Genomic DNA, 132483 nt, shown 5'->3' with positions numbered 1-132483 from the left:
GTGTCCTGGCAGCCAGCACGCTCCCCGCGGTCCCCACCCCTCCCCCCATCCAGCATGCCTGGCACAGCGAGGGTCAAATGGGGTGCCTCCCCAGGGGCCCCGACAGACCGCTGCCCGGTGTGGGCTCCCGCTCCGCGGACCTGTCGGAGATCACCTGCACCGCAACCTCCCCCACCAGCGGCCCAAGCTCTGCAGGGCAAGGGGGGGCCTGCCCTCCCTGAACCCCGCTGCCCAAGGCAGGGAGGATGGGGGCTCCTGTGGGGTCCAGGCGGTGCCCCGTTTCAGCACGGACTCCTTCCTGTACCTCGTGGAGCTCCATCAGGGGCCCCTGGCTCCGGCTCCCCCTCTAATCCCCTCCTTCCCCAGGCCAGGCCCGCCTCTGGAATTACATGTAATTGGAACTTGGGGAGCCCAGCCAGGGATGCTTTAACAGAATCACGTCCTCTGGGGCACAGGGCCCCTGGCTCCAGGCCGACAGTGGCCGTCCCTGAGGGGAATGGGGCCGGGTCGCGGACCCAGACACGGGCCCCAGAGGCACAGGCACGGCCCTGCAGCCTCCCCAGGACAGCGGGGAGGACCAGGGCGGAGGATGGGGCAGCCGCACAGGTTCTCCTGAACCAGGCCTCCCACGGGAAGAGTGTCCTGCCCCAGAGAGGGGCTGTGACCTCCGGGGCATCTCAGACCCTTCAAGCCAAGCCTGAGGGTGTCTGGACACGCCTTGAGGACACGGCATTTGAGCCCCCTCTGGGCAGGTGGGTACACTGAGGTTGGAGCCTCCCCTCCCTGCAGTTCCTCCATCCTGAAAACAGACGTGCATCTTGAATTCAGCTTTTGACTTCGGCCATCGGGAGTGTGGACAACAGTTCAGGTCGTGGGAGGAGCTGCCAACTCCAACCTCATGGTCCCTGAGTTTCAGGGTAGAGTGGGAGAGGTTCGTCTCAGCCGTTACTCTGGACAAGGGGGCCGCCCAGTGGTGGGGGCCGCAGGACGCCCTGCTTCCCTGAGCCTGGCGCCCCCGCAGAGGCAGTGACTAGAAGCCAGGGCCTTGGCCTGACCTCCCAGACAGGCCCTCCTCTGCAGACAGGCCCTCCGCACCACGGCAAGAGTACCCAGGGCCACGAGCTCTGCTCACAGCACCTGACAATTTCCGGAGTCCCCGCGGGGCCAGTACATCAAGGGACAGGTACCCCCTGGGTCAGAGATGCTGCCTGGGAGCCACGGTCTCCAGGCCTGACCCCACTGGGGGCCTGACCCTACTGGGGGCCTGAGGTAAAGCCCCTCGTCTGTGCCAGGGACCCTGGGACCCGGGCACATGGGGGACAGTGTTTGGCTCGAACCAGGAGGATCGGGGATTAGGAAACCAGAGCAGCTGGCCCAGCAGGCCCGCTGTGCCACTTCCCTGTGGGGCCTGCGCGGGCTGGCACTGAGCCCTGGGGAAACCCAAGGACGGGCCCCCTCCGCGGCCCCCGGGGCAGTGATTTTCCACACCAAGCTCCCTCTGCCCTGGTGCGGATCAGAGATTCCTGGCCAGACATAGGACGCCCAGCACAGCCCCCAGTCTGAGAAGGCGGGGTCCTCCCTGGGGTCTGAGAAGGTGGGGTCAGGTCCCCCCTGGGCCTGAGAAGGCGGGGTGGGGTCCTCCCGGGGTTTGAGGTCAGCCTTATGGACCCTCTGGGTGGGGCAGCAGGTGGCCTGAGGCCCCAGGGTTCTGACCCCCCCACCCCTCTTGGCACAGCCGCAGGTTCCCAGGTGGGGCCCGTGAGCAGTGCTATTGGGCCGCCCAGACTGGGGTGGGCACAGAGAGGGCAGGAGGGACGGAGCTGGCGGGAGGTGGTGGGGAGGGCTCGGTACCCCCATGGGATCTCTGGTCAGTCTCCCGGCCGCTGGGCAAACACAGTCATGGCGGGTCCCTTGCAGGTGAGTCCGTGGAAAGTGCCTGATTAGGACATCTGGGTGCTTAGCCACGTCCATCTGGCCATCACTTTGACTCCCGTGGACGCAGGAAGAGGCCTCTCAGCCTGTGAAGCTCCCCTCAGTGCGGCCAGGGCCCTGGTGTGCTCCACCGGGACTCCCACCCCTCACCGGGGGATAGCCGAGGAAACTGCCCAGTGTCCCTCTGCGGCAAGGATGTGACAGCCAAAGGCCACCAGGATGCCACTCTGCCCAGCCACAGCCAGAGGCTGTTGAGGGGGCTGACTGCCCACCCATCCGGTGCCCCCCCCACAGGGCTCCGCACAGGGCACAGACCCCCACGCACACAGCCTAGGCGACCTCAGGCCTCCCCCACTGCCAGGCCCCACACCCAGCAGTGTTTACCATGACAAGACACCGTTCCCAGGACTACACGAATCAGTCGTAACCACAGGGAGGAGGCCACAAAAACATCACGAAACGTAGCCTAAAACGGTTGTCCACTGTGCTGTGTCCACAAACCCTGACTCATCAGGAAGTGGGGAGGGAGGGGCGGGGAGAGGGAGGGGAGGGGAAGGGGAGGGGGAAAGGAGAGGAAGGGGTCTATACAAGAACAAAGATCTACAGGTGTAGACCCTTCTCAGACCCTGGGCCCGACCCCGGGCCCTCAGCTCTGATGGTCTGGCCTTGGTGGGCAGATGGAGGGCGCGCCCAAGGAAGCTGTGGATTCCTAGCCCTTTGGACACCCAAGGGAGGCCACAGCCCCAGCCAGCCACCGGACAGAATCCCTGGTGGGTAAGTGTCTGAGGACTCAGGTGAGGGCAAACAAGGTACCAGCCATGCCTAGCCCTCCCCAGAGGGAGACGCAGGCCTGGCAACACCATCAGAGGATCTGAAAGACCTGGGGTGTGTGGCCCAGGCCTCACATCACCTCCCCTGGCCTGCAAGGATTTACAATAGGATGTTACCGATCTGCCCCCGCCACCCCCACCCTGCCCCGTGTGTGAAAGGTGCGCAGGTTAGCACACACAGGTGTTTGTTCCCCAGCAAGTGGGGCGGGGCCAGGTCAGGCTCTGCTCTCAACTCACGCAGTGCTGAGCAGGAGGGCACAGGCCTGCCTCCTTGGGGGTAATGGGCCCCCGCACTTCAGGAAACCAGTCACCTTCTGGCAGTCACTCCCACCTCGAGACCTGGCCTTTATCCTGACCACTGTCCTCACCAGCCTGGCTGTGAGCACCTTCAGGGCAGCAGCCTGTGTGGGCTCCTCCAAGGGCTAGCATCACAGTAGACAATCACCTTGCTTCTAGGTGGGTGGGTGGGTGGGTAGATAGGTGGTTTGATGGATAGATGCATGGATGGATGGATGGATGGATGGATGGATGGATGGATGGCTGGCTGGCTGGCTGGCTGGCTGGCTGGCTGGCTGGGTAGGTAGGTAGATGGGTAGATGGGTAGGTTGATGGATGGGTGGATGGGTGGGTGGGTGGATGGATGGATGGATGGATGGGTCGATAGATGAGTGGATGGGTGAGTGGATGGATGGATGGATGGATGGATGGATGGATGGATGGATGGATAGATGGATGGATGGGTAGGTGGGTGGATAGGTGGATGGGTGGGTGGATGGATGGATGGGTAGGTGGATTTGTGGATGGATGAATGGGTGGATGGATGGGTGGATGGGCAGACAAACAAACAAAATCTCTAGGAGTGGTGAGTTGTGCCTTTTGTAGCAGCTCCATATGGCTCGCACCTCAGGAGCGTTCATTGTGTGCAGGCAGTTGCCATGTACTCAATCACCCCACCTCATCATTAAAGCCCTCCACAACCTTGGGAGGCAGGCACTCAATTATTTCAATATAGAGACAAGGAAACTAACAATCAGAGAGGGTGAAAGAGCCCCCTGAGCTCCCCCAGCCCGAGACAACTCACAATGGTCCCAGTGAGTCCTCTCTGCCCCCAGCCCATGCTGTCCACCACCTGGCAACGGTGCAGCCATTTTTCACAGATGGTTGACTGTTGCTCTTTGTGGAAACCAGTCTGAGTAACAGAAAATCAGGTTCCTGGGTGCTGTCATAGACCCGGGGGAGGAATCTGCTGCTCCTTCCTTTCTGGAGCGGTGCCCCAAGGACAGAGCCCCCCTCTTTCCTGCACCCCACCCCCATGAAGCTGTTTCATCCATGTGCAATACTGTTAGATTGTTTTGTCACATTTCTGCACACCATCCTGGGATCCCCCAACTTCCTAATTAGCTCTTGTATTTTGCACATATTGAGGTTCGCTCTTTGTGCTACAATGTTCTATGGGTTTTGGTAAATACGTTGTGTTATGCACTCCTATTACGTACCAAATCAGCATTCTCTGCCTCTTCAACCCTCCCTCCCAAAAACCCCTGCAACCACTGATCTTTTTCACCATTACTATAGTTTTGGCTTGAACATATTTTTACGATTAATGTTAAATCGCTAATTGCTAAAGTAATTCTAGAATGTCATGCAGCCATTATAAATTATGGCTATGATTGACTGTTGCAAGAAGGAAAACACTTCTTAACGATTCACTGGTCTGGAAAACTCAGGGCAAAGTTTTGTCTGACAGCGCCAATCTGAAATATTTTTTCAAAGCTTTACAGAGGTGTAATTGATATACAATAAACAGCACGGGTTTCAGTGTCGATTTGACCAGTTTTGACATAAATACACACCTGAAACCATCGCCCCATCAGGTGGGTGAATGTGTGTACAGCAGTCACCCAGGAAACTTCACACCCCTTCCCCACGATCTGCTTCCTGGCCCCAAGGGTTAGTTCGCATTTTCTAGAATTTTATGTAAATAGATCCATACATGTGTACTGTTTTTTGGTTTGACTTCTTTCACTCAGCATAATTTTAAAAAAAAGATGACTTTTAGGGACTTCCCTGGTGGTGCAGTGATTAAGAATCTGCCTGCCAATGCAGGGGACATGCGTTCAATCCCTGGTCCAGGAAGATCCCACATGCCACAGAGAATCTAAGCCCGTGCGTCACAACTACTGAGCCTGCGCTCTAGAGCCCGTGCTCTGCAATGAGAGACGCTGCCGTGCTGAGAAGCCCACGCACCACAAGGAAGAGTAGCCCCCGCCCACCACAGCTGGAGAAAGCCCGCGTGCAGCAACAAAGACCCAACGCAGTCAAATTAATTAATTACTTTATTTTTTTAAAAAACAGCTAAAAAAAAAGGGGGGTGACTTTTATTTTGCAAAGGTTGTAGAAACAACTACCCTTAGGAAAGCACCACGTCCAAATCAGTGGAGCAAAATCCTTTGAAACCCTGGCCTATTTTCTGGATATATCCATATCTTTTGACTGTTACTAATTCTGAGGTCCCTTCTGCACTTTTGTCTGAACTTTGAATTATTTTCCCTCCTATTTGCATTCACTGGGTCAGCCTATATCCCTCACACATGTTGGTGGGGAAGAGAAAGCTTACTTTTCAGGAATCTGCTTTCTGGACACGAGTGGTCAGTTTCTCAGGGGAGCATTGACTGGTTTGGGGTTTTTTTGTATTTTTTTTTTTCCTATTTTTTGGCCTCGCTGCACAGCTTGCAGGGTCTTAGTTCCCCAACCAGGGATGGAACCCAGGCCTTCGGCAGTGAGAACACAGAGTCCTAACCACTGGACACCAGGGAGTTCCCCATCGACTGGGTTTTACTCTGATTTTCGACTTCTGGTCTCCAGCTACTCCCTCTAAGGCCGTGATGTGATCGCCGCTGGCTCTTCACAGAATCCGTGTAATTATCTGAGATCGACCCACAACGTTGCTCCCATGGATGGTGCGTTCCTTTTTGCTACCGAGTGCCTCTCTTTTGTGCAGAAACAAAAGTGTTCATTTCTTCAGCTGCGGACCGCCTTTGGGCTGCTTCCAGTTTGAGGCCATCGCAGACCACACCGCCATGAGCATGTGCACACGCGTCTTTGCACGGACCTGTTTACCTGGTGCAGCAGGTGCGTGTTCCGATTTCTCAGAAACAGCCGGGCTGCCTTCCAAAGGAGGTGTGCATCTCATCCCCCCAGCGGTGAATGGGCCTCTCACCCGGCCCCAGCCACGCCTTTGGCCTTCTCCATTTTGGCCATTCTGATAGGTGCGTGGTGGAATCTCACCCTGGTTTGATTTGCATTTCTATTCACCTAATGAAGTTGAGAACCTTTCCATGTGCCTGTCTGCCACCTACCTCTCTTCTTTGGTAAAGTGTCTGGCTCACATCTTTGGCCAATTGGGTTATTTGGGCAGTTTTTTTAATCGAGCTCTAAGAGTGGTTTATGTATTGAGATACCAGTCTGGTACCAGAGATACCCTTTGCAAATATTTTTCTTCCTGTCTGTGGCCTGTTTTGTTCAAATCTCTTAACAGTGTCTCTGGAAGAGTGGAAGGTTTTCATTTTGATAAGGTCCACTTCATGCATTTACTCCTTTAGGGATGGTGGCTTCCAGATGATAGGCTATAGGTAAGAAAGCTTTGCCCAACCCAAGGTCACAAATATTTTTCCCTGTAGTTTCCTCAAGAAGTATTATACCTTTAGGTTTTAAACGATGCATTTTGAAATTATTTTTGCATTTGGCATGAGGCATGGCCTGAAATTCCCTTGCCCTCCCCTTCCTTCCCCTCCCCTCCCCTTTCCCAACTGTTTCTGCTCCTTCTGGACAAGGCTATCCTTGCTTCCCTGTGTTGCTCCTGTGTAAAAATTTAGTTGTTTATATATGAGTTTATTTCTAGACTCTCTTCTGTTACATTGATCTACTTGTCCATCTTTATGCTAATACCACACTGTTCTGATCACTGTAGCTTTGTAATAATTCTAATATCACCTAATGCTCACCTTCTGATTTTGTTTTTATCTTTCCAGAGTTGTGGGGGTTTTTGTGATTTTCTTTTTTGTTTTGTTTGGCTATTCTCTGTCCTCTGCATTTCCATCTGAATTTAAGAATCAGTTTGTCAATTTCTACCAAGAAAAAGCCTGCTAGTATTTTGACTGAGATTGCATTGAATATTGGACCAGTTTGGGAAGAATTAAATCTTAGCAATACTGAGTCCTCCAACCCATGAAAAAAGTATATCTCTCCATTTATTTAGATCTTTAATTTCTCTCAGCAATGTTTTATAGTTTTCAACATACACGTCTTTCATTTCTTTTGTCAGATTTTTGTCTAAGTATTTCATGGTTTTTTATGCTACTGTAAATGGCCTTTTTATGTCAAATTCTGTTCCTAATATATAAGAATACAGTTGAGTTTTGTATGCTGATATTGTGATACCTACAACCTTGATAAACTCACCCACTAATTACAGTAGCTTTTTTGTATACTCCAGGTTTTCTACACAGGAGATCACGTTACCTGTGAATGAAGGCAGTTTTACTTTTCCTTTCCAGTCTAGGTGTTTTGGGTTGTTGTGTTTTTTTTCCTTTCTCTTCCTGGTTGCACTGGCAAAGATCCCCAGCACAATGCTGATTAGAAGTCATGAGAGCAGATATCCTGATCTTGTTCCTGATTTCAGGGAAAAGCATTTAGTTTACGAGTCTGACACCAGCTCTGGGCTTTTCGTAGATGCCCTTGATGGGGTTGAGGAAGGGCTCTTCTATTTTTAGTTTGTGGACAGATTTTATCGGGAAGGGGTGTTGAAATTTATTAAGTGCCTTTTTCTGCATCACTGAGGTGATCCTACGATTTTCCTTCTTTCACCTAATAATATTGTGAATCATGGTGGTTCATGAAAGTCAAACCCACCCTGTATTCCTGGGCAGGGGACCCATTAGTCATGATTTCCATATGTTGCTGGATTCAATTTGCTAAATTTTGTTTAGACTTTTTGCATCTATGTTCATGGGGGAGATGGGGCTACAGTGTTTTTCCTCCTTGGGGTGTCTTTGTGTAGTTTTGGGTTAGGGGTTCAGGGTATTACTGGCCTCATAGAAAGAGTTGAAAATATTTGCTCCTCTTCAGTCTTTCTGGAAGAGTCTGTGCAGAGTTGGTATTACTTCTTCCTTAAATGCTCGATGGAATTCAGCACTGTAGCCGTCTGGGCCTCGAGCTTTCTCTGTGGGGAGGTTTTGGTTTGGTTTGCTTTTGTATCTCTTTAATATATCAGGCTACTCAGTTATTTCTTCTTCTTGAGTGAATTACGTCCTTCAGGAAATTTGTCCATTTCATCCAAGTTGCTAAACTTATTGGCAGAAAGTTGTTCATAATATCCCCTTGGCATCCTTTTAATATCTATGCAATCTGTGGTGATGTCACCACTCTCATTTCTAATATTGGTAATTTGTGTCTTCTTTCTTTTTTCCTATCAGTCTGGCTAGAGGTTTACCAATTTTATTAATCTTCTCAAAGACCCAGCTTTTGGGTTCCTTGCTTTTTTTCTCTAGTACTTTGTTTTCTGCTTCATCTTATTAATGGTGTTCCTTTCTTCTGCTTACTTTGAATTTAATTTGCTCTTTTTCTTTTCTAATCTCTGCTGATGGAGGCTGAGGCATTGATGTGCGACCTTTCTTTCCTCTTTTCTATTGCAACGACTTTGAGCCTCATGGGGTCCCCCAGACACTGCCTTCACAGCATCCCCTCCTGCCCGGGGCTCTGTCTCTGGGGTCTCCACCCACCCTCCAGTCTCTTTCCTGACTTTGGAACCAATTACTCTCCCGTCAGAAAAAGGAAACCACACCAGGTATTTCAAACAGACAGGATTCAGCACAGAGCCGGTTACACAGGTGCTGGAGGTGTGAGGACAAAGAGGCCCTGGGGGGGTGGGGGGGCAGGAAGTGGCTCTCACCCCCAGGGCTGGAGGGGCAGAGAGGAGAGGCCTCCTGGGGAGGGGGGACACAGCTGGTGGTGGGACCTCCCAAGAGCCACCCTCAGGATGGCAGGAACTCTGAAAGAAGCCGGAAGGGGGACAGGAATTACTCCTCCCTCTCCACCCTGCCACCTGCCAACAGCGCCTTCCAGGGAACCAGCCAGCCAGGGAGCCTAGAAACTCAGTTTGCCACCACTCACAGCACAGCACCTCAAAGCCAGTGGGTTCAAACCAGAAGCACAGGGTAGATGACGGATACGTAGATACATAGATGAAAGACAGATGGGTGATAGATAACAGATAATAATAGTAATAGGTGGATAGACAGGTGATAGATAGATGGGTGATAGGTGTGTATGCAGTTGGTGTCTTTCTAGCACTGTCCACCAAGAGGGCCTGCAAACAGGACACCTCACAAGCAGCGACCACACCCAAAGCCCAGATCTTGGTTCTCAACACCATCCTCCAATAAAAGGAGCCGGGGCTCCTTGGAGAAGTAGCTGAGCTTCTGGGCAAGAACGTTGAGGGTAACGGGAGCAGTATTTTGTGGCGTCAGAAAATCAGGAGGTGGCCAGGACTTCCCTGGTGGTGCAACGGTTAAGAATCCGCCTGCCAATGCAGGGGACATGGGTTCGATCCTTGCCCCAGGAAGATCCCACATGCTGCGGAGCAACGAAGCCTGTGCGCCACAACTACTGAAGCCCGCATGCCTAGAGCCCGTGCTCCGCAACAAAAGAAGCCACCGCATGAGAAGCCCATGCACTGCAATGAAGAGCAGCCCCCACTCACCACAACTAGAGAAAGCCCATGTGCAGCAACGAAGACCCAACACAGCCAATAAAATTAATTAATTAATTAATTTAAAAAAAATCAGGAGGTGGCCAACATGGGTGGAGGTTTGTCAAAGGCCACAGGAGGCAGCAGGAAGCAGAGATGGGCAGTTTCAGCCACAGAATCATAACTGTGATGTGGGACCGAACCCACAGGGTAAAACAAATATCGAGTCCGGAGTGACACACACCACTGAAGAAACAAAGAAATGGGAAGGGACCCTCACCCTTACAGAAGAACCCCAATTAATCAGGGTAGAAGAAAAGAGGGAAAGAGAATTCACCTGCTGCCACCAGGGGTCTTCTGACTCTGCGATCCGTGGGCCCAGTTTCAGGAGAAACGTGATTTGCATAGACTCAAGGTGCCTTCCTGCATATACCCACTAGGTAAAAAGTGGGAAAACGGTAACTTTGCAGGAAAAGCCAGCAGACACAGCCCTTCACAGAGTGGGGTGTTCTTGTGACAGCAGTGGTGGGACAGTGAGGCCACGTACCCCCACACGACACTCTGAGAGGAGCACCCCCTCCTGCAAAGCTTCCACCCCAGCCATGAGGAAGGACCCAGGAAACTAGAATCGAGGGCTGTCCTGCAAAATGCCCATGCGGGCTCTTCAGAGTCAGGCTCACGGGGGACAAGGAGAGAGCATGGGAGGGGCCTGGACATCCCATCTCCCAGGAGGGTCCCAGGAGGGTCCAGAAGACCCTCTCACCACGACTGTGGGGAGTGCATCCTTGGGGGGCCCCAGCGTCCCCTCAGACCGCATCCTCAGAGGGTCCCGTTCTCTGCTGTCCAGACCTCATGGTGGGAGCTGCAGTCACTGAACTAGGAAACCTAAGGGAGTGGGGTCACTGGATCCCAGGCTGGCAGGGTCCAAGTGGAGGCACTCACTGCCAAAGGCAAGGTAGGTGTGGTGACAAGGACGGTTGGCAGGGCTGAGGCAGTGGTTAGAATAGTCAGACTCACACTGACCCATGGCCTCGGCTGGTTGACCCTGGTTTTCCTAGATGTGAGCTGGGCAGGAAGCCTGCTGGACTCTTATCCATCTGGACGAGGGAGAAGTCCTAGGTCCAGTGAACAAATGTCTAACCCGAATCGTGAAAACAGAGGGTCGTGGCCAATCAGTCCCCAGACTTGAGCCGGCTTTCAGACCCAGATCCCTTGAAGGAAGGGGAGGCTGGGTCCCCTTGAGGAAGGACCAGGACACCCCTGGAAATGGGTGCCGTCAATCTTTCTCCCAGCCTTCCCCAGAGGACCTGCAGCCACTCACGGGTGACTGTGCTCTGTCTGGGGAAAGGGAAATAAAGAGACTTTCCAGGGACTCCTGGACACGGGCTCTAAACTGACACCAGTTCCAGGAGACCCCGAACTTCCCCGTGGCCCCCAAGCCAGATAGGGGCCCTGGAGGTCAGGGGGTCAGGGCAGGTCCAGCTCAGGTCCACCCACAGCAGCCCAGCGGGTCCCCACCCAGCTCCTGGCGCAGAAGGGAGCACATCCTGGGCCTGCGAGCCTCACCTGTCACAAACGTCAAAGGCCGCGACAGACGCGCCCACACCAGAGATCCCGCCTCCCGGAAGCGCACAGCACAGTGACACCCTGTGTTTGCTCTAAAGGAGGGCATTTCCAGAGCCCCTAGGTGGGCGGCGAAGGTGCAGCAGGGAACCTGGCAGGGGAGGGGCTGGGGAGTCCTTGGGCTGCAGACACAGCCCCTCCCGCGACCCAGCTGGTGCCCCTCTAAGTGTCCACCACCAGGAACCAACGGCCCACTGTCCCACCACTGGGCCTCGATGGATGAAGGGCAGTAAGGCTGGACCGCTGAACAGTCCACAGCCGTGAAAAATCAAGTTCTCAGCAAATATTTCACATTTGATCTCATTTCCCCAACATACCGTAAGGGAACAAGGTCATAAAACAATGCAAGGTGACAGCCAGGGCAAGGGGGCAGCGCCCAGCAGGCCGGAGTGGGGGACACCCACCACACCCCACGAGGGCATCACCAGCCCCGGCGCACCCTCCAGGAAGAAGGCCCATGTCACCCACCCCCGCACCAGCTGCCCCTGGACCCGGTCGGAGACTCTGGCCGGCCGCCCCTTGGGCCCGGGGTGGGCCCCCTTTCTGACAAGCCCTGTGGCCTCCAACTGGTGGGGTGCCCGTGGGCGGCTAGCGGTCACTCTTCATCCTCCGCTCACGTCACTTCTCAGCTCAGCACAAGGGAAACACAGCTGGGCAGGGGAACCCTTGCCTCTGGGGAAGGGGCGGGGCGGGCCTCAGGGCTCCAAGGCAGGGGCTGGGGGAGCCCGGGTGTGGCCCTTTACGGGGGCTGGGAGGGGCCCCCAGGCTGCTGACGGTTCAGAGAAGTTAATGTTATTTAATAAAGAGAACCGGGTATAAATTGTCCCCAAGATGTTCGGACACAGAAACGCACCCAGAGCTGCACGGAAGGGCCAGGAGGGAGGCCATCGGGGCCGGGACGCGGTCTGCGCCTCCCGGGCCTGTGCCACGCAGCAGGGCCAGCCGCAGAAAGGAGCAGCGTCTGGCGTCTCTCCAAACCCCTGCCACGTGGGCGGGGGCAGGGTGACGTCACACCACTCACAAAGACGCCAAGGCCAGGTTCACCCGAAGGCTGTTAACACCTGCTTCCTGCCCCTCGGGGACCTGCTGACGCAATCACACAGCACAGTAAAGACAGGCGAACGTCAGCCCTGGCGCCCACATCCGGTGTCCCCGCCCCGGGCTGGGGGCTGGGGCCCTCAGGCTCTGGCAAGACAGGGAGGCCTGGGCCTGAACCCCAGCCGCTCTCCAGGCCTCGGTTCTGAGACTCAACACACATACACCCGGGCCCTGGAGGAAGCTCTGGGGACCCTTAGGGGTGGAGACCTCGGGACACCCCATCCCGGCAGGACCCCTGGGCCTCTGACAAGACAGGCGCCCTGGGCCCCCCAGGGAAGAGGGGGCAGCAACGGGAGGGCACGGGAGCCTCAGGGAGGGTCTGGCAGGTGGCAAAGGGGACTGATGTGGTCCCCGGTGCCCACCAAGAATGGACCTCAAGCTAGAGGCCCGGGCAGCACACCCACCAGGCTGCCTGCTGTCCAGAAAACAGATAATAGCAAGTGCTGGCGAGAATGTAGAGAAACCAGGCCCCCGTGCGCTGCTGGTGGGATTGCAAACCAGTGCAGCTGCTGTGGGAAACGGTGTGGAGGGTTCTCAAAAAACTTAAAACAGATCTACCACTTGATCCGGCAATCCCACGCCTGGGTACGTCCCCAGAAAAGTGAAAGCAGGGACTCAAACACATGCTGCACATCTGCATTCCCAGCCCCGCTGCTCACATCCACCACAGCGTGGAGGCCACCCCGTGTCCCCAAAGGGTGAACGGGGACGCAAAAGGGAGACCCTGACGCGCACTGTGAGTGCAGGTGATCCCTGGGGACGTGACGCTCAGTGAAACAGTCCACACACTGAAGGACAAATCCTGCATGTTTCCACTGACACGGGGTCCCCGGAGGAGTCACATCCACAGACACGAGAAGTAGGTGGTGGGGCCGGGGGCTGGGGGGGGGTGGGGTAGCGAGTGTTTCAAGGGGACACAGTGACCGTTTGGGACGATGAGAAGGTTCTGGAGGTGGGTGGTGGTGATGGCTGCACAACACGTGAACGTGCTTCATGGCCCTGAGCTGTGCGCTGAGACGTGGTTAAGACAGTAAATGTTATGTTATGTGTACTTTACCAAAATAAAAAATTTTTTTAAAAGAGAAAATTTACTTCAAGTAATAAATAAATGCAGATCAGGGAAGCAGCCCCCCACTGGGACCCCTCGGGGAGGGGCGCAGAGCAGGGACAGGTCTGTCGAGTGGGGACTCCGGATGGGTCAGCACCTCTGCAAGGGAGAAACCCTGCCACCCCCCAAAGTCAGAGCCCCCCACAACGGCCCCTGCACTGTGGCGGGCAAGAAGGCATTCCCAGCAGGACAGGGAGGATTGAGCCTCTGCTCCCCCTAAGGACAGGGTAAACGTCACCACCTGAAGGCCCTTACAGCTTGAGAAGGGTCGCGAGCCCCGAAGAGCTTCAGTTTATGAGGGTGATATCTCTCAATATTTCCCACGTTAGGCAATAAAACTGAGAAATTTTCAAAATGTTATTTCAGTTAAAAATAAAAATAAATACACTGCATGCTAACATAAATAACATTTTTACCCCCCAAAACTATATTTTCCAAAAACAACAACAAAATTCAGTAAGAAAAGAGGCATGAATACACATTTCTGCGAATCTCCCTGACATCAGGCTTCCCAGTGGCAGCTGGACGTGGTCACCGCATCCACCTTCAGTCAGCTGGGAAACGTCATCTTGGTCGAAGCATCTGGAGAAAATCCGGCTTCGCCCACACTCACAGCTGGAAAGGCAGGAGCACCTGAACGGCCTTTGGGAAGCCATTGCGAACTTTCTCCTCTGATCTGACACCAAACCGCAGCACGTGGCGTCTCTCCGGGCGGCCGCGCTCTGGACTGGTGGCCCACCCCGTGCACGGCTCACAGGGGCCCCAGGGCCCCTCGGTCCATCTCGCTCCGTGGACAGGTCTCTGGTGGCTGTGATTCTGTAACATTGTGCATCGGTCATTTGGAAAATGCTGGTTCAGAGTCTCCCATTCCGTGTCCACGTGGAACTCACACCAACACCACACACTCGGAGAAAGGCCTTCAGGTCGGGAAACTGTCTCACTGATGCTGGCCAGTTCCAAAATTCTCATTTCCACTGGAAAGCTCGAATTTACCACCACAACAAAGACTGCCAGCTGTTTTTCTTATTTTGGAGAAAAACATCTGCCAAGAACCCTGGTGTGAACAACCACGGCCCGTCGGTCAGTGGCGCTCACCCCTCACCGTCGGCCAAGCCGAGCGCGCAGCAGCGTGCTGGCGCCACCCGCATCCTCCCGCTCCAGGGCCCAGACTGGAGTCCGTTAAATTAGGGACGTTTGCTGACTCATCCCAACGTCCCTAACACTCTGGCGCTTCTTTCCCTGGGAGTGTGGTGGGGAAGACGGGGGCCCTGGCCTGTGGCCACACCGGCATCCTGGCAACCAGCCAACAGCTTCACCCACTGGGGCTTTTGCACCGTCTGTGCCACGAGAGCCCAGTGAAAAAGACAAATCACTTCTCAGTCTTGTTATGAAAATAGAGTTCTCAGTCTCCCCACATAAGTGTCTCGGGGACCGTGCTGGGGAGTGGCTGAGAGGCTGCAACACCTGATATTATTAGAATCACCCAGGTGAACACAGATGCCTGGGTGTGGACCCTGCCCAGAGAGAGTCAGCAGGAAGCTGGAAGAAACACTGTAACCTACCCGCATGATCATTTCTGCCTCAACTGACCACCACCTTCTTCCACCCAAGACAAGGCCAGGCCGTGGAAGGGATGAACGCCGGGCCCTGGTCCCAGCTCAGGGCTGTCCGATGGCCGAGTGGACACACGCAGGCCCCGCCTTTTCAGCGCCTGTTCTCCTGCCTGGTCACTGGTGGCCTCTCCAGGCCTGTGCCTCCCTGTTGGGTGGGTTGGGCCTGTGCTTACAGCCCCAGTGCCCCCAGGGGAGCCCCAGTGCCCGCCGCCCCCCTCCCCAGGCCCACAGAGGAGGCTGCCAGAGCTCAGGCGGGCAATGCCACCTACTCTCCCAAGGAACAAACAAAGGTGCCTGTTCCTGCGAAGGGCTGACAGCTGGGGGCCAGGCTGGGGGGAAAGTCCACCAGGGAGGGTCAGCGGTCCACGCCACAGTCCCCACCCCGCCCCAGTTTATGGCCAGGTCCTGTTGGGGCACAGGTCCAGTGCCACCGCCCTTCCTCCTCCTGGCATCTTCCGTGAACCAGCCAGGTATCCCAGGGGGCCAGGAGGCCACAGACAGGAGGGCATCTGCTTCTCACTTCAGAGATGGAGGAAACAGACAGCTGTCCCCACCGTCCAGCTCACAGAATCAGGGGCAGTGTCACAGGGAGCAGAAGACAAGCACTCCCATGGTCCAGGCTGTCCTCCTCCAGAGTGGACGCAGGGACGGGACGTCCTGGGTGAGGCACATGGTCACACACTCGGGGTGCAGCCACAGTGGGGACCCACCTGCCTCCCCTGAGCCTCCATGTGTTAAAGCAGCTGAGGCTAAGAAAGAGATGGACAGGGGATGGTCTGCAGAATTGGGGGATCAGCCTAGAGGCCTAGGGGCTTCAGGGAAGGAGGTGAGGGTGGGGTTGGGGGTTAGGGACTACAGCTTTGGGCACAGGGCTGGGTCTGAGGACTACAGGGGTAGAGCCAAGGGGACCTGGGGTGGGAATTCAGGGCAGGGTAGCAGGGGTGACACATGAGGGTGGGGCCTTAGGATCAGAAGCCCAGGACCATGGTCACACCCCCAAACGATGGGACACGCTGCCCTGGGAGGCAGCGAAGGCAGCAGGGCCGGCATCCGGGCGCCACCCGTGTGGCAGGGCCTCCAGTCCCTGCAACCTTCCCCCCCCAGGGCAGCACCGGCCACATCCAGCTGACCACTCCCTTCAGTCAGGGCCCAGGTGACCCCTAGGGGACCAGCGGCCCTCAGGGGGGCCCAGAGCCACCAGGTGGGGCCACCAGGCATCTCCTTAGCAGCTGGATGGGTCCTTGGTGCCCAGACAGCCCCTCCTGGCTCTGCCCCAGGGGGGCCTGAGATGCAGAGACTGGGGGGGCCCCACCTCTCCAGCCACAGGTAAGATCACCTGGGAAATCATTTCCTCCAGGCCCATCTATGGGCGGGTGGGGTGGGGGGCACAATGTCCACACCTACTCCCAATACCCTGCAAGTAGCTCAGCCATGCAGCCTGGGCACTGGGGCGGGGGGGGGGGGGGGCACCAGACAGCGTGGGGGGAGGGAGGAGAGGGGGCAGGGAGAGGAGGGGAGGGGGAGGGGCGGGGAGAGGAGGGGGAGGGGCGGGGAGGGGAGGGGGAGGGGCTCCGTGCAGGCGGCCCCCCGCCAGGGGTGGGGGCTTAATGGGGGCGGGTTGGGGGGGGCTTAATGGGGGCGGGTTGGGGGGGGCTTAATGGGGGCGGGTTGGGGGGGGCTCTGGAACCACAGGTCCTTGCGGGCCCTCAGAGCCAGCCCCCTGTTTGCGGTGGGGCCTCCCACCCTCAGCGTGCCCTGCATACAGTTGGCACTCAATAAAGGCCTGCGGTTTTGGATGGCGAAGGGCGGTTCCTCGGCACAGCGCGGCACTTCCGGGCCCGCGCGCGGCCACCCCCTGCCCCCACCTGCGCCCTCGGGCTAGCGAGTGGCCTTGGGAGGTGGGCCTACCGCAGGGAGGGAACAGGGTGCCGGGGCGGCCCCCGAGACGGGTCAGCTGGGGCAGCTCGGACACCCGCCTCACCCTGGGGCCGGGGACCCGGCCTCCCGTTTCTGGCGTCTGGGCGGCAGCTGCCCCTTCCGCATGTCCATAGGGAAGGGGGCTCGGCCCAGCCAGGGAGAGCCTGCCACTGGGCCCCTCCCCCGAGCCCCACGCAGGCCGCGCCGGCCCAGCGGCCCCCTCGCCGGCGGCCCATCTCGGTGTTTCCGCTGTGCGCTCGCCCCTCCCCGTCCCGGGGCCGCCGCATCCCGGGAAGGCCACCCGTCCGGAGGCGGGACCGGCCCGCGGAAGGGTCCGCAGGAGGGGGACGCCCAAGTCGCCCAGCAGGGGGCGCCCAGCGCCCGCGCGTCTTCCCTAAGAGGGGCCTGCGCGTGCGCACTCGAGTGCCGGAGCGGGGGCGGGGGGGTGTCTGTGCGTGCGGGGGCGGGCTGTGCTGCGCAGACCACGCCCACTCTGGCCTTCGTGGGCGAGGCCGGGGTGACCACGCCCCCTCGGGGCCCCACGCGTCGGGGCCTCAGCGCCCCCGGGACTTGGTCTCCTGGCCGCGCTTGGGTCCCCGGTGACGCGGGAGCGCCGTGTGCTGCCGGGTCTGGGCCTGCGTGCGGGGCAGGCGCCCTGGCTGGGCGGGAGGGAGACGGCCCCTCCGCTTCCTGCTCCCGACCTTGGGCGGGTCCCTGGCCCCTCATCTGCACGGTGATGTCCAAGAAGCGTCACTCCAAGCATCACACCTGGGGGACCCTCCCCCACAGGGGGCCACCGGCCCCTGAGCCCGGGGAGCCGGGCGGCGGAGAGAGACGCCGGGGAAACGCCTAACGTTGGGCCAGATGAGCTCGCGGAAGGCCCGCGGGCGTCCCCACCCGGAGGCGCAGGGGTTCTGCCAGCCGCCGCCTGGAGATGGTCAGAACTCTGAGGCCCCAGCCCCCACCCACCCTAGAAGGCCCTTCATGACCAGGCTACCTGGGGCCCACCTGACCTGAGCGAAGCCAGGGGATGGGTGAAGGCAGAGGGGTCCAGGCTGGCGGCTGGCCCCTGGGGCAGGAGACGCTTGAGGGTTCAGAAGTGTCCAGAACGGGGGCCCCAGCTCTGGGGGTGGGAAGAGGTGAGACCCTACCTGGAGGTGGCCACAGCCCCACCCCTGCCCTCAGGCAGTGACGCTTGGAGGAGCGTCCCTCCTCCCCTAGGAAGGGGACCTGTCCTCCCCAGGCGTGGCCACATCTGGCCTCGGCACAGTGACCCTACAGAGAGCCTGTGATGTCCCATCTTCCTGCAGTGGAGGTGCAGCCATCAGTGGTGCCCCCCAGGAGGGGCCAGGGCCCCACACAGCAGGCGCAGAGCTGGACCTGGAGCCAGGCCTAGGGACACTGTGCGGCGGGAGTGGGGACATTCCGTGTGCGCAGACCTCGAGGAAGCGGATGTGGCCTTTGTTCCAGCCGATTACAGAGCTGGCCTAGGGGGAGAGTCAACAGAAAGCTCTCAAGGAGCAACTGGGGGGCCTGCCCTACCCGTCACCCGCAGGTGAGCGTCACCCCGGAGGCAGCAGCCTGGGAACGGGGCCCAGCAGGCGGAGCCAGACTCCAGGTGCCCTACCGACCACAGACGCATGAAGGGCAGGGCTGTAAGTGTGGACCGCAGTAGCATCCCTTGCCAGTTTCTTGTTATTATTGCCAGGAAACCCACCCTTGTTCTACAAGCCCTGAGTGCCCAGTGAGGCTGGGGCCAGAGGGCTGGGGGTGCCCCATTCACCTGAGTGATGCCCAGGAGGAGGTGGGGGGAGACTCCTACCCTGGGGTGGTCCCCAGCGGGTGGGCAGGCCTAGGGAGAGAGGTCCAGCCCAGAGGGTATACCCACAGCCCTCTGGAGGCCCCCTAGCAACATCAGGCAGGACCCTGTGAGATGGGCTTCTCTTTCAGGACAGCAGTCCAGGATGTTTGCAGGATGGAGGGTGTGGGCAGAGCCTCGGTAACAACAGGCCTGCCCCACCCGCTCACCACAGAGGTGAACAAGGTGCACAAGGTAGCCCCCCAAACAGAGTCTCCAGAAGGCGAGGAGTCCTTGCACGTGGCCTCCCGAGGAAATGCACAAATTCACAGGTCAAAGTCCTGACCCCCAGCAGCTCAGGATGGGACCTGATGTGGAAGTAGGGTCCTTGCAGATGTAATTGCTTAAGGTGTGGTCACACTGGAACAGGTGGGCCCTAATCTATATGCAGGCTGTCCTTAGAAAAGGAGGGGACACGTGAGTCAGACACGCGCACAGGGAAAAGGCCACGTGAAGATGCAGGCAGAGAAGGGGTGATGCGTGCACAGGCCACGGAACCCCAAAGATGGCCAGGAAGCAGCAGCAAGGGGAGGCCTGTGGACCAGACGCTCCTCCCAGCCTCAGGGGGGCCAACTCTGCTGATCTCAGACTTCAGCCTCTAGGACCAGGAGACGATACATTCCAGGCATTCAAGGTGCCCTGGAAAAATAAAATGGGTGTCTTGATGGTGCTGCCCCGTGTCTCACACACAGAAAACAGCCAGGACGAGACGCAGCGAAGGGTTGATGGTAAACAGGGTGTGAGTTTGGGCAGAGGGACTCCGTGGGGCAGTGCTTTTCTTTTCTTTTTTTTATTTTTATTTATTTATTTATTGGCTGCATTGGATCTTCACTACTGCACACGGGCTTTCTCTAGCTGCGGAGAGCAGGGGCTGCTCTTCATTGTGGTGCAGGGGCTCCTCATTGCGGTGGCCTCTCTTGTTGCAGGGCATGGGCTCTACGCACGTGGGCTTCAGTAGTTGTGGCTCACAGGCTCTAGAGTTGTGGTGCACAGGCTCAGTTGCTCCGTGGCATGTGGGATCTTCCTGGGGCAGGGATTGAACCTGTGTCCCCTGCATTGTCAGGCGGATTCTTAACCACGGCGCCACCTAGGAAGTCCGGCAGTGCTTTTCTTCTGGCTACTTTTCTGCATTTTCCCACACTCTACTAGTGACTGTGAACCACGTAAGGTTTTAGATTCCATCTCGTCAAGTTCTTCCAGCTCCAACTTCCAAAAAAGAGTAACACACTGGATTCACTCCTGCCTCAAACATCTAAAAGATGGGACAAAATATGTGAAACAACAGGCGTCAAGACACTGGAGGTCAGACAATGAAGCACAGGGATCCCAGAGGAGATGGGGAGCACACAGGGGGCCCCACAATCTCCCGAGTCACTGCCCTGAGATAGTTTCCAGGACGAGGTGCAGGGAGGGGACCAGGAAGAACTTGGCTGAGACCCCTGGAGACCAAGGTAGCTGGAGTTCAGGGGACGCCAGAGAGGACAGGGCTGCACAGAGCCCTGAGTGGGCAGAAGGCTCCCCGAGCCCCACAGGACAGCACACGCAAGCAAGAGACGTGCCCGAGCTGGGAGGAGCCACCCGCAAGGACTGGAGGGAGCAGCGGCCGGGGTTCCCACAGGCAGGGAGCAACCACCCCCCAAGCGATGGTGGAAAACCTCAGGATCACAGGTAGGTGACTCCCCGGGCCTGCCTGGATGAAGCACTGCTCCAGCCCCACCCGATGGTTCAGCAGAGTCAGACCTGAAAGACCAAACTGCATCCACGTACCTTAACCATGTCCCAGAGCAAAGCTCAAGAAGATTTAGAGGAAGACAAAAATATCCAGCCCCCTCAAGGTAAAATTCACAGTGTCTGGAATCCAATCAGAAAGCACCCAGGAAGGCAGAGGAAAAGGACAATTCAACCCACAATCAGGTGAAAAATCAGTCATTCAAAACCAGCCTAAATCTGACATGGATGTTAGAATGAGCAGACAAAGATATTAAAACAGTTATTGTGACTGTGTTCCCTGTGTTCAAAAGGCCATAGGAAAGATTGATCGTGTGAAACAGAGACAAGGAAGGTGTGTGTGTGTGTGCGTGTGTGTGTGAAGATCCAAATTACAACTCTAGGATGGAAACCGCGCCCACACATGAGATGAACGATGCACCTAAGGGTTAACATCCAATTAGACCCGAGGGAAGAAAAGAGCAGTGAACCTGAAGACACAGCAATAGAATTCATCCAAAATAAACACAGAAAAAGAGTCCAAAAAATAAACAGCTCATGAGTGAGCAGTGGGGCAGCTCCAAGCAGTTTAATATACGTGTACCTGGTTCCACAGAGGAGAGAGAGACAGAAAACAGACGGAGGAAATAAATAATGGCCAGACTTTGTCCAAAATAATGAAAACCAGAACCCCACAGACGTGAGATGCTTAATAGCCCCAAGTACAAGAAACATGAAGAAAACGACACAAGACAAACCGTCAAATTGCTCAAAACCAGTGATGAAAAGAGCATCTTAGAAGCAGCTGGCAGGGGGCGGGCAGGGGGGGCACACAGAAGAGGATGACAGAAACCAGCAGAGTAAAGGACAAAGAAACGACCATCCTAAAAAGTATTTTCCAAAACAGAGGCCAATCGAGGGTGTTCCCAGACCTACCACCATCGCACTGGGGAAGTGGAGGCAGAAGGAGACGACGTCCGACTGTCACGTGGGTTCACACAGAAATGGAAGCAGCTGGAATGGCAATTACACACAGATAAATATGTAGGATTTGTTGCTTGTTTTATTTGTCTCTTTAGAAGGTAACCGACTAAACAAAAATAATAACCACATAGCTAGTGAGAGTCTATAGCATGTGGAAGTAAAGTGCACACAGAGCTCGGGAGGAGGGAAATGGGACACAGCCCTGCGGGCTCTCATCCCACACGCTGTGTCTCTGAGGGTGGGAGCTGACAAGCTGAGGCAAACCCTATACCCCCGAATGGGACTAAAATAACAAGACGCAGAGTTACAGCAAAGAAGGCAGCAAAGGAGGTAAAGTGAATCATGAAAAACTACTCAGTGGGCCCAAAACAAGGCAGAAGAGATGGAAGAAATAGAAAACACACGGCAAGATGGCAGGTTTTAATGGAACCGTGTCAATACTTGTATTCAGCGTAGCCTCTGAAACCCCAGTAAGAAGGTCAGGGTTGTCAGGCTGCATAAAAAAGCAAGACCCCTCTTTTAACTGGTCATCCCTCATTCAAAGTGGAAGGATAGAAAAAGACATGCAAACGGACTGGGGGAAAATGGAGTGGCAACGTCAGCATCAGACAAAGGAGGTTTCAGAGCAAAGGGATAAAGGAGGTCACTTCGTAATGATAAAATCTGATTTTTCAGATGCAACACTGGAAAGGCAGGATCCACAGAAGAAGACTTGGTAAATTGGGTTTTGTCCAGATTAAGAATGTCTGCTCTGTGAAAGATACTCTTTAGGATAAAAAGACAAGACACAGACTGGGAGAGAAATCTTTGCAAAGCCTCCACCTGGTAAAGGACTTGTATCCAGAATAGATAAAGAACTCTCAAACCTGAATAACAAGTAAATAATCCAATTCTTTAACGTGGAAAGATTTGAAGGACACGTGACCAAAGAAGACCTATGGATGGCGAGTAAGCACATGTATGTGAGACACCACTACCTGTAAGAATGGCTAAAACTTGAAAGACTGGGACTTCCCTGGTGGCGTAGGGGTTAAGAATCTGCCTGCCAATGCAGGGGACACGGGTTTGAGCCCTGGTCTGGGAAAACCCCACGTGCCACGGAGCAACTAAGCCCGTGTGCCACAGCTACTGAAGCCCATACAGCTAGAGCCCGTGCTCCACAACAAGAGAAGCCACCACAATGAGCCTGCACAACGCAATGAAGAGTAGCCCCCGCTCGCTGCAACTAGAGAAAGCCCGCGCACAGCAACGAAAACCCAATGCAACCAAAAAATTAAAAGCAAATAAATAAATTTATTTTAAAAAATAAATAAATAAAATTTGAAAGACTGACCGTACCAAGTGCTGGCGAGAATGTGGAGGAACCGGCAAGCTCATCCATGGCGGGTGGGGATGCAGATGGCGGGGCCACCCTGGAGAACAGTTCGGCTTAAAAACTCCAACGGACACCAGTGTACAATGCAGCCATGCCAGCCCCAGGCGGTTACCCGAGAGGAACAAGAGCATGTGCCCAAGTGAGACTAGACACACCTGTTCCAGCAGCTCTATTTGTAATGGCCCCAAATGAAACGTCCCAGTGGCCACCAGTGGGGGATGGAGGAGCAGACCAGCTCACCCAAACCAATACATGGGCCAAACTACAACATCCATGAATCTCAAAATAATTCCACTCAAAAAGCTGAGTGACCAAGAAAAGACCGGCTCAGTGTGGGGAAGGTACTCACCCAGGCATCTCTCCTGGTGAGCACAGCACATGGACACAGGTTGGTCCACTTTTTGCTTCTGTGCTGGGTCCTCAGCACAGACCTTGAAGGCATGTCTCTAACTTTGGAAAGCGAGGCAGATGTGATGAGGCAGCTTTGAGTTGGGTTTCCAAGGGTCTGGGCCACAGCTGACCATTGTCTGCAGTGCTGCCTGGGCAAGGGACAGAGCTCTCAGGAAATAAATAGCTGCTTGTCACCAGGTTGGGGTAGGAGCATACATATTTTGGCCTTCTCATCAGGAAAAGGGCTCAGATAGTGAACAGCTCAGAGAAAAGAACACAGTTACGTTGAAAGAGCACCATGTCCAGGGACAACTCTCCCCCCTTTCTCCCTTTCAGCCGCTGAGATGGATGCTCCAGTGATGCTGCGGCTTCCCCACAGAGCAGCATCTCTCAAACTTAATGTGCACACAAGTCCCCAGGGATCTTGTCTGATGGCTGAATCGGTTTCAGATGACTGAAATTCTGCATTTCTAACCAAACTCCCAGGAAGCACTGCTGCTGCCAGTCCTAGACCGAAAAATTTGCAAAAAATTCAATGGCAAAGGACCCTTCTTGGGATGCCTCTGGCTTTCAAGGTCAAGTCCAGGTTTTTCACTGTGGCTCCTATGGTCAACTTGATGTGACCCCTATTTCCAGCCCTTGCCTCCGCTTTCACTACTGTGTGGTCCCCAGATCATCAAAAGGCCCATATCCAGAAAACTTAAAGAACTCTACCAAGTGCATAATAAATACAACGAATAGTCCAATAGAAACATGGACGAGAACCTTGGATAGGCACCTCGTTCCTGCCCATTGAGGGGCAGACAAAAACTTACAAGGTGGAGGGGGCTGCTGTGGACCTCATTGGGGGTCCAACTGGGCAGAAGCCACCTTTAGGGAAAGCCTTCGCTGGGAAGCCGGCTGGAGCATCCGTGGAACCCACAGGAAGTTGCCTCTGGGGCTCATGTTGAACTCACTGGTGGTCCACCTGATGACTGAGCTCCACAGGGACAAGGAAATGAGCCCACACACCCTTTCCCCTGCAGTGTACCCTCTACTGGCAAAGCATAACATGGAGCCAGCTGGCAATGGAGAACCATCAAGAGGGTCCGGTGCCGGGATCACAGGTAGTGCACTCAAGAGTGGATTTGGAGCAGAGAGGCAATAAACTGATAACTGGCACAGGGACAAAATATTAATGGTTGTGAATCTGGGTGTACATGTACAGGAGTTCTTTCTACTATTCTTGACTCTTCTGTATGATTGAAATTTCTCCTAAATCTAAAAATTTAGATAAAAGTATGCCATGAGCTGAAACTGGTAAAAATAAGATGTTGAGGAGGATGGTTTCTTGATTTAAAAAACTGCATTGATGACTTCCCTGGTGGCACAGTGGTTAAGACTCCAAGCTTCCATTACAGGGGGCCCCGGTTCAATCCCTGGTCAGGGAACTAGATCCCACATACATGCCGCAACTAAGAGTTTGCATGCCACAATTAAGGAGTTCTCGAGCCACAACTAAGGAGCCTGCCTGACACAACTATGAACCAGTACAACCAAATAAATAAATAAATAAATAAATAAAATTTTAAAATTGCAAAAAAAAAAAAAAAAAGCTGAGTGAAGGAAGCCAGACCAGAAAAGCACATATTGCATGATTCTATTTATATAAAATTATAGAAAATGCCAACGAATCTGCAGTGACCAAGAGCAGGTTTGCAGCTGCCAGGGGTTTTGGACAGGTCATTCCCAAAGGGGCACAGGACCGTTGTGGGGACGGAGGAGGTGACTCTGTCCTGGTGGTGGTGACATTTTCATGGGTGTGTGCTTAGGCTGAAGCTGATCAAACAGAACGCTTCAAGGACAGGCAGACTTGTTTTATTGCCCTTGGCAAATATCACCACCTTTTATTTTTTTTACAAACTGAAGGTTTGCAGCAACGCTGCGCCAAGCAAGCCTCCTGGCACCATTTTTCCAACAGCATTTGCTCACTTCATGTTTCTGCGTCACATTCTGGTAATTCTCACAGTATTTCAAACTTTTTCGTTATTATATTTGTTGCGGTGACCTGTGACCAGTGATGTTTGCTAAGAACTCCGATGACGGTTAGCATTTTCTAGCATAAAACATTTTTTAATTAAGGTGTATGTATTCTGCGTGTGTTTTAGAAAGCATGCTACTGCACGCTTAATGGAGTCCAGCAGAGTGTAAACATAACTTTTATATGAGCTGGGAAACAGAAGGTCACATGACAGGGACCTCCCTGGTGGGGCAGTGGTTAGGACTCCACGCTCCCAATGCAAGGGCCCCAGGTTCGATCCCTGGTCAGGGCACTAAGCAGGCACGCTGCAACCAAGGAGACCACCTGCCGCTGCTAAGACCCAGTGCAACCAAATAAACAAAGATTTTTTTAAAAAAAGATGACGTGAGACGTCATTATGACATCCGCTGTGTTGCTGTGTCTGGAACCGACCGGCAGTATCTCCTAAATCTGCCTATATACATGGGTTTTCTGTGCGTCAGTTACACACCCATAGGGCTGTTAAAAAACAAACAAAAAGTAACCAAAAATTTATGCTTTTACCCACTGGAAGGAAAAGCAGGAGGGGGAGGGATAAGAAAGACCCCATTCTGTGCCTTTGGGCCCTGCTCCGTTGCTGCAGAATCATCCTTAAACTCTAAGATCATGGGGTCATGGGGACCCAGCACCAAGCCTGGAGAAGAGGGGACAGTGTGGGGGGTGGGTATTGTGCCCCTACAGCAGGGCTGGGACTGCGGCCCTGGCAGCCCCTGAGCGCCACCCCCCGCCTCCTGTCTGAAACTCTGTGAAGACATGGAGGCCACAGCTTGTATACAGCAGGTGCTGGTGCCCCGAGCCAGGCTCCCGTGGTGACCTGGCCCCCAGGCCCCCGGGTTGGGCCGTGGGGCTGCCTTCCCTGCGGCCCAGGCTTGGCCCTCCAGTCCCACGCGCGCTGGAGCCCCCGGCAGCTGCCTCCGTGCCTGCAGCCCAGCGGCCACGCACTGTCCTGAGCCTGCAGGTGCCTGCACACACCTCCCCCTGGTGGCCAGAGAGACACCGTGGCCTCTGGACAGCAAGTCTGGGCCCCAAGGCTCTCCTGGGCCAGTGCCTGGTATGCGTGGCCCCAGAGTCACCTGGTCCCTGTGGCATGTGCTGGGTCCCCGTGACCAGCAGGCAGGCTGGCCATTGCAAGCCCAGGAGCCTGGCCCTGGGCCCCTCCCTCGCCTGCTTCCTGCCAGGTACCTGGGTTGCTGCCCCACTGCTTCATGCATGCACCCCACCTCCAGCCTCCATCCTCAGTTACCCACTCCTCCCAGATCACTCCAGGCCCAGGATACCCTCTGGCCTGGCCCCGGCCCTCTCACCAGTGTCCTCACAGCCATGCAGGCACTTCCAGCCTTGGCAGGGCCTCTCCCCACCCCAGTGCCAACTCCTGGCCTTGAGGGTCTGGCTGCCCCTCCTCTAGCCCACCTCCTCCAGGAAGCCTTCCCAGGCTGCTCAGGGCCCTCCCAGCTCTGAGCTGTGTCTGCCCTCAGAGACCACCTGACATGCTTCTGGGGGCCTTAGTGGGCCTTCCAACCTGACACCCCCCCACAACCTGGTACCACCTGTTTGGGGCTGCATGTTGTGTTTCCCCAAAATTCATACACTAAAGCCCTAACCCCAGGATGATGGGATTGGGCCTTTGGGAGGCGATGAGGGCATGGGCGCGGGCCCCATAGTGGGATCGATGCCTCTAGAAGAAGAGACACCAGAGCTCCCCTCTTCCCTCTTCCCACCAAGCCCAGGAGGAGCCCTCCCCAAAGCCTGGCCCCGGAGGGGGGACCCTGACCTCGGACCCCAGCATCAAGGGCTGCAAAAAGTGAGTGTGGGGGAGCTGCCTGGCCCGGGGCTCTGTTCAGCAGCCAGACCTGGACCTGGACCTACTTAGCCACCAGCTCTGGGGTCCCAGCTGCAGCGGCCCCCTCATGGCCACCCTCGGAAAGCAAACACTCAGTCGCCACAGGGTCCCTGGAGGCACAAGTAGCTGAGCCGCCGATAACACCAGCCCGCGTGCGGTCCCTGGCCCGCTGCTCCCAACCAGCCTTATCTGTTTGCTTTCCACCTGACATCCGCTGGCCCTCAGCACAGCGCAGCACTGTGCAGGGGCTGGGGGGCTGGGGGCGCGTGCTGGGCCGGCCCGCGGCTGAGGGGGCACAGGACTCTGGCCAGAAGCTGAAGACCGCGTAGTCTCCTCCGGCATCTCGGAGCTGGAGCCTTCAGGACCCTCAGCTCGTGGGTGGGGGGCGAGCCTGGCTCACGAGAAACGTGACACGGAGCCAGGGAGCTTCGAGGGGGCCCGCCCAGGTCCCCAGCCGGGGTGGGGGTGGGAGAGGGTGCTGGTCAGGAGGGGCTGACCCCCCCCCCAGTGGGGCCAGAGGTGCCGGCACCCAGGGTGGGTGGAGGGTCATGCAGAGCTCGGCCAAGTGGGGGCACCGGGTGCCGCCCAAGGACATGGGCCAAGCACTGCCTCCTGGGGGCATGTCTCCCCGACCTCAGCTACACTCATCCCTGGGGGGAGGTGCAGGTGGCAGGGCCCCTATCCGGCCGGGGCTGCCTGGGCGGCAGGTGGGTGTCCAGGCCCAGCCTGCTTTCCCAGCCCACCTTGGCTCGACCTGCCCCTCAGCCCCCTGTGGTCCCCCCATCAGGCCCCAGCACAGGACCGGGCACCTGAAATGGACATAGGGGACCACAGGCCCCGGAAGGGCGAGGGAGGATGGGGAGGCTGTGCCGGAGCGCAGTTCCACCAAGCCTGGGGCAGTGGAGGCTGGGGCAGCAGCTCCCCCAGGGCCCCCAACCTGCCCCAGGGCTACTGCCACACCTCAGTCCCCTCCTGCAGCCACAGCTGTGAAGCTCTGTCAGCCTGACAGCTACACGATGGGGCTGTGGGTAGCTGTCAGTGCTGGGGCTGCCCTGCAGGGGCCTGAGGGTGGGGTGGCACCCGTCCCAAATCCGGGCCCAGGAATTTGCAGGAAGAGCTGGAGCCCAGGACCAGGCCCCGGGGCAGCAGGGAGGCTCTGGGCCCCCAGAGGAATGGCCTGCCCCAGCCTATTGCAGCACTCTCCCTCGGGGCCCCCACGGCCCGGGGCCCCTCGCCTGTGGCCCTGGTTCACTGGCTCCACTGCTGCTGGGCAAGGTCGATCCCAAGAGCTCAGGACGGGGGTCTGCAAGGGCCAGCGAGAAGCAGGAGTTGGCCAGCGAGTGGACAGGAGGCCAGAGAGCTGCAGGCGAGGCAGCTGGGATGTGGTGGGGAGAGCCTCAGGCATCGTCTCAGACCTCACATGGCCGCTTCCAGCTGGCTCCAGGGTGGCTGTCTTGAGGAAGGGGCTGCAGGTGACTGGGGATCAAGAACGATGGGGGAGGGGGACTTCCCTGGTGGTGCAGTGGTTAGGAATCCGCCTGCCAGTGCAGGGGATACGGGTTCGATCCCTGTTCTGGGAAGATCCCACATGCCGAGAAGGAACTAAGCCCATGAGCCACAACTACTGAGACCACGCGCTGCAGCTGCTGAAGCCCATGCGCCTAGAGCCTGTTCTCCACAACAAGAGAAGCCACTGCAATGAGAAGCCTGAGCACCGCAACGAAGAGTAGCCCCCACTCGCTGCAACCAGAGAAAGCCCGAGTGCAGCAGTGAAGACCCAACACAGCCAGGGAGGGAGGGAAGACAGAAAGAAGACAGTGGGGAGGGAAGCCTTCCAGGACCGCAGTGGAGCAGCCCACCCAGGACCTGCCCACCCAGCGCACACAGGATGTTGGGACGGGGCTGGGGCTGGAGGGGCAGGTGACTCCACCCCCAGGCCGAGGTCCCTCGGGGGGACCTTTGCTCTGGCTACTCTGGACCCGGGTCTGCTGGTCTGCACCCTCTCCCCAAGCATCAGCTCTCTGGCCAAGCCGCTGAGGGACCTAGGCCCAGGCACTCGCGGCCTCATAGCTCCCACGTGGCAAAGACTCAGCCACCAGCCACTCAGCGCTGAGGCCCAGGAGAGTCATAACTTCGTGCCCCGACTCAGCAGGAAGTCACTGCAGGCTCTGCAGTGAAACAGCCGTCACCCCGGTGTTCCTGGTCCTTACGGCCCCACCTGGCACCCGGCCCACTCCCCAAACAGGCAATGGCCACGAGGCTGACCCCCTCCAGGCTGGAATCTTGCCCCGGCGTGTGCGGAAACCCCATCCTCAAGCCTCAGGGGCTGAAGCCTCACCTGCCCTCCCCCAGGGCCGCCATGTGTGACAGGGGTGCCCAGAGGGGAGCCCCTGGAAGCACCTGCTGATGTCCTCACCCAGGCCCGAGGCCCCAGTCCCGGGGAGCCACGGCCTAGGGGATAGCGCCCACCCTGCCAACTGAGGCAGGAAGCTGGAAACGGTGTGCAGGGCCCTTTCCCTGAACGCTGGGCTCTGGGGCTAGGGGTGGGCGCAGGGCAGGCCTCGGCCAGGCCTCAGGCCCCCTCGGGCTCCCTGCCTCACAGCCAGCAGGAGCCCAGGGCCTGCTGCACAGGCGGGGGTCAAGGGCAGAGCTGCGAGCGGGGGCGCGAGGGTGGACAACAGCCCGCACGTCCGGGGCCGCTCCCGAGGTGGCCAGCGGGCCTCCCTCTTATCGCCCAGCCCACATGGACCGGACGAGGGCTACACACATGCTTATCTCCCGGCCGCCGTTTGCTCAGCACATTCCAGCGCCCCCAGCTCAGCAACAACAATGCCCCTTCTGTAGTTTCCCGCCAAAGCAGCATGTGGAGAGGGAAGAGGGGCCCCGCCCGCCTCGGCGCCAGCAATGCTGAAAGGCCAGAGCGACCGCTAATTGCCGGGCCTGGGCCACCTGCGGTGACAGATCCTGGACCACACGGGCGAGACTTTTCCAGGAAACTCAAACCAAGTCGCACACATGTACACAGGCCTCTGTGGTCCAGGCCCCAGGCTGGGGGCAGCTGATTGCAATCTGGTGACATCCAGCCCCGGCCAGGGCCACACCTGCATCCCTCAGGCTGCTGGGAGGTGACCCTGGATCCCAACGAGGGGACCCCCTTCCTGCCACAAGCTCCCCCACTCCACCCTTGGGGCATGGGCCCCTGCAGGCACTGGGACATGCAGAGAACAGGCGGATGGGCGTGGGGGGAGGGCTTGCTGGAGACACAACAGCCCCCACTGTGCAGGGCGCAGCCTGGAGAAGGGACAGAAGGGGCTGTCAGAGGGGAGGGGAGGAGCCAAGGGACATCTGGGGCAGCGTGCGGGACCCCTCCTGTGGTCGGGCGCCTGCTGGGAAGGTAAAGGAGCTGGGGACCCGGAAGGTCCAGGCAGGGGATGGAACGTGGGCCAGGAGAAGGCCTTGGGCTCGACTCCACGCCAGTCCCGGTTGCAGGTGTCCCCGGGGAACAGCCGAGCCTCGCACTGCCACCTTGGGCTGCACCCAGGCCCCAGGGGTGGCTCTGTCTGGTGGGAAACGGCCTGGCCGGCCTGTCAGAGCCCCTGCTTCCCTGCTTGTCCCAAGGCCCGATATACTACCTCCCTGCGTCCCCCGTCCGTGTGCGCTCACCCTCCTGGAGCCCTGGCCAGGGCACAGGCCTGAGGGGGAGGCCCACCTGCTTGCCCCTGGGAGACCCCAGCCCCCGCCCATTAGCCTACCCTGGCCCCACGCTTGGAGCTACATGAGCCCCCCCAAGACTGGGAGCTTCCAGAGGGCAGGGAGAGGGAGGCCCCTCAGCAAAGTCCAGACAGACGGCCACTTGAACCCACTCGTGCCCAGACCACAGGCCGCTTTCAGCACCGTCCGTCCTGCAGGGACCCCGGCCGCGGAGGCTCCAGGGTGGGGGCACCCAGGAGGGCCTCCCCGGGACCCCCTTTGCCCAGTCCTGCCCAGCCAAGGGTATTCCTAGACCTGAGGTTCTCCGAACAAGGTGCCGAGAGCATCAAGGAGAAATGACAGAGCACAGGGCCCCCAGAGCATCCCACCCACTCACCCGTCCACCGGGGCTCAAGCACCTGAAGGCCCACAGCTCGCTGAGAGCGGTTTCCTATTTAATTTTCTACTAAAACTGAAATTTATTTAAGGTAAACACACTGCATCTTCTGTGTTTGTGAGCCAGGAGGGGGTGGCCATGCAGAGCTGGGTGCTCTGTGATGTGGGGAGGGCCCAGACACAGAATCTCCGTGGAAGGAGCCCAAGGTAGCTGCACCCCAAGACCCTGTGAAGCAGAACCACCTCAGGAAGGGGGAGCCCCCTGTGCCAGGCCCCCCAGACTCCTACTCAGGGCCAGGCTGCCCTGGAGAGGTCAGACCCCCCCTACTCCCCGACGGCGAGAGGGCCCCACGGAGGATTCGAAACACCTGTGCCCCCATCCTCCCCTCACCCTGACCCTGACCCCCACCCTGACCTTGATCACGGCCCTTACACAGACGCTGGCCCTGCGGCCTCGCGGGCTGGCAGGTGAGCTGCCCGCGGACGGGAGCCCGCCGCCCCCGCCCCCACCCCCTCCTCCTGCTCCCCAAGGTGCCCCACCCCAGGAACCGTGTCCTTCTGACCTGCTCCCAGGGAGGTGTGGGCACAGGCCGGGCACCCTGAGGCTGGCACTGGATCCCCACAGAGGTGCCCCCAGATGGCAGCCCCCGAGGCCGCCTCACCCCGTCTGAGTCTGAAGCAGGCAGCTCAGAGCCATGTGGGGCCAGAACACCAGAGCCAGGGAGCCCCAGGGTGCAGCAGGACCCCTCTGCCCCTCCCAGGACCCGGAGTCCCAGGGGGCCCGCTGAGAAGGGGGTCTCCAGGAGTGAATTGGCCCGCCAGAGCCCTGCACCCCGGGAATGTGCGGTCAGCCCCGCAAGCTCCTCAGGCCTCCAGGGAGGCGTCCATCTCAGCCCCCAGGCCGGCTGCCCGTGCATGACAGCCCCCCACCCAGGACCCCGCCCCAAGGGGCAGTCTGGACTGGCTTTACCTCCGGAGGGGTTCCCGCCACTGGGCAGTCTTTCCTCCCAGGGTGGGGGTGGGGCCCTGGGTCCAGGTGAGAATGGAGACCCCCAGGAGTTCTCTGTGCAGCACCCTCGAGGGGGTGCCCAGGCGTCCCCCCCACATGCTCTGGACGAGCCCCCTCTCACCCCCAGGGCATGGCTTAAGGTGCCCACGCTGACCCCCTGCCTGACCCCCAGGAGACCCCTGGCAGTCTCCGCCTCGCGTGAGCCCCGGAGATGTCTGCCGGCCCCGGGGGGTGGGGGGGTGCCAGCCCCCCCTCAGACGTGAGGGGAATGGGGCCGCTGCCCGCCAAGGAGTTTCCAAAGGCCCCGTGCTGATAAAGCAGCGCCCGAGATCCTGTTTGGCTACCACTGGACCTGCCCGGCCGTGGCGATTACGGGACGGGAGTGCGGGGTGCAGGGGGGCGTGGCAGGGGCAGGGCCCTCGGCCCCGATATAAGGCGTGCGGGGCGGCCGCTCAGGCCGCACAGGGGCCGCGAGCTGCCCGTGCCCCGCGGTGGAGGCTCCTGGTCCGGCGGTGGCCGCTCTCCTCCCCGCACCATGCGCGCGCTCCAGCTGCTGCTGCTGCTGTCCTGCGGGACTGCCCTGCTCGGCGCCGGTGAGTGGGGCCCAGGCCCCAGGGGACATCTTGGCCACGGGGATGCCGATGAGTGGGAGGGGAGGGGCCGCGCCCCACACGCCAAGGCCCAGATCTGGGGTCAGAGGGGACACGCAGTCTCCTCCACAGCCCTGGGGGCCGCGGATGCGGGGGTGCGGGCTGGGACAGTGCTGGTGCCTCAGAGCTCAGAGCCCGGTGCTATCACTCTCCCCGCTGGGCCCAAGGTCTGGAGAGGCCTCCGGGGGTGCCTGGGGGGCCTTGTGGGCGCTGAAGTCAAAAGACTCAGGGAGAGACCCTGGCTCCCCTGGGGCCTGGCTGTGAACAGACAAGCACGAAGGGGGCTCTGGGCCTCAGTTGCTCGGTCTGTGCAAGTGAGGGCCGCACCTCCCACCGTCTCACCCACCAGGCCGTGGGGTCCCCTTCCTCCTCCCCCAGGTCCCTTCGGCCAACCATCCCAAGCATCACGGATGCCACAGGCTGAGGCGGCTTTCACCCCCGCCCCGCCCCCCAGGAGGGGCCAGCCTGGAGGGGTCCCCTGATGGCCTGGGGGAAGCCCCTTCCTGCCGACCGCAGGCCCCCAGCCCAGAGCCCCGGTCTCCGAGCCAGCAGGACTCGCTGCTGACTGCCCCTCCGTGTTCGCCCCGCTGCCCCTGCCCCACAGCCCCAGAGCCCCACCAGCCTCAGCTGGGAGCCAGCGAGGGGCGCCAGGCCTGTCTCCTGGCCATGGCCCAGGTGCCGGGGGCAGGCTGTGGGCTCCGGCCCGTTCCACCCCTTGCCGCCCAAGAAGCCCCTTCCCCACACACCAGGCACCAGTGTTCCCACCAGGGGTGGCTCTGAGCATTCAGGACCCTTGCCCAGCCAAGGCCACCTCCCTGGGCCCATCCCTGGCCCTGGGGAACCCCAGACCCAGACCCACAACCAGGGCGAGGAAGGAGGTGCCCAAGAGACGGGCAGGGCAGAGTGTAGGGCTGCAGGTGTGGTGAGGGACTGTGGCTTTGGGAAGCAGGATCCAGGCTGTGAATGCTGCAGAGGGGGGAGGCATAGGATCTCTCCGCATTTTGGCAGACACTTTTTGAGCTCCAACACTGTGTTGGCACAGGAAGAAGCGAGAGACAGGCCCTCCTCCTAGACCAGAGGCCTCGAAGCACAAGATCAGACGTCAGGGTCTCAGGGGCTGGGGATTCTGGGATGGGGGCCCCTGAGCCGGGCCAGGGCTGGCCCAGAAGGGGCAGGGCGGGCAGGGCTGCCAAGCGTGCAGAAAGAACAGCATGTGCTCCAGCCACCACAGGGCCCGTCCAGCGGCTGAGAAAGGCCAGGGGTGGCAGACCAGCCTGCAGGCCCCGCGGGTCCCCGCCAGGGACCTGAGCGCAGTGGGAAGCTCGGACGTTCTAGGGGAGCAGTGGGGGCGCTGCCACGGGGGCCATCGTTCAGGTAGCTGGGCCCCAGCTGGGTGAGGACCAGGCAGAGTAGAGGACTGGAGACATGACAGGGCTCGGGGAGGCTGGCCCGGGGTGACGCAGGGGACCAGGGGAGAGGCCCCTGCGCATGGGCACCAGGGAGCTACCCGCGGGGGCACAGCGGGCATGACTCCAGGTGTCATGGGGGCCAGCGGTGAGCCGAGAGGAAGGGCCCAGGCGCAGACCTGCACGGCGGGCACTGCAGGGGAGGGGCCTGCTGTCACCACTCATCCAGCTTGGGAGCCCCGCACCCTCAGGCAGGCACCCCTGCTCCCTGGCGCCACCCAGAGAAACGACACCAGCAGTGACCAGCCCTGTGACTCTGGAGGTTACAGTCACCCAGAACCCCTCAGACCCTGGAGCAAAGGGAGCGCGGCAGGGGGCGTGGGAGGGACCCCAGGGCCCACCAGCGCTGGCCGCATCTCCAGGCCCCGGGGCCACAGGCAGGGCCACAGCAGGGCAGCGGTGGGGGAGGCGAGGCCGGGCTGTGCTTCCTGCCCCGACAATCACCCGCCGTGACCAGCGGCACCAGGCGTGTCTCTGGCAGTGGCCAGAGTCCCGGGAGGCTGACAGGGAGGAAGGAAACAAGCACACAGCCACCTTCAGGGCCCCAGGAGAGGGAGAAGCCCACCGTGGGCCTCAGCCTCACTCAGCCTCTCAGCTGGTTGCAGAGTGGGCACGGGCCCCAGAGAGAGTGGACCCCGGGGGGGCTGAGTGGGGAACCCAGGGGTGCAGCCGGACAGCTGCACACCCCTGCCACGTCACCCCACAGACTCCCCAGGCGCCCCTGCCCAGCTCTCCCCACCCCCTCCCGCCACTCACAAACCACCAAGCCCCCTGGGCTCGGGGCTCCCCACCTCCCACCCGCACCTACCCGCCGTGAGGCACCCGCGGGAGCCCGGCCGCCCCAGGCCCACATCTGCTGCCTCCTCACCCTCTGGCCCCACGCACTGCCCTTCCACGGTGCGTGTGCCTGGGGGTGGGGCTTCATCCCCACTCTGCCCCAGCCCCAGCGGGAGACAGCTCGGACGGGTCCCTCCAAACGACCCAATGAAGAGACGGCAGGGATGGCGGAGCTTGTGCAGCACGGAGGCGGCCCCGCTCGCACTCCCTGCCACAGCCCCGGGGCCAGCTCACCCCGAACATGCGGCTGGCTGCAGTCCTCGAGCAGAGCTGGGCGGCCCCGCACTGACCGCTGGCCCTGTCCACACAGGTCTGGACCACAGCTCCTTGGTGCCCCCAGGCCTCCAGAGGCTGAAGGACTCCCCGCAGACAGGTGAGGGTCACAGGCAGCCCCCATCCTGAGGAGCTGCCCAGAGCACTGGCCACGGCCCTGCTACGGGGTGACCTTGGTCTGGGGTTTCCACGAGGGCCTCCAGCTACAGGAGAGCCTTAGCCCACCTTCCCCTGAGGGAGGCAAGCCCACGCTGCCAGGAGGGCAGGAGTCCTGCTGGATGGGGGCTAAGCTGTAGGCTCATGTCCTACAGATGCCAGGACTGATGACACCACAGACCTCAACCGCAAGTAAGGCCTATGCCCCCCATAAGGCCAGGCAGCGGGGGCTGGAGGCAGACCCCAGCCCAGAGCTGGATGGATGTAGCAGTGCGGGGCCTTTCTCCCGCCCACCCCAGGAGGCCCTGGGACTGGGAGGCCTTTTGTCTCCCGTGTGGGCTCCCTAGGGCCCAGCCCTGCCCCACCAGCCAGGAGCATGCAGGGCTCTGAGACCCCACCCACTCTCTCCGCAGCTCCCGACAAGGGCAGGTGCTCCACATGGGGGGCCGGCCACATCTCCACCTTCGACGGCCACAAGTACGACTTCTTGGGGACCTGCAACTACGTCTTTGCAGCCATCTGCAAGGACGCCTCGTCCCCCTTCAGCGTCCAGTTCCGGAGAGGGCCGAGTGGGAACATCTCCCGGGTCATCGTGGAGCTGGGGGCCTCTGTGGTCACCGTGCAGGAGGCGGTCATCTCCATCAAGGATGTGGGGTAGGCCGCGGAGCCGGGCTGGGCGGCGGGGGGCCTGGGGGGCAGCCACTGACCGCTGTCCCCCTGCAGGGTCGTCAGCCTGCCCTACACCAGCAACGGGCTTCAGATCACACCCTTCGGGCAGAGTGTGCGGCTGGTGGCCAAGCAGCTGGAGCTGGAGCTGGTGGTCCTGTGGGGTCCGGGTGCCCACCTCATGGTGAGAGTGCTGGCTGGGGTCGGGGGACTGAGCTGGGGAGCTGCCCTCCTGGGGACGCGGGCCTGACCCCGGCCAAGGGCCTGGGCTTTTTGGTGGCTGCTTCCCCACCTGAAAGCAAGGGTGATCCAGCAAGAACGGAGGTCCCCTGGGAGGAGCCAGGCGGCAGACCCTGGGGTGCCGTGGAGCCAGGACCCGCCCCGCGAGGGGTGCTCTGGGCCCCTGGAGCAGGCACAAGCAGCTTCCGAGGGGTCCTGGCGCCCTGGGAGTCCCGTGCCCCTCCCCGCCCACCCGATGGCGGTGTACCACCCTGCCAGGTCCTGGTGGAGAAGAAGAACATGGCCAAGATGTGTGGGTTGTGCGGGAACTTCGATGGCGAGGAGACCAACGAGTTTCTGAGCGAGGATGGTAGGCGGGAGGAGGTGGCGGGGGGCAGACCCCTCCGTGGCCCGGCCACCGCGGAGCTGACCACGCCCCATCCCACCCCCCAGGCCAACCCCTGGAACCCCATAAGTACGCCGCCCTCCAGAAGCTGGATGACCCCAACGAGATCTGCGCCTACGAGGCCATCCCCAGCCCCCGGGTCCTGAAGGCAGAGCACGTACGTGAGGCGGTCGGGCTCTCTGGGGCCGAGGTGCCCTTCAGCCAGGGGGGGCCGGCCCATGGGATCTGACAGGGTCCTGCGGCCAATGACACCCCCAGACTTTCAAGTGTGTGGTGTGGGATGTGACCTTGACCCCTGTGACCCCGAGTGGCCCTGTGCCCAGGCGCAGACCTGCATCCAGCTGCTGACCATGGTGTCCCCCGAGTGCAACGTGCCCAAGGAGGCCTTCCTGCTGAGCTGCCAGGCGGACATGGCCACGTGTGCCCAGCCTGGCGGGCACAACTGTAGCTGTGCCACGATGTCCGAGTACTCACGCCAGTGCAGCATGGCCGGCCAGCCTGTCAGCAGCTGGCGGGGCCCTGGCCTCTGCTGTGAGTCCTGGGCAGGGTTGGGGAGGGACAGGGCCCCACACAAAACACCCATCCCCAATCCCCCCTTGTGGCAAGACAGAGGAGACCCTGGTGGAGGAGGGGTCGGCCTAAGTCCTCGGCCAGGGCAGGGTGGGCAGCGAGGCCCTGGGCGCCCGGCCCCTCTCACCCAGGCCATACGGGCCTGCAGCTGTGGGCCAGTGCCCGGCCAACCAGGTGTACCAGGAGTGTGGCGAGACCTGCGTGCGGACCTGCTCCAACCCACAGCACAGCTGCTCCAGCTTCTGCACCTTCGGCTGCTTCTGCCCCAAAGGTGAGGGCAGCCGCTCCCCCAGGACCCTTGGGAAGCAGCCCAGAGACAGGGCATCAGCCCTGCCCATGCTTGGAGCCAGGACCCGCTGGCCCCAGATACTCTGCTGGGACTTGCCCCGGGGAGGGCTCTGTCTCCACTATGCTCACAGCCACCTCGGGCCACGGCCGCGTGTGCCAGTTCACAGGGAGTAAGCTGGTGGCGGGGTTTGAGCTGGACGGGGCCGCAGCCCAAGAAGAGCAGCACGGAGCACAAGGGAGCGAGGCTGCGAGGAGTCGGGGCTGAAGGTGGAGGCTCTCCAGGGACGACCTCCCCCCACCCTGCAGGACAGGCTGGGGAGAGGCTGCCCGGCAGGAGGGCAGGAGGGGGGCTTTCCACGCAAGCAGCCCCAAGAAGCCCCTCTCCTGCAGGAATGCTTCTGGATGACATCTCCAAAAACCACAGCTGTGTGCCTGTCGCCCAGTGCCCCTGCATGCTCGGCGGGGTGGTCTACGCCCCCGGGGAGGTCACGACAGTGGCCTGCCAGACCTGGTGAGTGCAGGGCAGCGGGAGAGCGTGCAGGCAAGCCGGGACAGGCGGCCTCAGCCCCGGGGGCTGTCTGGGTCACACCTCCCTGCCCACAGCCGGTGCTCTGGGGGCCACTGGGAGTGCGTGGAGCGGCCCTGCCCCCGGCGCTGCGCCCTGGAGGGCGGCTCCTTCGTCACCACATTTGACGCCAGGCCCTATCGCTTCCATGGCACCTGCACCTACGTCCTCCTGCAGGTAGGGCACAGCCTCCACCCAGGGGCCCACCACGGGGGGTCGCCAAGAGCACCCCGGGGCCCCTGTGCTGAGCTGCCCCTCCCCCCAGAGCCCCCAGCTCCCCGACGGGGGCTCACTCATGGCCGTGTACGACAAGTCTGGGTACTCGCACTCGGAGACCTCCCTGGTCGCTGTCATCTACATGTCCAGCCAGGTGAGGCCACCCTGCTGCCGCCTGCGCCCACCCGGCGCCCCAGGCAGACGCATCCCAGCTCCCGCCCTCACCCTGCCTGGCCCCCCGTAACTCAGCCACCCTCCCCCTAGGACAAAATCGTGATTTCTCAGGACGAGGTGGTCACCAACAATGGGGACACCAAGTGGCTGCCGTATAAGACTCGTACGTCCTCAGCCCCCACCCGGCACCCGGGGCCTTGTGGGCCGGGTCCCAAAGCTGGCTGCCCGCTGAGCCCCCCGTCCCCTCAGGCAACATCACCGTCTTCAGACAGACGTCCACCCACGTCCAGATGGTCACCACCTTCGGGCTGGAGCTTGTGATCCAGCTGTGGCCCGTGTTCCAGGCGTATATCACTGTCGGGCCCCAGTTTAGAGGCCAGACCAGAGGTGAGCCCCTGCCCCGGCTGCCCGGCTCAGCCACTCCAGAGGGGGAGCCTTGCTCTGACCCAGCACGTCCGGTGCTCACGGCCCAGGCCTACTCCACCCAGCCGGTGAGCCCTCCCAGGGGTAGAGTCAGCGATGGCCTCTCATCCTGGGTGTGGTTAGGGGAGGACAGGGGCTTTGGGGAGTGCGGGGCAGGACAGGGGCGGGGCCGGCCCACCCTCACGCCCGGCCGGCCCAGGGCTCTGCGGCAACTTCAATGGGGACACGACGGACGACTTCACGACCAGCATGGGCATCGCCGAGGGCACCGCCTCACTCTTCGTGGACTCCTGGCGGGCGGGGAACTGCCCGGCTGCACTTGAGCGTGAGACCGACCCCTGCTCCATGAGCCAGCTCAACAGTGAGTGCCGCCCAGGAGGGCTGCGGGGCGGGCGGGAGACGCCAGCAGGCCGCTGACCCACGCCGGCCTGCCCCCCAGAGGTGTGCGCGGAGACCCACTGCGCGGTGCTGGTGAAGAAGGGCACGGTGTTCGAGAAGTGCCATGCCACCGTGGACCCCAAGCCCTTCTACAAGGTAGGCGGGCCCGCGGGCTGCGGGGGTAGGGGGCACCCTCGGGGTCCTGGGCAGGCACCCACAGCCACTGTCTGCCCACAGAGGTGCGTGTACCAGGCCTGCAACTACGAGGAGACCTTCCCACACATCTGCGCCGCCCTGGGCAACTATGCCCTCGCGTGTGCCTCGCGGGGCGTCCTGCTCCGGGGCTGGAGGGACAGCGTGGACAACTGCAGTGCGTGCGGGGCTGGCGGGCATGCAGCGCCGGTGGGGCAGGTTGACGGGTGCCCCACCCCCCAGGCCTGACTCCGGGTCCCCCGCAGGCATCCCCTGCACGGGCAACCAGACATTCAGCTATGACAGCCAGGCCTGTGACCGCACGTGCCTGTCGCTGTCCGACCGCGAGGCCGAGTGCCACCCCAGCGCCGTGCCAGTGGATGGCTGCAACTGCCCCAACGGCACCTATCTGAACCACAAGACTGAGTGTGTGCGCAAGGCCCAGTGCCCCTGCCTCCTGGACAGCTACAAGCTCATCCTGGCCGACCAGTCGACCATGGTCAACGGCGTCATCTGGTGAGTGAGGGGTCCAGAGGGCGGCTGCTGGCCTGCAGCCCAGCCCAGGCGGTGCTCACCCGGCCTCTCTCCTGCAGCTACTGCATCAACGGGCGGCTGAGCTGCCCAGCACGGCCTCAGATGCTCTTGGGTACGTAGCTGGGGCCGAGGTTGGTAGAGCTGGACTGCGGGTGCCTAGGCTCCTCTGGGCCCACGTCACCCTGGAACCCCTGTCTCTGCAGCCACCTGCTCGGCCCCCAAGACGTTCCAGTCCTGCAGCCAGTCCTCAGAGGACAAGTTCGGGGCAGCCTGCGCCCCCACCTGTCAGATGCTGGCCACTGGCACCCCCTGCGTAAGGCTGGGTGGAGCAAGGGCGCTCCTCGGAGGGCAGGCCCCACTCACTGCCTGAGGACACCGGGGACACCCTGGGTTGGACATTCCCACAGTGGATGCCCCCACAGCTTCTCCTTGGCCCATAAGGGGATTCCCACAGACCCCTCAGGAAAGGCGGGCCATGCTCCATCCCGGCCATCCCATGATGTGCGTGACCGGTGGCCTGGCCGCCAGGTGTGCTCCTCTGTGGGCTCCCTGAAGACTGTGGGCCCTGCTGGCTTAGGGAGAGGACACAGCAGGCCAGCCATGACGCAAGGGCAATGCTCCTAGCGGAAGGGCAGCTTTGCTCAGAGAAAGGCCCAGAGCAGGGTGGACCCAGAGAGCAGTCCTGGGGAGGACACTGTGGGAGTCTCAGAAGGGCCCAGGGCTGCAGTGGCAGCAAGACCACCCTCCAGGGGACACTGACCCTCCTCCCTGCAGGTACCCACCAAGTGTGAGCCCGGCTGTGTCTGTGCCAAGGGGCTCTACGAGAATCCCACTGGGCAGTGCGTGCCCCCTGAGGAGTGCCCGTGTGAGTTTGCAGGCGTCTCCTACCCCCGGGGTGCCGAGCTCCACACCGACTGCAAAAGCTGGTGAGCCGCACCCCTCCCGCAGATCCTGGTGGCCCGACTGACCTTGAGCCCTTGGGGCAAGGAGGGGCCCCCGGCAATCCACGAGGCCAGGGTCCTGCAGGGGTTGCGTGTGCCAGGGTCACCCCGGAACCCCAGCATGCCCCACTCCTCCCACAGCATCTGCGTGAATGGGACGTGGACGTGCCGGCAGAGTGCCCACTGCCCATCCACCTGCACCCTCTACGGGGAGGGCCACGTGGTCACCTTTGACGGGCAGCGCTTCATGTTTGACGGCAACTGCGAGTACATCCTGGCCACAGTGAGTGCTGGCCCGGGCTGCGGCAGGCCACGGGGGCCAGGGGGGCACAAGGCCAGCTCCTCCTCAGCGCCCCCTCCCCACAGGATGGCTGCGGCACCAGCGACTCACAGCCCACCTTCAAGATCCTGACGGAGAATGTGGTGTGCGGGAAGTCAGGTGTCACCTGCTCGCGGGCCATCAAGATCCTCCTGGGGGTGAGCGGGCAGGGACCTCCCCAACCTGCCCCTGGGGCCCCAGGGCCTGGCTGCTATGGGCCCTTGCTGCCCTCTGCCCCGGCCTCCACGTCCACACCCCAGGCGGCAGTGTCCCCTGGAACTGGACAACCATGCAGCGGGGAGGGGTTCTCCCACAAGCCTGACCCTCAGCTCTCGGCACAGTTTCCAGGATGTTCTGGAACCTTCTGCTGACAGCAGGCTCTAGAGGGCAGGCCCCCAGGCCAGGGCTGGCCCTGTGTGGGGAGCTCAGGTCAGGAGGCAGAGCCTAGCGGCATATAGCGGCCGCCCAGGACGTGGGCAGGCAGCCTGTGACGGCCATGCCCCATAGGGCCTGTCCATCGTGCTTGCGGACGGGAACTACACGGTCAGCGGGGAGAACCCCGGCGTGCACTTCTGGGTCCAGACCAGCTCCCTGCACTTGGTGCTGAACACCACCATCGGCAGCGAGTACAACCTGACCCTCATCTGGAACAAGCACATGACCGTCTTCATCAAGGTCGCCCGCGCCTCCCAGGTACCACCACCCCCACCCCCACCCCCACCCCCACCCCCACCCAGCGGCCCCGGGTAGTGGGCCGCCCCCAGCCCAGCCGGCGCCTGACACCGACCCCCGCAGGACGCCCTCTGTGGCTTGTGCGGCAACTACAACGGGAACATGAAGGACGACTTCCAGACGCGCAGCAAGTACCTGGCGTCCAGCGAGCCGGAGTTCGTGAACTCCTGGAAGGAGAGCCCGCTGTGTGGGGACACCATGCTCACGGTGGACCCCTGCAGCCAAAACACCTTCCGCCAAGCCTGGGCTGAGCGCAAGTGCAGCATCATCAATGGCCAGACCTTCGCTGCCTGCCACAGCCAGGTGGGCCCCTCCCCGCCCCCATCCCGGGCTCCGCAGCCCAGCCGGTCAGGGAGGGGCAGCAGCCAGGAGCCCGGCCCCCGCCCTGACGCTGAGGGCCGCTCCCACAGGTGTATCACCTGCCTTACTACGAGGCTTGCGTGAGCGACACGTGTGCGTGTGACACCGGCGGGGACTGTGAGTGCCTGTGCGATGCTGTGGCCGCCTATGCCAAGGCCTGTGTGGACAAGGGCGTGTGCGTGGACTGGCGATCCCCAGACTTCTGCCGTGAGTCCCGCTCCTGCCCACAGGCCTCCACAGGGCTGCAGGCAGAACGTCCAGCTGCAGTGCTTCTCTTGGGTGGGGGCGTGCAGTGGGCCATACACCTAGGGAGGCCCCACAAAGGGATCCGGAGCCCACCAGCCACATGCGGGCTGCTGGGCTGGCTCTGTGACTGACGGTGCCCGTCCCCCCCAGCTGTCTACTGTGACTTCTACAACACCCACACGCAAGCAGGCAGCGGCGAGTACCAGTACGCCCAGGAGGCCAACTGTACGTGGCACTACCAGCCGTGCCTCTGCCCCACGTGGCCACAGAGCGTGGCCGCCAACATCGAAGGTAGCGGGGGCAGAGAAAGAGACGGGAGGAGGGGCGGCCTGGAAGCATGCAGACTGCCAGTGGGCGGGATGTGGGGGGTGGCATCTGACAGCGGGGACTCAGGCGGCCATCTGCTCGTGGCTCCAGGAGAGAGGCCAGAACAGAGAGGGGAAGGGCCAGGCCTGGGGAAGCAGGGCTTGCGGCTCCTGGCACTGAGCTCTGGCTGTTCTCTGCATAACCCCCTCAGGCTGCTACAACTGCTCCCAGGACGAGTACTTCGACCACGACAAGGGGATTTGCGTGCCATGCAGTAAGCGCAGTCCACTCCCCAAGAGTTCCCCACGCCCACCCAGCCCCCCCAACACAGAGCTCCCAGCCCCAGCACCCCCACTCCCCAGGGGCACAGCCAGAGACTAGGGCAGCTAGAGAGACAAGGAGAAGGATCAGCCCTGGCCTCCCCTCCTCTCCACAAACATCCACTCACCCAGCCTCCGGCCGCAGGGCACACCCAGGCCCTGCCGTCCTGCTGGGGGTGTGGGTGCAGAGCAGGGACCTCCTGGGAGTTCAGCCACAGGTGGCCTGGTGGGCACTGGACACCACTGGCAGTGGCCCTTCCACTCCCCACCAGGCCCGTGAATTCAGAAGTGTGGGGAGGGGAGAGACGTGGGGAGAGGAGGAGGACAGGGAGGTCCAGGTACTTCTGTGGTAGCTCCATCCCCCGTGGTCCTCTGACTCAGGCCCTGGGGACACAGCTGAAGGCACTGCAGGGTCCAGGCAGGCAGGGCCAGGGCAGGGGGCACGCAGCGCTCCTGACTACCCCTCCTCTTGCAGTGTCGCCACCCACCACGCCGCTGCCCACAACAGGTGATTGCACACATTTGAGGTGCCAAGGTGAAGCGGGCTCTCCCCCAGGGCTCTTTCCCAGCTCCACCGGACAGGCCCCCACCAGCCCAACCTGTGTCTGTCGGCCCGGCGGCAGCGGCAGCAGCCAGGCTCGCGGGTGTGGGGCAGGGCAGGGTGTACCTGGCGGGCCCTGGACTGCTCGGCACGGTGGGAGCAGCCGGTGCTGACCAGGAAGTCAGACGGGAGGGGCACGGCAGGCCCCCCTGGGACCCGATGCCCGGCCACCAAGCACAGCAGGACCAAGGGACGCATTCCCAGCCAGGAGTCCCCGCTGCGCCCTCTGAGGGCCTCCTGCCCAGCCCACGTGTCTTGGGGGCCCCACAGGGCAGAGAGGGGCTCCTACCAAAGGGTGTGCTGGGACAGCTCCCACCCCACAACACCAGGACGTGTGCCGCACGCAGGCTCGCCCACCACGGAAAACAGGCCCACCACAGCCATGGCCAACACCACAGTGACCCTCAGCACCCCTGGACTCAGCTCCAGCAGACCCTCGCCAAGCTCCCTGACCACACCTGAGGCGCCCACCCAGACACCAACGGCCACAGCCACAGCCACAGCCCCCTCCTCCACACAGGCAGGGACCACCCCAACCACCCAGATGGAACCAACAGTCTCCTCGGGAGGTAAGGCCCCCAGGCCGGGACCCCACAGTGGGTGAGGACGCTCCTGCGGGTCTGCAGGCAACGTCGGGCACTGTCCCCTGCAGGGTCACCTCGAACCACCACCGCGATCACCACACGGGCCACCTCCACGCCTGCCCCAACAGCCACGCGAAGGTCAACAGCCACGGGACCCACCGTGACCCAGGCCACAACACAGCCCACAGGATCCTCGCTCAGTACAGCCACGCGGTCCACAGCTCAGTCCACAACACGCACCACGGCAGGCTCGCCGACCCCGGCGGCAGCAGGGACCTCCACAGGGCCGCCCACAAGTGAGCATGCCACCACTGCCTGTCTCCACAGGGTTCCCCAGCGCCCAGCCCAAGCTGAGGTGGCTCAGAGGAGAGCAGCCTTGAGGCAGCTTGAGAGCCATCATGAGGGGCGGACACAAGTCCCAGGGAGCGGGCACCCTGCCTGGCTAATCAGACACCTTGCTGCGGTCACAGCACCCAAGGGCCCACCCACCAAAGCCACCTCCAGCAAGGGTATCCAGAGGCCCCAGGGGAAACTAGGGCTCCAAAAGGCCCTGACCCAAGTGTAGGCCCTGACGCTGGGGCAGAGCCAGAAACCTCTGATTCCCCTGACTGCAAGAGAAAAAAGAAGCCCTTTCCCGAGGCCAGTGGCAGGGGAGCCGTGGAGCGAAGGCCGAGCCCGCTGGAACAAAGGCTGCCCTGAGAATAGCGGGGAGGGGACAGGAGACATACAGGGCTGCTGGGGAGGGACCCCAAAAGCCACTCTATGCAGCTAAGATGTAATAAGGGCCCACAGACACTGCCAGGGCAGGGTTCAGGAGAGGAACCAGATAGTCATTCAGAAAAATCCTGGACATGCCACCAGGTACATACAGAACACACAGGTGAGGAGGACAGTGTGGAGGTGTGGGTGATGAACAGGGCACCCCCAGGACGGGGAAGCAGGAAGGAAGTGACTCACCACCACTGTTTCCTCCAGCATCCTCAACACACCGATGGACCTCTGAAATCACCAAGAGCCAGGAAACACAGAACACGGAGTCCCCACGACCGTCGGAGAGCACCACAGCACACAGCACGACGCACACCAGCCCGCTGTCAACAGCCACCACTACAAGGGCCGAGGGGGACCTAAGTGACACCACACACTCTGCATCTACCCATGTAACACACATTGCCACGCCCACGCCCACCGAACCACACACCCCTTTCACCATTCACTCCACCCCCACCCTTTCTGTCCACACCACCTTGCATACAACATCTCTGTCCACGGGAACACCCTTCCAGACCACCATCACCTACCCCACCACATCACACCCAGAGACCCTTCCCATTCACGTGTCGACATCTGCCACCTCCTCGGTGACGCCAACCTCCCACCTAGTCAACAGCCCAACAGAGTCTCAGGCTACCTCTTTCACCACAGAGGCAACTAGCAACACCCCTCCATCCACACACTTACCTCTCACAGGCACAACTCCCACACTCACAGCCCCACCAGTGACAACGACCACAACACAAAGCAGAACACCCACATCGACTTCAGTGACAAAAACCACAACAGGGAACCCCACACCCTCAACCCCAATACTCACACAGAGCACAACAGGGACCCCCACAATCTCCACCCCAACAGTAACACAGACCACAACAGGGACACCCACACCATCCACCCCAACAGTCACACACACCACAATTGGGACCATGACACCCTCAACCCCAACAGTGACTCAGACCACAACAGGGACCACGACACTCTCAACCCCAACAGTGACTCAGACCACAACAGGGACCCCAACAACCTCAACTGCAACAGTGACAAAAACCACAATTCGGACCCGCACACCATTCACCCCAACAGTCACACAGACCACAACAGGGACCCACACACCCTCGATCCCAACAGTCACACACACCACAATTGGGAACTCCACACCATCCACCCCAACAGTCACACAGACCACAACTGGGACACCCACAACCTCGACCCCAACAGTCACACAGACCACAAATGGGACACTCACAACCTCAACCCCAACAGTCACACAGAGCACTACATGGACACCCACACCCTCCACCCCAATAGTCACACACACCACAATTGGGACCACCACCACCTCGACCTACACAGTCACACGGACCACAACTGGGACCCCCACACCATCCACCCCAAAAGTCACACACACCACAACAGGGACCATGACACCCTCGACCCCAACGGTGACTCAGACCACAACAGGGACCCCAACAACCTCGACCCCAACAGTCACACAGACCACAACAGGGACCCAAACACCCTCAACCCCAACAGTCACACAGACCACAACAGGTACCCACACACCCTCCACCCCAATACTGACACAGACCACAACAGGTACCCACACACCCTCGATCCCAACAGTCACACACACCACAATTGGGACCTCCACACCCTCGATCCCAACAGCCACAAAGACCACAAATGGGAAACACACAACATCCACCCCAACAGTCACACACACCACAACAGGGACCACGTCACCCTCGACCCCAACAGAGACTCAGACCACAACATGGACCCACAAATCCTCGACCCCAACAGTCACACACACCACAACAGGGACCCCCACACCCTCAACCCCAATACTCACAAAGACCACAACAGGGACCCCCACACCCTCCACCCCAACAGTCACACAGACCACAATTGGGACCTCCACACCCTCGACCCCAACAGTCACACAGACCACAACTGGGACCCCCACACCACCCACTCCAAAAGTCACACACACCATAACAGGGACCACGACACCCTCAACCCCAACAGTGACTCAGACTACAACAGGAACCCACACACCCTGGACCCCATCAGTCACAAAGACAACAACAGTGACCCCCACATCATCTACCCCAACAGTCAAACAGACCACAACTGGGACACCCGCACCATCTACCTCAGCAGTCACACACACCACAACAAGGACCACGTCACCCTCGAGCCCAACAAAGTCTCAGACCACAACATGGACGCAGAAATCCTCAACCCCAACAGTCACAAAGACCACCACTGGGACCCCCACACCATCGATCCCAACAGTCACACAGACAACAACTGGGACCCCCACACCCGCCACCCCAAAAATCACACAGACCACAAGAGGGATCCCCACAACCTCGACTCCAACAGTCACACAGACCACAACTGGGACACCCATACCCTCGACCCCAACAGTCACACAGAGCACAACTGGGACACCCACAACCTCAACCCCAACAGTCACACAGAGCACTACATGGACGACCACACCCTCCACCCCAATAGTCACACACACCACAATTGGGACCACCACAACCTCGACCTACACAGTCACACGGACCACAACTGGGACCCCCACACCATCCACCCCAAAAGTCACACACACCACAACAGGGACCATGACACCCTCGACCCCAACAGTCACACAGACCACAACCAGGACCCCCACACGCTCGACGCCAACAGTTATAAGGACCACAACAGGGACCCCCACACCCTCCACCCCAACAGTCACACCAACCACAATTGGGACCCCCATATTCTCGACCCCAACAGTCACAAAAACCACAACTGGGACCCCCACACCATCCACCCCAACAGCGACTCAGACTACAACAGGGACCATGACACCCTCAACCCCAACAGTGACTCAGACCACAACAGGGACCCCAACAACCTCGACCCCAACAGTTACACAGAGCACAACAGGTACCAACACACCCTCGATCCCAACAGTCACACACACCACAATTGGGACCTCCACACCCGCAACCCCAACAGCCACACAGACCACAACTGGGACACACACACCATCCACCCCAACAGTCACAAAGACCACAAAAGGGACCACGTCACCCTCAACCCCAACAGAGACTCAGACCACAACATGGACCCACAAATCCTCGACCCCAACAGTCACAAAAACAACAACAGGGACCCCCACACCATTCACCCCAACAGTCACACAGAGCACAACTGGGACACCCACAACCTCAACCCCAACAGTCACACAGAGCACTACATGGACGACCACACCCTCCACCCCAATAGTCACACACACCACAATTGGGACCACCACCACCTCGACCTACACAGTCACACGGACCACAACTGGGACCCCCACACCATCCACCCCAAAAGTCACACACACCACAACAGGGACCATGACACCCTCGACCCCAACAGTCACACAGACCACAACCAGGACCCCCACACGCTCGACGCCAACAGTTACAAGGACCACAACAGGGACCCCCACACCCTCGATCCCAACAGTCACACACACCACAATTGGGACCACCACACCATCCACCCCAAAAGTCACACAGACCACAACTGGGACACCCACACCCTCAACCCCAACAGTTACACAGACCACAACTGGGACACCCATACCCTCGACCCCAACAGTCACACACAGCACAACAGGGACCACCACAACCTCCACCCCAACAGTTACACAGACCACAACTGGGACACCCATACCCTCGACCCCAAAAGTCACACACACCACAACAGGGACTACAACACCCTCAAACCCAACAGTGACTCAGACCACAACAAGGACCCCCACACCTCTGACCACAACAGTCACACAGACCACAACAGGGACCCCCATGCCCTCGACCCCAACAGTCACACAGACCACAATGGGGACCCCCACACCATCCACCCCAACAGTGACTCAGACCACAACAGGAACCACGACACCCTCAACCCCAACAGTGACTCAAACCACAACAGGGATCCCAACAACCTCGACCCCAACAGTCACACAGACCACAGTTGGGACCCATACACTATCCACCCCTACAGTCACAAAGACCACAACAGGGACCCCCACACCCTCAACCCCAACAGTCACACAGACCACAACTGGGACACACACACCATCCACCCCAACAGTCACACAGACCACAACTGGGACACCCACACCCTCGACCCCAACACACACACAGAGCGCAACTGCGACCGCCACCCCATCCACCCCAACAGTCACAAAGACCACAATAGGGACCCCCACACCCTCAACCCCAACAGTGACTCAAACCACAACAGGGACCATCACACCCTCGATCCCAACAGTCACACACACCACAATTGGGACCACCACAACCTCGACCTACACAGTCACACAGACCACAACTGCGAAACCCACACCACCCACCCTGAAAGTCACACACACCACAACTGGGACCACGACACCCTCAACCCCAACAGTGACTCAGACCACAACAGGGACCCACACACCCTCCACCCCAACAGTCACACCAACCACAATTGGGACCCCCATATTCTCGACCCCAACAGTCACAAAAACCACAACTGGGACCCCCACACCATCCACCCCAACAGCGACTCAGACCACAACAGGGACCATGACACCCTCAACCCCAACAGTGACTCAGACCACAACAGGGACCCCAACAACCTCGACCCCAACAGTTACACAGAGCACAACAGGTACCAACACACCCTCGATCCCAACAGTCACACACACCACAATTGGGACCTCCACACCCGCGACCCCAACAGCCACACAGACCACAACTGGGACACACACACCATCCACCCCAACAGTCACAAAGACCACAAAAGGGACCACGTCACCCTCAACCCCAACAGAGACTCAGACCACAACATGGACCCACAAATCCTCGACCCCAACAGTCACAAAAACAACAACAGGGACCCCCACACCATTCACCCCAACAGTCACACAGAGCACAACTGGGACACCCACAACCTCAACCCCAACAGTCACACAGAGCACTACATGGACGACCACACCCTCCACCCCAATAGTCACACACACCACAATTGGGACCACCACCACCTCGACCTACACAGTCACACGGACCACAACTGGGACCCCCACACCATCCACCCCAAAAGTCACACACACCACAACAGGGACCATGACACCCTCGACCCCAACAGTCACACAGACCACAACCAGGACCCCCACACGCTCGACGCCAACAGTCACACACACCACAATTGGGACCACCACACCATCCACCCCAAAAGTCACACAGACCACAACTGGGACACCCACACCCTCAACCCCAACAGTTACACAGACCACAACTGGGACACCCACACCCTCGACCCCAACAGTCACACACAGCACAACAGGGACGCCCACACCCTCCACCCCAACAGTCACACACAGCACAACAGGGACCACCACAACCTCGACCTACACAGTCACACGGACCACAACTGGGACCCCCACACCATCCACCCCAAAAGTCACACACACCACAACAGGGACTACAACACCCTCAAACCCAACAGTGACTCAGACCACAACAGGGACCCCCACACCTTTGACCACAACAGTCACACAGACCACAACAGGGACCCCCACACCCTCAACCCCAACAGTCACACAGACCACAACAGGGACCCCCACACCCTCGACCCCAACACACACACAGAGCACAACTGCGACCGCCACCCCATCCACCCCAACAGTCACACACACCACAATTGGGACCACCACAACCTCGACCTACACAGTCACCCAGACCACAACTGGGACACCCACACCATCCACCCCAAAAGTCACACACACCACAACAGGGACCATGACACCCTCGACCCCAACGGTGACTAAGACCACAACAGGGACCCCAACAACCTCGACCTCAACAGTCACACAGACCACAATTGGGACCCACACACCATCCACCCCAACAGTCACACAGACCACAATAGGGACCCCCACACCCTCCACCCCAACACTGACACAGACCACAACAGGTACCCACACACCCTCAATCCCAACAGCCACACAGACCACAACTGGGATACACACAACACCCACCCCAACAGTCACACACACCACAACAGGGACCACGTCACCCTTGACCCCAACAGAGACTCAGACCACAACATGGACCCACAAATCCTCGACCCCAACAGTCACAAAGACCACAACTGGGACCCCCACACCCAGGATCCCAACAGTCACACAGACCACAATTTGGGACCCCCACACCTCAACAGGGACCACAACACCTTTGACCCCAACAGTGACTCAGACCACAACAGGGACCCCAACAACCTCGACCCCAACAGTCACACAGACCACAATTGGGACCCACACACTATCCACCCCAACAGTCACACAGACCACAACCAGGACCCCCACACGCTCGACGCCAACAGTTACAAGGACCACAACAGGGACCCCCACACCCTCGATCCCAACAGTCACACACACCACAATTGGGACCACCACACCATCCACCCCAAAAGTCACACAGACCACAACTGGGACACCCACACCCTCAACCCCAACAGTTACACAGACCACAACTGGGACACCCATACCCTCGACCCCAACAGTCACACACAGCACAACAGGGACCACCACAACCTCGACCTACACAGTCACACGGACCACAACTGGGACCCCCACACCATCCACCCCAAAAGTCACACACACCACAACAGGGACTACAACACCCTCAAACCCAACAGTGACTCAGACCACAACAGGGACCCCCACACCTCTGACCACAACAGTCACACAGACCACAACAGGGACCCCCATGCCCTCGACCCCAACAGTCACACAGACCACAATGGGGACCCCCACACCATCCACCCCAACAGTGACTCAGACCACAACAGGGACCACGACACCCTCGACCCCAACGGTGACTCAAACCACAACAGGGATCCCAACTACCTCGACACCAACAGTCACACAGACCACAATTGGGACCCACACACTATCCACCCCTACAGTCACAAAGACCACAACAGGGACCCCCACACCCTCAACCCCAACAGTCACACAGACCACAACAGGGACCCCCACACCCTCAACCCCAACAGTCACACAGACCACAACTGGGACACCCACACCCTCGACCCCAACACACACACAGAGCACAACTGCGACCGCCACCCCATCCACCCCAACAGTCACACACACCACAATTGGGACCACCACAACCTCGACCTACACAGTCACACAGACCACAACTGGGACACCCACACCATCCACCCCGAAAGTCACACACACCACAACAGGGACTACGACACCCTCAACCCCAACGGTGACTCAGACCACAACAGGGACCCCCACACCTTCGACCACAACAGTCACACAGACCACAACAGGGACCTCCGTGCCCTCGACCCCAACAGTCACAAAGACCACAATTGGGACACTCACACCATCCACCCCAACAGTCACAAAGACCACAACAGGGACCCCCACACCCTCGACCCCAACAGTGACTCAAACCACAACAGGGACCATCACACCCTCAATCCCAACAGTCACAAACACCACATTTGGGACACCCACAACCTCGACCCCAACAGCCACACAGACCACAACAGGGATACCCACACCATCCACCCCAATAGTCACACACACCACAACCGGGACCACGACACCACCAATTCCAACAGTTACAAAGACCACAACAGGGACCCCCACACCCTCGATCCCAACAGCCACACAGACCACAGTTGGGAGCCCCACACCATCCACCCCAAAAGTCACACACACCACAACAGGGACCACGACACCCTCGACCCCAACGGTGACTCAAACCACAACAGGGATCCCAACAACCTCGACCCCAACAGTCACACAGACCACAATTGGGACCCACACACTATCCACCCCTACAGTCACAAAGACCACAACAGGGACCCCCACACCCTCAACCCCAACAGTCACACAGACCACAACAGGGACCCCCACACCCTCAACCCCAACAGTCACACAGACCACAACTGCGACACCCACACCCTCGACCCCAACACACACACAGAGCACAACTGCAACCGCCACCCCATCCACCCCAACAGTCACACACACCACAATTGGGACCACCACAACCTCGACCTACACAGTCACACAGACCACAACTGGGACACCCACACCACCCACCCCAAAAGTCACACACACCACAACAGGGACTACGACACCCTCAACCCCAACGGTGACTCAGACCACAACAGGGACCCCCACACCTTCGACCACAACAGTCACACAGACCACAACAGGGACCTCCGTGCCCTCGACCCCAACAGTCACAAAGACCACAATTGGGACACTCATACCATCCACCCCAACAGTCACAAAGACCACAACAGGGACCCCCACACCCTCGACCCCAACAGTGACTCAAACCACAACAGGGACCCCAACAACCTTGACCCCAACAGTCACACAGACCACAATTGGGACCCCCACACCATCCACCCCAACAGTGACTCAGACCACAACAGGGACCACAACACCTTTGACCCCAACAGTGACTCAGACCACAACAGGGACCCCAACAACCTCGACCCCAACAGTCACACAGACCACAATTGGGACCCACACACTATCCACCCCTACAGTCACACAGACCACAATAGGGACCTCCACACCCTCCACCCCAACAATGACACAGAGCACAACAGGTACCCACACACCCTCGATCCCAACAGTCACACAGACCACATTTCGGACACCCACATCCTCGACCCCAACAGTCACACAGACCACAACAGGGACACCCACACCATCCACCCCAACAGTCACAAAGACCACAACAGGGACCCCCACACCCTCGATCCCAACAGTCACACACACCACATTTCGGACACCCACAACCTCGACCCCAACAGTCACACAAACCACAACAGGGACACCCACACCCTCGACCTCAACAGTCACACAGACCACATCAGGGACCCCCACACACTCAACCCCAACAGTCACAAAGACCACAAAAATGACTCCCACACCCTCCACCCCAACAATCACACACACCACAACAGGGACCCCCACACCTTCAACCCCAATAGTCACACAGACCACAATTTGGACCTCCACACCCTCCACCCCAACAGTCACACACACCACAACGGGCACCCCCACACCCTCCACCCCAATAGTCACAGAGACCACAACAGGGACCACGCGAGCCCAGAGCTCCATCAGCACAGCCACAGCCTCCACAGCCCCAGTATCACATTCTACTTCCACCTCATTCCCTGTAACCACCTCTCCACCACATATCACCACCTCCATCAGGCCTACCAGCGGTGGCTCTCGGACCCCAGTGACACACACTGCAACAGCCACCCACTCCTGGCCGCACACCACTTTCACCACTCCCTCCCTCCACACTCTTTCTGTGTCTACCACCTCCCACACAACAGCTCCATCCACAGGAACACCTTTCTGGACCACTACCACCTACCCCAGCACTTCACACCCAGAGAGCCTTCCCGTTCACAAGTCAACATCTGCCACCTCCTCAGTGACGCCGACCTCCCACCTAGTCATCAACCCAACAGAGTCTCAGGCTACCTCCTCCACCACAGAGGCGACTAGCAACACCCCGCCACCCACACACTTCCCTGTCACAGGCACAACTCCCACACCCACAGTCCCACCAGTGACACTGACCACAACACAAAGCAGAACACCCACATCCACCTCAGTGACAAAAAACACCACAGGGACCCCCACACTCTCAACCCGAACAGTGACACTGACGACAACAGGGACCTCCACACCCTCAACACCAACAGTCACACAGACCACAACATGGACCCACAAATCCTCGACCCCAACAGTCACAAAGACCACAACTGGGACCCCTACACCCAGGATCCCAACAGTCACACAGACCACAATTTGGGACCCCCACACCTCAACAGGGACCACAACACCTTTGACCCCAACAGTGACTCAGACCACAACAGGGACCCCAACAACCTCGACCCCAACAGTCACACAGACCACAATTGGGACCCACACACTATCCACCCCAACAGTCACACAGACCACAACCAGGACCCCCACACGCTCGACGCCAACAGTTACAAGGACCACAACAGGGACCCCCACACCCTCGATCCCAACAGTCACACACACCACAATTGGGACCACCACACCATCCACCCCAAAAGTCACACAGACCACAACTGGGACACCCACACCCTCAACCCCAACAGTTACACAGACCACAACTGGGACACCCATACCCTCGACCCCAACAGTCACACACAGCACAACAGGGACCACCACAACCTCGACCTACACAGTCACACGGACCACAACTGGGACCCCCACACCATCCACCCCAAAAGTCACACACACCACAACAGGGACTACAACACCCTCAAACCCAACAGTGACTCAGACCACAACAGGGACCCCCACACCTCTGACCACAACAGTCACACAGACCACAACAGGGACCCCCATGCCCTCGACCCCAACAGTCACACAGACCACAATGGGGACCCCCACACCATCCACCCCAACAGTGACTCAGACCACAACAGGGACCACGACACCCTCGACCCCAACGGTGACTCAAACCACAACAGGGATCCCAACAACCTCGACACCAACAGTCACACAGACCACAATTGGGACCCACACACTATCCACCCCTACAGTCACAAAGACCACAACAGGGACCCCCACACCCTCAACCCCAACAGTCACACAGACCACAACAGGAACCCCCACACCCTCAACCCCAACAGTCACACAGACCACAACTGGGACACCCACACCCTCGACCCCAACACACACACAGAGCACAACTGCGACCGCCACCCCATCCACCCCAACAGTCACACACACCACAATTGGGACCACCACAACCTCGACCTACACAGTCACACAGACCACAACTGGGACACCCACACCATCCACCCCGAAAGTCACACACACCACAACAGGGACTACGACACCCTCAACCCCAACGGTGACTCAGACCACAACAGGGACCCCCACACCTTCGACCACAACAGTCACACAGACCACAACAGGGACCTCCGTGCCCTCGACCCCAACAGTCACAAAGACCACAATTGGGACACTCACACCATCCACCCCAACAGTCACAAAGACCACAACAGGGACCCCCACACCCTCGACCCCAACAGTGACTCAAACCACAACAGGGACCATCACACCCTCAATCCCAACAGTCACAAACACCACATTTGGGACACCCACAACCTCGACCCCAACAGCCACACAGACCACAACAGGGATACCCACACCATCCACCCCAATAGTCACACACACCACAACCGGGACCACGACACCACCAATTCCAACAGTTACAAAGACCACAACAGGGACCCCCACACCCTCGATCCCAACAGCCACACAGACCACAGTTGGGAGCCCCACACCATCCACCCCAACAGTGACGCAGACCACAACAGGGACCACGACACCCTCGACCCCAACGGTGACTCAGACCACAACAGGGACCCCAACAACCTTGACCCCAACAGTCACACAGACCACAATTGGGACCCCCACACCATCCACCCCAACAGTGACTCAGACCACAACAGGGACCACAACACCTTTGACCCCAACAGTGACTCAGACCACAACAGGGACCCCAACAACCTCGACCCCAACAGTCACACAGACCACAATTGGGACCCACACACTATCCACCCCTACAGTCACACAGACCACAATAGGGACCTCCACACCCTCCACCCCAACAATGACACAGAGCACAACAGGTACCCACACACCCTCGATCCCAACAGTCACACAGACCACATTTCGGACACCCACATCCTCGACCCCAACAGTCACACAGACCACAACAGGGACACCCACACCATCCACCCCAACAGTCACAAAGACCACAACAGGGACCCCCACACCCTCGATCCCAACAGTCACACACACCACATTTCGGACACCCACAACCTCGACCCCAACAGTCACACAAACCACAACAGGGACACCCACACCCTCGACCTCAACAGTCACACAGACCACATCAGGGACCCCCACACACTCAACCCCAACAGTCACAAAGACCACAAAAATGACTCCCACACCCTCCACCCCAACAATCACACACACCACAACAGGGACCCCCACACCTTCAACCCCAATAGTCACACAGACCACAATTTGGACCTCCACACCCTCCACCCCAACAGTCACACACACCACAACGGGCACCCCCACACCCTCCACCCCAATAGTCACAGAGACCACAACAGGGACCACGCGAGCCCAGAGCTCCATCAGCACAGCCACAGCCTCTACAGCCCCAGTATCACATTCTACTTCCACCTCATTCCCTGTAACCACCTCTCCACCACATATCACCACCTCCATCAGGCCTACCAGCGGTGGCTCTCGGACCCCAGTGACATACACTGCAACAGCCACCCACTCCTGGCCGCACACCACTTTCACCCTCCACACTCTTTCTGTGTCTACCACCTCCCACACAACAGCTCCATCCACAGGAACACCTTTCTGGACCACTACCACCTACCCCAGCACTTCACACCCAGAGAGCCTTCCCGTTCACAAGTCAACATCTGCCACCTCCTCAGTGACGCCGACCTCCCACCTAGTCATCAACCCAACAGAGTCTCAGGCTACCTCCTCCACCACAGAGGCGACTAGCAACACCCCGCCATCCACACACTTCCCTGTCACAGGCACAACTCCCACACCCACAGTCCCACCAGTGACACTGACCACAACACAAAGCAGAACACCCACATCCACCTCAGTGACAAAAATCACCACAGGGACCCCCACACTCTCAACCCGAACAGTGACACTGACGACAACAGGGACCTCCACACCCTCAACACCAACAGTCACACAGACCACAACAGGGACCACAACACTCTCAACCCCAAGAGTGACTCAGACCACAACAGGGACCCCCACACCCTCAACCCCAACAGTCACAAAGACCACAACAGGGACCCCCACACCCTCCACCCCAACAGTCACACAGACCACAACAGGGACTCCCACATCATCCACCCCAACAGTCACACAGACCACAACGGTGACCCCCACACCCTCGACACTAACAGTCACACAGACCACAACAGGGACACCCACACCCTCCACCCCAACAGTCACACAGACCATAACAGGGACCCCCACACCCTCCATATCAACAGTCACACAGACCACAACTGGGATCCCCACATTCTCCACCCCAACAGTCACACAGACCACAAAAGGCACCCCCACAGCCTCGACCCCAACAGTCACACAAACCACAACAGAGACCCACATACCCTTGACCCCAACAGTCACTCAGACCACAACAGGGACCCCCACACCCTCCACCCCAACTGTCACACAGACCACAACTGGGACCCCCACACCCTCCACCCCAACAGTCACAAAGACTACAAAGGGCACCCCCACACCCTCGACACCAATAGTCTCACAGATCACAACAGGGATCCCCACACCCTCCACCCCAACAGTCACAAAGACCACAACGGGCACCCCCACACCCTCCACCCCAATAGTCACAGAGACCACAACAGGGACCACGCGAGCCCAGAGCTCCATCAGCACAGCCACAGCCTCCACAGCCCCAGTATCACATTCTACTTCCACCTCATTCCCTGTAACCACCTCTCCACCACATATCACCACCTCCATCAGGCCTACCAGTGGTGGCTCTCGGACCCCAGTGACACACACTGCAACAGCCACCCACTCCTGGCCGCACACCACTTTCACCACTCCCTCCCTCCACACTCTTTCTGTGCCTACCACTTCCCTCACAACAGCTGCATCCACGGGAACACCCTTCCGGACCACCACCACCTACCTCAGCACTTCACACCCAGAGAGCCTTCCCGTTCACAAGTCAACATCTGCCACCTCCTCAGTGACGCCGACCTCCCACCTAGTCATCAACCCAACAGAGTCTCAGGCTACCTCCTCCACCACAGAGGCGACTAGCAACACCCCGCCATCCACACACTTCCCTGTCACAGGCACAACTCCCACAACCACAGCCCCACCAGTGACACTGACCACAACAGGGACCACTGGAGCCCAGAGTTCTGTCCACACAGTACTACCACAAAGCTCCAGCTCTCCATCATCTTCTCCAACTCCTTTACACCCAAGCCAAAGTCCTTTCACCACTTCTGTTTCTGTGTCAGATCTTCCACATTACTCCTTATCTTCATTCAGCACCTCCACTCCCTCCACCCTGCCCACTTCTCCTCCTTCTCTCGTGTCCTCGAACTCCTCTCCTTTTATATCATCTTCCCCATCACCTTCTGCAGTTTCCACTTCACAGAGCTCCCAAACCATGAGTTCGGCTCTGCACAGCCCTTCCCCCTCTGCTCCCCTGACAATATCACATACATCCTCCTTGTCTACCAGCCCCTCTTCCCCAGCTGCCTCCACGCCCATCAGGTCCTCCCTCTCACCTCCAACCTCTCCCACCCTGTTCCCTGTCCCCACTTCCAATATCATCGTCTTGTCTACACCCCGGACCACAGCCAGCAGCCCCACCTCCTCAGCCCCGTCCTCTCAGTCCACTACCTCACAATCCACCTCTCTCACCACCCAAGCCCCCACACACAGCCTCCTGTCTTCTACCCTGGGGGTGACAGCCATCCCGAGTTCCCCAGCCACCAACCTCACCACCAGACAGCCGAGTACCACCAGGTTGCTGACTACCGTATTCCTGACCAGCTCCATCACTGCGCATGGAAGCTCCTCCTTTCCCACTGCCGGGTCCTTTTCCACTAGCGGCCAATCCACCTCTTCCCTCTTCACATCTCTACCCAGCTCTCCGGGTGAGTGACATCTCTGCTACTGCCTCATGACCCATGGTGCACCTTTCTTCTCAGCCTTGTCTCTGCACTCTGGACCATACTCTGGATCACTCCCACGGGGTCCCCATCTCTCCTTGTCCCCTCATACTTCCTGACGGCCCTAAGGGCACTGCCTCTCTCCCAGCCTCTGCTCCCACCTCTGCTGCACCCCATCATGCCCTGCACATGACCACAGAGGCTGGCCTGGCGCTTGCAGCAGGCATGTTTCCCTTCCTCCCCCTGAAGCCTTCACTTCCCCCACCTGGAGATGGCTGGACAGCACAGGGCACTGTGCAGACTTGGGGTCATGCACAGCTGGTGGGAGCCCCAGACTAGCCTCTGACCAGCCCTGGGTGCCACTGCAGGTCTCTGAGCTTTGGTGCTTAGCTGTGTCCTGGGGGTGTCTGAAAGGACAGGGCCCCACCAGCAGGCAGTGGCCAAGTCACACCTCCCCCCACCCCCCCTCTCCATCCTGTCCTCTGTTGTATGTTGCTCCCATGTCCTCGGGGCCTCTCCTCAGCCTTTCTTGGCTAGGTCCCTGATCCTTTCTCCACTCCTCTCAGAGCACATCTCCAGTGAACTGACATCTGGCCAAAATTGGCACCCAGCCTCCCGCAGGTAGCCCCCTTCCCCACATCAGGGCCTGTCTGTCCTGCAGCTGCCTCCCTCCCCACCATCCCCACCATGTCTCTGCTGTGGTCCTGGCCTCCCTTTGAGGTGACCCCCTCAGCAGCCTTCCACTGCAACCCTCTGCAGAGCTCAGAGGAACCATGAGTTTCAACTCTCACAACCCTTCCCCAGGTTGCAGAAAGCACGCACGCGCCTTGCCCCAGGGGACCGCCAGGGGCCATGCTGGGGCTAGTGGCTGGGGTGCACACACTCCAGGGTCAGTACTGCCCAGGTCACAGTGCTGCAGGCGCCTCCAGCTCCTGCCCCAGGCCGGCCTCAGCCCACCCTGTCCTCCAGGGACGCCCCTCCCCGGCACAACACCTATCCCCTAAACTGGGCTCCCCTCACACACCCCAGCCTTGCCCCAGTGGGACTGTCCGCCACAGCATGATGGTGTTGGAAAGAGTGTCTTTTCTTGTGGGACAAGAACTGGGTGGTGACTGCCCATGAGGAGCAGAACCAAGACATGGGACAAGGGAGCAGGAGCAGGAGACTGGGAGGGGAGAAGAGCTGGGGACCATAGGGAAGTACCCAGAGCCCGTCCCCGCCAGGCCTCTCATCCCACCTGCAGTGGAAAAACAGAGCAGGCAGTGCTCGAGGCCACAGAGAGGCCTCAGACGGGGGCAGGTAGGAAGGCAGGAGAGACCATCCAGTCTTTGCTTTTTCACTCAAGTCCACACTGGCAGTTCCTAATGGTAACACTACTCTGCCAGCTGCCAAGGCACCCACTACAGTCTGTCCACTGGGGCAGATGCAGCATAGAGCTCATAGCTGGGTCCACACCCCACCCCTATCGGGAGCACAGACCCCTGCAGGGAGCTCTTGTGATACCATCTGTCTCCTTGGGGGACACTGACATCCTACCCCATCCCTCCTGCAGGTACTGAGCCCAGCAGACCAGAGACACCTCTGCCCACAGATGGGTGTCGGGTCGGGAGGGGAGGTTAAGAGGGAGGCTGGAGCCAGTGTTGGGAATCTATCTCATCCTCTGAGAAAAGCTTTGACCTTGGGGTACTCCCAGTATAGTCAACTTTCAGGAAGAAAACACACAATTGAGAAACTTGATATCAGGCTCTGTTCCCGTGCAAAGCTGTGAGGTCTGAGCTTAGTGGGGCTTAGACAAGGGGAGACAGTCTGGGGCGGGGGCCTGAGTGCAGGGTGGGGGCCCAGGGAAGATATCACCATGGGTAGGAAAGTGCTGACGGGCATCCACGTGGCCCCATCACGATCATCTAAGTGGTCAGGCAGCTGGCAGCCTTCCCTTGGCGGAGCCAGCACTATCCACCGTGCCACATGGAAGGGATTTAAAACCCAAAGGTCCAGTGTCAATGGTATGTCCGTTCCTGCCCTTGAGAAGGTCAGGTGTGGAGCCCCCAGAGGCCACGCCTGTCCTCCAGCCCTGCCCCAGGGCTGCTGTCTGATGCATGCCTCTCGCTCCCAGGTACCTGCAGCGTGAGGGAGTTTGAGGAAGAGATCACTTACCAGGGGTGCACAGCCAACGTGACGGTAACCCGCTGCGAGGGCACCTGCATCTCCTCAGCCAGGTAAGCTGTCGGCCCTGGGTGGTCTCTGTCCAGGTCCCGGGCTTGGAACCCACCCTGCCTGAAGGAGGTGCTCCCAGTGGGAGCTGGGGAAGATCCACAAGAGCTCCCGGCCCAGGCAACATGCAGCCCCATCGGGTGGCCCCAGATGGCACCCACCTCCACCACACTTGCCGGGAGCCAAGGAGGTCAGCAACAAGAGGCCAGCCCCTCCCTGAAGGCGCGGCCTGGGACCCTGGCGTCTGCCTCTCTGAGCAGCCAGGAGGGGAAGGAGCCGGAACGCTCCCGAGGCAACAGCCCTGACTCGCGCTCCATCGCCGCCCCTCTGCAGCTTCAACACCAACACCATGCAAGTAGACACCAACTGTGGCTGCTGCCACCCCGTCAGCTACCAGGAGAAGCAGCTGGTGCTGCCCTGCCCGGACCCTGGGGCACAGGGAAAGCAGCTGGTGCTCACGCTGCAGGTGTTCAGCAGCTGTGCATGCCGCCTGCGGAGCTGTGGAGACTAGAGACTCGGCCCCTGGCGCGAGGACCAAGCTGCACCCGACCCCCACCCGCCCTGCCTCACTGTGCCCAGCAGCCCCTTTCCCAAGCACAGGGCATGCCCTCAGAGAGCTCTCAGATGCAGCTCACCCAGGCCCCTGAAGAGAAAGGGGCTGCAGGTGGGGGTCCTGCAGACTCTGACTGAACCCAGCAGGCTGCACAGAGCACTGCCTGCCACGCCCACCGCTCACCCACAAAGACTCCTGGTCCTGCTGGGACCAGAACCCCGGGTGGGAGAGGCAAGGAAGGCCGCTGCAGAGGGGGTTGCTGGGAAGACAGGGGCCCCTGAGCAAAAAAGGGCGGGAGAGAGGCTTGGTCACAGTGAGGAGATGGGCTGGGCCGTCGGGGAAGGAACAGGAGAGGCCAGCGTCACCGCCTGCCCGCCAGCGAAGCTCCCCCTGGGGAGCGGGCGCCAGGCACTATGCACCATGAGCCCCGTGTGAACAGACAATAAATAAACTGGCACTGGTCAAGGCACAAAGGCTCATGCCTGAGCTCTGCTCCTGTTGACTCCCACGGCCCTCAGGCATTCGTGAGTCCCCAGACCCACGCCTGGCCCACGGGGCTGGACCTGCACCAGTCAGGGCAGAAAAGGGATGCCGCTGCAGGCCCACCTTCCCTCCCCAGCTAAGGACCACTCTCCCGTGAGGCCTCCATCCTGCGGGACGCTGCACCCCACCTATGGCTGGGGGCACCCCACCTGAGCCCAGTGGGCTCACTCCCTAGGAAGAAACCCCTGGGCCCACTTGTCCCCTAGACCCAGGCCTCCAGAAGGTGGGCCCCCAACACACCGTGGAGTGGGGGGTGCTGAGGTCAGGCCGAAGGCCCCACCAGGATGCGTTCGGCAGGCTCGACCCACATCCTGAACCCAGTGCAGAACCAAAGGCACGTCACCTCAGTGCACCTAAGCTTCTGCCCCCACGGCGGCGGAGCAGGTTCCAGACGACGGGCTCGTGTCACTAGTGCTCAGTGCTCCACACGGCCCCACAGGATGGGGCCATGAACTTTATGCTAGGCGCTTTTCCCTCCAAAGACCACACACGTTCCAGTCACCAGGCCAGCATTTGGTTTTCTCTGCTGACGGATGCTCACCTAGCATGGTGGGTGGAGGGAGGGCGTGGGCTGAAAAAGGAAAACAGCCCTGCACTGGCAGTGCACACGCTGAGGCCCAAGCCCTGGGCACCGTCCAGCAGCGTGAACAAAAGCACACCGGCCACGCCACCCACCCGCAATGCAAGTGGTGCTGCCAGCTGCTGCACAGCCACGTGCACAGCCGCAGGCTCCACGGCCGCGCACCGCGGGGGCTGTGCAGGGTGGTGGGAGTGGGAACCTCAAGTGAGGGTGTCTGCAGTGTGGCGGGGCTCCAGCACCCACATGGCGACCCCAGAAGCTGCCTCCCCGGGACCTCAACCCTGGCAGAGGGCCACCGTGTTCCCCTGCCCCCATGGCTCCCTGGACATTGCATCCGGGAGCCCAGCCCCCGCTGGAAAACCAGGGGAACTGACAAGGGCCCCTCAGCTCCAATAGCAGACATGTCTGTCAAGGACAGACCTGCAGCCTGTGCCTGCCACCCACCTGTGCATCAGCCACTAACAGGACACTGTCCCTGCCTCGGCATCTCGAGGCGCAGGTGACGGCACATGAGAGCCACACGCACGGAGCGGGGGGTGGGGACAGGTGCCAGCGCATCCCCACTCTGAGCTCTGCTTCCTGACCACACGCAGGCCTCCCGCCTCTCACTGCATAGGCCAAGGTCCAAGGCACCCCGGCCTGCAATCGTGACCCCAATATGTTAAGCCCACTGAACAGGGAGGAGGCCAGCATCTTCTCTGCTGGACCACACCAAACCCCACCATCACAACTGGGAGCCAGTGCTGGGCCACTACGGTGACACTGTGCTCATCTGAAACCCGAGGATGCATGAGGTTAGGTACACACCCTCTGAGCCACCAGGAACCTGCCCCCCACACTGCACACATAAGGTCTCAGACAGTCAGAGCCTTACAAATCTCGCTTTAAGAATGCAGTGCTGCGAAAAAGAAAAACAGAATTAAATCTAGCCAGCATACATGTTTTCATTGATAGTCACTGAGAACACAACCCTGTCGAACTTCTAGATTTAGAACCTGGCCCCAGCAAGCCCCCAGGCACCGTGCACGCACCCTGGCCAAGAAGGACACTTGGGCCACACGTGGACATACCCACCAGCCCTCGGGCCACCTCCCTGTCTCCCATCCAAGTAGCCAAAATCTATTCCCACCACAGATAGAACACCACCTCTCCTCTCAGCATCAGAGATGAACTATCGGTAAGAGAGCACTGGCATTTTGATAAAATTTCAAAAAACTTTCCATTTTCATTCGAACTTCTCATTTCCCTTTAATTTGTAGACTTAACCACAGAACTGTCTTGATTTCTGTAGGAGCTGATGCCAGGATGCACGCCCTCCTCCTGACCTGGCGGACCGGCTGGGTCCAGGTGCAGCCTTTCCTCCCCGCAGCACGCAGGCTCCCCATCCACCCCCACAGGGACGAGGCCGGAGAGGCGGGGCTGGGAGGTGCCTGGGGCTGAGACAGGAGGCAGGGCATGGACCTGCAGCATGGCAACAAGGACGGTGCTGGAGACGAAGGAAAACGCAGACACAGGAGCCTGGCCCTCCGTCCTTGTTAATTAAAACTGTTCCGAGAGTAATTCACACAATCTCTGAGAGACGGTTTCTCTACTCGTCCGCAGCGTGAGTCGGTACATCTGAAACAGAGGACACAGCAGGTCAGTGGCGGCGCCCGGGCACTCGAGACAGCAGACACTTCGGGGCCCGGCCCTGCCAGCGGCCCCTCAAGGCCCCCCGCTCAGCCCTTTCCACTGTTTGACAGACTCAAGCAACAAACACGCTTTCAGCAGCAAAAATAAAACAGTTTGACAATAACGAGTGCTCGTGTACATGTGGACCAACTGGAATCTTCACGCGTGGCTGGTGGGTGTCTGAGACTACAAGGCTGGCAGAGCAGCAATGCTGACCATGCCCGGACCCCGTGAGCCAACAATCCCACCCTGAGTGTTCCCCATGTGAAATGAAAACACATCCACACCGAGGCACGTCCGGAGGTTTGCAGCAGCCTCGTTCAACATATCCTGAAACGGGGGCAGCCCAATGTCCATCAACAGGAGGGCTGGGCAAACCAGAGGGGCACCTTCCGCACAGGAGTACTGCAGGCTCCACGAGGACCCACCGCGGACGCAGCAGCAGCACAGTGACTATTAGAGCTCGGGACCAGGCGGGCCCTATGCTACGCCACACAGTGCTGCCTCCTGGGGAGCCCAGGGCGGATGGGGGGATGGTCCAGGGAACTTTCTGGGGAGATGGAAATGTTACAGGCACCAATGGGTGGTGGTGGTTACACAGACGTACACGTCTGTCCAAACACATGAAACACTTGGGACCTATCTCTGTATCTCACTGTGTATAAATTACACCACAGTAAAAAACAACAAACAAACAAAACAATTTAAGTGTATTCAGAGATTCCCTCAGGGGGTTTGACCTGGGCTTGCAGATTTGGCTCCAAACGCAGCAAGCATCCAATCTGGGTGGTCCTGGTGTGGATGATACCAGCTCCCACAAAGTTTGCAGGGTTAGGGTCGACCTCCTCCAGCAGTGCAGAACCAAAGCCAATAATCTGCGGGAAGAAACGGGAGCCCCTGGAGCCAGCGCCAGCAGAGGTGGAGGGTCCTCTGAGGGGAGAACCCACCAGCCTCCTCCAAGGGACGGGCCCCAGTCGTGCCCGACCCTGCGAACGTCCACAGCAAGACCTGTACCTTGGCTTTGGTGATCTCCGTGTCCATCGGGTGCTTCGCCTTGAAGATGTTCTGCACTTCCTGCTGGGGACTGTGGGAGACAGAGGCCGGCACGCACGCCATCAGCCGCGCGAGCCGGACCCCAGGCCCCGCCCACCCAGGGACAGGCTGCCACTCACCTGCTCAGCTGCTTCCAGCGCTGGAAGAAATCCTGAGAGGCCATTTCCGTGGGCTGGAAAAACTTGTTGAGTGTGATAGGCAGCTTCACAGACACATTCTGAAAGGTTCCCCCGTACCTGTGAGCAACAGAGAGGCACGCTGGGAAGAGCCCAGGTCCCGAGTGTGCCACCTCCAGGGTGAAAGGTGGGTGGACAGTTCTGGAAGGGCAGCCTGGGGCCCCAGGGAAGCTGGCTCGTCTCCAGCGCACCGTCATCAACAGCCGTGGCTGCCGGGCAGGTCACGCCAACCGGGGACAGAGGCCACCTCTTCCCATCCCCCAGCAGTCCGTGTCCTGCAACTCCAAGTTTACATTGTATGGGCTTTTTTTTTTCCATGAAAACACTAAACAAAAGAGTGTGCTGGGGCTTCCCTGATGGCGCAGTGGTTAAGAATCCGTCTGCCAACGCAGGGGACACAGGTTCCATCCCTGGTCAGGGAAGATCCCACATGCCTTGGAGCAACTAAGCCCGTGCACCACAACTACTGAGCCTGTGCTCTAGAGCCCACGAGCCACAACTACTGAGCCTGTGCGCCACAACTACTGAGCCTGTGCTCTAGAGCCCACGAGCCACAACTACTGAGCCTGTGCGCCACAACTACTGAGCCTGTGATATAGAGCCCATGTGCCACAACTACTGAGCCTGTGTGCCACAACTACTGAAGCCCGCAAACCTACAGCCCATGCTCTGCAACAAGAGAAGCCAAACAATGAGAAGCCTGCTCACCACAAGGAAGAGTAACCCCCACTCACTGCAGCTGGAGAAAGCTCGTGCACAGCAACAAAAACCCAATGCAGCCAATAAGCAAATAAATACATTTTTTTAAAAAAAGAGGATATTTAATGACAATATGTTTTATTTTACTTTTTTTTATAAATTCATTTATTTATTTACTTATTTATTTATTTTACTTTTGGCTGTGTTGGGTCTTTCTTGCTACGCGCAGGCTTTCTCTGGTTGTGGTGAGCAGGGGCTACTCTTCGTTGTGGTGCACAGTCTTCTCATTGCCGTGGCTTCTCTTGTTGTGGAGCTCAGGCTCTAGGCGTGTGGGCTTCAGGAGTTGTGGCGTGTGGGCTCAATAGCTGTAGGCTCTAGAGCACAGGCTCAGTAGCTGTGGCGCAAGGGCTTAGTTGCTCCGGGGCATGTGGGATCTTCCCGGGTCAGGGCTCGAACCCGTGTCCCCTGCACTGGCAGGCGGAATCTTAACCACTCCGCCACCAGGGAAGCCCCTGACAATGTATTTTAAAAAATAAAGAAAAAGAGCATGCCTACAGAATGAAACAAAAATTCTGCACGTCTATTTCCCTAAATTTTACAAAGTACACTACCTGTAGGTCTCTGTATATTTCATGTTTGAAAATGTGATTTTCCAAAATTTTACCTTACAAATACCCAACATGGAAGGCTGGTCACACACACTCTGCTGCAATCATTGAAAAACGGCAGGAACGAGCCAAAAACACAAACACGTCACAAAAAAAAAATCAAAACAGCATGTATGCTTGGAGTATGACAGGCAGGAGCACACAGACGAGGACTTGGCGGGCCCAGCACACCACAGCTGACCTCCAGAGCAGCAGGCCAGGCAGGGCCCGTGGCAGGACAGACCCTCAAGTCACTCGCCTGAGAGCTCCAGGCTTGGGAAGACAGCCCCGCCAGCCTGGCGGCCCAGACCCCAGGCACCCTTTCCCTCCCCCATCTCTCAAAGCCTCTGTAGCAGTTGCCAGACTGTGCGCCGGGGGCGGGGGTGGGGGGGGTCGTCACCCCTTGGTCCTCACCACACCCCCTGAAGGAAGGACGCAGAGGCCCTGTGTCACAGCAGTGCACCGGCCCAGCCCAACACCCCTGAGTCCGGCAAGAGCGGCCTGGTGCCTCGGCCAGGGCTCCCACCTGAACTGGATGTTGAGGACGGGCGCCTCCGTGAAGTCGGACACGCACTCTATGTTGACGGCCTGCTGCACCTGCGCGCCCCCGTCCACGGTTGGGTCCACGGGCTTGGTCTGCAGGCTCAGATGTGCGTGTGTCAAGGAAGCCGTGGCGATGCTGGGAACAAGGGCTGAGCCCAGTGAGCCCCGAGGTCAGAGAGGCTCCAGGAGGGGCTCGGCAGGAGTCAGAGCTCATGTCCTGACCTCAGGTGAACCTGCCATACGTGTTTGTAATGACGACCCTGAGACATCTGGCTTTAACAGTCTACGTTTACAACACGTTTATCCTGAAGTAAAAATAGACCTGGCCTGTAGTAAGGAGGTTCCTGCTTCACTGGAGCTTTTCCAGGAAGGCGGCATCCTTGGTGGTCAAGCTGGGCCTCCTTCTCCCTCACGTTTACCCAGGCAGCCCGTCCTCGCAGGAACAGACACCTGGATGGTGAGGCCAACAGGCTGGAGAACCGCATGTCCCAATTCTGCTGCTTATCAGGGACTGTCAGCAGTCTCAGCTCGTCCCCGGTGCCCGGCCACTTGCTCTGCCTGGGCAACAGCTCCCTGGGAGACTCCCCGAGGAGACCAGAGCCCCAAGGGACGTGGAGGCCAGAACAGGCCTGCATGTACTTCACAAGCGTTATCAACAAGCAACCCGGGGAGTGTGGGAAGATACCCTGATGCTGCCGTAAAAGCACTTGGAAATGTCCTCCTAGTCTACCCATCTGCTTCTCTCAGGGGCCTGGGCGCAATGGAACCAAGGAAGGATATTGGCCTGGAGGTCATCGGAACAGATGAGTGTAGGAGTAAAATTTAGGAACTGCGTGGAGGTCTTATTACCATAAAATATGAACATCCGACCTAGAAGGAAGCAAAACAGCTTGTTCACACGACATGTCACAGCCTCCTGACCTGCACGGTGGAAACCAGAGCCCCTGGCCCCCCAACAAAGGATGCCCGAGCCCTGGGCCGCAGCACCTGGGGGGCTCGGCACCATCATAGCAGCAACCGTCCACGGGCCTCTGTGAACGTCTCTAACCCTCAGACTTCAGGATGCAGCGTGAACCTCAGGCCTCCCGAAAAGGACAAAGGTGGGCGTAGCTCCCCCATGGTCTGAGAAACACCAGAGCGCCTGGGTGACGCCACCGTGGCCTGGAGCTTAACTCCTTAAGCAAATGAGAAACAAAACAGCTCCACCCATCTTCAGTGAGAAGCAGCCCGAGGGGCCCCACAGGGCAGACACACCGCCTCCTCCTTTCTCACCCTCCACTCCTTTCTACAGAAACAGCTCCACGACAGTGCCAAGAGAGAGGTGGCGCCAGCAGCCCCAACAGTCAGTGGGCATAAATTTGGGGGGGACGAGGGGGGGAACAAAAAAGTTTTTTAAAAATGTGGTAAAATATACAATAGATACCCTGAAATTTACCATTTCAGCCATGTTTAGGAACACAGGTCAGGACATGAAGCACATTCACATGGTTGTATTACCTTCCCCACCTTCACCCCCAGAATCTTCCATCTTCTCAAACGGACACGCTGTCCCCATTAAATGCCACTCCCTCCCCTCCCCCAGCCCCGGCCCCCCCATCCACTGTCTATCTCTGTGGGTGTGACACCTCCAGGGACCCCCTGTGGGAGGAATCAGACAGGACTTGTCCTCCTGGGTCTGGCTTACTCCACTGAGCATCACATCCTCCACGTTCATCCCGTACAGCCGGTGTCGAATGTCCTTCCTTTGTAAGACTGAGTGATTTGCCACCACACAGATGGACCACGTTTTGTGTGTTGCCTCCACCTTTTGGCGACTGTGTGTAATGCTGCTGTGAATGTGGGTGTGTGAGTATCTGCTCCAGTCCCTGCTTTCCTTTCAATTCTTTGGGTAAATCCCCAGATGTGAGATCGCTCAGCCATGTATATGCTAATTCTACTCTGAGTTTCTGAAAAAGCCTCCAGACCCTCTGCCACCGCAGCTGCCCCATTTTACGTCCCCACCAACAGCGCTCCAGGGTCCAACCTCTCCATGTCCTCGCCACCACCTGTTTACCCTTGTGTATAGCAGCCGTGCTGATGGGTGCGAGGAGGTGCTTCGATGTGGTGGGATTGCATTTCTCAGGTTATTACTGATGTTGGGCACCTTTTCACGCGCTTCTGGACATCTGAATGTCTTCCTTAGAGAAATGTCTATTCAAGACTTTTGCCTGCTTTTTAACTGGGTTGTTTTTCTGCTTTTCATTTGGAGTCCTCCATATATTCTAGGAACTAGACCCTTATGAGATATATGACTTGGAAATATTTTCTCCCCATAATTTTTAAGAGAAGTTTTCATTAAGTAAGTAAAACACATACCTAAATTCTGCCGAAACTCAGACTTCAGTCCAATCTGAAGCAGCTGGTTTTCAAACAACACACCATTATTTTTACAGACAAACCTGGGGGACAAGGGACAGCATGTGAGTCACTCAAAGCCACCCACCGAAAATAACAAGATCAGTTTTGAAAAAGGGTTTAAAGAACGTGAAGACTAGAAAAACCTCTCCGGGACAGGAGGGGAGGGAAAAGCAGAAACCATCCCAATCAACAGCACTGCAAGTGCCCACTAGAGATGGAAGTAAGCCGAGAGGGGTGACACAGCACACCCGAGGAATGGCCACAGGAGGGGCTGTCTGCTTTCCACAAGGGGCTGCTCAACCGCGAACAGCTACCACTGACGCAGACAGGACCCGGGCGCCACCGCACACACACGCACGTACACGTTCAGGTCGACCCACAAGCTCAGTCACCGGACACTGGGCGCCTGCCTCCAACAGCCTCCACCAGGGCTGTCCGAGGACCACGCACACCTATGTCCGCACCGCACATCTCTCCCCACCTCTCCTGTCCTCCCCCCCCCTTTCCCCTGCTCCCCTTCCCCTGGTGCTGGGAACACTGGACAGCTATGTGGAAAACAATGCAATTAGAACATCTTCTCACACTACATACAAAAATAAACTCAAAATGGACTAAAGACCTAAATAAGACCTGAGCCCTAAAACTCCTAGAAGAGAACACAGGCAGAGCACGCTGACATAAATCACAGCAAATACTTTCTTAGATCTGCTCCTAAGGCAAAGAAAACAAAAGCGAAGATAAATGAGATCTAATTAAACTTAAAAGCTTTTGCACAGCAAAAAAAATCATCAACAATACAAAAAGACAACCTACTGAATGGGAGAAAACATTTGCAAATGATAGGACCAATAAAGGGTTAATTTCCAAACTATATAAACAGCTCATACAACTCGATACCAAAAAACCAAACAACCCAATTAAAAAATGGGCAGAAGGGACTTCCCTGGTGGCGCAGTGGTTAAGAATCTGCCTGCTAATGTAGAGGACACAGGTTCAAGCCCTGGGCCAGGAAGATCCCACATGCTGTGGAGCAACTAAGCCCGTGAGCCACAACTACTGAGCCCACATGCCGCAACTACTGAAGCTTGCACGCCTAGCGCCCATGCTCCGCAACAAGAGAAGCCACCACAGTGAGAAGCCTGTGTACCACAACGAAGAGAAACCCTCACTCTCCACAACTAGAGAAAGCCTGCGTGCAGCAACGAAGACCCAACACAGCCAAAAATAAAATTAAATAAATAAAAATTTATTTTTAAAAAAAGGGCAGAAAACCTGAATAGACATTTTTTCAAAGAAAACATACAGATGCCAACAGGCGCATGGCAAGATGCTCCACGTCCCTGACCATCGGGGACATGGCGATCAAAACCGCAGGGAGCCGTCACCTCAGACCTGCTACAGTGGCCACCACCGAAAAGAACATGAGTAACACATGCTGGTGAGGACTTGGCGAAGAGGGAGCCCTGCACACTGTCGGTGGGAATGTAAACTGATGCAGCCACTGGCAAACAGTATGGAGGTGCCTCAAACAACTAAGATACAACTACCACATGACCCAGCAATTCCAGTCCTGCGTATATATTCAAAGAGAATGAAAACACTACGTTGAAGACCCAATGTTCACAGAAGCATTATTTACAAAAGTGAAGATATGGAAGCAACCTAAGTGTCCATCGAGAGATGAATGGATGAAGATGTGATATAATATACGAGGGAATATATATATACTCAGCCATAAAAAAAAATAAAACTTTGTCATTTACAACAACACGGATGGACTTGTAGGGCATCATGCTAAGTGAAATACGTCAGACACAGAAATACAAATACTGCAGGTTACCATTCACGTGTGGAATCTAAAAAATAAACGAGTGGAATCTAAAAAATAAACGAATACAAGAAAACAGACTCACAGATATAGAGAACAAACTAGTGGTTCCCAGCGGGGAGAAGGAAGAGGGACGAGGGAGATGGGGTATGGGATTAAGAGGTACAAACTGCTATGCACAACAGAGACAAGCTACAAGGATCTACTGTACAGCACAGGGCAATACAGCCACTATTTTGTAATAATTTTAAACGGAACATAACCTGAAAGAGCTGTGAATCACTACGTGGTACACCTGAAACTAACACGATGTTGTCAATCAACTAACTATCCCTCATTTCACAAAAGAAAGAGAGAGTCTGTTTTCAGAGAGCGACAGACAACTTGCAGCAGCACGTCCCCCGTCATTTCCAACAACAACAGGAAATACGAATTAGCGTGTGGGGTGAACACAGAGCGGAGAAACTGGAAAACCACAACAACGCCTCTGTGGTCTCGAGGACCGAGGATGAGCAACCCCTCTCCTCTCAGAGGGGGAGCCCCCCACCTCCTCCCGGCCGGATTTAAGGTCAGCAGAGACAGAGGAACAGAGAGCCCGCAGGGAAAAGGGACAGGATCCGCACAACAAAGTGTGCGGAAGAGCAGCCTGGGATTTTGTCTTGAAAATAGGGGAACAGGACTCCACTGGCCCCCAGCAGGGACGAATGTAGGGACGCCAGTCACACCAAGGTGACGAGGACAGAGCGGGTCAGAGGAGAGGGAAGCAGGCCTTGGACACAGACCCCACGGGACAAAGCAGTGCCTAGAGAGCCCGGGGCACAGCGCCTCCTCGCCCCCTGAAGGCAGGGCTGGGCGCTGGAGGGGGGTGGGGGGAGCGCGCCCCTGTGCTCAGGAGGCATGAGGGGGAGGCAGGCTACCTGGCGAAGTTGTCCTCGGAGCCGGGAGCCAGGGGTGCGACTGCGGAGGGCGAGTCTGAGAACACATCCACGAGCAGCCCACCGGAGGAGGGCGGGGGGCCTGCGGGGACGGGGGACGCAGCCCCCAGACCCAGGAGGTCTGCTGACGGAGAAGGTGTGGACTGGAAAACAGGGGAGGAGGAGGTCAGCGCAGAGCCTTCTGGGCACAATGCCAGGCAAGCGTAAGTGCCTGCACCCCCACCACCCACACCCCCGGAAAGAAACGTCTCGTTTCACAAAAAAGACTGCACGTTACTGTCAGCCATCTCAAAATGTCTAAAAAGCGTAAGCAAATAATTTATTCAGGTGTATCCTTAATCACTTCTAAATTTTATTCCCTTACAGAGAAAGAGTAGATAAAAGGCCTGCAGCACAGATTTTTTTTAAATAATTGCTTTTTCTGTTGTTTTGTTTGTCTTTTTTTTTATGAAAGTATAGATGACTTACACTGTTGTGCCTAAATGATTCCTTTTTGATTCCATGCAAAAGCCAAAGAACAAAGCTATAGCCCTTCCAAAACCACAGCAGACACAGCAGTGCAGCTCCCCACACACTCCCTCCCCACACGTCCCCCACTGGCTGTGCAGCGAGATGGAAACGGAGAGTGTAGGCATTGCCCCCACCAGGGTGCACGTTCCAGAAGCGCGCAGGCTCCTGAGGACCACGGGCATCATGTCACGGCCAGAGCCAGGCCTGTGAGAACCTTTCTGCAACAACTTCTAACTGTCCCACTGGGCCCTCCTGAGGGCAAATGTCCACTCACGACCACCTGAGACCATACCCTAGAGACCCTTAATCTCACAGCAGTGGACACCTCACTTGGTTCTCCTACACACTCATCTTTCCAGGAACGCAGGCTCCCCGAGAGCCCAAGGAGGCCAGCACCCTTCCTTTCTCCAGAGTGTGGACACAGCCGCCCTGGGCACTGGCCAGTCTGCCCTCGGGCCATGCTGAGGACATACACATGGGAACTGTTACGTTAGCATAAATAACTACTTATTTCCTTTTACAGTTAGAGCACTGCACTGAATTTCTAAAAAAATTCCACATGTAGGCAGTTGAGACAAAGGAGGCGTCGGGCAGAGGGGACATGGGTCTGAGCGGGCTGAGGGCTCCTCTCTGTACATGGGGGCCTCCTTCCTGGGGTGCCAGGGCAGGCGGCACGCCAAGGCCCACCCCGCGGCAGCACGCGGCCCTGCAAGCGGGTGGCTCCAGGTGCGAGGGGCTTCTGGGTAAAGTGGACAGGCCAGTCCAGGCTCCCCAGGGGAAGGGGGTCCCCAGAGGAGCTGTACAGAAGGGTTCTCAGAAGTCCAGTGCCGTTAGGGAGAGTCGATCAGTCCCCGGTGGGCTTCACCCCACACCCGGGATGCCACTGCCGCACCCACAACCTCTCACGACAGCCTCCCACCAGCGGGCCGTCGTCGGGAGCCTGGCCACCCAAGGTGAGCAGCTGCTCCCGGGGGGCCTTGAGCCCGCTGTGAATGAGGCGAGAAAGGCCTCTGTCTGGGCCACAGCACCTGCAGCCTGACGGGCTCACTGCCCCTCTGCCACCTACCGCAAGATGTCTACCCCTGGTTCCTGAAGAACGGTGCAAACGCTTCTTAAAGTAGGAAAACCCTCTGCCCATGAAATCAAACAAGGACAGACAAGAGCAAGGCTGCTCCCTCGGGAGGACCCAGCAGGACGCCCGCTCCCTCCCCAGACCCTGCAGCACTGGGAGCCACTGCCTCTTCGCCGCCTCCCCCATTTTCAGGACTCAGGGAGACCCTCCCCAAGAAGCCAGTCTGGCACCCGTTCTGCACAGGTTACACCTGAGCAAAGTGCTGCAGGCCGTGGGGCGTGGGGTGGCTCTGGGCTCTTCCGCCAGCCCAGAGCCCCAGGAGGACCGGCAGCCTCCAGGCACCCACCAAGGCAGCCCCGGCAGCAACAGGCTCTCCAGGCGCACAGACAAGCACCCCGGAGCCAAGGGAGCCGAGCCCCGCGACGTCCACAAGGAAAATCACCCCCCGGCGTGACCTGCAACCCTACATAGGAGGCATCCTGGCCGATACTACACAAAAGGGAAAGGCGTCACAGGTCTTCCGTAAAATCCAGACATCTCAATGCCACTCGGAGGCAGGGCCTCCCTTCTGAGTTTGGAGGCAAAAGCCAGAAGCCACCAGGAGAATCCCAGCCAGGAGGGACCCTGGCCCCTTTTCTGTCCTGCTGCTCCTGCCTCAACGCCCAGCCCCCGTCAAGGTCGCCCCGGCCCGGCCCCTGAGCTGGGGGACACACAAGAACTCACACTCACAGCACCGCAAAGGCGCCCTTGGAGAGAGGGCGTCAGGGCTCAGGCGAGAGATCCTGACTGGGAGGGGATCGCAAGCTGAGGGCCAGGCCAGGCCTGAGCCCAGGCCTCACGGCAGGCCCGCAGCCCTGGGGCACACAAGGAGAGGCGGGGCGAGGCGAGCGGCCCGCGCGCAGAGCCAGGGCTCAGACACAGCACACCCTGCATGAGCAAACCACCCGGGCCCTGGGCCGTCCATACTCTGGGGCCCAACCACTCGGAGGCCACCGGACACTGTAAGCGGCGCGGTCCATGTCGCAGGCCCAGCGTCCTGGAGGGGAGACGCAGCTCTCCAGGCTGCTGTGGGGATCACCGCCCAGCAGGGCTGACGCACCTGCTCCCCGCGCCCCCCTCCAGTGGGTGTGAGAAAGGAAACAACTAACAAAATGGCATCTCTAGGGAGGGTAGGAAGGAGACACAGGAGGGAGGGGACATGGGGATGGATGTGTACATACAGCTGATTCACTGTGGTGTGCAGCAGAAACTGGCACAACAGAGTAAAGCAATTATACTCCAATAAAGAGCTTGAAAAAAGAAAACGGCATTTTCCCCAACAAACACCAAAGGACACGTTCTCAGGGCCTCGTGCATGAATGAGACGCTTGCTCTAACCCACTCACTAGTGGAAACCTCTAAGAACAGCAGGAAGTGGGTCCACTGGAAACCAGCGAGGGCCACAGGGCAGGCCCCCCATACGGCAGTCGTGCAAGGAACGGGTGACCACGTTTTCTAAATCCAAAGCCAAGAGCAGACGCGGGAGCTGACGGTTGACCCCGGATGACCGTCTGACAGACACAGGCTAGCAGACAGACACAGGCGTCCTGCTCAGCCCGCCCCCCGATGACAACTGTCTGGAGTCCGGACTCTTGGGGACCAGGCGCCCCAGAAGCTCATGCAGGGCCTGGCCCTCAGGAGGGGACCCACCGCAGCGCTGGTGCTGGCCGGGGCCGGCTCGGGGCCCCCGTTGACGTCGGCGCTCCTGTCCCGCTTGGCCTCCTCCAGGTCGGTCACCGTGCTCGGGCCCTTCTTCTTCTTGAGCTTGGCCAGGATGGAGGACTCACGCTCCGGAAACGGTGGCATCTCCTCCAGGACAGTCGCCTGGTGGGAAAGAAGCCCGGGTCAACAGAGCACAGGGCCCCACGGCCTCCAGCCCCCCACAGGCGGCAGCAGAGGGGCAGGCGCACCAGAATGTCAGTGCTGGCCACAGTGCTGAGCCGCAGGTACTCGACGGCGCGCTGCTGCAGCTCCACATCAGCATTCCGGAGCTGGCTGTCACTGCGCAGCACGTCCTGGATGGTACCCTTCACCTCCGGAAACAGGTTCACGAACTTGATGTAGGTGGAGAGCAGGAGAGCCCGCGTGGGTACGCTGCACAGGTGGAACTTGGAGTGCAGCAGGTGGAACTGGGTCAGGGGGCTGCAGGGGGCACACACGGGGCACGACGTCACCTTCGCGCCTCCTGCCGCACCTGGCCAGCCCTGCCTGAACCAGAGCCCCCAGGTGTCCCCACAGGACGGGGGGGTGAGGGCGAAAGGACGCGGGGAGACGAGCCCCACATCCCACCAGAACCTGTGTGTTTCCAGCTCCGGGCCACGTCCGGGCTTCCCTCTGAGCAGCGGCGGCCATCGGCCACGCCTCCTGCCCCCCAGAATCCCCATGTTCTGTACAGTGGACCGGAGTGGACACGCCCCCGCCCTGGGCTGTCCTGGCAAGCTCGGGACACCGGCCGGTCTCTACTAGGCCAACGGGTGAGAGCCAGGGGGCGCAGGCCCGGCATGGGGACACAGGGCTCCCTGCCCCCCGGCGACTCACCTGGACCTCGGGTCTCCTGCTATCAAGTTCCCAAACTCCCCCAGGATGTAGCCACCGACCTTGACCAGATTCTCGTGGCAGGCTGGGGCCTGCAGAGCCTGTGGAAGAGCGAACGGTGAGCCCGGTGCCCAGGAGCTCGCGCTCAGGCGGAGGCGGCGCTTGGCCTCCAGAGAAAGCCAGCGAACCACGAGTCGAGCCAGGAGGGCGGCCTCAGGTTGCCTTTCTGCGGAGCCCGCTCTGCATGCGGCCGCAGTCCCCAGAGCCCCCTGAGACCTCCTGAGGGCACTTCCCGCCCCATCCTCCCTCCTGGCCACTTCAGCAGAGGAGTCAGTAGCAGGAGAGCCCCAGGCGCAGGGCCGGGGCTGATTACAGCCCTGGAACAAGAGCTGCTCCCAAACACTGACGTCCAGGCTCTGGGCGGGGGTGGGGGCACGCGGCCCTAGCTGACAGAGACCGCGAGCCCACCGGGGCAGCCCACACTTGCTCTCAGGCGCTCAGGAGGCCTCTCGCAGACCAAGAGCATCTCACCCGGGGTTGCTGTATAGAATCAGGGAGAGAGGGCGCCGAGACTCCATGGAGGCAGGAGGGAGAGGGAGGCGGGGCCGCACCTCGAACACGGTCTTGGCGGCGTAGCCCTGCACGTCGTCGCGGTTGGTGACGATCTGGATGACGCGGTACCACACCTCCTCGCTCACGTAGTCGCCGGCGATGCGGATCAGGTTGAGGATGGTGTCCACGTACCATGTGTAGTCCACGGCGTACTTCTCCGCCAGGATGGCGACCTTCAGCACCTGCAGGGCACGGCTGCTCACAGAGGGGCTCAGAAGGCCCTGAACCCGCACCAGAGCACCCCCCATCCACTTCTCAAAGGTGCCCCGAAAGTTGAAGGCTCCAGGAATAGACGTGGAAGGACACGTCGAGGGAGGACAGGTGAGACGGGCACGGCTTCAGGAGGCCCAACGAGCCCTGCCTGCAGCCCAGGCAGCCTGCTGGCCAAGCGCCACGGCCCCTGGGCCTCCTGCTCCAACCAGCCCTTCCCACCAGCTCCCCCACTCTCCCCCGGAGACCCACCTGCCGCCCAGCGCACCTGCTCCGGGATGTGGAGAGGAGGCCCCCGACTCCGCAGGCCACAGCCTCCTCCTGCACCCAGCCTGCCCTGAGCGGCATCAGCCGCCGGCCTGAAGCTGAGCCCCCCGCGGCTGCTGCCCTCGCCCACCATCCCCGGCGCGAGCTCCCAACTGCACCCCAGAGCCCCCGTCCACCTGCTCTGCACACCCCCGACCCCCAAGCCGCCACTCCGTAACACCCGGGAGCAGCGTTCCAGAACACCCACCTCGCCACCGCCCTCAGCGTCAAGTCCTTCAAGCCCAGAGCTGACCCTGAAGCGGGACGCTGGGGCCCTAACACCAAGCCGGCCAGTGTCCCCACTGCCCCTCCACAGTGCCTGCCCCGCGCCCTCAGCGCTGAGTCACCTGCCTCCCGGGACCCCTGCACAGGAGGCTTAGGCTTAGGGCCTCTGCAGAGTGATTCTGAAAGACTGGAAGGCTCCACCAAAAATTTAGACAAAAAAACTAAAGCAAAGGGCTCTTTCATCCAGTAAGTAGTAGATTCTCCACAAATCCTGTAAGGGGTACTTCAGCTGAGACGCACAAGAATCTGGCCACACGGAAGCCACCGGAACTCACAATCTCCTCTCGGATAGAGTAGTCGGCCGTCTCCAAATAGCTCAGCATCTCGGCCACAATCTGCTGGGCGTTGCTGCGGTCGCACATGGCGTAGAGGAGGTCCACGGCCCGCTGCCGCACACTCACGTCCCGCTCCGTCTGGAGAAGAAGCAAAGAGCCACAGCCACATGAGTGGAGACCGGGCAGGGGACCGTGGCCATCCCCTGCGACACACGGCTCCGGGCCCTCCCCCAGTCCCAAGCCGGGCAGCTCAGGTGCCCCTCTCCATCCCAACGCTCACTTGGAGCTCTCCCATCTCACCACCCAAATCCAGGATCCCGCAGAGTCCCTCACCTGCCAACCCACTGGTGCCCCCTCACTCCTGCACTCAGACCGGGAGGCTCTGTCTGGGGCAGCAGGGATCACACTCCATCCCCGGGGGTGGCTCAGAGGCCGGGCACTGTGTGGTCACAGACCAGCCCTTCCGTGCCACCTGGGAACCTGTCCCCAAGCTGGCTCCCGGCCCCACCCCAGACCCTCAGAAACAAGAGTGCAGCTGCTCCCAGCACAGGCGCCACCACAGGCCCAGCCACGGGCACAGCAAGGGCACGTCTCTCTGATCCGGGCAGTGATTGGAAGAGATGCCAAAACCACCCAAGAGGAATTCAGAACACCAGAAAGTGAAATTCCAAACCTTTGTATGGCCTCTTGTTCAAAACACACACCAAAATGCCTATTAAACACATGCAAACCCAAAGGAACAGGGTCAGACCTGTTCTCAGCTCTAAGTCCAGGACCAGGAGAGTGGATTTTGCAGCTTCCCTGCCTGCCTTGTTTCCTAACATGTAGGAGCGCAGTGCACACGGCTGTGTCTGACTCTGAGGAACAAGCCCTCGTGAGAGCAGAAGACCTCGGCCTGGCTCTTCCAGCTCTGGAATTTGAATTCCCTCAGAAAAGCAAATACTCTCTTGCGAAGAGTGAGTTTTCTTGGAGACACGGACAAAATATTTCATTTTTCTACCAAAAAGGACAGTTCCTATTGATCCCAATTTCTATTGCGACTCTGCTCACGTGCCAGACCCAGCAGAACCGCCTGGTGTGGCCAGTGTCTCGCGGGCAGAGCACAGCACCGCCCGGGGCCTGAGCGTGGCTCTGAGTGACCACGGGACCCCACTGGTAGCTCCCACCCAGCGTGAGTGACACAGGGGACATGGCGCCCCATGGCTGGGCAGCCCTCAGAAGAGCACACTTGCCTTCAGGGCGTTGATGACCGTCTCAATGTGCGTCTTCACGGCCTCGTGGGAGAACTCGGAGCTGGCCAGTGTGCACATGCTCTCCAGAGCCAGGTAGCGCAGGTTGGTCTCCCGGTGCTGCAGGAACTGGCCCAGCTGGTTACAGGCGCGGACCAGCAGGTTCGGCTCGCTGTGCAAACAGGAGAGGCAGGTGGGCAGGGGTCCCTGCTCAGCCTGGGCCTCAGCGCATTCACGGCCACCGCGGCCTCCCAGGACACAAGGCCTGATGCTCAGTCTGCTGGGTACCACATGAGGACCCGCGCTTCGCATCCCCCAGAGTGTTTCCAAGCATGTCTGCAGAACCCCCCCCTCCAGAGGACCAAGGGCACTGAGCACCTGAGCCGCCACACCGAGCTAGTGCAGGGGGGCCCTGGCTTTGTCAAGCTGCGGCCTGGGGGGCTCTCAGCCAGAGAACCCGCTTGGTCAACAGCCAGACGAAAGCCCCAATGCCGAGAAGACTCTCAGGAGACAGAGGCACAGATGGAGATGATATAAAAGAGGTTACTGGATACTTAAGTACCAACTGCACGAAACTTGGGGTAGGTCTCTGCTCGCGCTTCACTCTGCTCTCTGAACACAGTAAACAAGGATAAGAAGACCCCTCCGAAACAGAGAGTCTTGTTACCGGTGCCCAAGCCCGTGGACGTGCAGCGCTCAGGTGGCTGAACCTGGCGGAAGCACCGCGGGAAGGCGGGGCCGGCCAGGAAGCACCCCAATCCCCACCCCAGCCCTCCTCCCCCTATGCCACCTCCACACGCTTTCCCACCACAACCTTGGACCAACACAGCCTGCGGGACATGCGCTCACGCTGCATTCCCAGGTGTCCCTGGAAGCAGCTGGTTGGGCGGGACACCCAGGAGAAGCAGGGCAGCCCTCTCGGGGAGGTGAGACCGTGGTGGTCAAGCTCATGGTGTGGAGGGTCTGAGGCTAGAGAGTACAGGGCATCCTCAGACCTGCCGGGGAGGGTGGCGGCGGGGGGCCAGGGCCACGGAGCCCACCTGTCGTGGTGGATGATGAGGCTGATGGCCTCGAAGAGCACGGCGTTCTTGGCGTTGGAGTGCTGCACTTTCTTGGACTTGGGCGGCTCCTGGGCCTTGTTCAGAATCGTCTCCAGGCACTCGGTCAGGCGGCCTCGCACTGCAGGGTCTTCTGGGCGAGACAGACAGACGTTGGCCGGGCTGGCCGCCCCACCCACGTGTTGGTAACCCCACTTCACAGCCCCAAAACAGAGGACAAGGGTCCCCATTCAAACTGTGTGACCGCTTAAAGTAGGAGGGTTTGAAAGCCAGGCTACTACGCATCAATTTTTTTTTTTTTTAAAGTAAGACAATTTTCATAGGCAAACAACAAAATGGGAAAAGTAGCTCCATTATATATTATAAAGTGTTAATATTAAAATATAAAGAGGAACATGAAAAGCTCAAAAGACAGAAGGACAAAGTTCATAAATGGCTAACGCATCAATTTTAACACAAACAACATGCATAAGTGTTTGCTGAAATATAGACTGTATAAAATCAAAGAAAATAAAATCTTAGAGAAAACAAAGGAGATATGAAAGTTTGAGGGAAGGAGGTGGGGCAAAAGGTTTTCTCCTCTACCTGCTATCACCAATAGAAATAGACAAAGTGCTATGAAGATAAATAAACAGAGAAGGAAATTTTTTAAGTTCTAGTCAAACCAGAAGAAAAGAAATAATGGACCAAAAAAGACTAAGAGAGCAATAAAAATGCCAGAACTCCAGAAACAACTGCTGCAGCGCACCTAAGGCATGTGCCCAACCACCAACTGCTCTGGGGGGGGGGGAGGTGGGGGGGGGGGGTCTATGCATCTACGCGGGTGGAGGGCAGGGCCCCAGAAGCCGCCCTGGGGTGGGCGGCAGGGGCCTGAAGGAAGATGAGGGCAATGAGGTTCACCCCCATGGGGTTGGAGTCACCCCAGGTCTGGAAATAAAGGAGGCAGCATCAGTTCCACAAGAGGGCTCTGCTACAGGCTGTACAGCTCACACTTTAGTATAAAACAGACTCAGTACAGAAAGTTACTTGGATTTAACAAAGATATACCCTGTACAAAAACAAATGAAGATTAAAATGTAACAGTTACAACAACAAAACCACCTTTATAGAGGCAATTTGGAAGTATTAAACACAAATTCTCATGTGCATTCTTCAACCAAGAAATTCCATTTCTAGATACTTGCCATACTAGTCACATGTAACATTTTAGAATAAAACACGGAATATAACAATATCCTTGATGTGTACTTTAAGGTTACATAGATTATTAATAATTTAGGATATAAAGTTTCAAATGGTTTCCAGAATTATTTTAAAAGACTGTTTCAAAATGCTGCAGGGGGTACTTCTGGGGTGGTGCAGTGGGTAAGACTCCATGCTCCCAATGCAGGGGGCCTGGGTTTGATTCCTGGTCAGGGAACTAGATCCCACATGCCGCAACTAGGAGTCAGCATGCCACAACTAAAAAGCCAGCAAGCCACAACTAAGGAGACTGCCTGCTGCAACTAAGATGCAGTGCAACCAAATAAACAAACAAACAAATAAATAAATAAATAAAAACCCTGCGAGGATCTGACCCTGTGTACACATAAAAGCAGAGATCATCCCAAGTCATAACAAAACTGTGAGTTCTCTGCTAGCTGCCCTGGGAAAGCCAAGGGCCAGTACAGCATCACAGAAGGACCCAGAGAACAAGAGCCAGCACCAGGCTCGCAGACAAGAGGCCCAGCCTGAGGACGCTGCGGGAACCCTCGAGAGGCCTCTGGTGCGCGGCTGTTACCTGGGGGCGGGTAGCACTGCAGCAACCTCAGCAGCTTGACCGACAGCCAAGGAGCCGGGACGAAATAGTATGTGTAATCCTGGAGATCTGTGGAGGCGGACGTCACGATCTGCAAAAAGCACAGGGTGATGAGCCACTGCGGGCAGGGTCCCGCAGGGAAAGCCGCCCCCGGTGCTGAGGGGCAGGAGCACAGCCGCCCCGGCCCCAGGAGGAGCCACTGCACGATGGCACCCCTCGCCCGAGGGGCACGGACCACGGCACCCGCCCCTCAGAGCGACCCCGCCCTCAGTACAGAGTTCTCAGAGCCTGGCCTGGGAAAGTGAACTAAACACGGAAGAGAGGCTCTCGGTCCCCAGCCCTGTGCTCCCACCACCCAGAGCGCAGGTCCCGCCATGAGCTGCCCAGGCCCAAGAGCACACAGCCTCCACTCACGCTGCCACCCGCCTGACCCACGCTGTCTGGCGGGACGGATAGCCCCTCAGCCTCATGAACACGGGACTGTCCCCAAGGCAGCACATGCCCACCAACACACAGCCTGGCGCCTCCCCACATCCTGCGTCAGGGAGCTCTGAGCGGCTCCTATCACAAAGCTCGCAGCTGTGACACTAGGTCACAAGTGACCTGCGACACGGCCGCTCCTGCCGTGGGTGAGCTCCAAGCCATATAAAGCACTGACGGGATCAGCAGAAGCGGCCAGCGGGTGCAGGCACACTGAGCGGGAGATGGACCATGCCACCACACGGACGCAGCCAGCCAACCAAGGCTGCCTTTCAAACATGTCTCATGTGCTAACGCCTTGCTTAGAGAGAAACTGACAGCTTTAAATGCACACAGTTAAACAAATAAAAAAACAAAAGCACTGGGACTTCCCTGGTGGCACAGTGGTTAAGACTCCACCTGCCACTACAGGGGACACGGCTTTGATCCCTGCTCCAGGAAGATCCCACATGCCACGGAGCAACTAAGCCTGTGCACCACACCTATTGAGCCTGCGCTCTAGATCCTGCGCGCCACAACTATTGAGTCCATATGTCACAACTACTGAAGCCTACACACCTAGAGCCCGTGCTCCACAACAAGAGAAGCCACCGCAATGAGGAGCCCGTGCACCACAACAAAGAGTAGCCCCCGCTCATTGCAACTAGAGAAAGCCCATGTGCAGCAACAAAGACCCAACGCAGCCAATCGATCAATAAATAAAAACAAAAGCAATGAAGAAATCACCTCAAGGGTTTGGAAAGAGACTAGCAAACTAACACAAAGAAAGTAGAGGAAAAAAACAATAAAGATATAAGCAGAGAGTAATAAGCTAGAAAAATCAAAACACAACCAACAAAGTCAAAAGAAATTCTTACACACTTGATGACATGAATCAAGCAAAAAACAAAAAGAGCAAATTAAATATCCAACATTGGAAAAGAGACAGGAGACCTCACTGTGGAGCCAACACAAAGCAACTTCCTGTGACACATCCCAATGTCTACCTAAGTTAGCAAATGTCAAGAAAATGCAACTTAACAAAACTGATAAAAGAAGAAACAGAAGATCTGAGGCCCCATTACTTATTAAATAAACTGAATCCATAATTAGAGATCGTCCCACAAAGAAAACCCTAAGTTCAAATGGCTTCACCAGTTAATTCATGATAAAAATGTCAGCAAAGATACAGAAAGGAATTTCTTTAATATGGCAAAGAGAACAAACACGGACAACACCAGCCTACATCATACTTAACAGTGAAACAGCGCTGACCTTCCCTTTGAGAGTAGAAACAAGACATCGATTACCTCTCACATTCAACACTGCAGGGGAGGTCCAGACTGGAGCAAGAAAGCAGAAAGTACACACACATACAGACTGGGAAAGGGAACAGCTGTCACTGTCCACAGACCACATGACGGAGTGCAAAGACGACCCAAAGCAACCCACACATAAACTGCCAAAATTAACAGATGAGTCTGGCAGAGCTGCCACCATCACGCACAACATACAAAAACCAACTGCACAAACCAACACATGCTATCTTATAACAACATTTTTAGGGTATCACTGAGAGTAGCATTTTTCAAATAAAGTATATGAAAACAAGTCAAACAAAAAATAAAAGAACCTCAACTCGAAAAGTTATGAAATATTTTTGAGAGAAATTAAAGTAAATGGAGAAATATACCACAGTCATAGATTCAAAATCTCAATATTACAAAGATTTGAATTCTCCCAAAACTGACCTACAGATTAAAGGCAGCCCCAGTAGGATTCTGGGAGAAGGGGAACCCTGGCCCCGCTAGACATCAAATTAACCCAAAGTCACGGCACTGGCTCAAAGATGCACAGAGAAACCACCAGCGCGCGGCCCAGACACAGCCGCTGGCAGGTGACCAAGGGGCAGTGCAGAGTCTACGGGGAGAAAGCACCGCCACACAGAGACGCCAGCCCAGGTGGACCGTTGCCCTGCACATGAGCCCTCAGGACAGGGAATGACTTCAGACATTTAAGCACACACAGGCATTAACCATAAAGGAAAGGGTTAGTAAGTCTGACTACATTAAAACGTGGAATTTCTGATCATAGAAGACCTCATAAGAGAGTGAAATGGCAAGTTACAGAGCAGTACAAGATTTTTAAACACAGAGTAGGCTGAACCGTACAAAGCTGGCATCTTTGTAGATCCATAACAATTAAAGGTTGGCAATTTTGTTTGGTTCAACCCAATCTAACCAACAAAGTACTCATATCTAAAATATTTAAAGAGGGGACTTCCCTGGTGGTCCAGTGGTTAAAACTCTGCGCTTTCAGTGCTTCCACTACACGGAGCGCAGGTTCAATCCCTGTTCACAAATTAATATCCCACATACTGTGCAATGTGGCCAAAAAATAAATACAAACATAAATATAAATATAAAATTAAATTTAAAAATAAAATAAAATAAGAACTTGTATAAAACAAGAAAGACAATATCATGGAAAAATGGGTGAAAGGCTGAACAGGCTTTTCACAAAAGAAGCTACCCAAAAAGCCAGTCAACATGCAAAACTGCCCCAGCTCATCCATAATCAGGAAAACATAAGACTAGACACAACGTGATGGGACCAAGTGCCCCCGAGGGCCCCCGCTCTGCAGGGGAGGCCGCAGCAGGGAGCAGGGAGCAGGCGCGTGCTCACCCCCGGGGACAGCTAAGTGCTGCACAAGACACGGCGCAGGTGCGTGGGGCACAGACGCTGCAGGGCAGCACAGCAGCGCGAGTCAGACATCAGCTCTGAAACAACCCGACAAGCTCACACACTGAGCAGAACAAGCCAATCACAAAATGATGCTGTGTGACCGCGTCATCTCATGAAATTTCAAGCCAAGTCAGGGCTGAACGCAGTCTGAGGGTGCGCCTCCTGTCCCCCTGCAGCGGAGCTGAGGGCCGGGCTGCTCTGCCCTGTGCGCTTTCCTGGGCAACAAGACATTTCCGACAAAAAGGTCGAAAGAAAAGCCAATTGGTTATTAACCAAGACACATTTCCGCCCCTGAATTTACAAACTGGCCCAAACATCTTGTATTCTAAAAAGTATATATATTAATTAAATACAATAACTAAGACCAAAACCCACCCTGAGTTCTGTTCCCCTGGACAGACTTACTCTGCTTAACCTGGAGACAGCCAGAGAGACAGAGGTTTTAAACTCCTCTGGGTTCTTCTGTGCCAAGGTGGTGATGAGGCTGGTGGCGGCAGTCACCACACCCTGAGGGGAGACACACACATTCAGACACCAATCAATGCACCAGAAGACGACCTCTCATTTTCTAAATAAAACTTTAAACTCAGAGGAACAAAGGGGCAGCCCAGGGCCACCTCGGGCCCACTCTGGTCAGCCTTCAACGTGTTTAGAAAGCGAGACACACACGTAGGTGGTTTTCCTGTTCTCGCTTCTCTCTGAAAACTGGGAAAGCTGGCCCCACTCTAGCCCAGACCTCTGCTCGGTGAAGGCCAGTTCGGGGCAGCGGCTCCGGGCCCCAGGCTCCACCCGCCCATTGCCTGCCTCCACGCTCGCTTCCCCTGACCTAGATCACTCCATGTGGACACAAAATGTTCAGACCCACGTGAATCTTCACAACTCCAAACTGAGATCGTGGAAAACAGCAAATGAAAAGCCCCCTCTTCCTCATTTTGAAAAGTGGTCCAAGCCATGTCTCTGCCCTCTGTCCTGGAAGCACCACCGGGCCTGGACAAGGCCCATCCCTCCCCACAGAGCCCCGCACCCCCGCCTCAGCACACAGGGACCCTCCACGCGGCCCAGGGGAGCCTCTGCTGTCGACCTGGGACACCAGTATTTACTCCCAGTGGAGGCAGGCACTGCATAAGGAAGGAAGGTCTCCAGCAAACATGAAAAAGACAAAATGAATGACACTCACTGACAAAACAGGTGTAAAGATGCAAACATACCTCCCGCGAATCATCACGTGATCCCTCCAGGCCCGCCCCCGCCCCACCCCCAGCGGGTGGGAGAAGGTGGCAGGGCTTCTGCAGCCAAGAGTCAGGTCCAGCACTACAGCGACCTCACCAGAGGCTGCCCCTGTGCTATTCTTTTGTCTTTCTGATGGAAATGCAAAAGCTACGCTAAAGAAACGGAACTGGCCTTACTGTCCACTTCTCAGTGGGCAGTCAGTGCCAACCAGAGTGCGTTAACAAGCGGGCAGCTGCAACATGCAAATTCCACAGGGCAGAGACCGTTCACCGCGGCTTCTGAGTGTCTGGGACGCAGCCTGGCTCACCAGGAAGACTCATCTACAGGAGGAAACAGGCAACATCCTAACGGAAGTCAGCTGGGGCTGGTGTGCTCCCGAGCAGTCCCCCCTTTCCCTACGTACCCACAGGGGCCTCTGCAGGAAGGCAGTGTGAGGACAGGGCCGGGGTCCCATGCAGCCGTGGCTCTGCCGCCCTCATCCCACGCCCCTCTCCAGCCCAGGCTGCCTCCTCTCCCTCCTACGGGGCGATGCTCGGGCTGTGCAGGACCCAGGACGGGCCCGGCCCAGCGCAGGGCTCTGCACATCACAGCCCTCCCGCCCCTCCGCTGCTCTCGGAAGGACTTGCTCACTCTGGGTGGGCAAGTGACACTCTTCCTGGTGATTCCTGACACTGAGACCAAAGAAGCCAAATCTCAGGCCTTTGGTAGCAAAGCCAGGAGGTGTGTGACACAGAAGCCACAGCCTCGCGGAGGACAGAGAGCAGGTGCGGAGAGCGGCACAGAGGAAGCGAGAGTGGCCAATGGGCGCAGCCTCCACCTCACCCCGCAAGCTGGGCTCCTGTGGCCAGAACCACAAAGGCGCCAAACAGCACACCCGGCAACAGAGCTGCGAACGTGAAAATACGAAAGCAAGCCAGACAGCCGGGCACAGAAGTGTCAAAGGATGGGAGCCCCTGACCAGCCGAGACATGGCCCCACCACCCTGGAAAGCGCTCAGTGTGGACGTCGCCAGCCTCAGGCCTCAGCACCTGTGGGTGCTCAGGAAGCTCCCGGGACGAGGCAGGAGTTATGACAACACATGGCAAAACGCCACGAACCATCACCGGGAACACCTACAGAGCACACGGGGCCCTCCCGCCACACCTAGGCTCCGGATGGCCATGCCCACCATCAGCTCCAGGTTCGAGCCCAGACCTGTGTGAAGCCATCCAACCTCTCTGAGCCTCAGTTTCCTTGTCTGCACAGCTGGAAAAAGTCCCATGGGCTCGAGCCTGACCTCCCGACCCCACAGCGGGGCCCGAACCGGATGGGACTGAGCATGGCCCAGTCTGCGTGGCCAGCATGTGAACACTGCAGCCCGGCAGCCCCGTCCAGGCCCCTGCTCCCCTGCAGCACGGCCTGCAAACACCCCCTCCCCTCTGAGGAAGGGCTGCCCTGTGCAGACTTGAACGTTCCCGGTAAGCGTGGGAAATGACGGCGGGACAGCCCACAGGGCGGCCCCACAGCAGGCGAGCCACCCAGCCACCAGCCCTCGCCTCTGAGTGCATGTGTGCTGATGGAGTACTCTACATTTCATCTTTAAGGCAGGTTTCTCTCCTGTGAAACAATGGTGGAACCAGCCATCGCGCTGACACCTGTCTGCTGGGCAGGAAACCCTGTGCGGGGTCTCCATCCTCTCGTCTGTACGACGGGGTTCTGGCAAAACAGGCCACTCTGCAGCATCAGCTCCTGCTTGACCCCACCTCCTGAGGTCAGCGTGGACAAGGGCCTGTAACTCCCGGCCACCGAACAGCCCCGCACCCCCTGCCCCGGCCCACGGCACAGGGAGGGCCCGGGCCTGGCTTGTGCACCGCTATGTGCGTTGGGCAGGCTGCACACTGGAGCCTGGGGGCAGCAGGACAGCCCGTGGCAGCCCTAGACGGCGTGCAGACAGGCACACCTTGTGAGAAGGCCCTCAGTGGACGCAGAGTTTCCAGAAGGTGCTGGGCTGTGTCTTTTGTGTCTCTGTACCCAGCAAGCTGGAGACCTTCCTATGCCTGGTGACAGGGGAGCCAGAGACTCTGCCTGGTCTGCCCTGTCGCCAGGGCAGGAGCTCCCGGCCGCTCATCACAGGCACCCCCAGGCCCGACAGACAGCTCAGGGACACCCCCCAGCATCCCAGAAGTCACACGCGGCCGCTCTCACGGTGCTGGCCTGAGAAGGGCTGCTCCGCAGAAGCTGGCAGACGCTGGCCCAGAGGCACCTACCAAGTGCTGGTCGTTGAGGAGATGCACCACGCGGGACGTCCAGTCGCCCATGGGGACAAGGTCAGGGGACGTCCTGTACAAGCGCAGCAGGCACAGGGCAGCGCTCTGCTTCACGCTGTCCATGGTGTCTCTGGAACACAGACGGCACTCACTCCTGGACACAGCTGTGAGCCCAGCCCAGAACCCACAGACCACATCCCCATGTCACCAGGGGAGCAGAGGCGTGCCCGTGCAGGGAGGGAGGAGGGACATGCAGAAGCACCACCGCAAGCTCTCCACATGATCGAGCTCGGGCCCAAGTCCCACGAGGGGTCTGCAGGGACTGCGCCTGCACAGTGACGGACAGCCATCCACTCGAGGGGCCGCCTCCAGGGACCTCGCCCCAAAGACAGTGGACGGAAAGGGGTCCTGCCACTGTTAACCTGCTCCTCACCGGAGCGGTGACTCCCAAGTGCCATGCACGACCTCGGCTAGGCAGGCTGACCACTAACCTTCCAAGGACGGCCTGGATTACAGTATTTTTTAAGTTCACTTAATGACACAATCAAAACAGGTAAGTGTCAGAGAGCCTTGCAGGGCACGGAGCTCCATGTCCACCCGGAGGGCGCCCCCAGGCTGGGGGCGGTGGGGAAGCCCGGGAACAACTGCAGCTATGCCGGGCGGGGGCGCCTGGAGGGGTTCCTGTGTGGGTTTCGGTGCCGACTGAGGACAGAGACTGTCCCCGGTCTCTGTGCTGTTTACCCTCCTCCGCCCACTCCCCAGCTGAACGCTGCCACGCAGCCGGGCCAGGCGCAGGCCGCCGAGGGGCACTCCAGAGGAGACCGTCAAGACACGTCTGACAGGAGCCCGTCCGCACCCCGTTAAGCGCTGACAGAGGCAGTGGGACTCCTGTTCCGTGGAGGGAAGAGCAGGGTTTAGGGGCTGTCTTTACCATTTACCTCCTTTTAGGTTTTTTATTCCTAAATGAGTCTCAACTGACATGAGAAACCCCTAAACTGCCGCCCATTCCATGCCAAAGAAAAGTTACTTTAGTAACAACTTCTCTCTTGGATGCAAAACCTCTGGGGAGCAGGGGCAGATCCTGTTCCTCCCTCTGGCCCTATGCCAGCTGCGCCAGAAGCAGCAGGCAACTGTGGCCTCCAGGCCCTGTGGCCTCCTGGGCATCTGCCATCTGTGCCCCCACACGCTGGGCTGGAGGAAGCCAGCCTCTTTCTGCGCAGCAGCCCAACCGTGGCGCCTACGGGCTGGCGCCCCCACTCTGTTCGCCCAGCCGCTCCTGAATGGACACGGGTGGACCGGGGGTGGGGGGAGGCAAGGAGACCACTGCCTCCAAAATTCAGTTCTGTCTCCAGTCGGGGGCCCAGAGTTCAGTCCCAGCCTGGAAGATGCCATCGTCCCTCCCTCCCTCCCTGACGTCCCAGCTCTGCCTCGCCACCCTCCACCTCGCAGCTCCAGGCCCAGACACCTCCGTCCCCAGCACTCTACGCTGCATCTGTTAGGTCGCTGGATTTCAAGTGCTGGTCATTTCTTTCAAGGAGGGCTCGTGGGTCCGCACACCTGGAGCTCATGGGTGGAGGGCGGCTGCCTGTGGCGCCGGTGTGGAGAGAACGAGGCCACCCTGCGTGTGGCAGGCTTGCTTCTCCACCCCGCGTTCGGCTCCCCTAGGCTGCATCTCAGCGCACACCCTTCTGTGTCCCTTCAACCCGCAGTGCAATGCACACTTTACTTCAGGGAGGTGTTCTTGAGTTACCTGAACACTTTCAGAGATCACCTCTGTCCATTTCACACCTCAGTCATGCAGCAGACATTTATTTACCGAGCACTCACTATGTACCAGGCGTTGTCCAAGATGCTGGAGAGAAGGCAAGAGCCACGGAGCACAGGAGCTCCGAGCCCAGGGAGCTTGCTTCTGAAGGCAGAGGCCGGCAGTGCAGCCAGGTGAACTGAGTGTCAGGCGGGGGCGGGTGGGTGGCCTGCAGCCCACGCGGCTGCCTCCTGACCGCCCCCAGCTGCCCACTGCGCCTGCCCCTCAGGCCTGCTCTGATCACAGCGTGTCGTTCTTCAACCTCGGTGACCTGATGCTCGGAGCACCTGCCATACCCTTCTGATTCCCGGGTGTGTGACAGCGTCACCGTGGTTCTCCACGTGCTTCCTCAGCTCCCCACCACCGCTGGGCTCCCACATTCCAGCACTCCACTTCTATGGCCTCTCTCCCAGCCTGGCTCCCCCTCCGTCTGCCTCTGCTGTGGCACCCGTGGCACGCCTCCAGGCCGGAGGCACACCCCCATGCTCCCCGGGCCTGCGGCCACCCTGCCACTGCACTGCTGCTTGCTCATGGTCAAGGGGCTCGGTCCGGAACAGTGGCCGCCTGGGGCTGACCGTTCTCTGTGCCCCGCAGGGCGTGTAGCTGCATCCCTGACCTCCCCCCATGAGATGCGAGGAAAACACCCTCAGTGGTGACAACCAAATGTGCTGGGGCGACACCACTCACTGAGTGCCTCAGGTCTACCCCCGCGGGCACTGGTGAGGTGTGGACACACTTCCTGACCCCTCCCGGCTCTCCACCTGCCGCCTGGGGGTTGTTCCCGCTTTCCTGTGGCCAGAGCAGCTGGGAGTCGCCGGGTCCTGCTCTGTCTGCTCGCTGCCGGTCGTCCCGGAGGACCCAGTCCCCGAGTCCTGAGGAGGCCCTGGGCGGGGACCCCCATTCAGCCAGGCATGCTGCCCGGGCGTGGGCTCCGGGTCACCTTCCCGAGGCTCAGAGCGTCCTTGAGCATGAGGCAGGCCCACCTCGGCTACGCCCCACGGCCCAGCCGGCCCAGCGCTGTTGGAAAATCTTCCACACTTGCCTGCTCAGCCCCGCTCGGCTTCCCTCCAAGTTAGAGAGGACAGGGCTGGGGTATTGGGAACTCTCAGGATTGGCGAGAAGAGGCACCGGGCCCGCCGGGTGGCCATGCGCTCTCTGCTGAGGCCAGTGAGGCCCAGCTGCGGGCTCTGCCTGTGCCTCGGGCCCACTGCGAAGCGCCACAGCACCGGGGGCGGGAGGTCTTGCCAAGGCCTGAGCCTGCAGCTCCTGACCTCCCAGTCTCCCCACTACACGAGACGTGAGAAGGAGAGGTTCACTCACCCCATAAACCCTGCAGCAGCTACACAGCTGCTTGCTTACCAGGAGAGAGGACACGTACCCGGCCACGAGGATTTTAGGGATCTCCCCCGCGAAGGCCTCGGCCATCTCCCGGCTGCCCACGTTAGCGATGCAGTGCAGGGCCAGGCCCATGAAGGTGGGGTTGCGGCTGGCCAGGTCGTTCTTGATGGCATTGTTGATGAGCCGGATGAGCTCACTGTTGGAGTTCACCAGCACCGAGATGAACAGGTAGCCCTGGGTCCCGAGAGGAGACACAACACAACGCTCTGACCACCGCAGCACCTAGAGCACCCGGCGTGCGGGCTCGGCCTGGAGTGAGCCCCCCACACTAACCCAGTCTGCTTGGGCACTGGGGCCATCAGGTCCCTGAGCACCCATCTGCCTTCTGCTCAAAACACCAGCTCTGTCCCTGGATTCCGCCGTGGACAGTTCTGGGGACGAACCTAAGAGGCATGGTCCCCACGGGCGTCAGACACCTTGGTGCCCCCATCCCACTCGCTCATCTGTGGGGACCTGGGCTCACCGCGTCCTGAACAGGACGGAAGAGCCTGCCTAGGACGGGCCTGCCTGGGACGGGGCCCCTACGCTGACTTCCAGAGACCCGGCTGGCTGCTGTCTTCCCCACTCTCCCCTCTGTCTCCGGGCCCCGACTTCCTCTGAAACCAGGCCAAATTCCAGCCCCGTGTCACCCCCCCACCATTCACGGCCTCCCCACACAGGGACACAGGGACCTCTCAGCCCCCACCGGCCTCTGGGGTAGCTCGCCTCCTTCGCTGGGTTCCAGCCACTCTGCCTCCCGCATGCATGCCCTCACAGCTGCTGTGCTCTGTCTGCCTCGCCCCCGGAGCACTCTGGGCCTCAGCTCCAGACGTCCCTCCGCCCCCGCAGGGAGCCCTCCCTACTAGCCGCCCCTTCTCAGGGTACGGAGCATTCCACACGCTTCCTCCACGGCGCGCTGGCCGCAGCTCTGTTCCCTGTGTGCGGGGCTGCCTGACGCCAACTGTCCGCTGGAACAGAGCAGGGTCCACCTCTGCCTATGGTCACGGTGTCCCCAGGGACCCCCAGCACACTTCTGGGTCCATGGCAGACACTAGACAAATTCTTGTTGAGTAAATACCAACACTTAAAATTCCTGGGGCATCTAGGGTATTTTTTCACTTTCTGTAAGTTAAATTTTTGGAGAAGAGGAAAATGTTACTTTGTAACTCAAGAAAACACACAAATAATACAGGAGGATGCAGGGCTACAATTACTAAGCCTGGAGGGCCCCAGGTACGGGCACCGGGCACTCTAACCTCTGAAGACATGCAAGCCGGGGTGGTGGGGGAGGCAAGGACCGCGACCTGCCCTTGGCTCTTACACCACGTGGATGTGGTGCTGGTTCAGAAACAGGCAGTGGCAGCAGGGGCCGCTGGGGGAGTTCACGTGTGATGCACATCAACAAGGCGAGCCCATGGGAGACGGTGCCCATGATGTCAAGCCTGGGTTCGGTGCAGCTCCCGCCTAAACCCCTGGGAAACCCCAGACCAGATGGAAGGTGTGGACACAGAGCAGGACGCCAGATGGCCTCCTAGCGAGGAGGGGCCCCCGCGCGCCGCGCACTCACGATCTGCTTCTCAGTGTATCTGTTGGAGCTGAGCAGGTTCACGGCCTCCATGTGCCCGAAGTCGATGTCGTGGCCCAGCAGGAAGATGAAGAGCAGCTTGCACACATACTTCTTCTTGCTGTAGCCGTCCAGGGCCTTGTCGCCTGCGGAAAGGGGGTGGGGGCAGGGCAGAGCCAAGACAGCAGGACACGAGGGGCCGGCCTCCAGGAGGCCAGCCAGCCCGGCCAGACGTGCCGCCGCGAGTGTGCGGTGCTGCTAAGGCGGGCGCTGCGCGGCGGGATCCTGATGTCTGGCTGCCCTGGCAGCAGGAGCACGGCCCTCCCAGGACAGCCCCGGGCCTCACTCTAACCGACCACAACCCCGCCAGGGCCACCGGCCTTAACCAGCAACTTAATCTTTTAAATACGTTTACTAACTTAGGCAGGTGAACACATTCTAAATAATCTTTCATTACACCCAGTTTTAGGACAAATCATCCACTCTAACCATCACACACGAAAGGACCAGATGGGCTTCTGTCTCTTCACCCTAATCACAGCAAGACTAAGCCTCTCACAGGAGATCACGGCAAGGCGGGCTTGTGACGCGTCGCTGGCGGAACACGATGCCACTTTTAAAAGGCCCACTAAACACTGCCGTCCTACACACCAGAGATTCTTATTTGCCCCGAGACGTGTAAAACATTCCTTAGCAGACTACAGAGGTGACGAGCAGAAAGGCTGGCCATCTTCTGAGCTAGGCATCACCGTGACACCGCTGCCACACTGTCAAGGGCCGGTGCAGGACACGTGTGGGCCAAACAGGACGCGGGAACCAGGAAGACATTGACAGCATTGCTCCTCACTGGTAAGGGGTCAGGTAGCTCATGCTCCAGGGACAAGCACTGGCCAACCTCTAAGCACACAGAAGAAATAAACCCCCCAAGATTTCCTGGGGTGAGAGGAGATCACGGGTCAGCCAGCCAGCTGGGCACCTTGCCTGGGGGAGCGCTGAGAAACCCTCCCTTCTTTTCAGTAGCAAACTGCCATTTTAATGAACAAACAATACAAAATCAGACCAGGCCTGGTTCCCACCCCTGGTGCACCTGAGGAGCCAGCTCTGTCACTTCCTGGCGGGGACCCGTCGCTGTCTCCACAGGAGGGCATCTGTAACACAGGGCACTCAGCCCACAGCAAGTAGCAGCAGCCCCCTTCTCCTACCCACCTGCCGCCCCTCAAGAACTGCCCGGATCCCAGCACCTTCTAGAAGCCTCCTCTGACAAGCCAGAGGTGCTGTCCCCTCCTCTCACCCCCTGGAGAGTGGCCCCTGCCATTCAGTTATAGCCCAGAGAGCGGCCGGCCAGCCTGCGTGCTGGACACAGCCTGAAGGCCCGAGGGGCTCTTTCTCCAAAGCACCCTAACCGGTGTCTGCTGCTGCAGGACCTGGACCCAGGGTCCCTTCCGCAGCCCTGCCCAACACTGGGAGTCTTAGAGGCGCACGCACTTACAGGCCGAGTGAACAGGAAGGTCAGGGCCACGGTGCAGGCAAGAAGAGTCAATGGTCTTGGCCCCACTGATGCCGTGACACAGGGCAAGAGCCGATGTCTCCAGGGAAACACATCTGAGCCCCAGTGACCAAATCCTCCTAGAGGACTTTTAACTGGGATCCTTTTTCACCGTTTCTCTCACTGAGATGGGCGTTCAACACGGACCCTAACCCTCAACAAGTTACCCTCTTCTTGTGTTCAATGAAATAAAAAGACCCAGATCTCCAGGATGGACAAGCGGGGCACCCCCGTGTTTTCTGGGGCCCAGCTAAAGCCCCACCTGGGCTGTGAGGTGCTTCAGAACTGCTGGCACCAGGGTATTAAGTCTGCCCTCCCCAGGTTCCCCTCAGACCTGGGGCATCTTCTTTATTCTCCATAGCACTTAGCTGAATTCAATTGTTTAAAAAAGGGAAATGCAAATTAAAACTGCTGTAAGGTACCACTACCCACTAGAAAAACCAAGATTTGAAAGACTAACCACACAACGTGCTGGCCAGTGTGGAGGAGCTGGGAACTCACACACAGCGTGCAGTGCGGCCACTCCGGGCAACGTGCGGCAGGCTCTTAGAAGGTCAAGCGTCCACCTTCCACGTGCCCCACCCCCCCACCTCCCTGAAGGGAAAGACACCAGGCGTCCACACAAGTCCCATACCAGGACTCACGGCAGCCCCACGCCCAGCCGTGAGCACAGGAGCAAACCTGAACGTCCAGGCTGGTGAGCCCGCACACCGTGAGGCACCCACCACCACAAGGGCAGACCCCGAATGCACACACTGTCACCACAAGCAGACGCCAGAGGCCTCACGCAGCTCTATTCCTTTCATGTGAAATTTCTAGAAACAGCAGAACTGCAGGGACAGAAAGATCAGTAGCTGCTGGGGGCTGGGGAGGGGGTTAGGTACAGAGGGACACGAGGGAACATTTGGCGGGGGGTAAGTTCTCTATTTTGTCTGTGGGGATGGTTGCACAAATACATGCACTGGCCAAAACTCAAAGTGCACACTTAAAATAAGTGAATTTTATTGTGAGTAAATTGTGTCTCAGCCAATTTAAAAAAAAATTACTCTGTCAGAATATCCCAAGAAAAAAAGAAGAGCAAAATATGAAAGAACGTGGGCAAAGTGACAGCAAGTGGTGAAGCCGGGTGACAGCCCTCGTACGTACGCATTCATGCTCCCTCGATAGGGAGTGGTTTTTCAAGGCTTTCTTTACCTGTAAAAGTACACATTCCTTACGGACACTTTTTATCCACCTTTTGACGCCTGGTACCTGGGAGGGAGCACCCAGCAGTGAATGGGCAGGTGCACGCATGTTTCCTGGGAAACCTCTGAAGACCAGCAACGAGAAGACTCTCCCGCCTCTGGACAGGACGACACAACTGCTGTCTTCTAGAGGCTCCAAGACTGAGCGCAGGCCCGCTGACATGCTAACACCCTCCCATTCAGCGGCTTCCACCAGCAGGCCAGCCGGGGTCGGGGTGGCCAGGGCAGGGCGGGGGCCCCAGCCCGCGAGCAGCCCCTCTGGGCTTGGACTGGGACGCAGCATCACGCCCTCCCTTGGTGCCAGCACGCACGAGGCCACTGCCTCCAGCTCTGCCGAGGGCAAGGCTTTCTGTGGACGCGGCCCTCGTGTCCCAGGCCCTGTCCCAGTGTCACCGCCTCTGCGTATCTGCCATCAAGAACTCCACGCCTCCATGCACGGCTAACTCCATGGCCGCCTGCGCACTCACCAGCTCGCCTACCATGTCTCTCCTCCATCTGCGTCTGGCCTGAAGCACATCCTTCAGACTCTGCTTTGGCACAGGTCTTCTGTTGGGAAACTCTCCATTTCTGTCTGGCAAAGGTCTTTTTTTAGCTTCACTCTTAAAGGACATTGTTAGCCAGCTGCTACTTCTCAGCGCCGTGGGGCCGTCCTCCGATCCACTGCCCTCAGCCCTGTGACACGTCGGCGTCCACACGGCTCCTGTGAAGATAGCCCATCTCTTTTCCCCTCTGGTGACTTCAAAGATTTCCTGTCTTGGGTTTCTGCATTTTCACAATAGCGTGTCTAGCTGCAGATTTCATTTTATTTATTTATTGTAACTGTTTATTGAATCTGAGGTTTGCTGAATTTCATGACTTCTGAAAAGCTCTCCTTTCCTCCCAGGAGGTCGATTTAACCTTCAGGCCTTTTTACTACATCCCAGGTCTCTTACCTGCGCTCCTGCTTTACATCTGGGACAGGCTGTTTCCTTACCCACCTTCCAGAACACTAGTCTCTCTTCAACATGCCTGTCGTCACATCCACCAAGTTCTTCATCTTAGTTACTCTATCTTTTGGGTCTAGAATTTCCATTTGGTCTTATTTCAAAATCCACTCCATAACTTTTTTTTTTTTAATTGGCTTCGTTGGGTCTTCATTGCTGTGCGTGGGCTTTCTCTAGTTGCAGCAGTGGGGGCTACTCTTTTGTCGCAGCCTCTCATTAGGTGGCTCCTCTTGTTGCGGAGCATGGACTCTAGGGCACGTAGGTTGCAGTAACTGCAGCACGCAGCCTCAGTAGTTGTGGCGCACAGGCTTAGCTGCTCCGCGGCATGTGGGATCTTCCTGGACCAGGGCTCAAACCCGTGTCCCCAGCACTGGCAGGCGGATTCTTAACCACTGCACCACCAGGGAAGTCCCTACATCACTTTTTATACTTCCCAAGTTTCCCACTGAAATTTTCAAGTTTGTCTTTTATTTCTTTAAAAACAGTAGACCTAGTTCTCTACCATGACCTGAATCTGGGCTCAGGCCTCTGAGATTCTGTTTCTGTTCTCTCTCTGGTCCCCGCCGTGCCGTCCGGATTCTCTGCATGCCTGATCATCTGTGACCAGGTGCGGGACAACAGCCTTGAAAAGTCCCTGTCGGAATCACTCAGCCTGCGACGGGACCCTCTTGCCCCACAGGAATGCATGCAACGCTCTGCTGCAGGTCTGCGCAGGACGGGCTCACTCTCAGGTCACTGCTGCGCTAGGGCACTGCCTCTCGGGCCTCTGTCCACAGTGAATGAAGGCCTCACGTTGGTGGGCTCCTAGACCACAGCTGCTCAACCTCAGCACTGGGCCTCCTCAGGCCAGGTGGTTCTGGGGGGCCGTGCTGTGCCCCGTGGGGTGTAGTGCACCCATCCCCGGAGGGAGGGCCTTTGTCCCCTGGGGGCAGAATCACCCTGACTGATGACCGCCCTCTAGACTGAAGGCACCCAAGCCAGGCCCGTTTCAGGGCTGCTCCTCTGGGTTAGCAAGCTCCCGTCCGGCAGAGACAAGTGCTGTGCTTGCTCCCATGGGCCCAGGAATTCTCCTCTCTTCTTCTTACTCTATGATGCTTTCAAGGGTTTTTTTAACACTGTGTCTTTTTTTAAGCTGATTTCAGTGGAAGAGTTGGTCCAGGTCTACGCTCGCCAACGTGGCAGCTTCAAGCCGCACGTGGCTAATGAGCACGTGGCCTGCGGCTAGTCTGAACTGTGTTCCGTGCGTAACATTTCAAAGACTTGGCACAAAAAAAACGTAAACTATCTCAATACCTTTTTCTACTGATTTCATGCTGCGATGGTAATATTTTAGGTACACCAGGTTAAATACAATATATTCAATTTTGTTTCATCTGCTGCTTCCTACTCTCTTCTACTGAGGCCACGAGCAGTAAGTGCAGCAGAACAGCGTGTCTGCGTTTCCGGGGGGCAGCGTGGACGGAGACGCGGAAGCGCGGCCCCGAGAGCACACACTCCTGAGGACAGGAGCAGGCTCTCCCTGCCTGCTGCCACTCAGGGCACACAGGCTCCATAAATGCCAACCGGTCAACAGAGAAGAGGAGCCTCCTTGCCCACCCAGGAGGGTGCAGCAGAGACAGGCTCAGAGGCAGAGGAAACTATGGAAACCTCGTTTGTCCCCAAACGTTTACAGACAGTTTGAAGATTCACCATCTTCAGGCCATGCACTCCTCCTGTAACAGCCACACGATGACACTTCTCAGGCGCTGTGCTCCCCCGCAGGAACGCGCCTGGGTTTCTGCGCACCCAGCTGCGGCAGCAGACACGGTCCGTCCCTTCCACGAAGGTCTAGAGGTGCCGGAGGCGAGTCAGCTCTGTCAGGGCCAGAATCTGCCCTCCTCGGCTTACATGCCACGGCCGAGCAGAGTCCCCAGCCCGTGCCAGGCCCCCTACCAGGCAGTCTGCTCTCTGAAGCTCCCTCGAGGGCTAGTGACAACGCTGACAGGCCAACATCTCCACCTGCGGCCTCCTCCACCCCCAGCTGACCTGTTTCCTCTGTTTACCTCCCTCTAGTCAATCTTCTGTCCCCCAACCCCATCGCGGGGTCTGCTCCACGTCAGCACCCCATTTAACGTCTGGGAAAAGAGGCGCAGAAGGGTAAGTCACTCAACAGGGTAACCCAGCTAGTGACTGGCTGTCAGAGCAGGTGTGAGCTGGGGGTAGTCAGCGCAGCCTAGCTCTCACCATCACATTATATAGCCCCCTTCAGGAAGCAGTGGACGCTCCAGACCCCTCAGCAGAGAAGGTACACAGATGGCGAACGAGCACATGAAAGGATGCCCCACAGCACACGTCACCAGGGAGACGCATGTTACAAAGCAGCAATGAGACACCTCTACACACTATCGCAGCGGCTCAGATCCAGACGCTGACGCCACCAGATGCGGTGAGGACGTGGAGCGACTGGAACGCCCATCCGGCGCAGGCGGGGGTGCAAGGGTGCAGCCCCTGTGGGAGGCAGCTCGGCGGTTTCTTACACAACTGCACACACTCTCACCATGGGATCAGCAATCATGCTCCCTGGTATTTACCCACAGTGTTGAAAACACGTCCACACTCACACCTGCACACAGATGTGTACAGCAGCTTTACTCATAACTGCCAAGACCCGGGAACAATCAAAACATCCTTCAATAGGCGATGGGTAGAGACACTGGTCCACGGGACAGTGGGATATCACCCAGCTAAAGAGAAGTGAGCTCTCAGGCCACAAAAAGACATGCAGGAACCTTAAATGCATGTAACTAAGTGAACGAAGCATATGAGAAAAAGCCACATCCTGTGCGCTTCCAACTCTGTGGCCTTCTAGAAAAGGCAACACCAGCGAGGCGATACAGAGGTCAGCGGCCGGCAGAGCTGGGTGACAGGGCAGGGCAGAGACGGACAGGCAGAGCACAGTGGGTCCTCAGGGTAGTGACACTGCTTGGTGTGGGGCTGGGACGCTCTGTGTTGGTCTACATCTGCCAGAACCCACAGAATGTGCGACAAGAATGAAGCCTGATGTGAAGCGTGGACTTGGGGGGCGACGGCATGTCAGTGTAGGCTCACTGTGACAATGAGCCACTCTGGCAGGGATGTGGATAACAGGGAGGCTGCGCACGTGGGGACATGGGGCTAAGAAGCCTCTGCACCTTCCTCTCAATTTTGCTGGGAACCTAAAACCGCTCCACAAAAAATTAAGTCTAAATTTAAAAAAATTTTTTAAGCAATGAAACTTACAGACCCCCCCCAAAAACATACATATAAGGAAACAGTTTCACATACAATCTCAGAGTTTCATAGACCTTCTCAGAGGATCCTCGGGCCTGGTTAACAGTAAATCCTAACACCTCCCCAGGGGCTCCACGGGGTGTGTGTTGGTGGCAGCTCAAATCCCACCCGTTTCTGCATCAGCTGATCACACAATGAGGAGGTCCATCCTCACGCCCTGAGAAAGCCCCCGTTCCAAGAACTCCTGTCTTCCTCCCACTGTCCCAAGACTGAAAATCCACACTTTACAACTGTTCAAAGTGAGGCTGCTCAGGGGAGGGGTCCACCCCCCGCCTGGCTCACAGAGAGGCTGTCTCCCTGAGCAGGTCAGGCCACGTGGTGCATGATTCACGGACATGGTGGAAGCCACATCCACGCAGGAAGGGCTTCTCCACAGAGCAGCTCCCCAGCGGAGACTCCCATGGAGCACAGGGGCGGGGCGGGAGCACAGGGGAGGGAGGCAGCAGCTGGAGACCAGCATCCTCCCAGGCCCTGTGAAAAGGCCAGTCCCAGGCGGGGCCCCGCCACCTGCTCACTTCTACACAAACCAACAAACACTCCAGAATAACCGTGGCTTCACTCTAACACCAACAGAGCTGGGACAGCAACTGTGCTGAGGACTTAACTTTCATTTGACATGAAAAAAATAAAGATGAGATTAAGAGATTAAGTCCCTACTTTATAAAAATTTACAAAAGAACATTTCATGACAAAGGTTAAACACTTACCTTTAAATTTTGATCTAATGTTTGCCAGCTCTTTGTTTATTCTCTTTATTTCTGCTTCTTTACTTTTGCCTAAAAAAGAACACAAATGCATCTTGTTTGAATTGATTTCTAAACAAACACCCATTCCCTGACAAAACTAACACGTCAGAACTAAAGGCAGAATCACGGTTTTTAGGAGCCCAAGGGAAGAAGCAACCTGCCTCCACGTGAAGCCAGTGAGGAGGCGGCTGAGGCAGAAGCTGGGCTCTGACAGAGCCTGGTGCGGCCCCCTCCCTGTCAAGACCAGCAAGTCCATGAAAGCCCCCAGGAGAGAGGGGAGCTGCCACCCCACAGCGCATGTTTAGCTCTGCCTTTTAGCCACAGACCTGGACCTGGAAATTCTCCAAGTACTGCTAACTATCACTATCAGCTAACAGTTTACTCCTAAAACTGACTTTTACTGCCATAGATAATTTAGAAAGTATGAGGTTTTAACTACTGCAGCCTTCTAATTTTCTTTCTTTATGAAATTCACCAACCTACAAAATCTAATAGGTCCACTTTCAAAAATTTCAATGAAGTTTGGGAATCATCCATTATATTAAAAAAAGGATGGAAGGATACATTAGATACATGACAGTCCCACTTCCACTACATCCTGCATATAGGGCCAAATCACCTTCCTTCAACAGCACCTGCACGTGTGTTCCACTTCACTCCACCTTGACCAGGCGTGGAAACAGGCCTAGAGAGCAGAGGTGGTTTTTCTAGGGCTACACATCTTAACAAGCACTGTCAGAATGTAAGAAGCTGTTCATCACACAGGGTGAGGTTAGTGGCATGTTTGCACCTGTGTGAATCTCCTCTGCTTCCTGAAAGCAGGAATGAAGCTTGCTATTAAAGGCCCTCCCCAGGCCAGTCCCTGGCTCGACGACTCTGTTCCCGGGGGATGGGAGGCTTCCACAGCAACCGTCCGAATCGGCGCAGGGCCAGGCGGGGGCCTCACCGGTGCCCGCGCTGGGCTCACCAAGCCATCCTGCAGACGCGCTGCCCACCTGCCCAGCCTCCATCGCTGCCCCTCTTGGAGCTTATCTCACCTCACAGCGAGGCAGCCTCCCGCTCCCCAGGGCCCACCCACAGCACCAGTAATAAACTGGGCTCAACATCTGCTGAAGTAACGGAACCCACCAGTAATAAACAGGGCTCAACATCTGCTGAAGTATCGGAACCCTCCTTTGAGCCACTCCCACCCCAGCAAGCCCCTGGCTGGGACTGGGCAGACGGACAGGCTCACTCCCCAGGCTGTTCATCGTGCCCGACTTAGGTTAAAACAACACGTCCTGTCCTTGGGAGCTGCCGTTCCAAGCGCGTGTGTGTGGGAGGGGGGCAGATCTTTAACAAAACAAGCACAACAGTAAGCTCCGGGGAACCAGGGATGCAGGCCGGGAGGGGACCCTGACCCCCCTCCCAGCCCTGAGGCGCCGAGCGGAGGGAGCTCCCAGCTGTGCCGGCTTCCTCATCTGCAAGAGGCTCCCCAGTGACACCTGCAGAGCAGCGGGCCTGATGCCCCCGGGGCGGCGGGTCAAGGGCAAACTTCTTCTTAGATTTTCCTGAAAAAGTAATACCTTTGCTGAAGTAGGCTTTTCTGACCCGGCTGAAAGGGCCACGAAAACAAGGTCACGGGTGACTTCTGCCCACAGAACCCGCAGGCGGCGCCCCACAGCTGGCCTGAGTGTGGATGGAGCACGGCGCACAGGAGGGCCCACATGTGTGTGCACGAGTGCATGCCTGCATGCACACCTGTGTGTGTACACGCACGCGTGTGCCCGAGTGCTACTCACAAGGGTGTGAGAACCTCCCTCTCGGGTACTCACACTCTGCTCTGCCCACCCCGAGCCCAAGGGAGACAGAGGACCCCGCGTGGCAGGAGCATGTGCTGTGCAGAGTCGAGCCAAGTCAGACCCAGCGCAGAAATCACAAAAGGATGAGGAGGGCGTGAGCAGAGGGCATCACGCTGAACGGACTAAGGGGACCTGCAGCCATCACCCAAGACCGTAAACCACCAGGTGAAACTAAAGCATGCAGTCTCCATTTAGGGGTAACAGCAAGAGAGACAGAAATCAATGGATAAGCTGCCCTCCCTCGGTGCAACAAGACCAGGGCTGGGGCAAGAAGCTGGGGCTTTCCAGCCAAAGCTGTGGGGTTTTTTTTTAAGACAGATTTTTAAAAATATTTATTTACTTACTATTTATTTATTTTGACTGAGCTGCATCTTAGCTTCGGCACACAAAATCCTTAGTTGCAGCATGCGACTCTTAGTTGCGACACGCACGTGGGATCTAGTTCCCTGACCAGGGATTGAACCCCGGCCCCATGCATTGGGAGCACAGAGTCTCACCCACTAGACCATGAGGGAAGTCCTCAAAGCTTTTTTTAAATCTACCAATTTACAACACACACACACATTGTTCTAATCAGGGAAGGCCAGGCTCTCCCGGAGGAGAGGCACGGGGGTCCGAGGACAAGAGTGGGCTCTAGAACAGGGTATGTGAGGCTGAAACCCAACAACAGCCTCTGACTTGCTCTGCAACCAAGGGGAAATTCCTTCGCATCTCTGAGCACATCTCCCTCAAAAGGGAAACCATCAAAAGCCACAAGACCTCAGGGCAATACATCTGGGTGAGGGGAGGCAGGAGAAGGGAGAGCCCCAAACAGACCCAAGGGACCTCACAGGGCAGAGTGTGAGGACCGGGGGCTGGTGCAATGACGAGGGACAGAAAGGGCCCAGGAACTCCCAGAAACAGCGCCAGGTGGAGATGGTGGAAGAGGGAGTGTATGCGGCAGCCACCCTGGCCCGAGCCCCCACCCCGCCACAGCCCAGAGCACTAGCTCCACACAAAACAAGCAAGTCACACTCCACAGGAGAGGATACGGAAGAGGGGAAGTAGCAGAACAACACCAGCACAGACGGCGCACAGGCAAGAGCAACACTGGCGCCTCTAGAGCCAAACAAGCTGGAAAACAGGAAGAAACACGGGCAGGACACGTAAAACTCCATAGAAAAACTCAGATACTAGGTAGGAAAAATCAGGTAAATCAGAAATTTAAGAAATCATCTCAAAAATAAAGAATACGAGGGGCTCCCTGGTGGTCATGGCCAGGGCTCTGCTCACACTGCCGCAGCCCAGGTTCAGTCCCAGTTTGGGGAACTAGGGTCCCACAAGCTCCGTGGCATGGGCGGAAAGAAAAAAAAAAAAGAGTAAGAAACAGAGGGAACAGAAGAAAAAATAAACACGACAGAGGTCTGGAGAGAAACAGGAGATGAAAAGAATGAAAAGAAAATTATTTAAAGCAAAAAATAAATGAAGAAAGAGATAAAGGATTCAGGAGAAAGGAGCAAATATCAAAAATGGACAAAGACATGTGAATGAAAAGCAGCAGTCCCTGAGGAAGATGGCCGCCCAGCAGTGAGCGGCGCAGCCTGACGCATCATCTGGAACAGCTTCCCTGAAAGTAAACAAAGTAAGAGATTTAAAACCACATAAAAAACCACACCACATACCTGAGAATACCAACGCCAAATAATGCACACACCAAAACATAGTCTAATAAAACTACTGGACTTTAAAGAAAAACAAAATCCTGGGAATTCCCTGACAGTCCTCTGCGCTCTCACCGCCGAGGTCCAGGTTCAGGCCTTGGTCGGGGATCTAAGATCCCACAAGCCACACAGCATGTCCAAAACAAAGAAAAAGAAAAAAAAGAAGAAAAAAAATCTTTTGACCATCTAGGGGAAAAAGACAGCTGATATGAGGAAGAAAATGAGATTTCCTCAGACCTGCATGGGCTCAGGTCCACCACCAGGGGCACTGACTGGACTGTGCCCCGGAGCCCTCATCAACACAAGGAGACAGCACCTCGGAGACCAAGGACAAGCCCACAAACACCGGCCCCTGCTGGCTGGGGTGTTGCTTCCACCGGCAGAGCGAGGCTACGCTTGAGCGGCTGCCCTGGACACACCCCTGGGAATTGCTCCAGGTCCCACACGTCCGTCCAAGGTGAGGCTTTAAAGAAAGGCGAGTACAGACATGGGAGGTGGAAACCACACACAGATCAACGTGTCCAAATCAACACTCACGCTAGAAATGTACCAAACTGCCATCCTCCTCCACATGGCAAGGACACCTGGGAGCAACGCGCGCTGGGGCCCCAGGGGCCTTCCCTCACCACGCCCCCCGTTCAAGCTCACTCAAGCTGCACTGCCCCCCACCCCCGCAGAAGGCCCCACTACCAGGCCCAGCCCCCCACACTGCTGGCAGCAGATCTAGCAACAAATCCCACCTCTCTAGATGAAGAATCAGCTGTGGGAGAACGGGAGAGATGACTGCCCTACTCTGACCTCCGAAACCCATCTGAACAGGGTCAGCCAGAGGAGCTGAGACACGAGGACAAGCCCGCCATGCCCGTAGCTTGATCTGTGTTCCACAGTGAAGAGGTTCTGGTCTTTGCCACCCTGCGCTGTCTCCACCTACAACACGCCAGGTCTGTTGGCCAAGGAAAACACCAAGCTTCTAATAGGCAATTCCCACAGTGGATGTCAGAGCTCTGGTAACTAATGATTAACCTGGACTAGCCCACAACCACTGCCCCAAAAGAAGCCACAATTTGCATCCAGTAAGTAGCAAAGAACACACTCTAGGGGGACAGACTTTGAAAAAAATCCCTTGGATTTCCAGAATTAACGCTGCTGCTCATTCTTCCGTAATAACATGCTGGTTAACGATTTCTTCTTGTTTGCAACCTGAACTCAACTGACAGTGTTAGTGTTCTGGGAACAGTCCAATTCCAAACAGAGTACAGGGCCTCTCACAGCTTATTATAACTAACACACCAAACCGCCAAGATCTTACAGTAGGAAGTCTGAAATTCACAATAAAATTTGGTCGAAATAAAGATCAGTCTATGTATAAAATGACTTCACTGCGTAAGCAAAAGCCCAAAGTTGACCAAACAGAAGTCCGTCTTTGAAGTAAGCCACCACTGCCAAAATGATACTTAAGCTGGTCAGCACAGCGAAGAGCAGAGGAACTCCGGAAGAGCCTGCCCTGGAGCCCACTCCGTGGCCCCAGGCCGGCCCCTCAGGCTCGCGCGGCCTCAGGTCTCCTTCTCCACGCAGGGCACCACGGAGTGCTGTGATGAGGGCCACGCGGGGTAACAATCAGGGAGGCCACGGCAAGCCTCTCCAGGATGACGCTACATTTTCTCTTTATTACTGCACAGGAAGGACGGGCTTCAGGACAGAAATCCGCAGCAGCAGCAGACTGGAACAAACGACTTCCAAGAAGGTTAAAAGTTGCTAGGCCACAGAAGATAACACCACTTTTGACCCTAACAAATGTTAACAGGTATATCTTGTTTTAACAGCTTTAGTGAGAGAGAATTCACAGACCACATGTTCACTCACTTAAAGCACGTAACTCAATAATGACTTGGAGTATATTCAGTTGTGCATCCATCACCACAATCAAATTTTAGAAAATTTTCATCTCCCCCAAAAGAAACACCACACCCGACAGCAGTCCCTCACCAACCCTGCCCTCCTCCGCCCCTTGTCCACCTTCCATCTCTGTAGCCTTTCCTCCTCTAAACACTTCCCGTACCCAGACGCTGCACATGCTCTGCTGTGAGGGCTTCCCCACCACTTACAGAAGACAGCACCACGTCCAGCGCGCCGCTCGCACGCGGCCCAGATCCGTGCTCAGCCCTCACTGCCGGATATGACCGCGTCATGTGCACACATCACACTCTGTTATCTGCTCGTCGCTTGATGAATCTGGGGCTTGGTACCACTTTTGGGCTACTACAGATAAAGCTGCTGTGGACACTGTGCACAAGCTCTGTGTGAACATACATCTTCATTTCTCTTGAATGGACACCTAGGAGCACAACGGCTGGGCCACAAGACAATTCTACGTGTAACATTTTGAGGAACGGACAAGATGTTTTCCCAAAAGGCAGCACCATTTTACATCACCACTATAAGAGAGCAAGGGTTCCAATTTCTCCACAATTTTGTCAACACTTGTTATTGTCCATTTTTATCCTAGCCATCCAAGCTAGTGTGTGTGAAGGGGTATGTCATTGTGGTTTTGATTTGCAGTTGACTAATGGCTTTTAATGTATTTACTGGACTTTGTATATCTACTTCAGAGAAAGTACATTCAAATAGTTCACCCATCTTGAATTGGGCTTTTTCAGATGAATGGATAAAGAAGATGTGGCACATACATACAATGGAATATTACTCAGCCATAAAAAGGAACGAAATCAGGACATTTGTAGAGACATGGATGGACCTAGAGACTGTCATACAGAGTGAAGTCAACAAATATCATATATTAACACATACATAAGGAATCTAGAATAATGGTACGGATCAACTGGTTTGCAAGGCAGAGAGACACAGATGTAGTGAACAAACATATGGACACCAGGTGGGAAAGTAGGGGGCTGGGGGGGGAGGGGGGGATGAATTGGGAGATTGGGATTGCCATATATACGTTACTAATAAAATAAAATAAAATATCAAATTGTACACTCTAAATATATGCAGTTTATTGTATGTCAATTATATTTCAATAAAATTTCTTTAAAAAAAAAAAGAATTGGGCTTTTTGTTTTTGTTTTTCCTTTCGGCCATACCACGCAGCTTGTGGGATAGATCCCCAACCAGGGATTGAATCTGCGCCCTTGGCAGTGAAAGTGTGGAGTCCTACCTACTGGACCACCAGGGAAGTCCCTGGTGTGTTGTGATTTTATTTTCATTTATCTCAAAGTATTTTTTTAATCTCCCTGTGTTTTCTTCTTTGACCCATTGGTTATTTAGGAGGGTGTTTGATTTCCACGTATTTGTGAATTTCCCAAATTTCCTCCTGTTACTGGTTCTAATTTCATTCCATTGTGGTTGGCAGACACACTTTGTATGATTTCAATCCTTTTAAATTTATTGAGGCTTTTTGTTTGTTTTTTATAGCTTAACATACAGTCTCTTCTGAAGAATGTTCCATGTGCATTTGAGAAAAACGTGTATATTCTGCTCTTGCTGGGTGGGGCAGTCTAGACGTCTGTTAAGTCTAATTGACTTACAGTGTTGTTCAAGTCTTCTATTCATTGCTGATCTTCTGTCTATTTGTATCTCTCACTGAAAGCATGGTATTGAAGTCTCCAACTATTACTGTTGAAGCGTCTATTTCTCCCTTCAATTATTCACATATTTTGCTTCATATATTTTGAGGTTCTGTTATTAGGTATAATTCTGTCTCTGCCAACAGCTGGGACTTTTCTAAAGGAAAGCCAGGTCTGGTACTGCTGCCTGCCAGCTAGCACATGCCTTTAAAGGCTGCCTCCTCTCCCCACCCCCCACCCCCCACCCCCCCCCCCCCACCGCCGCCACCACCCCGGGGGCCATGGACTTCCCTGCCTGAAACCTACCACAGCCTACAGGCCACAGCATGGAGGACCCTCGGACAGAGACCTCACTCACCTTCTGCTCAGCTTGATGCAGGGAGCGGGGGATGTTTCAGGGACCAACTCAGGATTCATGGTTGTCACTGGGACCTCACCCCCAACTCACCGTGCAGCGTTTCTACCCACTCCCCCATCCCCTGGGCAGGAAGGATACTCTGGGAACTAAGACTCCCCACCCAGGCAGAGGATGGTGACAACATGCTGAGGACAAGCATGGAGACCCCAGACTGGCTGGGGTCAGAGGCTGGTGATTGAGATTTCTGAAACACTACCAACCAGTCAGAAGAAATTCACGCCCCCTGCAGCCCTCACCCCCAATGATACCTTTAAAAACCTTATGCCCCGGCCAGCCAGGAAGATGGATTCAAGACAAGCCTATGTCGCCCATCTTCTTGGTTGGCACTCTCGCAATCAAGAAACACTTCTCAGGCTTCCCTGGTGACGCAGTGATTAAGAATCCGCCTGCCTATGCAGGGGACACGGGTTCGAGCCCTGGGCTGGGAAGATCCCACATGCCTTAGAGCAACTAAGCCCATGTGTCACAACTACTGAGCCTGTGCTCTAGAGCCCGTGAGTCACAACTACTGAGCCCACGTGCTGCAGCTACTGAAGCCCGCATGACTAGAGCCTGTGCTCCACAAGAGAAACCACCACAATGAGAAGCATGCGCACCACAACGTAGAGTAGCCCCTGCTCTCCGCAACTAGAGAAAGCCCACGAGCAGTAACAAAGAGCCAATGCAGCCAATAAAAAAAAATTAAATAAAAACAAATAAAAGAAAAGAAACCTTTCAAAAAAAAAAAATGTTTAGAACTGGGAGTTCCAGCAGTCCAGTGGTTAGGACTCGGCACTTTCACTGCCATGGGACTGGGTTCAATTTCTGGTCAGGGAGCTAAGATCCCACAAGCTGCACAGCAGGGCCAAAAAAAAAAAGGAAAGAAAAAGAACTGATATATTTTCTTGAGGGATTGACCCTTTACCATTGTAAAATGTTCTTCCACGTCTCTAGTAACAAATTTTGTCTTAAAGTCTATTTTGTCTGAGATTAGCATAGCCACTCCAGCTCTCTTCTGGTTACTACTTGCAAGACACATCATTTTTCTTCATTTCACTTGTATCTTTGTTTGTGTCTTTTAATCTATAATGTCTTTTGAAGAAAGCATTTAATTGGTTCATGTTGTTTTTAACCCATTCTGCCAATCTCTGCCTTTTAATTCAAGGGTTTAATCCATTTACATTTAAGATAGTTACTGATAAGGTAGGATTTATACCTACCATTTTGCTATGTTTTCTATACGTCTTCTTTTGCATTAAGAAGTACTTTTCAATGCACCATTTCAATTCCCTTCTTTTACTATTATTTTTAACACTTAACTTAAAACGATCTAGTTTGATTAATACAAACTTAATTTTAGGGAGCTCCCTGGCAGTCCAGTGGTTAGGACTCTGTGCTTTCACTGACAAGTACCCAGGTTCCATCCCTGGTCGGGAAACTAAGATCCCACAAGCTTCGTGGCACGACTAAAGAAAAAGATTTTTCCTTTGTCTTTGCCTTTTAACCCTTTAACTATGATGCATCTAAGTACTGATCTCCTTGAGTTTATCCTATTTGGAGGTCATCTTGGATACGGAGATTAATGGTTGTCACCAAATTTGGGGAGTTTATGTCTTCAAATATTCTTTCCAATTATTGGTGTATCGGTATACTTAATGGTGTCCCACAGGTCTCCCAGGCTCTGTTCATTTTTCTTTGTTCTTTTTACTTTCCATTCCTCAGACTGGATCTGTACTTACCTTAATAGAGATCTTAATTATATTAACAAACCTATTCCCAAATTCATTGATTTCTTTCTTCTGTGAGTTCAAATCTACTGTTGAGCCCCTCTAGTGAATTCATTTCTTTCATAGTTATTTTATTTTTCATAGTTATTGTATTTTTAACTCCAGAATTTCTATCTGTTTTTTTTTTTTTAATAATTTCTACCTTTTTATTGATAGCTTCTACCTGGTGAGTTACCATTCTCATACATTAATTACTTAGACAGTTTCTTTTAGTTCTTAGAACACATTTATAATAGCCAATTTAAAGTCCTTGTCTAGTATTACTGACTCCAACATCTGGACCCTTTCAAGGACAGTTTCTGTTGACTACTTTTTTCCTGTGTCTTTGTGTGTCTTGTACATTCTTACTGGAAACTGGCATTGCAGATAATGCACTGCACCTACCCTGGAACGCAGACCGCCCCTCCCCAGGGACTGCTGTTGCTACTGGTTTCTGTTTAGTGACCTTCCTGAACTAGTTCTATAAAGTCTGCAATTCCCTATAGTTTAAAGCTACTATGAGTCTTTGCTCAGTTAGCTTAGTGGTCAGTTAATGACTGGTCAGGAATTTCCTTAAATGCACTGAACGAGTAACTGTCCCAGACACTGCCAAGGAACTGTGTGTGTGCTGAGGCACACCTTCCACACTCAGGTAGTTATAACTGTGCCTCTGCCTTCACTTCTTATTTGTGCAGGGACTTAAGATTAGACAGAAGTGAGAGACTGGGGCCCTCTCAAGTCTTTCCAAGGCATACACACAGTCCTGCCTCTGTGCAGCCTTCAAGATCCACAGAAATCTATGAGAGCTTTTCAAAGCCCCCTAATGGCATGTCATTCTTCATATCTTTCTTCTAATATCTTTGCCCCCAAATGTGATATTAACTGCCACTGATCATATGCCACAAAGACACTAAGGGTAGGGCTCTTCCCAGTGAGACCAAATAATGACAGCTCTGCAAATGGGGCTTTTCCAGAGAGCTGCAAGGCCAGTCAACGAGAAACAATGCTCTGAGAAGAGGACTTCCGAGGGGTTCCAAATCTTATCTGTCCCTTCCAGTGGCTGCTAGGCTGCTGGTTTTCACAGCTACCATGGCTGTATGGCTGATGGCTTTCTACGCTGCCACAGAACATGGGAGAGGAGAAAGACAGCAGGTCAATTCAGAGGTTCAGCAGTGTTTCCTGAATAAATCTTCCTGAGATTATGTCAACTTCTGGTTCATTTCCAGAGTTCCAACAAAGTTGACTTTGACCATTTTTACCAGTGTTTTCACTGCTTTTATGTAGGGGTAGATTTACAGAGGTCCTCATGCCACCATTCTTACCAAAGGACATTTCTGCTATACAGTCAAAGCCATTATGAGTAAAAAGTACTTTACCATTCATGCCTCCTGTCAATTCTGATTTTTTATCTCCAAATTCACCCCTACATTCCACTCCTACTGCCTTGTTTCAGACCCTAGCCATCTCCTCTAGACCAGAGTAATCAATCTTTTCCTAACTGGTTTTCCTGCCTTTGAGCCTAGTCTAAAATCCATCCTTTATTGGGACTTCTCTAGTGGCACAGCAGTTACGACTCCGCGTTCCTAATACAGGGGGCCCAGGTTCAATCCCTGGTCAGGGAAGTAGATCCCACATGCATGCTGCAACTAAGAGTTTGCATGCCACAACTAAGGAGCCTGCCTGCTGCAACTAAGACCCAGCAAAACCAAATAAATAAATATTTTAAAAGAAAATCCATCCTTTGCATTCAAAATTACTATTCTACTAATTAAAAAATAAATTGTATAGTGTCACTCTCCTGTTTAAGATATGTCAATAGGCCACATCCCACAGAGGAGGTTCCCCATGACCTGGCTTTGGACTGCTTCTCCCACCTTGCTCTCCTGCCACATCCCTCCACCCAGCAGGCAATGCTCACCCCAGCAACCACCCACGACTCCTCGAGTGTGTCCCACCACCACTCGTGCCTCTGCAGTGTAACGCACGGTGCTCCCCCCTTTCATGGATCACCCCCTACCACCCTGTCAGCTCAGCCAGCCCTGACCCAGGCATTGCCCTGTGCCACCATGCCCAACCACCCTCTCCTGACCACCTGCAGCTCACCCTACTGAGCTGATCATCCCTCATTTTCACCACTCCTCTCATGCACTTACCACGCTGCATTACAAGGGCCTGAGCTACTCCGAGGAAAGAAATCGTCTCATTATCTTCAATGTTTAGCATGTGAGAGAAAAACAGCCACGACCTTTACAACACTCTACACAAGGCCCTGTGCCACCTGTCGCCCCACCTTCAATACCCCCAACCTAACCTCCTACCTAACCTTCTTCTTGGCTTGCTTTGCTGCAGACACATGGTCTCCTGCTATTTCCTCCATACACCGGTTATCTTCCCCCCATGAAGGCCTTTGTACTTCCTGTTCCCTCTGTCTAAGATGTACCCGCCACCCCCCCCCCCAATTTCTACATGACCCACTGCCTTCAAGTCTTTGCTCAACTGTTACTTTCAAAGCAAGACCAATCCTGGCCCCACTATTTGAAGTTGAAAACCCACAGCCCTGTGTTCCCCATCACCTTCTTTCCTTAATGTTTCTCTCTGGTACTTAGTGTCTTCTAACATACGATATGATTTTCTTCTTATTTTCTGTCTCCATCCACCAGAATGTGAGCTCCACAGGAGGAGGCAGTGCTGTGTGTTTTATTCACTGCTACAGTCCCTGGCATTCAGTAGGTGCTCAATAGACACCTGGTGAGGCATGCACGCCCAGCAGAGCGTGCATGCTGCACGACAGCAGCAGACATCTGGAAACTGCCCCGAGAGCTTTCAAGCAACGCAGGCAGGAAACAACGAGCATTTACTGAGCACCGGAATTGCCACCAATGCAGTGATGTTTTCAGCTCCAACAGAAAACTCTCCTTCGAGGGCCTCCCTCTCCCTCTCATCCATCCTATTGGTGAGTCTTGTCCATTTTTCCTCCGGAAGAATACTCTCCCCATCATCAACATCTCTTGTCTGGACTGTAAGAACTTTCAGCTTCCTCCTCCAACTTACTTCCTCCTAGAAGCCAGGGTGATCTTCACATATAGGTAGACCTGTCACTCACCTGATTCTTTTCAGCCCCCTCCTACATGAGACCTAAGAGAAGCTCAGGTTTCCTGCCAGGGAAGGGCTTCCAAAGCCCAGCAACCTGGCTCCTTTCTGCTCCTCTCCTTCTCACGCACAATGCTCCACTACACTGGACTTTCAGGTCCTGAAGCAGGACTAGCCCTCAACTACCCCGAACTCCTCTCCCCTCAGGACCCAGCTCACATGCTGCGTCCTCAGAGAGGCCTTTTATGAACACCCTACCTAAGGTAGTCTCCATTTCATCCTCCACCATGATGAATCATATTCTAAACACATTTCTGTTTTTAGACATTCGGGGCCAGGGTTTGAAGTGACTCTCTGGAAAAGGCAGGCATCCCAACTCTCCTGGGCTGGCTCATCATCACCACGACAGGACCCGTAAGCACACAGACAAGTTTCCATTCCCCACGCTCCACTACCGGCAAGACCCTGCCTCATGACACAGACCGTGTCAATGGAGCAAAATCCTATCAGACACCTTTCTCCCCTGCTTTCATTTCTGGGTCTCAGGGCCCTGCAAACTGAACCTTACGGTAAGTGTGCAAAAATACAAACTGCAGTGTTCTGTTAACAGAGGACAAGGCCCGCCCTGCTTGCCTGCCTCAAGTAAGAACTAGAATAAGGTGGGACGTCCCTGGTGGCGCAGTGGGTAAGAACCTGCCTGGCAATGCAGGGGACATGGGTTCCATCCCTGGACCAGGAAGACCCCACATGCCACGGAGCAACTAAGCCCGTGCGCCACAACTACTGAGCCTGTGCTCTAGAGCCCACAAGCCACAACTACTGAGCCTATGTAACACAACTACTCAAGCCCGCACGCCTAGAACCCATGCTCCAGCAAGAGAAGCCACCACAATGAGGAGCCCACACACCACAACGAAGAGTAGCCCCGCTCATCACAACTAGAGAAAGCCTGCGTGTAGCAACGAAGACCCAATACAGCCAATAAACAGATAACTTTTTAAAAAAATAGAATAAGTGCCTCGGTCATATGTTCTCTTTAAAATTCTACTTAGAAACTCATGCCAAACAAGCTGTGTAGTGAGAACCACCCACCCAAATTAATTTAATAATAAAAGGTATTATTGCGCCACTTAGGAATTAGAAGGTAAAAGTGCAAAACGTCAAATTATTCTCTCCCAAGACTTTCCCTCAAGGAGTGGTTAACCCAAAGTATAAACGATGGCCACGAAGGCTGTGAAGGTCCGCATGGTGGGTGTGCGCACGCATGTGTGCACGTGTATGTAATATATAAAATTAGTCAGAAACTTATTTAAAAGGAGAAAACTGTATGACAAGAGCAGTCACCACAACAACTTTGGACGCTGGAAAGACATGGCCAAGTGGTTAACCGACTCAGCCTAACAGAGCACACCAGAACCCAGCTGCCCGCAGGAGGGAAAAGCAGTAACAAGCAAACCGTCCCCATCAGAGCTTGAAAAGCCTCGGGGATGGGAGGCGCCAGGCACCTCAGGAGGCGGCTGTCAGGAGGCCGGGCTGGACGTCTACAGAAGGAGCAGCGGGCCCCTCCACCAGACCCCAGAGCCAGGCTGCCTACACCCCGAATCCCAGCAGAAGACAGCAGGCCCAGCCTCTGGAAATGCAGGGACACAGGAGTTCTAGGCCTGGTGACACCAGCGCGTGCTGGGGCGAGGCTCCGCACTCGGAGAAACACAACTGAATGACGGATGCCCTGAACAGTGAGACACCCACGCCCAGAACAATGGCAGCAGGCTCCCCACACTCACCTACCCCACTGAGCAGGAGAGGGGCCTGGGACTTCTTCTGAACAAGACGGAGAAGACGACTGACACGCAGTTTCCCCCTGTGAAACAGAGACCCCTCGCCCATCACCACACAGCGAGGCCTCCGCCGAAGCCCTGCCCATGCTGGCCGACACTGGTCCATGTGAGTGGACAGACACTGACCACCAGACATCCAGGATGGTCTCAGGGCACGAGCCAGAGAGCAAAACACACCCATAGAAAAAGAATTCAGAGCAAAGAGGCTTTGTAGAGAAGGAGGCTCCAAAACAATCAATAGTCTTACGTAAATAAAAGAAAATACAGCTTTAAGAACCAGATGCCACCAGAAAAGGAGCACTCAGACAATAAGAAAGCCCTCAAGGGGGGCAGGGAGGGGTAAGTTAGGAGTTTGGGACTAACACACACACACTACTATATATAAAACAGACGGGCTTCCCTGGTGGCACAGTGGTTAAGAATCCGCTTGACAATGCAGGGGACACGGGTTCAAGCCCTGGTCAGGGAAGATCCCACATGCCATGAAGCAACTAAGCCCGTACACCACAACTACTGAGCCTGTGCTCTAGAGCCTGCGAGCCACAACTATTGAGCCCATGTGCCACAACTACTGAAGCCCACAAGCCTAGAGTCTGTGCTCCACGAGAAGCCACTACAATGAGAAGCCCTTACACCCCAATGAAGAGTAGCCCCTGCTCACCACAAGCTCACCACAACTAGAGAAAGCCCGTGTACAGCAACAGACCAATAAATAAATAAATAATTTTTTTTTTTTTTAAAAAGAGAGAGAAAGCCCTCAAAATGTGGAGAAAAGGGGGACATCCCTGGTGGTCCAGTGGTTGAGACTCTGCTATTCCAATGCAAGGTGTGCGGGTTCAATCCCTGGTCCCCTGGTTAGGGAACTAAGATCCCACATGCCACCACATGCCACCCATGCAGGCAAAAAAAAAAAAAAAAATGTAGAGAAAAGGAACAAGCCTCCTCCACTGCTGATGGGAATGTAAACTGGTGCAGCCACTATGGAGAGCAGTTACCATGTGACCCAGCCAGCCCACTCCTGGGCATAAATCCAGAGAAAACTCTAATTTGAAAAGACACTTGCACCCCAAGCTCACAGCAGCACTATTCACAACAGCCAGGACACGGGAACGACCCAAGTGTCCATCAGCAGAAGAACGGGTATATATGTGGTATATATACACAATGGAATACTACTCAGCCATGAAAAAGAATGAAATAACGCCATTTACAGCAACGTGGCTAGACTTAGAGATTATCATACTAAATGAAGTAACTTGGACATAGAAAGACAAATATCACATGGTGTTACTTATATGTGGAATTTAAAATATGACACAAATGAACTTACTTACAAAACAAAAATAGACTCGCAGACACAGAGAACAGACTTATGATTATCAAAGGGGGAAGGTGAGAAGAGGGGGTGATAGATAAATGAGGAGTTTGGGATGAGCAGATACAAACTACTATGTACAAAATAGATAAACAACAAGGTCCTACCGTACAGCACAGGGAACTATACTCAATATACTGTAATACCTACGATGGAGAAGAATATGAAAAAGAATATATATATATATGAATCACTTTGCTGTATACCAGAAACTAACACAACACTGTAAATCAACTATAGTTCAATTAAAAAAAAAAGAAAGCCCTCAAATTGTAAAAGTGATAGGAGAGAGAAAAATTCAAAAGGGCTGGATTACAAAGTTGAGAGTCTCAGAAGACAGAATACCACAGAGACAAAGCAATGGAGGATGAGAGATAAAAGGGTAAGAAAATGTAAGCCAAGCAGTCCACATTTCAACTATTATTAGAAGATTAGTGAAAAAGGAGAAAGTGGAAAAAAATTATCAAAGAAAATAAAACAAAAACATTTCCCCAAACCCGCAGGACATGAATTTCCAGAATGAACACAACCACTGAACGCCAGGTCTGGGCACAGCACGTTACCATTTCAAACCACCAGGAGCTAAGAGTGGAGCCAGGCCTTCAAAACTGAGGAAAAGTTACTTCCAGTCTAGAATTCCACCCAAGCCGAATTCTTAATTAAGTATGAAGGTAAAAAATACTTTTTTTTTCAAAAATGCAAAACCTCAAAACAATTTTACCTCCTATGCACTCTTTCTCACGTGCACAAAAGACGTGCACCACCAAACCGAGTGTAAACAAACACAAGCCCAGAAGACAGACAGGCGGACTCCAAAGAACAGGGGTCCAGCCAGAGAAAAGACCCTCAGGGCTACGTGACAGGAAGTCCCCAGAGGGCAGTAAGCAACAACCTGTCCAGAAGACAACAGAACTGACCACTCAGGAAGGGTGTTCCCATGGGGGAAGGAGGCACTGAGAGGCCACCTGCTGCGTCCAACCACATTAAGGGGGATCTTACAGTCATATCCAAAAGCTTGGGGCTGAAGAGCAACAGGTGCAGTAAAAGGTAAGCAAAGCCAGAGGCAACAGCTAAGGAAATTCCCTGGTGGTCCAGTGGTTAGGACTCTGTGCTGAGGGTCTGGGTTCAATCCCTGTTCGGGCAACTAAGATCCAACAAGCCACATAGCACAGACCAAAGAAAGAAAAGAAAAAGAAAAAAAAAGGGCAACAGCTAATTCCAAAGAAAGTAAAGTTGAACCATCAGATAAAAAAGGTGTGTGTATATATACACAATGGAATACCACTCGGCTATAAAAAAGAATGAAATAATGCCACGTGCAGCAACATGGATGCAACTAGAGATTATCTTACTAAGTGAAATACGCCAAAAAGAGAAAGACAAGTACCATATGATATCACATATCTGGAACCTAAACTATGACACAAATTAACTTATTTACAAAACAGAAAGAGTCACACAGAGAACAGACTAGTGGTTGCCAAGAGGGAGAGGAGCTGGGGAGGGATAGGTTGGGAGTTTAGTATTAGCAGAGGCAAACTATTATATATAGAATGGATAAACACCAAGGGCCCTGGGCTGCCACAGGGGCCCATGCCCCAGGCACACAGTGGTGCTCAGCAGACGCACCAGGGAAGGACTGTTTCTCCAGGCACGGTGGGAGTGGTTGGCCTCGACAAGGGTCCCAACCCACTACTAAAGGGAATCCCCTGGGCACTTTGTGAGATGCTCAGGCCCAGGCCCCACCCCAGAACAGCACAGGGAACTGTATGCAATACCCTGTAATGAACCATAGTGGAAAACAATATACATGTCTAACTGAGTCACTCTGCTCTACAGCAGAAATTAACACCACACTGTAAATCAAATATCCTTCAGTTAAAAAAAGAGTCAAACCATTATTCTCAGCTAAGAAGAATATTTTCAGACATTAGTTAAATGCGATAGATTAATGAGATGAAATATTGTAACCTATTAGAGAATGGGAAAAGGAAAACTTAGGTAAGTTAAATCCTCAATTTCCACAGTAAGAGGTCAATAAATAATGACTAAATGGGGAAAAATGCCCATGAATGGTATGTAATTTAACATGCAATTTATAATAAATAATCACATTTTTTAAGTAAATATGAGAAGAGAGGGATATAAAATGAAAATAATTGACTCCGAGGTTTAGGAATGGGGGAATGAGATGAGGGTCAACTTCTTAAACTGCATTCTTGATTTTAATTTTTTTCATTTTTTTAAACACTTAACTGAGGACAAGAAAATAACAAAAATGAACATAAACGGGAAGACCTGCCCAAGTACTTGTTATAACCCTATCCCGCTCCCCGCCATACCGAGACGAATGACCCGCTCAACCCACGGGCCCTGACCTTGGCTCCTCAGAAGATCTGGTCCCCGCCAGAGCCACCGCTCCAAAAGCCACCCTCCCCACACTCCACGGCAAGGACCGCATGGCCCCATCCTTTCAGCTCACTAGGTCAGGTAAGCAAACTCTGAAGCCCACTGCCCCGCCCCAGACTTATGACCCACCCTCTCTCTGTCCCGCTCCCCATCCTCACCCCCTCTTAGCCAGCCTCAATCCCCACACATAAACCAAGCCCGACCCTTCTCCCCGAGCTGAGCACTTGCTGGCAAAACCACCCCCCCTGCTGAATCCAACTCGTGGCCGAGTCTGAGCGTTCCTGGCAACACCCCCCAGCCACTGCGCTGGCCCCATGTGTGAAGCCAGGGAGGCCCTGCCAGCTCTTCCCAGGGCTGCCTCCAACGCCCCCTCCCCCTCCCCACTCACTGGTTGAGAAGAGGAGGGGAGACGGTTAAGGAGGCTCTGAACCAGGGTAGAAAGGTGAGGACCCCTAGGAGGTGGGGAGGCAAAGCAGTCAGGAACTCTCCCCACGGGTAAGCCCTCCTCTGCTGCCCAGCCTGGCTCGCACCCCTCCAACCCCCGCCACCGTCCACCAGCACTCCAGGGACACCAGATCCCCAGCGACCCTATCTAAATTGCAACCCCCTTGTATTTTTCCCTTTGTTTCCCCCTTCGTATAGTATGAAATGCACAGTTTATTATCCTTATTTTACCTCTACCTCCCTAGAATGTAAGCCACATGAGGGCACACATGTTTTTTTTGCTCACTGCGTAAAATAGACACCCAGTAATTTGTTGAACAAATGAATGAATCTTAAAAAAGCGTTGTGGACCCTACTGTGACAGGTAGAACGCCCCCCCAAAGATACTCACACCCCAATACTAGGATCCCGTGAGCTACCTTCCCTGGCAAAAGGAACTCTGCAGACGTCAGTAAGACAGGGGAATGACCCCGGGTCATGGAAGCCACCCAATCTTATTGCAAAAGCCCTCTGAGCACAGGCTCTCCCTGCCTGGAGGGAGCGGTCAGGGAGCCCCAGCTCTGGAGAGGGATTCACCAGAGGGGCTCGGGGAGGGTCCAGGGGGAGAAGGAATGTGGAAGAGGAGTCACATCACCTGCAGAGTCTCCAGAAGGGACTGCAGCTCTGCTGACACCTTGGTTTCAGCCTGGGAGACTTGGGCATAACGCCCTGCTGCCAGGCTGTGCCCGCTTCTGACCCACAGAACACGAGATGCTACATGACTGCCGCTGTGTGCTGCTAAACCACGCTCCTGGGTCAGAGCAGCCACAGAGCACTAACCCGCCCCACCCTCTGCGCCACCACTTCTTTACAGCAAAGCTCTGAGGGAGCTGAGACTCCTGTTTCCCAGTTCTTCTCCTGCAAACCACCCTCTCAGGCTCAGCCCTGCTCAGTCCTCTCCTGTGACCCATCAGACCAGCCCCACCCCCACCCCCCACTGGTTCCGGCTGCTTACGGCTGGCATGTCTGGAGCTCTGGCCATCCACCTGGACAGCTGGCTCTGCACTGTGGTTCCGAGGAAAGACCTGGAGCCCAGCAGCCTGGGTCTGGGTCCTCGCTTGACCACTTCAGGGACACTGCCTTGGGCTCCTGGGCCTCAGCTCCCTCCTCCATAAAACAGGGAGCATCTCAATACCTGCTGTAAAGTGTCAGCACAAAGATCAGATGTGTGAACACAGGTGAAGTGCTTGTGATGATTTCCACTCCCTCAGTCAGCTTCCCAGGTCAGCTTCCCAGTCTGTGGTTTCAAATGCTACCTAGAAACAATGCAGCCACTCTTACCTCTGGCCCAGACCCTGCCTCTGAATTCCAGTCTTGGCTATCTAACTGCATTCTCAACATCTCTCCCCAAAACCTACTAGCCAGAAACCAGGACAGGATTTACCCTCCCACCTTAGGCAACTAAAAACCTGAACAAAGTTATATGAAACAATAGATTTCAGACTCTGGACAACAGACCATGGAAGACAGTGATCACTGAGAGACAGGAAACAAACAGGAGGAGCCTTACCACTGCCCAACTCACTGCTAAGGAGAGGAGACAGCAAAGGAGCCCAGAGGTGTCCCTGAAGTGAGGAGACAGCACAGGAGGCTGGAAGGCACACTCTTGAGAGAGGAGACAGACAAATAGGTGAGGAAAATCCATCCTGTCATTTGTCTACCCTCACAAGAATTTAGGTTTCGGAAAGCATAGGGATTCTGTCCATGTGGGTAAGCACTGAATCCCCGGCACCTAAAATAATGCCTGGCACACAATGGGCACCCAGCAGATTTCTCAAATGCATGACTGAAAATAAACAATTATGTCAAAAAATAGAATCCAGAAAAATAAAGAAATAAATTTTGAAATACCTTCAAAACACCCTTTACTCTTGGGGTTGTATCAAAATTACAGCTAAACAGCAAGAACATAATACGAAAAACAGAGTTTTCTTGGCTACTTATAAAGCAGATTTATATTAGACCTACAGCATATGCTACATCAGAAGCTGCACACCAGGCAGACGTCAGCGCCAAAAGAAGAGCACCTCCTGTCCCTCTGTGATCAGCTTTCCCATGAGACAGTTCAGGTGGCCCCAGAAGCAAGGGATCTGCGGCCCCGCCCCGTGGAGACCACCTCAGAAAGGCTCAGGGTCCCTCCGGAGGCCTCCCCCTTCCTCCATCTCGGGGCTACGGAAAGCTGGGTGTGCTACTCCAGGCAAGGACAGCTCACGCTGGAGCTAAGGAGCAGGCGACGGAAGTCTGAGCCAGGGAGCAAGCGAGCGGGACAGAAGCCACAAGCTAATGGACTGATGCCGCGGAGGCTGTGAGGTCGCGCTCCAGGGAAGGAGGGCTCGGCAGGCTCCCGGCGCAGTCTGCGCTCCACCACAGGGCGCTTGCGTTCTCAGACACAGTGAGGTTCCAAAGAAGGTTCTGATCTGCTTGTACCATACAAGAACCCCCCCCCCCCCCACACACACACACAGGACAAAAGCTACCGAGCTGTATTTTTCAACAGCAATAAATGCAATCCAAAAGTATTCCAAAATACTCATTTTCTTGCTCTGTTTCTTCTACTGTGCTTTAAAAGACTGTTCAACATCAACGTAGTGCCCTTTCTCAGTGCTGTTTAAACTGCAACAGAAACACATAATTGCTTTCAACCCCATCACACAAAGGAAGGCCAGCCACAGAGAAAGCAAAACACAAATCCCCACACAGCACCACCTGCCCTAAGGAGCTCAGGGTACTCTAAGTACTAAGTAACTAATCCTCACCACACCCTTCTGTTGGGGGGGGAAAGACCTTGCAATGCAAAATACAAGCCAAGTCACCCAATCTGGATTCTGGTCTCCATGCTTCTAAGCAACCCTGCAGATGGGGGTAGGTGGGAAGAGCCACACATGGGAACATCCTGAATACAAGCAGCGGGTGAACGCAAAACCACTGCAAGTCTCACTGGGGTTCTGTTTCTTGTTTTTGTTTTTTGGCCGCGCTGCACGGCTTGCAAGACCTTAGTTCCCTGACCAAGGATCGAACCCAGGCCCTCAGCAGTGAAAGCACAGAGTCCTAACCACTGGACCGCCAGGGAATTCCCTCACTAGGTTTAAGTTTGGGGCAAAGTGAGGATTCCAGACTGGGTAGGGCTACAATTTGCAAAAGTGAGACAGAAAAGGGACAGAATCGGGATATGACCCAAACCCCCGATCAGAAGTTTCTGCCTTACTGAACACATCCAGCAGTCAGCCAGACACTCTCTGCTTCCTGAGGCACCAAGAGGCTCAGGGAGCTCCACGGGCCAGAACCGAGCCAGGGAAGGGGACGTCGGCTTCACCACAAAGACGTTCCTCTCTTCCTGGGGCACTGGGCCGCTGCAGGCACATCACCGCCCCGCTTAAACCTGTGGCACCCCCACTCACACAAACCCCAAGGGACAGATCACAGGCCCACCCCCCACCTGCGTGCCTCCCACTGCCCCATCTTCCATGGCAGCTCCCACAGAAGCCTCTGTGACCCCACTGCCCTCACCCCCATCACGAGGTGGCTGTGAGTCCTGGCCTTCCTCCTCTGCCAACCGTGCTGAAGGAAGTGAAGGCGGGCAGGGCAGAGACTATATCCCGAGGGCAATGACAGCACGTGGGGCGAGGCTGGGCCTCACCTCTCCCCTGTGGCGCCACACAGCGCCATCCCCACACCCTTCTTGGTCCTCTTCCCAAGTCGGTCTCCAAGGCGCTGTTTTAAAACGGTGCCAGTGCCGCTTCCTCCTTACGTGCTCTTTACTCTCTGCGTCTTGGCGGAACCCCTACAGCCCTCTCTCCAGCAGAGGGCAAGGCCAATCTCCCCACACAGCCTCAGCTCCCACCTCCACGAGGGAACGCCCACTTGAACCCATCCTGAAATTCTCTTCCTAATAAAACGACTCACTGCTCTTCATGACATTTCAACAGTGTCAACTTTCATCCTAAAGTCAGGAAGACTCTGAAGAAGGCAAATGCCAAAATCAGTAAACACGGTTTTGCAATCTGACATCTCAGATGTCATGTGATCTAGTGAAAATTGTTCATTCCTGTTTTCTTAATGAGTATCATTTCATTTATTTTGTGAAACTGGCAGCAAAGTCACTTAACTTACTCCATGCTGCACCCACCAGAGGCTGACAGAAGCCATCAACTTCCTAACTCCCAACGCGGAGTCCATATCCAACCCCAGTGCTGACCAGAGCGGGGGGGGGGGGGGGGGGGGGGGGCCGGATGGGAGGGGTGCATTCCTCCATTCATTTCATCACAGAGAACAGGCTGGGGAGGGCAGACCAGACATGCTTCACCGGAAAAGAACACTGGACAAGGCCTCAGGCAAACAGGAAGCATTCCAAGGTGGACGTGAACTACCTTTTGTGGATGTCCAAGCCCCTGTGTCCCTTTATTATGCCCTTTGCCCTCCCTCTAGGACCACCCCACCTCCAAACTGGGGAGCTCCCTCAGGGCAAGGACCCACCTCCTCCAGTCTGCCTGCACATCCCCTCACCTCACGCTGCACTCGGGAGTCCTGAACACCAGAGGTACTCGAAACAGATGCAGGCGGGAACTCACCTCCTGCCCTGTCTGCCTGCTTGTCTACCTGCAAGCCCCTCAGGAGGCGGGGGCTCCATTCCTCAGAACCCCATTAGTATGTCCCACGACAGGCCCAGATGCCACCCCAGCACATGACCATGGGCCACAGCCCCCAGGCATCCCGGAGGCCCACTCACGGGGAGGGGACCACACAGCTTTGCGGCAGCGCAGAGCCAGACGAGTTTGCCAGACTCACAAAAAGACTTTCCATCCTTGGAGGCTTAGAAGTTTTGAAATCTCAGCCAAGCGAGGCCAGCCTCGAGCCCAAGAACCTGCAAGTGATATTCAAGGAACCCAGAGCCCCTGCTATTCAGAGCTCCCCCCTGCTATTCAGACCCCTCTCTCTGGTCACATTAACACAAAACGCCTTTTCCCACAGCACTCCTGAACCTTACCCTTGGGTCTGACTCTATTCGATTTTTTTAAAGCCAAGAAATGCCATTTAATCCCACAAAGACAGCCTTTCCAATAATTCCACAACTACAAAAATTCTGACACATGTCATTGCCAAAACAAACAAAGTAAAAATCATTTTAAGAGGAAAGAGAAGTAACACTGAGTATCTGGCATGAGAAAACACTTGTCACCAGGACATTTCAACGTCTCATGAGAGAAAGAGAGTGAACCCCCTTCAGAGGCGCCAGAAGGGAAGCACAGGGAAGAACACACAGGTATTTCCCAGAAGCAGCAACTGCCAGCCTTGGCAGAGACATCCAACCAGACCAAAGCCTTCCTTCCTCCCCAAGCCTGGAGGTCCGCCCCTCCCCGAGCCTCATCACATACTTCCTAAATCGGTTTCTAAGGAATATAAATTATGCATAAGAGTGCAAAAGAAAATATGCAAGAAGAGCGCTTTTTTCAAAAAGTCAGCATTTTTTAAATGTACAGACAAGACGAAAATGAACCTTAATTTTTTTTAAATCTTTAAACGTTAAAAAGCAGACTGACAATCTCCGATTCTGATCTTTACTACTACACAGGAAAATCAAGTGCCAACCCTATGTTTCACTTTTACACTGAAGTTTAAGCTAAATTAAAATTTTTATGTTCAGTTTCTCCATGTCCAATTTATGACTCATAACAAATGGAATTTTACAAACAAGCAAAATTTTTTAAACTTAAGTCATGCTAAAATATAATTCAAAGGAGTGCCCAGTTTCAACAAAGTTAACAGAAGCAGAGGGGATCAAGTTTTGCGGCGACCGACCGCCGTGAGCAGAGCACTGACAGTTACCCTACTAGTTTATCACTGCGCCTGCAGCAAAACTGCATGCTTTCTCTAAGAACATGGGAAATTGTTTTTTGCCAAATGGCTAATTACGTCTGCCCACTTGAATCCCTTCACTTGAGTGAGTGCCTGGAGGGATTAAATAAAATGCCTCCAAGGGCCATGGAAGTGTCTCGATTCATCAGTGCAGCCCCAGCCCCCGCCACCACGTGCTTGGAGGAATAAATGGCAATTTCCTGCCCACCGGCAACGTGACTGGTCCCACAAGAATAGAGACCTATCACTTCTCCCTCTCCAGCGCAGTCCTGGTTACTCTGCAGTCAATTTCGACATTTTCAGCAGCATTCCACATTCTCAGCAACATTCTCATATTGGTACATCAGTGGCAATGCCTAAAGCTCCTCTGCTGAAACTACCACATGTGTAAAAGCAAACAGAAGTTCCAAAACAACTGAATACATAGCAAATAACTATCATTTTCCCAACTGCAGCAGTTCTTTCATTTTGACTCCACTGCTTGAATGGATGGACCTCCAGGAATTGCTGAGTGAGAAAAGCCAATCTCAACAGGTCACATACTGCAGTTTCACTCACACGACATCCTTGAGAGGTGACTAGAGATGGAGAACAGATTAGTGGGCAGGGGCTGACTATACAGTGGAGCACAAGAGGGCTTTGTGATGGTGAAACAGCTCTGTATCTTCACTGACGTGGGGTTACGTGAAGCTGTATGTGATAAAAGCACACAGACCTGAGGGTCCAGTGGTTAGGACTCTGAGCCCTCACTGCCAAGGGCACGGGTTCAATCCCTGGTCGGGGATCTAAGACCCGCAAGCCGCGAGGCCAAAAAAAAAAAAAGTACACAAATCTACACACATACACACACGCGCATGCACATGGCAGTGCATACAACACCAAAGAAACGTGACTACGCCTGGCAGACTGCACCAGTGTCAGTTTCCTGGTGTTGAAGCTGTACTGTCATGAGAGATGTCCACCTTAGAGGAGGTGGACTGTCTATTTCTTTGCAATCCTGTGACTCTGTATTTATTTAAAAATAAAGAGTTATTTTGAAACTGGGACTAAATAAAAGGATTAGAATCTTTTTAATGCCAATTAAAAACCCAGTGAAAGAAACAGTTCATTAACTCCCACACACCGAACTCAGGGCAGCCAGACTCAGCCGGTTGAGGCTGGTGCGAAAGGACCAAGTTAACTTTTGAGGCACTGAACTGGTTCACTACCTGAGCCACAAAGCCCCATGGACCACGAGCACACGGCACCTTTCAAACCCTGGAGAACGTTCACGGCCGCCAGCGCAAGAGGCGCGGCGCTCCCAGCCCGCCCACCCACTGCAGCGGACCCCACAGCCAGGCGCAACCCTGGGGCCAGCTCCTGCGGGCACAGTGGAGAGGCTACGTCTGCGGAAAGGGAAAGGGAGCTGCGATTTCAGAGCTGAGACGCTTCAGTGATATCTCAGCTGCAAATCCACCCGCCGCGTGGCTGGAGAAGCCTGAGCTGTGGCCGCCCTCTCCCCACAGAGCCCGGCGCCCTGGCTCACCCTGGCCCCAGGAAAGCAGCGCCGGCGGGCAGGGGCAGCAGGCCCCCCTCCCGGCCACTGAGGGCTGGGCTCAGAGCAGCTCGGGGCAGACCTGCTCCTCCTCCCAGCTGGGTGCCCCGCCCTGGCCCGCGGGGCCCTCTAGCCAGTGCAGGCCCCTAATCAGCACTGCCTCCTCACCCTCCAGGTGGCCAGACACCACACCAGGCAGACGTGGCCCTCAACCCATGGGGCCTGGGGGGTGGGGGGCACAGAGCTACGAACTGGTGATGCTGCTCTGAGGGAAGAGGACAGTGCCACGGCTGATGAGGGGGTAACAGGTGTGGGGTGGGAAAGCTGGTTCTGAGGAGGGGGCCTCTGCCAAATAGAGACCTGCTGCCACCTCCCGCCCTCCAAAGGATTAGGCACGTCTTCCTACAGACGCTCCCTCAAGGAAGACCTGTCTTATTCTGGTCTACACCACTGGTTTGGGGGGGGGGGGGCCCCCGCAGGGCAACAGCTGGAAACATTTTTGGCTGTCATCATGAAGCATTTAGAAAGCAGAGGCCCGGGATGTTGCAAAGCCCAGGACAGCTCCACACAACCAGTGATCAGCCCCAAAGACCACAGCACAGGGCTGGAGAAAGCCTGTATACACTCAGCTGACAAGCCGAGGCCCCGCTCTGTGGCACACCCAGCATTGCACACGTCTAGTGCACAGATGATCAGTCCACAAAACTGAAAAAATGGGTTTCAATCTCAGTGACCTGTCCAGTGCAATTTTCTTCAAAAACGGAAGGACAGACATCACGGCTAATTTACAGCGGCTGTGCCCAAGGGGCAGCTGAAGCAGCAGCACGTGTACACTTAGCTTTACAACATGCATCACGATCGTGAACACTGCTGTCCAGGAAATCACATTACACAGCAAAGGAAGAGAGAAAGGATACTGCCCCACCTGCAAAAGCACAACCTCAGGGTGTTTCCACACAGACTTCTTGCACAGAAAGGGAAGGAACAGAAATCTAACCTTCCAGTCTGGGTCCTCCATCCCAATCTTAAGGAGGCGCCGGGATTGAGGGAGGGTTCAGGACAACAGCATGTACCAGATGAAGTTACAAGCGTTCTTTAAAATGTGCAGTAAACCTCAGGCACTGAAATCCACAAACGTTTGGTAGACAACAAACAAGAAATACAGCCAGACAGAAAAGTAGCTGTGGGCTTATTTTCTTTTAATCAAATAAAGGGGATGCTACCTGAAAACCAAAAGGAATTTCTGCACACCAAAGTCAAAAATGCCTTGGTGGACCAACGGTGCACCCAAGGGCCTCCCGGGCCGTCTCACCTTTTGGTGTGGATTTTTCCACTCTGACGGGACGCGTGTCGCTGAGAACGCTGTCCCTCATCAGAGACAACGGGCAGAGCAGCCGTTCCCCTAAGCCATCCCGCCCCCCACAGCCCGGTGTCCAGACCCTCTCGGGAGCAAGTCATTTTAATCAGGACCTAACAAGCCGCCAGAACCCGGGTCAAGGAGCTGCTTCCCGGGCAAGACGCGGCTTTCTCTATTCCCACCCTCAGTGAAAATCCACGCTCTTTTGGAAAACGCTGGGTTAAACGCTCCATTGCTAGAAAGACCGGCCGACTGCTCGAGATGACATCATGCTGGGGAGGGGCGCCTTCGCCAGAAGCCCCTCAGAGATGCCCACAGCCCCCGGCGCGGGTGCAGAACGCCGCCCGCTCCTTTGCACCCCGGACCCCCGCACGCCCCCACGGCCAGGTCCTCACCTCGCTCCCCACCAGCCCTTCGCCCGCCAGGTCCCCGCCCCGGACCCCCGCCCCCAGCCCCCAGCCCCCCGCCCACAACCCCCGGAACCCCGGCTCCGGACTCCTGCCCCCAACCTCCAGACTCCTGTCCCCAACCCCCGGACCCCCGCCTACAACCCCTGGGCCCCTGTCCCCAGCCCCGGGAACCCTGTCCCCAACCCCCGGACCCCCGCCCACAACCCCCGAATCCCAGCCCCCGGACCCCCGCCCCCACCGCCCGGACCCCCGCCGGCCAGCTCCGCGCCCCGGCTCCCGAAGGCCCGACCTGCCAGCCCTTCACCCCCGGCTGCGCTCCCGCCCCCCGCAGCCCGGGCCCGGCGCCCGGCCACTCACAGTTGCGGATGTCCGAGATGAAGACCGCCAGGCCCCGCATCCCGTCCCCCTTCGACACGGCCGGCATCTTCGGGCCCGGGGAGCGGCCTGGGCTGGCGGGCCTGGAGGAGGAGCGGGCGGCGGGCGGCGGGCGGCGGGCAGCGCGAGCGGGAGCGGGGAGGAGCCGCCTCAGCCCAGCCGCCCCAGGCTCCAGCGCCGCTTTCGGGGCCGCCGCCGCCGCGCGCGCGCACGCACGCACGCTCGCAGTCTCGCGCACGCTCGCTCGCGCGGCCACACACAGCGGCCGGGGCGCGGGGGCGAGCACGTCGGCGGCGGGCGCGTCAAGGCAGGCGCGGGGCTGCCGTGGAGACCGCCGCCGCGGGCGGGGCCGCGCTAGGGGCTGCGGGTTCGCGTGTCCCGGGCCGCCGCCGCCCTGGCCACCACCCCCGGGCTCCGCCGCGCGGAATCTCCACCACCCTGAGTTCCACCCTGACGCCAGCGCCCCGACCCCCCCCCAACCTCTCACCGCCCCCCCTAGCCCAGGTCCCGGGGGACCAGTCTCCATCCAGTCTCAAGTCCCCCGGGCTGTCCAGAGCCAGGCCCTTCCTTTACAAAGGGGAAGACTGAGGCCTGATGAGAGAACGTTCCACTCCCATCCCTAGACAGCACCAGGTGACCATGGTCCTCAGTGACTAGCCCCACCCTGCGCCGCTGTTGCCACCAGGCATCTCTGCAGCCTGGGGAGGTGGAGGCGAGGGCCACCCCTGCGGCCCACCCGCAGTGCACTGCAGGGGCCTCGGCAGGGCGGGCACAGACCCCAGGGAGCTTGTTTGGAGAGCAGGTGGCCCTGCCGAGCTCTCCTTCGTGAAGTGGCATGGCTCTGAAGAGCATCCTTCCTCACCTGGGGTCATCCAGGCCCTGTACTTGGAACCAGCCCAGACCTACCTTGGCTCATTTCCTCAGTTCCCGGTGACAGGCCAGGCCCGGGTGGACCCTGGCCAGGAGGACGAAGCACCCAGGATCTGGTCCTTTGGGACCCCTGGGGGAAGCCAGAACCCGTGGAGCCCCAAATCCTTATAAGGCGGCAATTTCACCACCTTCCAAGACCTTCCAAAGAGCTGGGCCAGTAGAGGGCTTCCTGAAGGAGAGACCCCCGGGGTCTGCATCCCAGGCCAGGAGGTAATACTACCACAGCCAGGCCAGGGGACTCAGATGAGGAGACTGTGACCCATACCCAGGAGCCACTCA

At 56.7% G+C, this 132483-nt stretch overlaps 1 protein-coding gene across 5 annotated transcripts; it reads right to left on the bottom strand.

Annotated features, from left to right (window-relative positions):
• Positions 1-65353: 65353 nt before the first annotated feature.
• AP2A2 (adaptor related protein complex 2 subunit alpha 2) lies at positions 65354-131456 on the bottom strand. Of its 5 annotated transcripts, none has more exons than XR_009052611.1 (23): positions 125253-125281; positions 117429-117501; positions 103224-103292; positions 95438-95580; positions 93872-94065; positions 90690-90819; positions 87619-87720; positions 83992-84100; positions 82194-82344; positions 81157-81325; positions 79925-80062; positions 78848-79030; positions 78240-78337; positions 77612-77843; positions 77352-77525; positions 74063-74223; positions 71276-71358; positions 69701-69790; positions 68904-69027; positions 66975-67091; positions 66817-66886; positions 66543-66699; positions 65354-65748 (listed from the first exon to the last, which is right to left on the bottom strand). XR_009052611.1 is itself a non-coding variant. In XM_057726814.1 (23 exons), exons 1-23 carry the CDS (start codon positions 125256-125258, stop codon positions 65671-65673), a joined length of 2829 nt encoding a protein of 942 aa, XP_057582797.1. In that variant the 5' UTR covers positions 125259-125281; the 3' UTR covers positions 65354-65670. The 5 variants fall into 5 exon arrangements, 4 of the variants coding, with proteins under 4 accessions (XP_057582797.1, XP_057582798.1, XP_057582800.1 ...); XM_057726814.1 differs by having other exon boundaries at positions 66543-66677; XM_057726815.1 differs by having other exon boundaries at positions 66543-66677; positions 82194-82341.
• Between the last annotated feature and the right edge of the window lie 1027 nt (positions 131457-132483).

The sequence above is a fragment of the Hippopotamus amphibius genome, chromosome 3 (assembly GCF_030028045.1).
Source record: "Hippopotamus amphibius kiboko isolate mHipAmp2 chromosome 3, mHipAmp2.hap2, whole genome shotgun sequence".
Classification (NCBI taxonomy): domain Eukaryota; kingdom Metazoa; phylum Chordata; class Mammalia; order Artiodactyla; family Hippopotamidae; genus Hippopotamus; species Hippopotamus amphibius.
Note: the sequence above shows the minus strand (reverse complement) of the source record. Positions and strands in the feature narration are given on the sequence as shown.

Excerpts from the sequence above, each read along its gene's own strand:
- AP2A2 (XM_057726814.1), bottom strand. Across the intron at positions 103,293-117,428 it reads CCCCTCTCCTGCTCAGTGGG|GCAAAAGTAAAGAAGCAGAA; the intron begins GTAGGTGAGTGT and ends GTTCTTTTTTAG. Across the intron at positions 69,791-71,275 it reads TGAGTTTCGGCAGAATTTAG|GTCGGATGTTCATATTTTAT; the intron begins GTATGTGTTTTA and ends GCTTCCTTCTAG.